Below are 144,179 nucleotides of genomic sequence, written 5' to 3'. Positions count from 1 at the left end.
GTATTCAGGGAAACCAGACTTTGTGTACATTCCTTGTAAATAAGCTGGGTTGCATCGAAGAAGCACCTGGGTCATATCAACATTTTTTTCCCCTCTCAGTGGGACTAATGTGGCAATGCCCCAAATGCTGGTTTAGTGTTCAGGCTAGAAGGGGAAACCATAAGATAAGATGAGGTAAGGTAAGATAAGATGAGAATATTGTGTATGCAGAAGGGGTTGGATTCGAGGTAGGATATAGATGTTCCAAATTAATAAGCTGCTTTGCTCTCTGAAATAGTCCTTTTGACTGTAATTTTGTTCATGTAATTCTTTTTGAAAACAAAGATTTTTAGCCTAACAGGTAGGCCCTACCTCTTTCATATCATATAGATGAAGATGCGGCATGTTGATCTTGGGCTATATATTTTAGAACTACAGTAAAAGCTATGTTCTCCAGCATCCCACGGGAATGGGGGATGCTGGATAACAAAATATGCCAGTTAACTGAGTGGCCCGAATAGGCATCCTTGCCTGTCTGGGTCGCTGCTTCTCCTGCCATGTTGGTGGTGTTGCTGCCTGTCCCGTGGGCCAGGGAGGTGAGCCCCGTGCAGCCTGTTATGCCCCCAGGCTATGGGGGCTCAGCAGCACAGGCTGCTTTGCCCTGACCCATGGGGGCTTGGAGAAACCGAAAGTGCCACAGTGGATACTTCCGGTTTCACTTTACCTTACAAGCTGTCATGCCAGTTAACAGAGCATGCTGGCTTGTAAGGTGCCGGTTACCGGAGCTTTTACTATATATATTTTTAGAGACAATGCAGGCTTATATTCACTTTCCCACACGTACAAGATTTTTTCCATATACATTTTCTACTTTGGTGTTGCAAAATAACAGGATCACTTTCCTAGAAACTATTCTTGAGGATATGCAAAATATTTGGGACAAGCCTGGCAAATTATTTAAAATGTTTATTGTTTGCTAAATGGATTCTTTCTACAAGTGTTAATTTTTTTTGGTGTTTGTAGAAATATTCCTTGGCTTAACCACAGGCTATTGAGTTGGACAGCGGTATTGGTCTGTGTTATACAGGAGGTCAGACTACATAATGTAAGTAGTATTTTTCAGCTTTATAAATCATCAGTTTAGGAAATATGTTTGAAACTAGGAGTCATTCATGAGCTGTCTATAGTGAAAACCCTTTGGAATGTTAGCTTTTGATTTCTTTGATGTGTGATGGGGTGTGGCTGCTGTTCCCTGACTGGATGATTAAAACTTTCTAAAGAAGATATTATCAGGACACTGAATTGAAAGGATACAGGCTGGCATAATTTTAGAACATTTGCTTTAATTATTTGTCCCCTCTTCCAAATAAAGCAGGTATTGTCTTGGTGTCATACTGTACTTTTCACATATTGTTCTCAATATGCACTAATCCTGGGTATAGTATATGGCATAGGTGACTGGTGCGGGGGGCACATGTCCCTGCTGACAGGGCCATCCCTGCTGCTGGTGGCGTCCGCAGGAGCTCGACGTGCCCCCCCGACAGGGCTGTTCCCACTGCCGATGCTGGTGGTGGCATCTGTGGGAGCTCGCCAGCTGTGTCCCTGCCACCACTCCTGGCATCTGCAGATGCTCGCCAGCTCCATTCCCACCGCCAATGCCACGGGTGGCTTCTACGTGTGCCCTCCCAGACACAGGAGGCACCAGTTGCCCATGTTATATGGACCCTACATTTAGAAATAATCTGTGTTAGTTCCTAATTGAAATGTCTGTATGATATCACATTCTTAATCCTCCTTTTTGGATTTTGTATAAGTTTATCTGCCACAGGTACAAGTCTTACTTCTCTTGGAAAGGAAGCACATCACAAACAGAATTGGACTGAATGTCATTGTTTCTTATTCTTCTGAAATTTTTGGCAGGAATACAGAGGGCTGAATTGGAATGGAAACTGATTTACACTTTTCTTCTATGCTATGATATAGTGTTGGGAAGGCAGTGTTACTGCAGCCTCAGGATGCCCCACCCATTTATTTCCTTTTCTGTAGACTGTCCAGTGCTGTCCAGGACTGTCAGCTTGCACCTTTTACAAGCACTAACCCCACTTAGAAAATCTCAAACAGATTGTATTATGCTATTAATTAACTTTACTCTTATAAAATTTCCAGAATAGATAATAAACACTACCTATACCACCTATCCCATGAAAAAGAATAAGAAATCCAATCTAACCTGCTATTGGAAATTCTCCTCACTCATTCTGATTCCTCCCCATTTAATTCTCTTATTCCAAAAGTAATAAAAGTAGAGTTAGAACAGCGAACACCTGGCATGTTGGTCACGCAGCATGACTTTACATTATAATCATCTCGTCAAGAAGCTTTAAATAGCATTGTGCTGCAGTGTTAAAACAGTAATACTTCAGGAAGGAAGACAATAGCCAGCCTTTGGCAGCAGCCTACACACTGCCAACTGTGAATGACACAAAAGTATTCCACAAATTGTATACCTCAGCTAACCTTCAAAAATTTTCCCTGCGTCCCCTCCTTATATTCCTGCCAATGTGTCACTACGGGCCTACACAATTCTTCTCATCTTAGAGTAAAAGCTAGTGGGCAACAGCTGCATTGCACTATGTGGTGAAACTTTTATTTTGTATAGCAACTTCCCACCAACTTTATCCTAAAATAACTCATAAAATTAAATTAATAAAAGAGTGCACAATGGATCACATAAATTACAGGAAACAATGGAATAGACAGGTTTTGCATTGAATAAATTAAAGCTAATCACAAAGCAGATAAGAAAGAAAGAAATTAAGGGCCCTAAGCAGGAGAATCTGAAAAGCCCCAAGGAATCTATGAAATGAAGAAACAAGAAGAATTATAGAGGATGGTGCAGCTGGAGGAGGGGACTAAGTGGAAGCAGGTACCAGATGAGTGAAGGAATAGATCTAGAGTTGTAAGACTGTGCCCAGATAAGGAAAGATAAGAAGGCAGTACGTCAAAGGAGAGGTTTGACAATTGTACTAGTACTAATAAAAACAATGGAAGACTATCAGCTATACCCAGACAGTTCAACTGAAATTAACTGGGTGGTATAAGAGAGACAGCATGGATAATGGGGCCCTAGGTTCTGTCTGGACAAGTCACTTGAGGATAAAAAATGGACTGATGTGTTGAAAATCTTGCCATTGTAGCATTTAGGTACCTGGCTTTCAGATATCCAGAATCCTAGGTGCATAGGTTCCCTATTCACAACATGGCCAGAGTTAGGTATCTCAGAATGGAATCTAAAAAAACCAGGACATTGATAAGGGAACCACCTAAAATAAGCCCACAGGCCTTGTATTTACTGTTCACCCACTGAGTTTTGGACTGCTGCTAAGACAACAGTCTCACTCACTTGCTCCTGATCTCTGTGGCCACATCCACGTGAGTGTCAATGTTTGTTTCCCCATGGACAACTAGCAGTGGGACACCTTGAGCTGCTGCTACATGTCCCCGAGGAATGCCTGTGCCACTTGCCCTCTGGAATTTCAGCAGGTTACCCCAGGTGGGGTAGGGGAGGCTGGGACGAACACTGGGCTGACCCCAGCAGCCTGTCCTTGGGGCATCCTGAGGCTGCAGTAACAGTAATCCTGCTGCTCAGAACCCGGCTGGCAACCGGAGTATGGCTCTGACCATCCAGGCTCCAGTTTTGAGTGGCGTGCACTGCCTCTGAGTGTGCTCCTGCACTTTTTTTTGCTCGTGTTTTTTGGCCCCTGGATATCTACCACTGCTGGACCTGGAGTATACAGAGGGCCCTGGATGAGGGTGGGGCAGGTGCTGGCCCAGGCTGCTGGAGCTGCTGGATGATGTCAGGGGCAGGGACCACAGTGGGACAGGTTCCTGGCATCCTGATCCCCCCCTCCCCCTCCAACTGATGTCTCATTGCTGCTTCCAGGTCACAACAGAGGCTCAGGCAGCCCACCCATGCTGGAGCACACACCATGGCTCTAGCCAGGGTCCTGGGGCTTGAGGATGTGGTCCAGCTGCTGCATAAAGGACATGGACTTGCAGGCAGTCCCTTACCAGTAATTGTGGTCAGTGATGGTGACCCACTGTTCCCACAAGGCCTTGACCTTTATCTGGCACTGGCACACCAGCTGGTCATCCCCATACTCCCACATGCAGCCCTGCTTGTCAGGATCTCAGCCTCACTTTACAGTGCCATGAGGTCTGTGATGTCCTTCTGGGACTAGTTCTGACCCCAGGAGGTGGTCTTTGGCATTAGGGACATGGCCAGGGTGGATCCCTCAATGGTCCAGAGGGCCTGCATGCAACAGTCTGGGTGTTGCCAGGCCTGGGCAGGTGCCTGCAGTGCCCAGTATATGGGCACAGCATGGGACAGGCAGGCAGGTGGTGGGACTATGACAGGGGCCAGTACTGGGGTCAGGGTAGGCTGCTGCACTGGCTGGGGGCCACTGTTATGGTACCCAGTGGTCAGAGGCTGGCTGTAGGTGGCCCATGGCCCTGGAGTAACCACAGCATTTTAAGGGCCAGGGGCTGGGGTAGGCAAAGAGCCCACTGCAGCCCTGGGGCTGGAGAAGCTCCAAGCCCCATGGCCTTGCGGCTAACCTGCGGATGGCTCCCTGGTGATGTGGCTGACTGGGAGCAAATTTGCTCTCACTTGGTGTCTACACATGTGCTACTGTGCAGTAACTACTTTGCAGTTAATTTGCTACCTGCATTTGAACATAGCAAATTAACCGTGGAGTAGATTAATTTATTGAGCAGTAAGCATCTGCATGTGTAGATGGTGATGCTTTACTGCACAGTCAATTCGTCTAGTGCACAGTAAAACAACTTGTAAATGTGTCCAGAGAGTACTAAATATAGTTCTGCTGAGCACTTTGAGAAATCTTGACAAATTGGAGAAGGCACGGAAAACCGCCACAAGTATGATTCAGATGGTGGATAAAATGCTTTCCCATGAAAACTATCAAATGATCTTGTCAAAAAGATTGAGAGGTCATATTGACTACAAAGGAGATTAGTCACTGTATGGTTCTTTAATAATATAGAAGAGAAAAGTATAAAGAACCAATGGCTGGAAACTGAAGCCAGAGAAATTCGAATAAGAAATAAAGCACAATTTTTTAAGAGTGAAAGTCATCAAACATTGAAAAAATCCTAAAAAAGTGGTGGATTCTCTCTCTTTTGATGTCTTCAAATCAAAACTAGAAGTCTTTCCTGAAGATATACTTTACCCAAGCAAATGAAATCCTTTAGTGAAATCAATTGCAATCAATACTAACATAAGAACAAAAGAAGGTGCCATACTGGTTCAGACCAGTGTTCCACCTTGTTCACTATCTTGTCTCCTACAGTGGCAGTAAGCATCTAGATATTTTAGATGCTTCACAGTTTTGGCCCCAGGGATTAGATTAATGGTTTTCAACCTTTTTACATTTGTGACCCACTTTGGAAATTGCAAGTGGAGGTGCAGACCCCTTTGAATTGTAAGTGTGGGTGTTCTGATTTATCATAGTAATCTTTCATGGACCTCTTAGACATAGTCTTCATATTCCTAGGGGTCTGCAGACCACAGGTTGAAAATCACTGGGTTAGATGAATAGCACAGAGCTAGTCCACAGGCCAGATTGGGCCCTGTGCTGCCCCTGTGTGCTGCGATCATGCCTTCCGCCCCCAGCCAGCCACCATGTGCCAGAATCAGACCCTTAACTTCCCTGCTTGACCAATTTAGCATACAGAACATGGCCCACAGGGCTTCCCACAGATCTATAGGGAGCTTCGCAGGCTAGACAACATCACACCAGGGGCTGGATCTAGCCTGTGGGCCAGGGGTTAAGCACCTCTGATTTACAGGGAGTGAATATGAACAGGATATATCTAGAGTTATCCATCTCTGGCATCCACCATCATTAGTTTAAGGATTCCAGAAGATACACCCATGATCTTTCAGTTTAATAGCTATTAATGGACTGATGATCCATGAATTTGTCTCATCCCCTTTTTGAACCTGGCAATGCTATTTGTCTCTACAGCCTCTTGTGGCAACATGTTCTATAAGATAACTATAAGCTGCATTAAAAGTACCTTCGCTTATTAGTTTCAAACCATTCTCTTACAAATTTCAGTGGGTACCCCCTAGTTTGACTATTCTGGGATCTGGTGAATTTTACACAAAAGTTTATGTTATGCATTTTTCTGAACACTTTTGCTTGATATGCCTGGCTGAATTCTCCTGCCTGTGCAGTCTAAAAGAGAGTAAACCTAATGGAGGGTTCATCCTACAAAATGTGCTTTGGCTTCAGCAAGTCGAATTAACTCTTTGACTTACCACTTTTCCTTTTAGCTTGGTTGGTAAGTTTTGTGTTCATTTATGGCCTGGGAAAGGAAATATTATTATAAAATCAGCAAAAAAGCAACATTGGGCGCATCTACATGTGCACAATTACTGCGCAGTAACCAAACTTACTGCATAGTATGGGCATATGTCTACATGTGCATGCCTGTACTGCACAGTAAATATGATGACTTACGCTGACTTGAGTATAAATTTGATATCATGCAGGTATCAAAATCATCCCCAATTAGCTACTGTGCAGTAACACGTGTAGATGCCTTACTGCACAGAAACACTGCGTGTATGGACTGCCTTGGGACTAACTTTAGTCCCAAGTCAGTACACACACAGCATTAATGCACTTTAACGCCAGCACATGTAGACCCTGGCCTATTCCTGCTTACTGTGCAGTAAATTACTTTGCAGTAAATTTAAGCCAGCATAAATATAGGTGTAGATATGCCAGTTTACTAGGGTTTTTTTGTGCAGTTTTTCCAAGCAGCTCTCCTTTTTGGAAGAGGCAAACTCAGTTATTGTTTAGGTATTAGGTGGTGGCATGTGTCACACAGTTTACAAATTCTATCCCTTGGTTGAAGGGCAAAAGCAGGGCAAGGGGAATATGAAATTAGGACTGCAGAAAAGATATGCCTGGAGTAAGGGAGAACAGCAACTTGCCAAGTTTGCATTCCATGCAATCATCAGTCTCCTAGTTTTTCCTAGCTATATATTAGAAAGTTTTCAAATGATTAAGTTTTGGCATGTTCTGTATATCAGAGAGGGTGCCGATAGTACACATGCAGCTGAATGTTTTTGGCTGAAATAATGGGTTTTAATCTCTTTAACCAGTTTTTAAATCTACCCATCATATTTAGTGATTAGAAACCATTCTGGTACAACACATTCTGTGCTATCAAAACACTGTGCTCTCAAAATACCAGAAACTACCTATGCCAAGTGGGGATGATCAGTAGAGTCTCCCTTAAAATTACTGCTTAAGATTTAGCATATCACACTTCCATTTGCAACATCAACATGTGAACCTTTGGTTTTTTATTTGGTATTGGATTTTTTCAGAGGTTGGATCTAGGGCTATGTTTACATTGAAACAGAAGTCTCCCCCAGTTGGGATGCTACTGACCAGGCCTTACCTACCAACACTTACCCTCATATTACAAACATGGAAACATGTCAATGAAGCCACTTCAGGATCATTACAAGTAGATGCTGTCAGACAAATTAAAGTCTCAAAAGCAGCCACAGAGGGATGCGTGGAGAAGCTTTATTAGCATATTTCTGGGTTGGTACATAAGAGCAGCAGTGGATGCATTTGTGGGTGGTATGCAGTAACTTCTCCACTGGAACTTACTACTTTTGTGGTGTAGACATACTCTATGTTTGAGTGTGACTACCTTGCACAGCTCTTCAGCATTTAATCTTAAATGAAATGAATCTTAAATGAGGTGCTCAGTCCTCTTAGGAAGAGCTCAGTGAGCTTCAGAAGAAGGAGAAAAAGGATCTGAAGCTTCTAACATGCAGGTCACGAAAATACATATCAGTAGTAACTGAAATTCATTAACATATGGTAGATTTTTACCCTGAAAACAAAAGAAATGGTAGCTTCATTAGAATTCTTATGAACAGGTGACTATACAGATTACTAAACCCAGGAACATAACTGGCACATTTTTTTAGTCATTTCAGCAAGGATCAAAGAGTGAAAGTGTGTACAAACAACCAAATTACAGTGAATTAAACATGGGCCGGAACTTACCACACATCAACTACTTCACAGTATCTGTCCATATGCCTGCTGTTCCGTCTCAGAAAATGAAATACTAAACCAGAGCAGCATAGCCATATTTCATTTAAACACAGCATGCCTCAGTTTAGTTTTCCTTGACTGCAGAGTAAGAACAAGCACCAGGGTTGCCAACCATCCATAAATTTATGTAAACAGGTTAAAAAGGGTTAAAAGAGTTAAAAACTTCTTTGTAAGGGCTGTACAAATTGAGCTATCTGTAAAAAATTAAGAAACCTTTACCTTGATTGAAGATCCATTGTTGAAATGAGATTGGATGAAAATGTTGGTGGGCAGGCAGAGCAGAGCAGTGCCACCTTGTGTCCTAATGGTAGTGCAGCTTGGCACTCAAAAGGGAACTCTCCATCAGGGCTTTGTGGTCTTAGCTGGGGGCTCTCTGCTAGCTGGCCCACTGGTGGGGCAGCTCCCAGCCTGCCCCTTGTTGAGCAGGGAGGGAAGAGCTCCCTGGTCCTTGGCTGCTCAGCTCCCCACTTCTGTAGGGATCTGGGAGCCCCACAGTGCTGGGACAGGGGAAAGGGCAGAGAAGGACCCAAGCTGCATGGTAATCAGCTCCCAGCTGGGGTGAGCCAGGAGCTGAGCAATGCCAGGACTAGGCCTCCTGCTGGTGTTGTTGACCGAGAGCAAATTTTCTCCTGGTCAGCCTATACATGAGCCCTACTGTGCAGTATCTACTGTGCATTTAGTTTAGTACTTGTATTTACAGGTACTAGGTAATTTTGCAGTAGATTAATTTACTGTGAAGTATTTTATTATCATGGTTACTTGGTCACACTTTACTGTGTAGTAGATTAGTCTACTGTGCAGTAAAGCACCTCATATAGACACACCCACTGTCAATTTCACAAAAACCAAGACACTACCAATTTCAATGCTTCACAATTCTAGTGTTAAGGAAAAGCAGGGATTCAAGGACACTTTGAAGACAAATCTGAAGAAATGAAATGGTAACATCAGTACCTGGGAGACTTAACTGATTTTTTTCCCTATGGCTCCATGACATAGGGCAAGGCATCAATCATTTTGAGCAAATCTACCTTCCTGTAGAGGCAGATAGAAGAGAGAAACAAATGCACCCAACATCACCAACATCACTAGGATATACTGCTTCCTTCCAGAACTATTTGCCTCATCTGCATTCAAACACACTGATCTTGGATAGGCCCCCTTCATCATCTACAGATTCACTGGTGATTTCCCTATTGACTAGAAGGCTGTCATTGTCATATGGAGGGACTGCCACTGCCATGATTGTGGAGGCTGCTGCCTTCCTGTAACAGCTGCTTGCCTCAGGAAGGCAGGGTTAAATGGTGCCAGATGTCTAAGGCATCAGGCAGGACAGGGAGTGGGAGTGGTGCAGCTGGGATGGAGTGGAAGGGCTGGGAAGCTGGAGAAGGTGAGGGTCTGTGCCAGACAAACTTTAGAAAGTTTGTGTGAAACCCCCATATTTGAACATGACCCTTGTTACTGCCATCCTGGGCTTGGCAGAAGGGTTACATTTACATTATATAAAACATACATCAGTAAAAAATTGTGGTTGTTAGTAAAAAGTTTGCAGATTGTCAGTAAAAAAAATTCTTGGGTTTGCTATCCTGGCAGGCATATGAACAATTATTATGGAGAAGTTGTATGGTAAGTTCTTTTGCCTGTAATTTATTTGTACTTATGCTGAAAGGGCCTGATTTAGCTTTTACACTCCTAAGAAGCACTGTTTTCTAATTAGAAGTGAAATAAATAAGACAAGTTTGTACTGTCAGTCTGTGCTCAGAGGACTTTATTCTGTCAACAGTGATACTTAGCATTTATATCAATGCTGTACCAACTTTGGCGAATTAATGCTTACAACACGGCTTGGAGATGAGTCAACCAAGCACGATTTAAAAGCATTTGATTTTAATATTTTTTTCAGCATAGTCAGTTGTCAATGTTATATACAAAAAACCCCAACAAAGCAGGCATAAATATAAAGAAAAAAACTATTGGGCTCAGAGTACTGATACTGAGCTATGAAGGTTTATGTCATGAATCACTGGTTGCAATTCAATTCAGGTCAGTAGTGACCGAAAGTTAATACAATCTGAGAGCTGTTTAATTTTGATACAGTCCTCAAGAGATAGGAGTTAATGTCAAAATAGACTGGTAGCAAACTGGTATGCTATATGGATTGCAAAGAGGCATATTTTCTTATCCTAAAAGCTTGTTCCCCTAAACCTGAACTGATACACATTTATGGGCAGAAATTTGTACTGCTATTAATGCTGTATCCATCCTATAGAGGACTTTAGTCAACAAGATTGTTAACCAAGTACATTTCACCGTACTCAATTAACCTTTTTTAATGTTGCTGCCAAAACAGCATGAATAAACCTAAAATGCATTTTGTTTCAGCACAGACAGATGCCTAAAGCAAACAGCAAAGCTGAGATCTTGCTGAGTAAAAAATTTCAAAGGTTAAAGGATAAAGATTAAATATTATTTACAAAAATAAAGACATCAACAGTACGTGCTCACAGTTGGGCATTTAATATTTTTTATTTGTCATTTATTTCCTATGCCCCAAGGAAATGTACTGCTTTCTAGTACTTTCATCATAATGGATAGGTTGTTGTGGTAATCTTTACTCTAAACTTTGTAACTTTTACCACTCAATTATACAATCTGCCTTCTTAAAGTAGTTCTACTTTAAACATATAGAAGGGCCCAATTCTCTATTCCCTTACACTTATTTTTACATTGGGCTGACTCCACTAACATCAGTCAATTTAAATTTAAAAGTGGTGTAATGGAGACAAGAATAATGTTTGAAGAATCGGTTCTACTTTAATTGCTAATAAGTTTTTCAAAAGGAGAACAAACCCCATTAGAAATGACTTCATTAATTTTGAAATTAAATAAATGGAAATCAGAATGTGGAGGGGGCTCATTTCTGATGTGTACTCTTGAAAATCTCACCAGCAGGACTGAAGTCAGTCAGAATGTGTGTGTTTCCTATTGAATCATTTGAATTACAGTTTTAGTAACAGATTCATCCTTTGTAGACGCATAATTCCCAGTGATGTCATTTGGGTGTCTTGTGCTTAGAGAAAATATTATTAACCTGCAGAGTTAAATTTATCCCAGTAGCTAAGTACTGAGCTCTTGCTTTCAGCTTAACATTGTATATACACTGTACACCAATATAAAGCCTGGCTATGTATACTCATTGCTGTTCTGGCAGAGTTTTAGTGCAATCAATTTGTCCTGGGATTGAGGTCAGGCTGATCAGCCTGTAGTTCCCCGGGTCCTCTCTCTTCCCCTTCTTGAACATTGGCTCTCTTCCAGTCTTCTGGGAACGCTCCTAAGCACCACAGATTTTCAAAGAGGTTCACCAGCGGTCCTGCAATGACTTTGGCTAGTTCTTTCAGCACTCTTGGATGGAGTTCATCCAGTCCTGCTGACTTCTAGATATCTAGCCTCTCTAGCTGATCTTTCACCAGCTCTACATTGACTGTTGGTAGGTGATCATCCCTATTGTGACTATTCTGCATCGTATTTGCATTCAGCAGGCTATCACTCTTAGACTGGTGAAATACAGATGTGAAGTACCCGTTCAGGAGTTCAGTTTTCTCCTTAGTGTTGGTGATCAAATGTCCAGATGCACTGAGCAGTGATCCCATGTTTCCACTGGTCTTCCTCCTGTTACCAATGTACCTATAAAAGGACTTCTTATTGTCCTTGATTTTAGTTGTTAACCTGAACTTGGTCACCACCTTTGCTTTTCTAATCTGCCCCCTACAGGTGTGGGCCAATCTTACGTAGTTCTCTTTGGGGCCTATTTCTAGTGTCCATCATTGGTAAAACTTCCTTTTCTTTTTTGGAAGATCTGTGCCTCCTTTTTTTTTCCATAATACACATATAGACATAAAAACACAAGATAAGCCATCACACACCATGAATAACATTATATGTCCAACACAACACAACATCTTTACTTCTTGCTGTCAATTCCTTTATAAAATGATAGGCTCTGTGACAGTTCTGTGTGGGTACCTTTCATGCTGATGCTACTGGTGTTGAGCCAGCTCAGTTATTGTGCCTATTGTCACATAAAACAGAGGACCAGGCATGAGGCTGTAGGGGAGGAGGAGGCCTCAGTGGGGCACACTGCCATGTTGTGCAGAGGCCCCAGCACCAGGTAGGGCGCACCTTAACACACACACAGTGTCAGCCACCCACATCATGAGTTTTGCCTGTCAGCATCTTGGGGTGCAGGGCCCCGAACAACAGACTTCCCCAGCAAGACACACACAGCTGGCAGGAAGGCTTTGTGGACTGGCAGGGCCCAGCACTCACTCAGGCCTGCTCACACAGGGCACACACAGCTGGCAGGCTTTGTGGTCTCAGCAAGAGCTACCACCACTGCAGCCCGCTGTGCCTTAACACACACAGGGTCATTTGTGTCACAAGTTTTGCCTGTCAGCAGCTTGGGGTGCAGTTCCCCCCCAACCCCTGCACCGATCTTCTCAAAACTTAGCAGGCTTTGTGGCCTCAGCAAGAGCTACCACCCTTGCAGTTCTGACCCCCACCCCCCCATGTTGTAACACACAGCTGTGACATGAGTTTGGCTTTCAAGAATTTGGGGTACAGTTCCCCCCAAACGCCTCCACCAATCTTCTTGAAAATTGGCAGGCTTCATGCTCTTAGCAGAGGCTACCATCCCTGCAAGTATCATCCAAATCATACAAAACCCCCCAAAGTTATAGATCTTCTATTGATTTCCCATTATACTCTATGGCCGGATCTCTGAATTGGCTCCAAAGCTTCAGAGCTGCTTCAACTGGATCGAGGTGGAAACCCAGTCCAGAGGTCCAGATCGGATCATGGTCATCTGATGTGGCTGGATCTGAAGCCAGATCGGATCACTGCTGACTCACGCAGCCCTACTCTGTAGCTATGTTCCAATCGTGGGTAGAGTCCCGCCAGATCTTGGTTACCCCCTATGATATCATAGTCCCCGCTGGAAAGCCAGAGAGTAGGTTCATCCGGTTTGTTCCCCATGCTCCTGGAATTTGTGTACAGGCATTTGAACCCTCCACTGGAGGTCCTCAATTTCTTGTCATGCTGAGGGAGCTCCATTCCCTCAGCTCATGCTGTAGTGTACTTCCTGTTGTTTCCTGTTGTAATGGTTGTTTGTTTGCTGGCCCATGGGCTTGCTCTGCTCATTGGCCACCCGTCTCCTGGCAATCTTAGTTTAAAGCTCTGTCAAGGAGGTCTACCATCCTGCCCAAGAAAAGAGCCTTCCCCTTCGGTGTGAGGTGGATACCATCCCTTTCCAGAAGACCTCCCTGAAGTTTGATATATAAGACTTCAGATGGGGCTTTATGGAAGCAAGCCACCTCTTAAATAGGGAAATGGTTGACTGAAAAGTCTCTGTTGTGGCACACTGGAAAAATGCTTATTCTGTCCTATATCAATATTGTGTAAGCATGAGCTTCCCTGTTTAAGTTAGCATTGCTCCCTGTCTAAAGGTGTAGAGTTAAATCAGTGGAGACTGTAATAGCATGGATTTAGGCATTATCCCAATTGCAGCATAGCTTTTCTTCCTCACTGAAGACATTGTGCCATAGGGCCATAGTGCAAGCTGTCAGGAGGAGGAAAAAAGGAATAACACTTTGCACTGCTGCTGCTGACCAGCTGGGAGAGCTCTCACTGGTCAACAGAACCCTGAAATAACTAGATGACTCTGCCAAGGAGGAATCTCCCAAGGCCCCCAAGGTCTCCCCTGGGCAGCAATAAGCAGGGAGGGAGAGGGGAAATTCCACCCCCCACACAATTCCCCTCTCCATACCTGGGTCATCATACTCAATAGATGCATCTACATATGCAAGTAATGCATGCAAATAAAATCTGGAGCTTATTGTTCCAGAGTTTTTTATGCACAGCAAGTGGAGCCTGCTTGGAGCAGGCCTGGGCTGGCAGGCTGATCCCTGGAGTCCCTTGCCAGCCTGGGCTGCTCCATGTGCTGTAGAGTAACTGGCTGAGACACAATGGTGCTTTAGCTGAGGAGATACCTGCTGGCTAGCCACACACTGAAGCACCCTGTGCCCCAGCCAGCCACCTGGGGCAGTGTCTACACATGTCCTGCTGCATACAAAAACTCTACAGCAGGAGTTTATTAGTTTTGTGGACTCTAATAGGGGGACGTATGTAGACACTGTGACACTTACTGTGTGGTTAATTAGTCAACTGTACAGTAAACAGCTCATGTAGATGTGCCCAAGGGGTAACCATCAATGACTCAATATCTAGCTGAGAAGACATATCAAGCAGGATTCCCCAGAAGGCTGTTCTGGTTTTGGTGGAACTTTCTGATTATGAGGGTGGTTAAGCCACTGGAAGAGGCTACCTAGATAAGTTGTGGAATTTCCAGCCTTGGAAGTTCTGAAAAATAGGTAAGACACTTCACTAGGTTGGTTAGTCAGGGATGATCCTACCTGGCTCAAGGGGCTGGACAGGATGGCCTTTGCGAGATCCCTTCAAGCCCTGCTTTCCTATGCGCCTATGATCCAGTCTGCTCTGAATCAAGGTTCTGCATTCCCTGGGAGGACAGCCTCTGTGTGTACCTAGTGAATTGTTAATGGAAGAGGTCTAGATTGTCTTTCAAACTGTATCATGGATATTATACAAAGTGACAATTTTTTTAATGTGTTTACAAAAATGTTCCCTGTGTGCTCATTGAGGGTGTCTCACTTAACTGTTTCCATGTACTTCTCAGCTTAGTAATTAGTGCCAGTTGTCTCTAGTTAAAAGAAAAGAATCTCTTGGATAGTCCCTTTACCCAGATGCAGATATGCTGCTGCAATAGACTAATTAATAGCTGGACTTCTACAGCACTTTGTTAATTTATATTTGTTTACTGAACCAAATAGAGGCAACATACATGACAAAGCATTCAAATTTAAAATACTCTGATTTATTAAAAATAATAGAAATAGTGTGTTAATGCAATGTACATGCATATTCTAATATCCTTACAGCTAACACAAATGTGAACATATAATACTAATATATGAACATTTTTATACATATTCCAAAAAATGATGTTTACTTTCATACCCCATGTTCCCCTGGGGTAATTTCCTACCCCAGATGCATATTTTGTTCAGTATCTTAATACTGACCAACTTTGTTCAGTTAATTAATTCTAATTTTTTTTCTTAATAGGACATTGTCACTGGCACCACAGTGCACAATATCCTCAAAGAACAGCCATCTTTCCTGAATGATTTGCTCTCTGTGGATGAAAAACTGCCCAGGGTAACATGTTACCCCAGGCATGAATGTGTTTTTCCATATGGGGTAACAACTTTCCCCAACCCCATGTTACCCCAGAGCAATTTATGTATAAATGACAGACCTAGACCTGTTTGGCCACTTTGGGTAGATGTATCTGAAAGGTCAGCAGTATTCATTCACATTTCATTCATATCCACTTCAGGCATTCATGATAACTAATGGATGGCCATCTTCCACTCTACTTTTGCAGAAGATGTGGTAATCCCTTTTGATAACCACTTTGTTTGCAGGCTGCAAGGTCATCAAGACACCCTGCTCTCTACCAGGAAAAAAACAAACCCTTTGTCACAGCAAAATCCACCTCCGCTCTCTTTTCTCATGGCAAACTCCACCTCACCTGCCCCCTTCATAACATACAAGCTAGTTTGCCCTGCCTTTGTTGGACGTGAGGACAAGAAGCAAAGGGACAGCAGAGAAGAAATGGTTCACCTCAAGCTCCAGGAAATGCAGGGCTAGGGCTGCTCCTCCCCTGCCCCTGCACAACAGGTATGCTCCCTTCCCTACATATGAGGAGGCTTTGATGATGACACTGGGAAAGAAGGAAGGTAAGCAGCTTGCTGCCACCCCCAAGAGGAGGCGCAAGGTGGTGGTGGTGGGGGACTCCCTCCTGCGGAGCACTGAGGGACCCATCTGCCATCCAGAGCCCCTAGCCTGTGAGGTATGCTGCCTCCAGCGGCTTGCATTCAAGATATAGTGCAGAGGATCCCCATGCTTGTTCGGCCCTCTGACTACTACCTCATGAATCTCATCCATGTGGGAACTAATGACACAGCCAGGAATAATCCAGACCAGGTCGTGAGTGACTACTGGAGTCTGGGGAGTTGGGGCTAAAGAGTTTGGGGGCCTGGATAGTCTTTTCTTCTGTGCTCCCTGTTTCGGGCTGTGGTGCCGGAAGGGAAGGATGCATCAAGGAAGTGAACCGGCAACTCCAGTGCTGGTGCCACCAAGAAGGATTCAGATTCCTTGACCATGGCATGCACTTCAAGGAGAAAGGACTCCTGGGAAGGGACAGCATCCACCTCATGAGGAAAAGTAAGTCCCTGTTCGTGGCCAGAATGGCTGATCTTCTGGACAGGACTTTAAACTAAGGATGCTGGGGGACAGGGATACACAAATTCGAACATGTCCAGGGACCAACATACAAGTAAGCCCTGTAGATAGGGACGCTGGGAGAGCCACTTTTGTGGGAGCTGAGGGAATAACAGGTAGAGTAGAGGTTGAGCACAGCAAGAATAATCACCTTCCTACTACCATTTCTATGGTGTATGACCACTTAATAAAATTAGATGTATATAAGTCAGTGGGACTGGATGATCTTCATCTGAGGGTGCTGAAATAGCTGACTGAAGTCATTGTGGTAAACCTGGCAAAACTCTTCCACAACTTGTGGCACCCTAGAGAAGTCCCTGAGGACTGGAAGACGGTCAGTGTTGTGCTCATCCACAAGAAGGGAGGAGGGAGGACCTGGGTAACTATAGGCCAATCAGCTTAACTTCCATCCAGGGAAGATCCTAGAAAAGTTCATCCAGGAGTCTATCTGTGATAAGCTTGCAGAAGGTAAGATTCTGAATGACAGCCAGCATGGCTTTGTCAGGGGCAGGTCTTGCCTTACTGACTTCATCTCCTTCTATGATCAGGTAGCTCACCACCTGGACATGAGAGAGCAGCTTAACATTGTACACCAAGACTTCCAAAAGGCCTTTGATTTAGTATCCCACAATATCCTCATGAGAAAATTGAGGATCGTGGGCTTAACTCCAAGGTAGTCAAGTGGGTGAGAAACTGGCTGCAGGATAGAACCCAGAGAATCATAGTGAACAGATCTGTGTCATCCTGGCGAGAAGTGGGCAGTGGTGTCCTGCAGGGGTTGGTGTTCAGTCCAGTACTCTTCAACATCTTTATTAATGATTTGGATGTGGGGATGAAGAGCTCACTGGCCAAGTTCACAGATCATACCAAGTTATGGGGAACCGTGGTCATGTTTGAAGGTAGGCTCCAGTTACAGGTGGACCTAGACAAGCTAGCAAGTTGGGCAGATTTGAATCTGATGAAGTTCAATGTCAAGAAATGTAAAGTGCTCCACCTCAGGATGAGCAACCTCCAACACACCTACAGGCTTAGCAGCACCAAACTGACTAGCACCACGAATGAAAGAGACCTGGGAGTAATAATAGACCACGGTATAAATATGAGCCAGCAGTGCAATGCTGTAGCCAGTAGGGCAAATAATACTCTGGCATACATAAATTGATGGTGTGGGTATATGTGTGTGATTTGTGGGGGTGGATAGGTGTGGCGTGTGTATAAGGGCTGTGAGAGAGGGTGTGTGTGTGTGGAGGGTTTGTGGGGGGGTTAATTGGCATGGGGGTGTGAGTATAGGTGTATATTGGGTGTGGGGGAGGGTATGTGTGTGTGTGTGGGATGGGGGAGTGTGTAGGTATGTGTGTGGATGTGTGGGGTGTGGGTAGGTATGAGGTTTTTGGGGCCTGTGAGTGTATGGGGGGAGGGTAGCAGGGGAGGGTTGTAGCATGTGTGGAGGGGAAGGGTGTGCCTACAGCTCCGCTACAGCCAGCAGAGCCCCTAGCAGTGCTTCTCCAAGCCTGGGCTCCACACTTGTGCCACTCCTGGCCCTAGGCCACCAGGACAAGCCCTGTGCTCCTGCTTGCTGCCATTTCCCCCCTGTCTGCCACAGCTGCCCTTCTCCTGCCTTTTCCCCATTCCCCACCACTTGCCACTCTGGCACCATGTCCCAGCTACATGGCTGAGATTGCAGGACACAGCAGGAGCTGGACCAACCTGGCTGGCACTGTATGGAGCCAACCAAGAATTGCAGAGGCCAGGCCAGATCCTGCTGAGTCCTACAGCTCTGTGCTGCAGCTGGGAACCACGTGGAGTCAGAGTGGTGGGTGGCGGGACGGTAGACAGGAATGGCAGTGGGCAGGAAAGTGGGGAAATGGTGGTGGCAGGCAGGGGGGCATGGCAGTGAGTGGGTGATTCTGAGTACAGAGACAGTGGGGTGAAAGTGCAGGGCCTGCGCTGGTGCCAGTAGGGGCTCAGGGCAGGGTGGCAGGAGTGATGGGCACAAGCTGGCAGGGGCTCTATGGAACCAGGCTGGGCTGCGCCAGTGGGGGGTGGGGGCAGCAGCCCAGCTTCATAAAGCCCTGCTGGCCTCATGCTCCTGCTGCTCCACTCCTCATCCTGCTGGCCCTGGTCCCAGGGCACTGGTGTGGGCCCTGCACTCCTGCCCAGCTGTCACTGTGCTTCTGCTCACTGCCACTTGTCCCCTGCCTGCTGCCGCCATTTACTCACTTTTGTGCACACCCACTAGCTGCTCTGGCACTTCATGGTTCTTGGCTGCAGTGCCAGGACCATAGGAACCACTCCACTCCAGGCCTGAGGACTGGGGCAATTGCCCACGGTCCTCTTCTGCCTCTCCCCTACTGCCCCCTTTCTCATTTGAATTTCTGTCTCCGGCAGAGTGAGGTGGGAACAGCCCAAGGGTCCCAGGCCGGAGGCTTCTGGCTGGAGGTGGGGAGGGGCTGAGTGGGCCTTGTTGCTGTGGTCCTCCCATGAGCTTCCCCTGGGTCCTACTGCCCCCACTTCCTTGTCATCTTTGACAAGCAGCCATGGGCAGATAAATATTAATTTTCTAAATTTTTTAGGGGCCTTGTGGGCTGGATAGAATGGCTGGGCAGGCCAGATTTGGCCTGTGGGCTGTATTTTGCCCAGCTTAATGCCTGCCTTAATGCCATCTCAGATCTGCACAAACATGACTTGCTACTAGGGGGACTGGCAAGCAGGGGTGTGGCCAAGAGCTAGGATTTTATCCCTCCTCTTTGGTGGGAGAGGGAGGAGAGTGGCATGCACCTCAGAGGTGAAAAAATTATCATGGGGACTGTGGTTTCCCATACTTTGCAGCTAGCTGGACCTGTGGGTTGTAGGGGAAAAGTATTGAAAAAAAAAGTGTTTGAAATGAAAATGGGGTAGGGGGTGAAGGGGAGGGGAGGGGAGAGGAGAGAAGTAAAGAGAAGTGAAGAAAAAGGAGTGAACAAAAGAATTAAAAAAACCCAAGGGACCACATCTTGCACATTTCAATGAACTGGGATTGGGTCAGGGCAGAGTTGGGTTAATAATCACACCAGGAGAAAGCTGAGTCCCAGAAAATCTGTTGTATGCCACACTAGACAGGAGTTGAATTAGCACTCCTATCAGGGAAGAGCTGAGACTTAGTGGGTTCACTGCATGCATGCTACACCAGGACAGGACTGCAACCAGGTGATTTTACTGTATGCCATACCAGGACAGAGCTGAGACCCAGTGTGCACCTGGCCTGGTGTCTTCCATGCTCTGGAAAGCAGGTAGGTAGTGGATTGCTGTTGTTTTTTGCACAGGGGTGCTCTTGCAAGCAGCAAACTCACTGCACCTGGGTACTCAGAATGGTCCAGGTGTGCTGGGGTTACACCCCTGGGGTGGGAGGGGATGTTGGCTTGGGGCCAGCAACAAGCCCCTAATCAGGAGAGTTGAAAGTTTGCCCATGGAACAAAGAAATGGGAAGGGCTGGAAATGTTGCATCCTGGGATGCCGGAGGAATGAAAATAGAGCACTTTATCTCATAGATCCATAGATTATAAGGCTGGAAGGGACCTCGGAAGATCATTGGGTCCAGCCCCCCTGCACTAGGCAGAAAAGTCAGCTGGGGTCAGGTGACCCTAGCAAGGTGACTGTCCAGTCTCCTCTTGAAGATTTCCAGGGTAGGCCATCGCAGCACCTCTGGAAGGAGCTTATTCCACAGTCTGAACACTCTAACTATGAAGAAGTTTTCCTAATGTTGAGCCTGAAACAGTCATCCAGGAGTTTGTGGCCATTACTCCTGGTTTTCCCAAGGGTGGACAGCTGTTCGCCAAGCCCTTGATGTACTCCCCTGATGTAGTATAAGCTGCCAGCAAGTCGCCTCTCAGCCTTGTCTTTTTCAGGCTGAAGAGTCCCAGGTTCCTCAGCCTTTCCTTGTATGGCTTGCTGTGCATGTTTCTGATCATACAGGTGGTCATTTTCTCTTTCAAGATTTCCCATGTCCTTGTTAAAGTGTGGTGCCCAGAACTGGACTCTGTGCTCCAGCTGCGGTCTCACCAATGCCCAGTAGAGCAGGAGAATCACTTCACTTCTTCCCAGAGCCAACTAAAAATATGTAGGGATGGCCTGGGTAAAACAGATTAAAAATAACCTTCATCTGAAGTGGCATAACTTTACAAGATTTAGAGGCTACTCAGTACTGGTTAACATCCTTTAATGGGTAAGTCCTTCCATTTTAAGTGGCATTATGATGGGTTAAAAGTAACCTGTAACACCACTGTTAGCTGGGTATGTGGAATTTTAGGTCACTATCACTGCTTTTTAGATTCAATTCTCCCTGAGTAGGTCCATAATCTCTGTGTAAGTCCCAGAAATATTAGTTGCAGAAAGTCCACAATGGGGAAAAAGGAAGAAGAGACAGGAAGAATAAGGCCTTTGCACCCCTCAGTTCAACAACCTAGTGGTTTAGGCACTTGCCAAGTGGGTGGAAGACCTTGGTTCTAGAGCCTTTTTCATGTGGAGCAGGTTTGGACATCCATCTCCCACCTCCTCAAAAAATGCCTGGAGTGTCAGGTAGTAGGCTAGGCATTATCCAGGGTCTTCTTCTTGAAGCTGTTCTAGTTGCATCTGAGAGAAAACATAGAGGAGAAGAGTGAGCTAGAGAGAGAGCCTGGGTCAGTAAGATGAGCACTGCCATGAAAGGAAAGGAGACCTCAGTCCAATCTTTGTGTTTAACAGTCACTGGATAAAATGAGCAGACTGCAGAGAGATAGCTTCTGCTTCAGTGGGGCAAGTTACCTTTTAACAAATATTCTTAATGTGCTTTTTTTTTCTTAGCAAATACTTTTTTTGTCTTACTGGTGAGGACAACGAAGCTTCCAGAAGTTCAGCCATCTTGAACAACCCTACAAAAGCAAACCCAGTGAGTATGTATACTGGTATGCAAATAGTCTTATTAATGTTCTGATGGTCCCAGTTTGAAGCTTTTGTGAAAAACAACAAGTGAAAAATATTTTAAATATTCAGAAAAACATCTTGGTTATATCTTGTTAACCTTTTTTCAGATTCTTAAAAGGCAATTCATTTGTATTAGAAGCAAAAATGTTGAGGGACAGAGCTTGTGCTTACGTTAACTGGTCTCATGTCACTGATTTCAATAGAGCTACACAGATTTGCATTTGCTAAAGATTTGGTTCCTGTAACTTACCACTTTTTATAATTAAGTTCTAAGCCATCCCTACAGTTTTATTTATATGGATATTTTTATCCTTCTCTAGAAAAACAAATAACTGCTATTGAAATATTCTCCAGTGGAGTCAGAGATGTCTGCCAACTCACTACTCAAAGCAGGAGAAAGCCAGTGGGTTTTGAGAATGCATTGTTAATGTAATGTGTGTACTGTTTCTTCAGACAACACAGAGAACCAAAAAGTGTGATCAAGGAGAAAGGTTTTAATAACATTGGCTTCATTACAATTATGAGGCTTCCCTGTTGTGTTTTCTGCCTCCTTTATTCAAGTGGTTGCTAAGTAATTTTCAATCCCCTCATACAAGTATCATGAATGAAGCTGACTCTTGACTGGGTGGAAACCTTTTCTGCTTGTCATTTGTTCATTCATTAAAAACTGTCATAAACTGTGGTCAGACAAAGTAAGATGTTTAAGATTCATACCAGTAGACAGGAAGTGAGGGGAAAATCGAATCCTCTAAAACAGGATAAGTTTTTTAGCACAGATGAAGCCTGATTCTCTACTGTATTACACCACTGGAGTTCTCCCAGAGTTCAGCCAGCAAAATGGTGCAGAGAATCAAGCCCATGGTAACACAAGGTCCTATGATGCTGTGTTCTGAAAGTATAGCATGTTTACCATTTAGATTTTTCAAGTGAAATTCTTTTTAAAAATCAAATAGGAAGGAACAATTATGGATCCATTTCAAAAGCCTGAATAAGACATAAAATCACCTGGCAGTGGAAGGCATAGAAGAGAACATATAATCAGAGAACAATAGAGGCACAGACATGAGGGACCTTGAGAGGTCATCTAGTCCTTCTCTCTACCCCAAGGCAAGATCAGCTTTATCTGAGCCATTCGTGACAATTGTCTAACCTGCTAACCTGCTACAAAAGCCCCCCCGGGATGAGGATTCCACAATCTCCCCGGATATTCCAGCCGTTAATCATTCTTCCATGAGCCCCATGTCTTTACACAGGATCATAGAAAATTCTGGTTGGAAGGGACCTCAAGATGTCATCTAGTCCAACCCCCTGCTCAAAGTAGGACCATCCCCAACTACTCCAGGGCCATCCCTGTCTGCTCCAACCCCGTGCTCAAAGCAGGACCATTCCCAACTATATCATTCTAGCCAGGTCTTTGAGCCATGGCTGAAATGATCTTACTGTTACAATTATAATTACTTATTGTTACTTTATAATTATTTGTAGTTACTTATAATTGCTTACAGTTTTGTTTATGTCCTGTTTACTTTGGTGGCAGACAAACTGCATTTTCATTCCTGGACATCCACCATTTCTTATCTGATGCATCTGTCTTTTGGACCATTTGTCACTTTACTCTCTATTTTAAACGGTAGTAATACATTTTTATAAATTCTTGTAATCCTGGTGGTGGCGTTAGCTGCAGCCACATCTAAATTTTTGGGGTCCTGGGGTGCCAGTAGGTCTCAGTCTGCTTCCACTCCATCTACAGGCTGGGCGCTACCACTCAGTGGAGTCCTCTCGCAACAATTCTTCTGCCAGTTGTCCTCTCAGAAGCAATTGTCCTGGTAGCAGCCCTGCTCAGCACAGCTTCATCTACTGGCTCCCCACCTAGTCTCCCCTGTTTATAATCAGATTCACAGACTTTCTTCTTTGGGCTTTGTGTTTGAATGCAATCCACCATAGCAGGGAGTAAAAATGGTTGCCCTCTGTCTGACCACAGTTTGTGTGAGACTGAATTGATGGTTGTAGGCCATAATCCTTTAAGGGTTTAGATACACGCATACATGTAAGGGTTTAGATACATGGAGTGAGCACTGCCATAGTTCTCAGTAGGACTGTTTAGATTGTTTAGTTAAATACATTTAAATTCTATCTTTCGTAAAAATTGAAAAAGTGGAAATTGCTTAAAAATACTCTAATACTTGGAATATTAAAAGAATCATAAAATAATAAAAAAATAGCGAAGGAAATTTCCTATTATGTTCTTCAGGCCATTATTCCATCTACCCATGATGGTCATTACGATATACTCCTTAGTTTGTCAGTTTAGCTGTAATTGTCCCAAGTAACAAGTATTTTATATCCCTTGGGAAACTTCCTTAACTTACCCTTGTATCACTAAACATTTCTTGTACCTGATTAGTAGTTTATATGGTTTGTAAAAACTATCTCATGTAGTCCTTGACTGATATTTGCGTATGGACACATACATCTATGTGAATCTAGATGTCAAAGTGGTTTTGCAGCTCCTGAGCAGGGTCAATTTAGATTGCTTTCACTAAATCAGGGGATGTTTGTACTCTACTGTGGTACTCTTGAGACCATTGCCAAGGAGTATGTACTGCCCTCCTATTCTTGCTATGTGTGGCCCAAACCTAGAAATGAAGCCGTGAAGCTGTGCCTGGATTTCTTCCTATTGCTGCTCTCAAGTTTTTCAGAGACAAGGATTTCAAGGAGAGATAGAAGCACCCCACGAGCAGCCTGGCTGCCCCATTTCTGGGTTTGTCGTATGTGGAGTGGGAGCAGTTGGGTAGGGCTACATTTCTCATATAGTCTCAAAAGCACTGGGGAAGCAATAGAGACATAATCTGGGGCGTGTCTATATAAGACACTATGTCATGATAGTGACAAGCTGCAGTAATGTAGCGCATCACTACAGCAACATAGCATTGGCAGGCATGAACCATGATGTTGATACTACCGTACAGTAGCAGCGGTTACTGCATGATCAGTTAGTACTTACTACAGCACGTACTAAAGCAAGTACTAAATGACTGCACAGTAACTGATGTTACTGATGCTACTGGGATGTAGTCCCAGGGGTACACTGGTTGTTTCTGATCCTACTGTGCTGTAGCAATGAGCTACTGTACAGTCAAGGACTAAATGAGTTTACATGGTTTGTAAAAGACTAAGCAGGTACTTGTTGCTACCATGCAGTAGTGTTGGCATCATGGTTTGTGTCTGCCAATGCTACGCTGATGTAGCTCATCACTACAATGACATAGCATCTTGTATAGACACCCCCCCAGAGTTTAAATTCAGGAAATTTGATTTAAGTTAAGGAAATTTATCGGGGACACATGAAGACATGTTCTGGAATGCCTACATTTTGCCTAAGTTGCTTTGGGGCTCCAGGAAGTACAATCTGGTCCTGTCTTACTGCATCAATGGATATAGTCCTTTAGTAAGATGTCTTCAGCAATCCCTGACAGGCAAGGATGACTGTCTTCCATGATTGTCTTATCTATGGGTCTGAAGATGGCATATGATGCCTTTCTGTGATTGACAGACTCTACTGCAGCTTGCACATGTGTTTCCAGGTGGTATGGCTGGCACAGGATTCTTGATTTGGTCTGCAACATGCTGTTTCTGATGTTTCTACTTTTCTATCTTCTGTTGTTACCATGACATTTTGAAGTACTGAGATCCCTACAGCACTCTTCCTCCATTTGGAGTGGTCCTGGGCAATAGTCTTCCATGAGTAAGGACCTACCAAATTCACGGCGTAAGCATGGTGGCTCTTTTAATCTTTCATGTTCCTGTGTATGCCCCTCCTCCCACCGTTGATTGGCAGAGGGACACCATCACTTCCCTCTGATCAGCAGGGAAGCAAAAACCAGTTTTAAACATGGTGTGGTTTTTGCTTCCCCATCAGCAGCAAGCAGCAGGGCTGTCAGGGCCCATATTTGGCCCAAGGTGGCACCATATTTAAAACCACAGTTTTTACCTCCCTGCTGATCAGGAGTGAGCTGCAAGCTAGGCTTCTCCACCAATCGGCAGTGAAGGGGGTGCATGGGTGAGCCTGCAAAATTAAAGGAACTGCAACAAACCCCACTGCTGCCATGAATTTGGTAGGTCCCTATGCAGGAGTTAATATCAATGCTGCATTTTTTTAAGATGGCCTTGAGGACATCCCTGAAATGCTTTCTCTGCCGTCTTCTTGAGCATATGCCTTGGTTGATCTGGAAGAATATAACTTGCTTCAGGAATCTGGAGTTGGACATCCAGGTAACATGGCTGGCCCAATTAAGTTGAGGTTGGATGATCATTGCCTCAGCACTCGTGGTGTTTGCTTGTAGGAGAATGCTAACATTGGTGCATATGTCTTCCCACTGGATTTGGAGAATCTTCTGCAGGCAGCATTGATGTTATTTCTCCAATAACTTTAGAAGTTTCCTGTATATTGTCCATATCTTGGCTCCATACAGCAAGGTGGGATAATGACTACTTGTTAAACCATGAGCTGTTTTGGATTTGATGTTGCAATTTTCAAACACCCATTTCTTTTGCTGCGGCGGGGGAGGAAGGCTGGCTCGGGGGGGACCCCCCTCCCGACCTCGTGCGGACCAGGAGCCCCCTCTCGTCCCCGGCTTGGCTTCTGCCCTGAGGCGAGCTGGCATACCACGGAAAAGAGGCCTGTGGAAACACAAACTGGACAACTCTTTTGCTGTCCAAAGGCTGTGCCAGCATTTGAGGTGATGTTGGATTTCTTCATTGATGTCAATCTTCTGTGAGTGATGACTTTCGAGGTATGGGAAATACTCAGCATTCTCCAGAATCTCACCATGGAATTGGATTACTGGAGTTAAGGGCCATTCATTAGGAGCTTGTTGGTGGAGGACCTTAGTCTTCTGAATGTTAAGCATCAGTCCCATTTTCTTGTATGCCTTGATAAAGATGTTAATGATTGCCTGAAAGTCTGCTTCCAAGTAAGCACACACTACAGCATTATTAGTGTACTGGAGCTTGATGACTGAGGTTGAGCTGCTATGTGAGCTCCTCTCCCCCCTACTGGAAGATTTTCATGGGGATTCCATATGCTTCAGATAACTTGTCATTCTTCATCTGCTTGATGGCTTTCCTCCACACGTCACGGACTGGAGGAATTCCAAGATCATCTCTTGTCATGGAAAAATCTTAAATGTATGCTGACAACACAGAAGAGGTAAACTGACATGCGCATTTGACCCTGTGAATGGAAAGTTCCGAAGCTCACCCAGTGCGTGCCCCCTGGGTGACTTGCGGACCTGTCAATCATTGTTGACCTACTTTCCCCACAGATGCATGCTCAGATTGTGTCAGCTTCTGGCTGAGAGCATGCTCAGTCAGAACCTGACATGAGGTAGTCTGACAAGAAATTTCTCTGCGGAAAGCGTTCTGATTGGCCACTAAATTCATATAAAAGTTCAGTGAACCCCTCCCTTTGGGGGAGATCGCGCTAACTGAAGACAGAGGCTGCTGCTGCAGGGACTGTCTCTCAGTCAGGCTTTAGGGCCTATCGATCTCCTCCTTCACTTGGCGCTTCGTGTTGCTTGTTGTATTACGGCTTCGACTCAACTTACCTGGCTTCCAACGCACCTTGGCACTGATTTTCGGCTACGATTTTGGATCACCCTTTCGGACTCTGTTTGTAACCCGGTTCCTGATCATCGACCTTGGCTTTCGTCATTGATTATGATTCGGCTCACTCCCACTGACCTGACTTCTCTTCGTTGCATCACCTCCTGGCTTCCGACCTTGGCTTTCTCCCTCGATCACTCGATTGTCCATCACCTTGGACTGGTGTCACGGCATTTCGTTAGTTTTGTTCATTTGTGTTTCCCATTTAATGAGCTGTTGACCAGCCCTGGGACTTATCCGACAGGCTTGCCCTGTCGGGGAACCTCGTGGGCCAACAGACCCCTCTGTTGTTAATTGTTTGTGTTTCTGCAACTGTAACTGAAGAAAGCAACCTTGTGCCTCCGCTTCAAAGCGTGAGTAAATAAATCATTCTTAGTTGAAACCATACGCCTCTCAGACTCCGCAGCCGCTAATCCCACCTGTTCACGTTCTGATCGCCACCCCAGCCCACCGTGACCTTGGGGCCCGATTCATTCGGCTCGGTGATCCCCGACATCTCTGACTGGGTGGTGCGGGATAGAGTTGTGAACACTCTCATCAACAATAGAGTCTCTATAGAGAAGGCTTCAGAATGCAACTTCCAATGGGCACTGCTGGCTTTCTTTTCTTTGATCAGCTCTCCTCTATCCTTAGGTCTTAAGGGGTTTAGTCCCTGAGTGCTCAGACCATAGATGGCTTCAGTGGCAGTGAAAAAACTGCACATATTATGGGATGTCAGTGAGATTTTGAATCTCCTTAGCTTTGTCTTCCCACCATTTGTTCTTCATATCATGTGTCCACCTTTCGACCTCTGTCTTGTTTTGTTGGACATTCAATTTATTTTGGTTGCAGTTGGTGTCATGTTGCCAAGCACAAAAGATCTTGCACTTGTGACTGATCAACTCTTGGATCTCCCAGTCATTATCATCAAACCAGCCTCAATGTTTCCTGGTACAGAATCCAAGCATTTCTTCACAGGCACTAATGATGGTGGTCTTGAGAGCACCCCACATGCTGCTGATATTCTCCCACTGTTGTTGATTGGAATTCATCAGTTTTTTCTTGAGACATTGGTAGAAGAGGTCTCACTTGGTTGGGTCCTTGTGTCTTTCAACACTGATCTTCCATCGATATTGCTTCTGCTGTATCCATCATCTGGAAGACGGTCTGAGTGACATAACTGAGTGGATGTGTCTGTGATCAGTCCAGCAATCATCAGCTCCTAGCATAGCTTGAGTGATGTGGACATATTTACAATCCTGGGCACAGATGATGACAAGGTCAATCAGATGCTAATGCTTAGAACATGGGATAGCTTTTCAGATTCCAATGCTTTACTGGGATAGAAATAAATAAATTAGGAATCATCTCCACCAGAACCTACTGGAACTTCTCTTTAGTCTTCCTCCCTTTAGTCACCGAGAGTGTATCATCTAAACAGGCTCCTTGTTTTAACTGTACAACCATGTGTTAAACTTAGAAAACAATATTTTCCATATTAGTGCTATAATTTCTGGTCTGTCAATCCAAGTAAGATATCCAGGACTTAACCAGATGTATCAGCTGAACCTCTAACTACGTTAACCATGGATGTCATAGTAGTTATGAAATCCTGATCTAGCTCATCATCTGTCTGAATGTTCAAATTGGACATGATAGCATTGTAAGCAGGTCATCATCATATATGATGTTGATAGAGCAAAGAAAAATTTATGCAATCCATGTAGACTGAGCAGTCCATGTTGGTGCCATGCAGGGCTGTGTAACATTTGGACTCTGGCTCATATAGCCTTGCATATAGCCTTATCAAATCTAGTTGAGTTAGGAAACCTTGAATACTGCAAGTCATATGAAAACAATAATGACATGCTACCCCATAAATCCAGTTTAGGTTCATTCTGTGTGGTGTACCTCACTGGAGATTAACTGTCGTAGTTGTGATTTGTCATAAAAGGCAAATGGAATCATTTATCTTCCCTGATAAAAGTAACTCACATTCAGGACCAGATAGAGAAAGGGATTTGGTAACAAGGGAGAGACAACAGGAAACGGATGGGTAGTAAAGGCTTTTTGTTGAAAAATAAGGCTATGAATAAAATGATGGATGCAAACCAGTTTAAAATTGGTTATATCTTTTCACACTCCTACAAAGTAATTATATGTACAATCCTTGTTGTTGTGAGTGCTTTCAGGGCCAAATCTGGCTTGTTTAACGGTTTCTGTGTTGGAGAGCTGGCAGGAGAATTTCGTCACCCACATAAACAGTACCCATGGGCACTGGATTTTATCACCTGTTGATACAGGTACCAGTGTTGATATAATAGAATTCTGAAAGGCATCATAAGTCATGGCATGACAGCTAATTAATTAACTAGTGCAATGGAAAATAGCTCACATTAAATGGATTAAAAGCTATCTTGCAGATAGGTCTCCAACTGTAATTATAAACAGGGAGTCATCACAGAGTAGATGGGTTTCTAGTAGGGCCTGTCAGACATTGCTGTGTCCCAACATTATTTAATTATTTACTGTTTTATCAATTATCTGGGAGAAAGCATAAAATCATTACTAATAAAGTTTGCCGTTACATGAAGATTACCAGAGTAGTAAATACTAAAGGGGACAGATAGATAGTACAAATTATTTTTTGCCTTTTCCCGCCTAACTGCTACTTACGTACAATTAAGCAGATTTTATGTTCCACTTCCACCTATGGCAGATAGGATCAACTGCATGTAATTGCTGGATAGGTAGAAGAGGAAGGCCCTCCACACCTTTTTAACTCACTAATCTAATGGTTAGTACATTGCTTTGGGAGTGAAAGACCCAGGTTTAAGTCTGTATCTTCTATTTCCCAGAACAGTGCTATAACTACTGGGCCACAGGCTGGCCATTGCCTAAAAAATCCCCCAGCCCTTTTCTTAAAACTGACTTTTTTGAGTGGCCAAAAGGGAAAGATATATAGGGTCAGGTAGAAAGAAAGCCAAGAGGGGACCAACAGGACCACAAGCCAGACAGACTGTGAATCATTGAGATGGATGTTACCCTAGAAGCAAAGGGGTCCTGAACTGTAACCAGGTTGAAATCTTTGTGGCTTTTCTTTACCTTGCATGTAATATTTGTTGGGTAAAGTAAATGGAATAGTTCTTACCCCATTATGGAAAGGTTTCAGGTTACTGTCTATGTCAGTGAAACATACTCTCTGGCTTATGCCCTCCTGGCCCCACATCTCTTTCTTTCTTGGCTGCCCAGTGGGCCAACTTCAAGAAGAAAGTTGGAGGTTACTCAGCAATACTTAGTTCAAGCACTTTGTTAGGAAAGCTGAGAGGCTTATTGTCACAGGAGCACGGAGATGTCCTATGCCAGGTAGTGTAACTTGGGGTGGGGGTGTGTCACAGGAGCACCAAGGTGTCCTGTGCCTTGGAAGCAAAAGGAACTGAGCTGCCAATCAACTGGGCAGCTCAGGTGCCGGTTGCCAGGGCAACCAGGCGGGTCAGGTGGCCAGAAGCGGGCAGGGCCGTGCCTTTATAAACAGCCCAGGCCGGAGCCTTACAAGCAGTTCCCTTCTGGCAGCTGCAGGAGTAGGAGCTCTGCTGCAGAGCTGAGCAGCCTGGGTGGGTGGTTGCAGCCTCACCACGCTGACCGGCTGCGATGATGCTGGGAACAAGAACACCCTGAAGGCAGGTAGGATTGAGAGCCCTGGTGGGGGCTTGGTGTTTATGTGTTATGAGCAGGAGGCTCTGTTGTTTATGTTGTGGCCAGGTGGCTTAAGTTTGGTTACAGTTTGCTCCGGAGGACCGGGTGAGGCTGTAGGGGAGTGAGGAGGCCTCACGGGAGCTCCCCAGTGCCTTGGGGGTTCCCGGTGCCCATTAGGGACACAGTGCCACAGCGGGCACAGCAAAGGAGTGCCAGGAGGGCTCTTGCTGAGTGGGGGTTGTAGCCCCAGCCGCGAGAGGCCCGGCACAGGGCCTAGAGTGGGGCGGCGGGCACGAGAGGCCCGGCACAGGGCCTAGAGTGGGGCGGCGGGCGTGAGAGGCATGGCACAGGCCCCAGAGTGGGGCAGGCTCTGATTGATAAAGACCCAGTAGGGTCGGGGAGGCCAGGTAAGGCTCTGGCCACCTGAGCCCAACCTGGGATTCTTGGCAAAGACCCAAGAAAGGGTCAAGGGGGCCAGGCACGGCTACGGCCACCTGAGCCCCAAGAGCAGGAAACGCGTAGCACAAGAGGTGTGGTATAAGCCCCAGAGTGGGCGAGGCCCCAGAGGGGGCGAAGCACGAGAGGTGCGGTATAGGCCTCAGAGTGGGCGGCAGGTGCGGCGACGACGAGCCAGGCCCAAGGGGCGCCAGTAACGGGGCGGCGACGACGAGCCAGGCCCAAGGGGTGTCGGTAGGAGCCGGACAGTGGAGAGACAGGCCCGGGCCGCCGGTAACAGGCCGGTGGGTAGGAGCCCGGCCCAGGGGGCGCCAGGCGGGCGATGAGCCCAGGGTGCCAGGGAGAGAGCACCTGAGGGGCAGGGGACTGTACAACGTCCCATGGAACAGCTGCGAGGCTTGGGGCATGCTAAAGGGGAGGTTTGGAGGCACGCATACCCCTTAAGGGAGGGGCGCACAGAGGCGCCCCATTTGGAGTTGGGGCAAGAACACACTTACCGTTCACTAGGGGAACAAAGGCAGCCTCCCATTTAACCTATTAAACAGCAAAGTCCTGGCGGGCGAGATTCTGAGGGTGCTGAGTCCACCATGAGTGACGGTAGCGGGTGCTAGGGAGTTCACGGCTGCTCCTAGGCCCCACTCCTTCACACTCATTCAAATCCCTTCTGGCTAAGTGGACCTAGACCCAAGGTCTTCCACATTCTGGGCAGGTGCCCTGACTACTACTTGGCTATTGAGTCAAAAAATAGGAATGCTCCTTTTCCTCTCCCAGAACTTTCACATGTACTTGGATAATTCTATTCTGTTCAAAAACAGACATAACTTAAAGTCTGCACAAGTTTAATAAATTTAATTTCTGAAGCTACATAGGTGCTGCTTACGCATGGAAAGGTAAAATAGGGCTGAATCTTATGTGTTTAAATATGTCCAAATGTAAGATCATATTTTCACACTTAGCCATGTTTTTAGGTTGGGGGATTTTGTCTTTGGAAATATTAAGTCTAAAAAAAGTTGGAGGTTATGGTAGGTAATTAGTTAAGCATGAGGTTGCAATGCACGGTAGTGGCCAAAAGGGCTACTGTGATCCTTATGTCCCTAGCACATGTGCATAGTGAAGGCACAATGGGATCTGATGTGGGATTCCTGCAATCACTCTTCCTGACATGCCCCATGTGTGTGATTGTGGGATCCAGCCTCAGATCTTGTCACGTCTTACTGCCATTGCAGGAGAAGCCCAGGATCACAATCCTGGGTTCCTCCTGGACCAGCAAGTAGGAAACTCCCACAGCTGGGAGCCCCATCAGCTGAATTCAATTAATGCCATGATAGGAAACAGCAACAACGTTATTACATATGTATGGTGTAATAACTTTGTGGCTTATTCCTTACTTTATCACGCCATTAATTGCATTAATGTATGGCCAGGTGTCTCAGGGCACTAAGGTGCCTGCTCCGATAGTAGCAGAAACTGCCTAGAGGAAGGGCCCTAAGAGCTAGATAGAAGCCCACCAGTGCAGATAACCTGGCAACAGGTTAACGAGTAGATTAACCTGCACCTGCACCCGGTCAGCTGCCCGGAAGAGGCAGGATCCTGAGTAAATATAAACCCTAGGGCTGGGAGTATTGGTTTAGTTCTCTGGGCTGCTGACAAAGGGGAAGGAGCTCTCAGAGAAGAAGTTCACCAGACAGGCTTGGCTGCTTGTTCTATCCTGGGTAGGATTAAGGGGCTCCAGGAGCTCACCAGAGACCCTGGCCTATAAGTACGTAGTGCTGGGCAAAGTTTGATATTTTAAAGGGACAGAGCACACCCTGACCTGCTTATATTATGTTATAGCTCAGGGGTTCAGATTTTAGTTGCTATTTGACTGATGGATTGGGCTGAGGCTATTGGAGAAGGAGGAGGCCTCATTGGGGACCCACTATGGTGGGAGGACCCCAGGGCCAGAGAAGGGTGCAGCAGTAAGGGGGTGAGTAGACTCTAGCACCAGGGGGGTGCACTGCCAAAGGGGGTGAACCGACCCCAGAGCCAGTATGAAGCACAGAGACAGGGCTGCAGAGAGCCCAGTGAGGACAAGGAGAGACAACGTCAATACCATCTGTCAGGCTTGGGGCATGGGATGTGGTTCAGTGGGGTCCAGCAGGTCCGTGTCCAGACAAACTCAAGGGCAACCTCTCAATCTACTAAAATTACCAGCAAGACATGGCAGGCAAGAAAGAGGGTGCCTGTTGTAGAGGATTGGCATTGGATTACCCAAGGAGTCCTAGGGGTATCACAGCTATCCCTGGGGACCCCATCCCGTAACACTAAGTAAAAACTTAAGATGTAATTAAGTGTTTAATCATATCTTAAGTGTAACATGGGCCTCTGATTTATAAATGGGTAAATACTGGCTACATCTACACAAAACGTTGACTGAACAGTAGCCCATGATTAGTGCGCAGTAGTGTTGCATGGCAGGAAGTATGATAGAACACTGCTGCATAGTAGTCATGAGCTACTGCATGGTCAGTGTCATGAAAAAGCCATTCCTCGGCATGACTACACAGTGACTGTGGTTGCTGTGCAGTCATTTAGTACTTGTATGAATAAGTACTAAATGATTGCACAGTAATGACTGGACAGGCAGCATCTTATGTAGAAGCGGCCACTGAGTAGGAATAGACAGTTTACATTATTTCACTGGTGTGGGCACAACCTTTACTGAGCAGTACAGTATACACAGTTCAAGAAGGATTTCAAAACTGGGGAGCATCCAGAGAAGGGCTATGAGAATGATTAAAGGGTTGTATGACATCCCTTATAGAGACTCAAGAATCTCAAACATGAGAAAAAGATATTTGATAGTAGAAAATGCTTCTATTTAGTAGGCAAAGATTTAGCAGGCTGTAATGGTAGGAAGCTGAAACTAGAAAATTCAGACTTCAACTAAAATACAGGTTTTAGAAGTGTGAGTAATTAATCATCAAAACAATTTTCCAGGGCTTGGATTCTCTCTTATTCAAAACATTTAAATCAGACTTTTTTTCCCCTAAAAGATATTGTTCTACTTTACAGTTATTTGACTTCCAATGGAATTAATTCAAGGAAATTCTCTGATCTATGGCTTACAGGTCAAATTAGATCACAATGGGGCCTTCTAGATTTAAAAATCTGTAAGTCTCTGAATGGTCTGCTATCACCACTGGTGTTACTGGCATAAGATAATTGCATATGGTCCCAGCTGCAAGCAATATGCTCAAATCCTTGCCTGCTTCTTTATCTCTGTGTTAGGTCTCTGGTCTGGGAATTAATGAAGGCCATCCTCACTTTGCGCTGTTAAGCATTTCACCATCCTGTATAAAATAGAACAACATAGATGCATGCTTAAAATTAATCTTCTGTGATTATTTCTGTGCACAGAAAGCAGAAACAAATAGGTGTAAATAGGGCTGAAAAAATTTCATTTCCAAATGTAAGCAGCTGGTCACAGAAATGTTTGTTATGCTCAGCACTGATAACTAGGTTAATGCAACACTGCTTTGTTGTGTTCATATGCCCCCTAGTGACTTGAGCTGAGAATTGGTAGAACCCCAGATGAGTCTTTCAGAAAGCATTCCTCTAAGTGAGCATGAGAGAGAATTTTTTCAAAGGAACTTGTTAGTACAAGGGCAGATTCTGAAGTGTCAAATTGCTTTTGGTGAGGAACATCTGTTTTACCTATTAGCACAGTAATATATTATGCCATACACCTGAGGATCAGCAGTCCTACAACAAAGAAAGCTCTTATTGCTAGTAGTAGAGCTGCCTAAAATATCAATTCTCAGGGGTCTACCTATTCCTATTACATTGAAGATCCAGTTTATTTGGTGTGTTTGTTGCTGGTCCAGAGCCTCTTTCTGAGGCAACTCCACTAACTACAAGTTATACCTACAACGCACAATCTACAGAACGTCCTGGAAGTTGCTGGACAAATTTCAAATCCTAAGCTATTTCTAGGAGCTACCATATTGCTACTAATGAGGAATGTGTAAATCAGTCCAGTTTTGCTGATGTCAATGAAGTGGCTCTGATTACATCTACTAAGAATCCATCCCTAGTTTTATACATAGACAGCAATATATTAGCGTACCTATCTAAAGTTGTATGTTATTCTTATCATAATATTGGTAATGGATACTTATAAGAGATACTTGAATGTTCTGATAATGTGGGGAAGTCACTAGAGTGGGGCTGTTCCATTTACAAATCAAACTAAATAAATAACTTGAGCAATTATATTATACCTACCTAAGTCCACATACAATTTTAACTAGAAAAGATATACTTTTGCACAGTGTGGCTACCATGCCCCAAACTATAGACAACCCCCTCTCATTGGTGAATCAAGTGTATTGGATCAATCAGGTATTGAATAGTGGTTTTTCAGGGGGTTGGAAAGAGATGCAGAGGGACAAGCACAGCTGAAGAAAAGGTAGGTGGAAAGCTCTTGGGGAATTGCAGAAGCTCGTATGGGGGTGGCAGCAACTCTACTCTAGCAGCATGCAGAAATAGTGGGGCCAAGTTATGCTTTATCCAGTTATGCTGCTTTTTGTGATGTCTTGCACTGTGTAAGGCTGCAAGTCCCTCACACTTGGGGAAGGCAGGTAAGCAGACTCTTGCTGCCTCTGTGCAAGTGTGTGTGCGCATAGGAAGTCTTCAAAAGCAGACCCCGCCCACATATTCACAGCTAGAATGTAGTTCTGTAAAACACCTTCAGATTTGTGAAATATGGATATCACAATAATAATAATTAGTAAACAATAAATCTAATTCTCCCTTTGTTCACATGGTTTCCCTGATGCATAGAACATGTAGGCTGCCAGAAGCATTTGCCAAGAATTCATATTTCCTTTGACTGACCAGCTATACAGTAACATGCAAGTGTCAACAGGAGTTAAGAAGAAATGTGCAGGTGTCATGAGTGCTTCATTGCTGTCATTCAGGGAGAACCTCTTGCTGAAGAGATGGGATGCACACTATCCGACTATATATGGCTCTAAACCTGTATTCGAGGCTCTGAGCTGTATTAACTTTAAAAATAGCTTTTGTGACAGCATGAGGAGTTTTTACCCATTTAAATTTGGAACAAGAGTGCAAAGCAAGAAAACCCTCCAGGCTCAGCAAAATAGTTCAGCAGAATGCAGCTTGTCATAGCCTTACTTACCTTGCAGAATAACAGTGTGGGTTGTGCCATAGCAGAGAAGGGAGAGATTTAAGGATAACATTACTATCTTGATGGGGAAAGAATTCTCTTTGAATTAGTACATAACTATACAGCAGACCATAAGGACATAAGGATTTTGCAATATGTACAGAAGATTAATATAGGTGGCTAGTGAAGGCCATGGAAGATGGGTACTTGCCATTTTTTCCATGGGAAAGTCCCCATGAGTACATGTAAAATTTTGTCAAGGATTAACATTAATATTTGCTTCTTCATTTTTCTCATATGTCTCCTATCCAAGTGCAGAAATAGTCCAGTGCTATTTAATTAGTTGGATTTAATATAATCAAACCCCCAGGTGGTCTGGTTGCAGGCTATAATAATTTTTAAAGGAATATTGGCATAATCAAATGTTTCTAGATTTCACTAATAAGAACATCTCGAGTCAATGACAGTTTCTTTACCCATATACATAATTATAATCAAATTCTTCAAGTTGTATTGTCCAGGTGTGTATTGCAGACTTTGTAGGCACACACCTGTACACTCGCAGGGAAGTCCTTAGCAGGACATGTTCACTGAACTGCACATGCACCCTGAATGTTCTTGTGCTCCAGTGACTGCTCCTACAAGGAGCTGAGAGATCAGTTTCTGCATCCAACCATACAGCCTCATGCCAGAGGCCATGAACCATGTCTGTAACATGCTACAGGGTAGCCTGGAGGCATCAGCAGGTCACTAGTCCTCTAGCCATTCTGGCCTTGAGGTCTTTCCAAGGAGTTACTACCTAAATTACAGGCATGGGCCATCCACAGTCTCTAGGATCCTGGGCCAGTTCCTATAAGTGGTTGTCCTGCATACCTCAGGTTACATAGTGGACCCCATGTATTTCCATGTAGTCCCTATGGGTCCCAGCAGCCAGAGACAGATGACGCTGGACTTTCACCAGATTATAAACTTCCTCAAAGTCCTGGGTGCTATGGATGGCACCTATGTCAATATCAGGAAACCCACACAGGATTCTTGCATGTTTATGAATAAGTGCCACATATACATCTTGAACATGATGGTCAGCAAATATGGCCTCAAGATCGCTGCTGCCATGGCCAAGTGCTTCAGGTCCAGCCTCAGCTCCTCCATCCTCGGACAGTCCTACCACAGCAAGTTCTGGCCTGAGTGACTGTAGTACAAGGGGTTCCATATCCTTGTCTCCCATCAAGCATACTTGCAGCATCTCACAAATGCCTCCCTCTCTTTCTGGAGCTTTTATTAGAATGTCCTGTAGAACGAGACACAATTCTAGTAGGTCTGGCTGGATAGCCCAGGTACTGCTCTTATTTCCAAAGCTTAGTGTTAGGGTGTTGGGAGGATGCCAGCATGGGGATGGGGTTGGGTGATACCAGCACTGGTGAGGGGTGCCAAAAGTCTCTCTCTCTCTCTGCAAAGGTCTGTTGCACCTGGCAGGAGTCTGTATCTCAGCACAGCCATGATGAGAGGTCAGGAAAACAGACCTTACGATGACAGGCTGAGATCTATGAGGCTCTTCATCCTGGAAAAGCACAGGCTCTGGGGTGATCTGATGGCCATCTATAAGTTTATCGGGGTGACCATCAGTATCTGGGGAATGTTTGTTCACCAGAGCGCCCCAAGGGATGATGAGGTCAAATGGTTATAAATTACGGCAAGACCATTTCAGGCTGGACATAAAGAAGAATTTCTTTACTGTCCAAGCCCCCAAGGTCTGGAATAGCCTGCCATTGGAGGTGGTTCATGCATCTGCATTGAACACCTTCAAGAGTAAATTGGAGGCTTATCTTGCTGGGATCCTATGACCCCAGCTGACTTCCTGCCTTTTGGGCAGGGGGCTGGACTCGATGATCTCCCGAGGTCCCTTCCAGCCCTAATGTCTATGAAGTCTGCTGATCTCAGCTAAGATATATCTCTAGTATTTTCTGTAACCTAATTGCATTCCCCTCATCACCCCCATCCCTCTAATCTTAGTCCCTCGCTTGGGTGACTTGTATTTCCCTACTGGCTTTGTCATCTTTTTGTATTCACAATCCTAATCAACTACTAATAAAATTCAATTTCTTTTGGCAGGATGAGGTAGCACTTCAGTAGGAGTAAGACCAACACCAAGGTGAGTGAAGCCTTGTTTTTTCCCCTGTGGAAGGGGAACCTGCCTTTCTACTCCCCAAAGAGAAGAGTCCCCATGAGTCTTCTAAAGCACACTAGGGCACAGCACCACTGTTCCCTGATAGCCATCAAGAAGAGGGCATCTTTGATGTGGCCTTGAGATGAGATTGAGCAGGATATCCTCCAAAGTCACAGGAGGTAGCATTTTTGGTTTTAAAGCACCTGTGGGGAAGGGAGAGGAAAAGCTGTATGATGCCAACTGGTCCCCTTGCCCTTTCCTGTCAGTATCTCACCTCTGCCTTGGCTGCTATGTGAACAGTCATATGGGGCTGCTATCAGCCCAGGCAACTGGTAGGTTGTGTGTACTGTGCGAGTGTGGCCAGTGCCTGGTGCCCTGAACTGTGGAGTTGCCTTTGTTTGCTGCAGAAAGAATGCTGTGGTGTCCTCAGATGGGATGTGGGGGGAGCCCACATGTCCTTTCACTGCATGCCAGCTCAGGGCACAGATGACCTTGTGCAATCTGTAGCAGCAGCTCTCTGCATGTTCTGGGACCTACTCACAAGGCAGCCCATTTCTTGTCTTGCTCAGCAGTGTGCTGGGGGGCTCCTGTGAGAAAATGTTTCATAAGATGATGCCAGTGTCTAAGGGCTGCCTGTATCCTGTATGACCAGTGTCATATAGACGTGGCAAAAATGCACAAATCGCCTATTATCCATTATGGGAGAGAAGAGATGTAGACATCCTACCATATTTCTAGATTGGGGTACTATGTGATAACCAGGTCACATAAGCCCTGGATCCAGGTCACATAAGCCAGAGGGTGGCTCGCAGTTTTATTCACCTTCTGGGGGGAAATTAGATTTACTTATAGTGTTTTTGTAAAGTATAGGACAACACCCAGGTGAGTGCTTTACATGTTTCAAATGGAGAAGCACAGAAGCAGTCTGAGCTCTAGTTGAGTAAGTCATACTTTGGCCTGGAGAAGATAAATTAGCTATGTCATAACAGGCATTAGTGCAACCAGGAAAATCTGAAATGTGGTTTTCTTAATGCTCTGTCTGGATGGGTCTGGATTCTACCAGCACTCTGGGATGATGCAATTGTTACCAAGAAGGACATTCTCATAAGAAATGAAATATAGGATAGGTATCCATGTAGTCATTAATGGGTCCTATAACACCTTAGGGAATCACTCTGAGGTTCCAAAGTTGGGGTGATCTCGGTGAGACCATTCAAGAATTTAATTTTACAAAGGGTGGAAAGCACTGTGCAGCTTCTATTACAGTAAAATTAATGGAGAACCTGGACAAGAAGTCATCAAAGATGGTGGGAATTTGGGCATGAATGAGTTGCCTGTGAAGCTTATGCATCTTGAAATGAATTAGTTTATAAAGTGCCATCCTGCCCTGCCTTCATATTCACATCGAAGAATTGCCAAGTCCTGAAAACTGACTAACTACAATCTATTAAGAGATGTATTTTTCAGAGAATAAAGGGGAAACATATTTTTAATCATAAACACTTGTGAGAATTTTGCATGAATAATGTTGATAATTAGTCATATTTTTGCATCTTCCAAAATAACAATTTGAGGCATTTAAATATTCTTGCAGAAAATATAAAATGGGTTGCAACCAATCTGGCTGGGTGAAGAGCTATTTATCTGGAAGTACAAAGGCTTTTGAAGCCGTAATAATGGGGAGAGTGGCCATTAAAATTACAGACTGGAAAACAATCACTGAGGGATCTCTGTACTAATCTTTTATATAAAGCTATACATTTTGTCTCCACTCTTTGTTTTATTCTGCTAAATCCCTACATATTCAAGAGGCTTTTTTCCATTTCCAAATGCATTCTCAGTAGGTCAGATTTCTGGGTAGGGCTGAGTGGATGGCTCATCGAGACTCGGACTCCTCAAAGTTGGAATGGGTATATACCAATCTAACGGCTAGAGCATCAAATTCAAAATATCCACATCCCAAAGGCATACCATTGTTCCACAAAGATAATCCAGATGCCTCACACTCTGGGAACCTGTCCCTGATGTGTAGGAGGCAGAACTAGTTAGCTAGGAAGGACACTGCCTCTGGACTGTGGAAGGGAGTGTTGCAATGAAGTTTACAGCACATGCGCTACACCTGTAGTGAAACAAAAGGGGATGACCATGGCACCAGCCCCAGGTGCCCGCTGGGGTTGGGGAGGGGAGGGAATACAAAAATAGTAGCAGCTGTGCTGTCAGCCTAGCCACTGCTGCATCACCAGCAATGCGGCCACTGACACTGCCCCGTACAGATTGCTCACATGCCTAGTTATGCCTCTGGCTATATCCCAGAATAGTTGTGAAATGACTGCCTCAGAGAGATGCAGAGTGCACCACAGTAAGCTTTATATTTTGTGTTTCTTAACAAAAAGTGTACCCAGCACTGACCCCTACATTACATTTGTTTCAGGGCATATTACACGTGAAGCGCAACACATCTCCTCCAGTACTCTCTAGCACAGTCCTTTGGCAATGAAGATATGGTCAAAGAGGTCTAAACTCATAGCCTTCCTTGGATGGCAGAGGGGAAATGAGAGCAAGTTGCTTTGTTCATACAGTCAATTCTCTCTTGACAGTTGCATGCTATTGCAAGTATATATATTCTTTTAATTATGGAGTATTTTATGGAGTATGTTTTCTCCATAACATACTTGATTATATTCTAGTTAAGTTCCAAACCTTGGTCCAAATGCCAAAAATCTTCCTCCTAATGGAATTTAGGAGACTTCTTCCTCAGTCATTTTTGCTGAGCTGTCCTTTTTTGTTCCAAATGGAGATCAGCTGGACCTGAAGATTTAATCAATGGCTTCTGGAACTTTAAACATAAACTAAAAGTAGTTCCTTAACACACAGGAGAAACAGACATCAATTAAAAAGGAAAAGTGAAAGCTGTGATTTAACTTTCTTTTATTTTAATTTTGTTTTCTCTTTTGCAGGATGTACTGGAAAAGTTGGATGCAAAATACATCATTTCCATGCTTACTATGTTCCTCTTCAATTTGAGCTTTTTCTAAAAAACTCTCTATATAGGTATAGATAAATTGCTTGTAATTAATTCCAGACTGCCATCTGCTGGTTGCATTTAGACTTTAAAATAGCATTGAGGCTAATGTTAAAAGAAGCTTTGTAATTTGAATCTGACGCTCAATAAAGCAAAACACACGAGGTTACATTCTGTTCTTACTTAAACACTGAGTGTGTCTACACGAGATGTTAACTGTGCAGTAGCCTAATAACAGTGCATAGTAGCATGCCAGGCAAAACCTGTGCTAATACACTACTGCCTAGTAGTATTAAGCTAGTGTGCAGTTAGCATCTGAAAAAAACCATGCCTCGGCACTACTGTTCAGTAGCATGAGTTACTACGCATTTACTACTTGGTTATCCAAGTCTACATTACTGTGCAGTAACTATGGCACATTAATGAACATGTAGATGCACCCAGTGTCTTCAACTGACTGGCAACTTACAAATAAGGTTAGATATGGGCCATGTTGTTTAAGTTTGTGGTAATCTTATTCTAAAAAGCTTCCTAGTAACAAAAAACTGGTTCTGGAAGAATATATGAACTAACAAAAATACCAATTTAAGTTAATGCTATAGGCCCCCTCTACACATTACAGGTATTGTATAATTAACTGGTTAATTGTGCAGTTACCTTAAGACCAGCTACACGTGCAAAGTAACTATCATGCCATAGAAAGCTCCAGCCTGCTATAATGTTAGATCTCAGAAAAGTGTACTAACTTTATAGCTGGCTGCTATTGAGCTTTAATTTGCAAGTGTAGCAGGATTTCTGCTGCAGCTGGGAACCCTGAGCTCCCAGGGCTCCCAGCCATAGGGATAAGCTGTGCCCAGCATGAAACCCCTGAGACCTGGGGATGCCAGCTAACATGATCCTCAAGGCTCAGGGGTGCCTGAAGCTCCCAGCCCACATGGGCTCTCAGTTCTAGCTGCACCACACACGCATCTTGGGCTGAGAGACCTGCACCTGATGGGGACCAAGAGATGCCACAATTGATTCAGCTCACATAAGGCACTGCTGGGGCTGAGAGCCCTATTAGTTGCAGGAGCTCTTCATCCTGGCTGCATCTGGACCCCATGGCAGGGAGCCCCCTCAGAGCAAATAGGGCTCCCAGCCATGGGAGCCTGCTTCTTGTCAGTGCAAAAGGAGGCTAGGATTGGGCTTCCCCTATATCGGCAATAAAGCACGATCAGAGCTAGTGTTTGATTCTACAGTCATGCCTCCTGCCATACATGTGGCATGGCAAAAGAAGCGATTGTGTGGATAACACATTAGACCCAATCACGCCATTATCTGTGCATGTAGAGGAGGCCATACTTTTAAGTATTTTCAAAGGCTGTTAGGGATCTTTCTTTTTTTTGTGACTTTGATTATCCTGACCAAAATTATTTCATTAAATGAAATTGTAAAATGCTAGTCCCTCTAATTTTGGCAGAGAGTAGAGACATTCTCAGAGAAGCTCTCTTCTGCTTGGCATATGATGGGGCAGCAGGAACAACAATGCAAGTGCGTGAGAGAAAATACAACTCAGAGGGTGCATCTACATGAGATCCTGAATGTGTAGTAGACTAATTATACTGCACATTAGTGCAGCAGGCAAAAACCATGCTAATGCACAGCAGAATTAGTCTACTGTGCATTAGGATTACAAAAAAAGCATGCACTGGCGCTATTTTACAGTAGTGCCAATTACAGCTTATTAAGTTAGTACCTGTTATTACAGGTATTAAACATAACGCACCATAATTACGGCACATTAATGAACGTGTAGATGCACCCAGAGTGCTACCAGGAGTCCTTCTCTTTCAAACGTAATGCAGTCACAAAACCAGTCGCAGCAGTTAAGGCCGTTGCCTGCCTGCCTCCATTTCTGCCTGGTAAGGAAGCCCTGTTAAGAAATACTTTAAATACTACCTTTGAGGATAGGAGAAACATGACTTAATGTTTAGCTCAACCAGAACTAAAGAAACCATCATTCAATGATGATTATCTTGCCAGTTTCTTCCTTTATTGAACAGATTAATAAAGAAACTAGTCAAAAACCCTAAAATGTCTGTTGCCAGTATTCTAGATCCCTCTGCTAGTGTACTGAATCCCTGTATTCAGGCAAGGGCATGGTATGAAGTCACCACCTACTGACCAGATCATTAATTAGGAAGTACAGCTTTTTTCATCCTGTTGTATGTCCACATTGTTGGATACCACTGAATCTAAAAAGGCAGCAGAAACACTCAGGTTCTTCCTCTTAAATGAAACCTAAGGGGCTCTGCCATATCTCTGGTTTGTGGAGTATCATAGGTAGTGGTCTACCTAAATCATGGGGAAATTTACCAATTTTCACAGGTTGATTGCAGAGTAGTTCTAATTCTGTGGTCACTTTGGGGTGATCCTGCCCCTTGCTGATGATTAGCATAGAGGCCCCAGGGGGAAGGAGGGATGAGAGGGCAGCTGCCATCTTGATTGCTGGCTGCCCTTCATGGGGCCCCACCCCTTGATGGAAAGGCCTCACCAGGGGGGCAGAGGGCTGAGGAGGAAGCCACTATTTTGTCTGCTGCCCTTTGTGCCACCCCTCCAGCCAGTGCCTTCCTTTCCCAGCAGTGAGGACCACTGGCTCCCACTGGGACGAGGACTACTGGGGAGCCAGCATTTTATTTTTATTGTTGTTTTTTTTTTGTTGATTTCACAGATTTCATGGGCAATCTCAGATTTTCTGCTTTCTGGGACATCTAAGAACCTGCAAATTAAGTAGGTCCCTAATCATAGGTCTTAGGCCTGTTCCCTATCAGATCTTACTTAACTTCTATGTTAAATAATTGGGAGGCTTGCGACACAAAATTGGCTCATGTGCCAAAGATATGTGAACAAAATCTCATATCAGAGAGAAAGCAGTGCCAGGTTCCTTGTTGTTTAGCTGAGATCAGCCTTTGGTGAAGCTGAAGCAAGACAAAATAGGAGGTACGCCTTGTAGGATTAGTGTGAAGTACTTAAAATAACTCAGTTTCCCTGTAACATCCTCTGCTGCTGATGGCATTACCCACACAAACATCATTCCACAGATCTTACTGGACTTCTCATTGCTACCAGCTGCCAAAAGACCCAGATGTGTGAAAACTAACATTTCCATCTGCAGTCAGATGATAGACTGTGTCTCATTAAAACAACCCTAGGCCTGGACAGGGATATCCACTCATGTATACCTTCTAGGTTTAACTATTACAACACATGTCTCAAAAATGATTCTTCACTTTAAAAAAATGTCACCAGTACAAAATCTGGCCACCTCTCTGTCTAGTTATATTTAGCCCTGCTTTCTGAATTTGTCTTCCATTAAGTAGCCTTTCATTAAGCCTGGGGGTGCAAGAGAGACCCTGCGAGGAGCAAGGAGCAGAGTGGCCCATGAGTGTGGGCAAGTGAGGAGGCCCAGTGGAGGCATAGTGGTGTGGCGAGGGGCCAGGAACAAAATAGGCCTATAGTTGTAGAACTTCTCAGTCAACGCTCGGGTGAGTATAGTAGGAGACACCCAACAGACTGTGCTGGGGCTGACCAAGGTGAGGAGACCTAAGCCCAAGGCTGGGGAGGATGAGCGTGGCCCTGAGAGAGGGCAGTATGAAAGAGGCTGGGTGAGAGCCAGTGGAGTAAATGGGACCCTGGTGACTGAGGGGTGGTATGTGAGTGGTCCTTCAGGGCAGTAGAGAAGAGCTACAACTGTGTTCCTAGTTTGCTCTGGCCATAACCTGGAGAAGTAACACCAGAGTAACATCTGCAAGGTATGGAACCCGTAGAAGGGATATTGGAGCAGGTATTAGGCCTTTGTCAGCAGGGTGGGTAATGGGTAGCCTCCCACCTTAGTAACAACTCTCATATTTTTCCACCAAGGTGTGGCTGGAAAGTGAAGCAGGCAGTTACCCCAGGAGCAGAATGGTCAGTGGAAACTGGACGAGGAGGCCACCTTGCTACACCTTTGCTTTTATATGCAAAGGCGTGCATGGAATTAACTTGAGTTAGGTAAGAGATGACTCCTCCCACCAAAGCCATGGCCTCCCATAGCAGTGTCCCCCTGGAACTATGGCATTAACAAGTAGGTGAAGACACAGGCATACAGGAGTCAGGACTCTCAAAAATCAGCTTTTTGATTTTTAGATTTTTTGAATAATGCTGATATTCTGCTCTGCTCCTGTCTACCCAGAATACCCAAATATTATTCTGACCAGGGTACAGATTTATAATAGTTAGTTTTGTTCATGATGTGTCTGCTGAAAATAAAATGCTCTTGTAATCTGGTTTTGAAATTTATTTTTGTATGGTCATGAGAGAATTTTCCTGAACTATCCTTTGAATTTATCACTGTAGATGATTAGCACTTTGTGAAATGTGGGTGGAAACAGTGGCTGACCTCTGATCACTGGTTTCATTGCATGCACCCTGAGGAAATTAAGTGGGTTGTAACTAGAATCCCAGTTGTACTGCAGCATAAGCAGTGACCTAGGATAGAATTATAATTGAATGGATTTGAATGAATCTCAACACCTTAATCTGAAATTAAATCAATTTTTTTCAACTAGCAGATGAATATGCAGTCATACTGCCTAGGTGAGCATAGAAAGGTGCTTTGCATTATAATCATACATGCTCACTGAATATTAAACAGCACCTGAAATTGACAGTCCTGCTGCTTAGAAGCAGCATCTCACATAAAGCACAGTGGCATGGCTTGTAAACTAGAAAGAGGTAGTTGGCTGTGTTAGTCTGAAATCAGGCAGAAGGCATGGCAGTGACACCTTAGGGGCAAACTGGTTCAAAGAGGCATAAGCTTCTACACTTGTAAGATATTATGCCTTGCTGAATCAGTTGGTCTAGAAGGTAACATCCTACGCTGCCTTGTCTGACTAGAAAAATAGTGTAGGAACTGGTTCTGTGTATTCTACCATCTATTAGAGGAAGGTGGCATTTCAAATCCTATGCAAGAAACACTTTATAATCATCAAGGTTTTCTATATCCTAATACATTTTGAGAAGACTATCTTGCTAACAGTAGTCGCTGCTTGTGGTGTCTAAAACTCTGGTTGCAGTCAGTATACTTACAGCATGCAACAGGAACTTCCAAGGAACATGGATAATATTCAGCAGAGAACATACATCTGTTATTTGTCTTATGTATCTACTTGATTTGTCTGTCTTTGCAAGAAATGTCAATAGCAATAAATAGCAATATCTGCAAAAAGATTTAGGCACTTCAGGGGCTCTTACAGATGTGCGGGGAGCCTGCTCTGATGTGCTGGAAATCCAGCATATCAGAGCAGACTCAATTAATCGAGTCTGCTGGAGCACAGAAACTGATGTGCTCTAGCAGCCTTCCATGTCACCTGTGTCAGCATCCCGTGTGTCCATTTCTTCACTGAAAAAAATGGCAGTGGGACACTTTGAAATAAAATGCATTCAATAAAATTTAGATCAAAAGCACCCTGCTGCCATTTTTTTAACACGGGGATGCTGATACACATGATGTACGGGTGCTTTTAATTAACACAGCTCGCTAATGAACATGCCTAGCACCATGTCCTGAAATGCATGTAAAAATGCCTTTGGTGAGCAGGTCCAAAATTTAGATCCCAATTAGGATCTTCAACAAGTGTTTGCCTACTCAGTTGCCCTCTGCCTCCCCAAGAGTGAGATAGGGGAGATAGTTCTCAGAATATTAGAATGTTCTTCTGGATCTGGCCTCACACAAAACAGATTTAGAGGAAGAGGAAGCCATCTTCAGTGAATTAGAATACTCATCTACAAAGTGTCAGACCTGAGTTTAAATCCACCTGATTGAGGGAATACATCTTCTAGGACTGGGGTGGGCAAAATGCGGCCTGGGGGCCAGATGTGGCCCACCAGGTCATTCTATCCGGCCTGCAGAGTCCCTAAAAATTTTAGAAAATTAGTATTTATCTACCCCTGGCTGCCTATCATGTGGCCTCAATAGCTTGCCAAAACTCAGTAAACGGCCCTCTGCCCAAAATAATTGCCCACCCCTGTTGTAGGAGAGTAATCTGAGCATCAAGGTATTGAGTATTTTTGTTAGGGCTCCATCCCTCCTAATGAAGTTGTTTCACTTTAAATATGTACTTGAAGAGGGACTACAATGTGGATATTTATTCCCTCTTCTCCCAAGCAAGTGTCTTGACCCCTAGGTTAGATGGTGAGTCTTACACTCTCTCTTTCTTTGACTCAGATTTCCTGCTGACCAGCTTGGACAGGTCCATGCTCAGCTTGCTGATTTTTGTGCATGTGTTCTTAGGCACTACTCTCCCTGTATTGCCCAGAGATCCAAAGGACAAAAGACAGATCTTACTCTACCTACTAAGCACCTAAGTGTGATCCTGCTTCAGTCCCTTGAAAAATGCCAGCCTATCTACATTTCTAATGCATTAGCATATTAACCTTAGGAATAAGTTACAAAAAGCACTGAGAAGGGCAAGGACACACTCATCTAGGTCTATTTAGGAAATAGGTGGAATAGGCTCTTGGGTGCTACAGTGCTCACCATTTTTAGTTCCTAAAGCAGAATCCATACCCATGAGCTACTTGCCCAGATGCCCTGTGCACCATATAGGGAGAGTTGTATGTCTAACTTAGAGATCAGCAGCAACCAGCATGTAGGCAGCTGCCTATTATAGCCAATAATAATCACTGAGAAGAGTGAGGACTTTTAAAACTTGTCCTTTGCTAGGCCTTAAGGGCCAGTTCTAGACTGTAGAACTGGGTGCCTAAATAGGACTTAAATGGAAGTTAAGCATCTGAGAGTATGAAAAGATGAAAACAGGTGCACTCGTGGCCCCGCATGCAAGTTAGTATGGGAGTTCATGCAGGAGGGTGAGGAGGAGGGGCACAAGGCTCTCAGCAGTGTACCCAAACAGAGCCTGTGATCTCTGTCCACATCTGGGTGGAACCCATGGCCCCAGCCTCCACCCAGATGGAGCCCATGGCTGCCTAGCACAGATGCAGGCAGCTGGGTTTAGGAGCACTGACACCTCCCCTTGTGGGGTGTGCTCAATGGTGGAGGCCCTGGAGTGCCAGATTGGGGAGCTCCAGGCAGTGGTGCAGGGGCTGCACACCATTAGGGATGTAGAACAGGAACTGGATGCCAGAAGAATGAAGGGGAAAGAGTAAGGATGGCTGCCAATGCCAGGGTAGAAATGAAAAGCCACCATGAAGTCCAGCCAGGGGTTGCCTGGACAAAGGTAGTCTCCAGCCCAAGGAAGCACTGCACCAGGGTTACCTCTCCCCTGGAACTATGCAACCATTTCAAACCCCTTACACCAACAGAACCAGCTAAGCTGCTGGCTCTAGCATGTGAGGATGGAGGGTGACCACCAACCACAGCCAGGAGAAGGCACAGAGTAATTGTGGTGGGTGACTCCCTCTTGTGGGGGGCAATAGAAGCAATCTGTTGCCCTGATTCCTTAGCACTTGAGGTCTGCTGCCTCCCAGGGGCTTGTTTCTGGTATGTGACTGAGAAGATTCCCAAACTCATCTGGCCCTCCAACCACCACCCTGTGCTACTCATCCATGTGGGCATAAATGATGTGGCTCAGAACAATCCCAGCAGGGTCATGAGTGACTACAGGGCTCTGGGAGCTGGGCTCTAGGGACTGGGGGTGCAGGTAATTCTTTCCTCTATCCTCCTGGTCATGGGTTATGGGTCATGGGCATTGGTGGGAAAGGTGCATCAAAGAGGTTAACAGAATGCTCTGGTGTGTTGCCATCACAAGAGGTTCAGTTTCTTTGACCATGGTCCACACTTCAGAGAGACAGGCAGTGGCTGGTTGGGAAGGGATGGACTCCACCTCACCCTGAAAGGGAAGAAGCTCTTCTCAGCCAGAATGGCTGACCTACTTGACCTGCTTCTCAGCTGTGATCTCAGAGTGGGGAGCTCCCTGCTGCCAGGACAGGGGGACATAGTCCCTGCCTGGGCTCCTGTGGCAGAGCCTGCCCTGGCAGCAGAGAACCTCCTGCCCATGGTGGACAGATGACCTAGAGCCGATTTGCTCCTGGTCATGCATCTATACAAGCACTACTATGCCATTACTAATCGAAAGTTAATTGCATTTGTAGGTAGCATATTTACTTGTGATTAGCGCTGTTTACTGCACAGTATGTGCGTCTACATGAGCACATTTGCTGCACATTAAACTATGCTACTGAACAGTTGAGTGTCTCATGTAGATGCGCGCAGGTAGTGTTACTTAGGCCACCTCAGTAGAACATTCTCTTCCTTTATCTATATTTTTAGGAGTTTGTCCTTGATTTTTTTTGAGTACTGAATTATTGCTATTGATGAAAACTTAGATCAGAACAAAGTGATTAAATACATTTTATAAAGGAGCCATATTATTTCTAAATGACTTGTTCAAGAATATTTTGATTTGTATAGCTCAAAAATTACAAAGTAAATCTAGTATATAAATGAATTGCTTCAACTTCATAGGTAAAAAAAACCAAACTAACAAATCCATAACTACATTCAGGTAAAAATATAACTTTGGTGTTCTTTAAATTTTGCAGAAATTTTAGCATTAATTTAACAATATGCATCTGATGCATATTATTAGTTTGAAAGGAAGCTGTGCTAGGAAAAATCAGGTTATTAAAATGTTGAGAAATGATGTGTTGCCATAATAGCATATGATGTGATATTCTGAGTTTTAATTTAGTGCTTCAATAATAATTTGATCCAACCGTGCTTAATGAATACATCTGGCATGAAAAGTCACTGAAATTTTTGCAGACTGATGTTAATGGAAACAGCTATGGAAATACTGTGAATCTATAAAGGGGAAAAACCCCTGTTAAAACTGAGAATTGTGACTGTTTGGTCCAGGTCTTCCCTATTTTTTAAAATGTAGTTTTGGTGTTAACATATTGTATATATTATTGAGGTTTTTTTTTTAATTATTATAAAATCCAGAGTTTTCCTGCCTGGAATCAAAATATCTTTTTCACTACAGAATGCTTCTTCATATTAAAATCTGAATTCATTTGGCATTTAATCAATGAGTATCCTTTCAAAGTATGAAAGTCACCCTATACATCACTTAACTTCTACCCAAGCCCTCAAAATAGGCCTTCTTTACAGGTGGACAAGATTTCAGCTTACATGCACCTAAATTCCATCTGTGGGTCACACACGGTTTTGATAAACAATACTGAATCCTAAAAGTAAAGGAGTAAAGGAACAGTACCTTCCTATGACCACTAGAAGGCCTTCTTACACAGAAGAAGCTGCTCTAACAAAGTTGTTAGCTTTTCCTTTAGAGTGTTTTGCAACTGATTGGGTCAAAATGTAGACTGAACTAAATTCTTTGAATTAGCTCATATAATTTTCCTTTTGTGTTGCTAATGCTTTATTTTAAAGGTTATATAAAAGTGACATTTTTAATATACATGTCTTCCCCCATAATTCTTTCTTCCCATTGTGCATCTTTTAATTGTTAGTTTATGATTGCAGTGGCAGACTAACCTTTTTTCAGATGTCAGCCTCCCACATTGCTAATCATCTCCAGTAGGCATGTTTCATAAGGTCATGCCGTACATTTTGTTGGATGGTATTCCTTGAATACCTTCATGGTACAGCACAAAGCTTTAGTCTGGAATTTATTTAATGACAGTCACATTTGTAAACCAGAAACTGATTAAATGAGGTGGCTAATTGGGGAGGGATTAATGCTTCATCATTCTTTTTCTCCCCAAGGAACTAATTGAGAATGATGCATGTATAGTGACAGGCAATTCAGATACTGTTATACAAATTGTTCTATGTTTTTCCTTGGCTATTTGTGTGTGAGGGTTTTTAATAAGTACAGTCTATTCTTTTTAAAGCTAATGAAGAAATCCACACCACTCTCAGAAGAAGCTGAAAGAATAGCTACAAAAATATTCAGCAGAAACCAAATCTTGCGGGTCCCAAGCAGGTAAAATTCCCATGACTTCAATGCCCAAATAAAGCAAAAATTCAGGGAGGCAAGAGGGGGAGAATGTGAGTAATTTCCCCATATCAATTCAGGGAACTCCAAACCATAGACATTAAATATAAAGCGAGGTCGGCAAGACTGGACCTCACCTATTTTATTATACTTTACTGAATTTTAAAACAGTTCCACATGTTTAAATAGCTTAGGCTTCAATAGATTAGCCTTTTAAGTAATGTTAATAACCTTTTATACTGTCAAATAAATCTCAGATAACTTTTGTTTCTATGCCATATCTGTTGCTTCCTTGCTAGAAAACCATGTCTTGTCCTAGTATAGATATGCAAAGCATATCACAAAAGAAATTAAACAGCTAATATGGCAGTTCTGTGAAAGAAACAACTTTATATTGTTTGAAAGCTTATGAATTTGCAGCTGAAGAGGCTGACTTACCCAAATGTTCTCAAATGTTAATACTTTTAAAATTTGTTGCAAATGTGACATGCTCAGACTTTTATCCATTGTTTAATTCTATTGCTGCCAAATCTAGCCAAAATTAACTTCTGTTTACATTGGCAGCTTGGTAGGCCCCTTCAGCCCTTTCACAAGTTTCACTATTTTTATCATCACTTTCCTTCCACTGCTTTTTACATTTTCTATCAAACACACTCTTTCTCACCCAAACATCTTATGAGCTTGAGGTTAAAGCACATTGCAGAAGGAAGGGACACTGTTCTCTATCACTACTTCTGTCATTGATGTGTGGAAAATAACATTAACATATTCAAAAGGATACATTGATTAGGGGTGTCTCTGCTTTTACGTATCCAGTAAATATTTGAAGTTAGATGCCTCAAAACTAAAGAATGTAAAATCAGTGAAAATCATGGACGTTGTATTGTGCTTTATTTTACTCAACTATTAAATAAAAAAGTTAATCCACAAGGATGATGTAAAACCTGATTGAATAAAAGGCACAAGATGAGTTCAAAATTCCTTTTCAGTGAAGCTCATGTTTCACTTGCTACTGAGCCTTTTCATTTTCTATTGGAAGCATTAATGAACTGTGTCAGAGTTCATGATGTCCCTGCCATGTGTTATCATGTTATGGCATTCTATTTTATGATCAGATGCACAGTAAATAAATACATGCTGAGACATACAATAGGGTGGTAATAAGTCTACAATTTGTTATAATTCCTATTTCCTTCGTGGACTGTTCCTAAAGAAAGTCTTGTTCTTTTAAATCTTGTCACCAATTTTATTTTAGGTTGATCGGAATTGTTTAAAAGAATGTTTAGGGGATGTGATTGTTTACAACATGCTTGTTGAATGCAGTCCCACCCTTTCCTTTGGCTCACACATTTTAGGAGATAAAACCTTTTCAAACTGAATAGGCACCCAAGAATATAGGGAAGGTCTTGCAAAATCAAAGTATTTCTTTAAAGTCCATTCAACTCAACAAACATAACCATGTGAGAGCAATTCATATGAGTTAGGTTGTTAAACACCACTACAAAGTCAATGCTAAAAGGGAAGCAAAACAAGTCTGGCTCTTTTCAGCTTTGATAGAAACAGCCACTACTGCAACCAGTTCTCAACTAAGTCGTTTCTCTCCCACAAATAAAACTACATAAGGAAACTTGCCCTTGTGATCATTCATTATCCATTTCATTAGGCAATGCTTTTAAGATATCACACATTTAAAGAATAATACATAAAATCAACATGATGAAAAGAGTAAGACTCATGAAAATTTTTCTGTGCAATATTTTCATGAGCAATGAACACATCAGATTACTAATTCGCAGCTGATAATATTTGAATGAATTTTAATGGATACAATAGTTACAGTGATTTTTCCTTAAGGAGACAGTGCTTCAAAAGTACCCGGCATCAGAAAATGGACATCACCTGAGGACCATTGTTTTCAAATTATCTGCAAGAACCAATTCTTGGTGTGTAAATAAATGGGAAATTACCACTGAAGGCAAAATTCTCCCCTCTTATCAGCACCAGATATGTTTTATATTGCTTGTGAGGAATGCACATGAGGCCAAAATAAAGTTCTTTATACAGAATATGTAACTGAGACCTGAATTATATGAGAATGGATGGTTGAGCCAGTGGCTAAGCAAACAATCTGGTGACTGCATCAATAATCATTGCTTGTGAACCTCATCATTTTATAATTTGTCATTGCCTTTGTTTCTCTAAGGCGGTGGTTCTCAAGCTTTTCTTCTGTGAACCACTTGAAAATTGCTGAGGGTCTCAGCGGACCACTTAATCTCCATTGTCAATAAAAATAAATCAAGTGCAGGGCCAAATACAGATATTCTCGATTGTTCTGCAACCTTTCTGCAGACCACCTGAATGGAGCTTGCGGACCAGTGGTGGTCTGCGGACCAGTTTGAGAACCTCTGCTCGAAGGTATTATTCATTAGTATTTGAAATGCTGGATTAGAAGGTGCCACATACCACAGAGGTGCCATATTCCACATGCAAAGAGTACTATTTCAAGAAATAGTGATCCAAAGTGGGTCAAAGGGAGTTTTGCACCAATACTAATAGAAAGAAAAACACAGAGGACCCATGCAACAACACTTTTGCATGGCAGCAGTGTGAATCTCAATGAATCCTACCTGCACAAGAAAAGATTAGAAAGATGAAGGAGGCTACAGGATCAGAAGGCAGGGCCTGAGGCCCAATCCCACCTGCAAAAGTGTTGAATGAATGTTGATTTCACCGAGAATTGGTGAAGCTCATTTCAGGCACTGGCAGGACTTGTCCTTAGGCAGACAAAACATTTAGGCTGTTACTTAGCATCTAAAAAGCGTTCTGTCATAAAGCTACCTGTTTCAGATGGATCAACCACTTGACTGGTTCCTCAGTAAGGAATCAATTTAAAGGAAGAACAAGGGCACATTCTTTGTGGCAAGTGAATGGATCTTTAATGGATTGAGATGCTCATTTGCTCAAGCGCTGATGTGGTAAGTGAATAACATTGCCCACACTAATACAAATATGTTAATGTCATTGTCTCATTGTTTTATATCTGAAAGGGAGAAATAAGGAGAGGGAATTTTTATTTATTAAAATTCAACAAATCTATTTACTAGCTATCTCTGTGAAAAAAACAGCTCCTAATTTCAGATGGTGTGAGGACTGGAAGAGCGGGAGAGACACCTTTAGGATGGCTAACAGAAGAAAGCCCTTTTCTGTGTGAGTCACAGGGAACTGTTATTTTAAACTTTCCCATAGCAAATGATCAAACCATTTGTCCTGTGACAGCAAGGCATTGTTTAAACGGGAAGCCTAAGCATATTTAAGCCAGAGGCTCTTGTCTGTTCCAGTAATAGTACCTGACCAAACTGGTTATTTAAGGCTGTTTCTTATGTCATTCTTTGTACGGAAGGAGCCAAAACAGCAAATGCATCTTTTGATGGTTTACTGACAGCTTAGGTTCATGACACACCACAGTGATGCAAGGGACTGTCAATGTAGCCTTTAGTTACACACAAACCCAGGGGTGGGCAAAATGTGGCCTGTGGGCTGGATGCAGCCTTCCAGGCCATTCTGTCCAGCCTGTGAGGCCACTAAAAAAATTTAGAAAATTTATATTTATCTGCTCCTGGCTGCCTGTCATGCAGTTCTTGATGGCTTGCCAACACGCAGTAAGCGGCCCTCCACCCAAAATAATTGCCCACCCCTGCGCTAACCCCACTGACTTCAGCCTCAGCGTGAACAGCTTTGCCATCAAGGACCTCTATTCTTGTTTCCTGTCCATTTAGCAACACTAAATATCACACTAAATTATGGGATTTTTTTTAACTTGCATTGGAACAGACAACAACCAAGTCACTCCAGGGGTTCTAGGCACCTAGCCATTTATTGTACAAACAAAAATTAAATAAAATGGTGGACAGCTGTTCTCCAGCCCCCACAACTCTAAAGACAATCAACTCAGCCCTCCACTTCTTTGCAGCCTACTCTCATCTGCAGACCCTGAAAACAGATGCACCCGGCAGTATTCCCTGAAAATTGATAAATTAGAACTAATTAAAATTATAGGAAGTTTGCCCCAAACCTAAGGCACTTTAGGTAGGATAGAGCTTATGTTGTTGGTGCTTCCTCCAGAATGCTTCTCAGAGTTTAGGCAAAGTGCATAGCAGAGGAGAACAGACTTTGCTTTCCATATCCTGAAGAGTGCAGAAGGGGTGCCTTCCTTTGCAATTTCTAGTTTCCTTTCTCTGTCTCAGGATGCTGTTTTTCTCCCATCTTCCCTGGAAACTTCAATCTCTTCAACTAATGATGTTATATCTCCACTGATATCTCTAGGCCCTCTCAATTTTTTCTTTGTTCCCTCTTTCTAATTCCTATGCAACAATCCCTCCCATATCTTCCCAGCTACACCCATAATTTTTCCTTCATAGAATCATAGCAAATTAGGGTTGGAAAGGACCTCAGGAGGTCATCTAGTCCAACCCTCTGCTCAAAGCAGGACCGTCCCCAACTAGACCATTCCAGCCAAAGCTTTGTTTAGCTGGGTCTAAAAAATCTCCAAGGATGAAGCTTCCACCACCTCTCTGGGTAACTTATTCCAGTGTTTTATTACCATTCTTGTGACAAAATTCTTCCTAATATTTAACTTAAACTTCCCTTGCTGCAACTTGGGACCATTGCTCCTTGTTCTGTCATCTGCCATCACTGAGAATAGTCTAGCTCCATCCTTTTTCTAAATCCCTCTTCAGGTAGTTGAAGGCTGCTATTAAATTCCATCCCAATCTTCTCTTTTCTAGACTAAATAACCCCAGTTCTCTCAGTCTGTTCTCATAAGTCATGTGTCCCAGTCCCCTCACCAGTTTTGTTGCCCTCTACTGGACTCTCTCCAATTTGTCCACATCCTTTCTGTAGTGGGGGGCCCAAAACTGAACACAGCACTGGTGAGGATGTGGCCTCTCCAGTGCTGAATAAATAATCACTTCCCTTGGCATACTGGCAGTAAACATAACAATGCAGCCCAGTGTGCCATTAGCCTTCTTGGCAACAAGGACACATTATTGGCTCATATTTAGTTTACTGTTCACTGTAACCCCCAGGTCCTTTATTCCAGAGCTGCTGCCCAGCCAGTCAGCCCGCTGCCTGTATTGGTGCATGGGATTGTTCCATCCTAAGGGGAATATTTTGCATTTGTCCTTGTTGAACCTCATAAGATTCCTTTTGGCTCACTTGTCCAATTTTTATAGATCATTCTGAATCTTAGCCTGACCCCGCAATGTATCTGCTATACCCCCTAGCTTTGGTGTCATCTGCAAACTAGCTGAGGGTGCACTTTAAGCCATATTCCAGGTTGTTGATGAAGACATTGAACAAAACCAGTCTCAGGATTGACCCCTGGGGCACTCCACTTGATACCAGCTGCCAACTAGACATTGACCCATTTTTACTACTCTCTGAGCCCAATGCTGCAGCCACTTTTCTATTCACCTTACAGTCCATTCATCCAGCCCATACTTCCTTGACTTGCCTGAGAGAATGTTGTGGGCAACCATATCAAAAACCTTGCTAAAATCAAGGTACACCACATCCACCAGTCTGCCCACATCCACAGAACCAGCCACCTCCTCATAGAAGGCAACCAGTTTGGTCAGGTTCCTATATCTTCATATGAATACCCATCAATTCCCTCCCTGTGAACCCCAATTTCTTCCTGTCTTCAGCTGTAAACTTCACTGTACTTCCCTCCCCTTCCCATTACAAGATCCTTAATAAACACTATCCTATTTGGTATTCTTGCTGGTGCTTTCTACCTCTTCATTCTCCTGGCTTCTCCCCTGATGACTCTAAGAGGTTGAAGATATAACACTGAAGTCTCCTTCATGATCACTTCCTCATTGCTTTCCTGCAGTAGTCCTTGATGATGTGGAAGACAAGATCCCAGACAGACCCAAAAGTAAAACCATGGGAGTGGGGCTTGGATTGAGCCAGTGGGTATAGCATACCAGCATCTCTCAGAAATTGTTATCTTGTTCTCCAAAATTTCAACTTTCATCAAAAAGAATATAGACAAGAAGGTCACATCCAGAAAGGACTTTGGTGCTTTAAATTGTGCTTTGGTTAGAAATCAGTCACTTAAGACTGATACTGCAATACTGAAAATCCTTACTGAACTGCTGCCTTAAACTTCAGGAGCCTAAACTTTGTAGGTACCTCAGTTTCTGAGCTTAACTTTCCCAGATGTCTAAATATATGCTTCTCCAGATGCCCTGAGTATTCTCTATCTTGACACTGCAGCTCAGTGCTTAGCTCATGCCTAAGCCCAATTAGGACCCAAAATTAGGGATTTCTAGATCTCTTAGTCTGATATAAGTTCATAGATCATGCTCATCCATTTAGCCCTCCACAAAATGCAGTGGTTGATTCTACTCTTTTAAGATGCTGGAGGAAGCAGAAGTGGTGCCTCCTGTTGTACAAAATTCTAGGGGTTGGAGCATCTGGCAGGATGAAGAAAAACTTGAGTTCATTTTCTTCTGCTTGGAGGATGTCTAAGCCTCCAGGCTACGAGCTGCGCTGGAGTTAGATGTCAGGGGATACTCTGCAGCACTCCAGTTGAAGATGATTTGCTGTACAGAAAAGAAAACATATTTTTCACTTGAGCAGAAGAGGGAACATGACTCTCTTACCCAGACTCTCACTCCTATCCTTAGTGTTTGCCATATTCTAGGTCTAGGTAGATCCCCACTCAACATAGCGATGTTATGGATCCTCTTCTGAGGCACCTAACTCTCCCCATGCATTGCACAGGCACTGAACACTGTGTTTTAGATTCTGCTCCAGCAGCCAGGCACTTAACATTGGAATGGCAATACCCATTTTGATGGAGGTAGACCTGGGTCTCCAAAGGCACTTCTACATAGCTTTCCTCTGGATCCTGTCAGGGAAAATTTTCACTTGACTGCTGACAATACAGGAGTTGAACTGGCTGTAATGAGCATGCGCCATAGTAACAGGCCTAGCATGTGTGACCTGCAGACCTGTCACTCAAGCTTGACCTACTTTTTGTTCCACGCAGACTCAGTTGAAACAGAGAGCCTGCTGCAGCGCATGCTCATTGGTTCCATGGCATGAGATAATTCTTCTAGAGAATTCTGTCCGCCAAGCAACCTGATTGGTCACAGGGCTGCTTTAAAAAAGGTTAGTGAGCCCCTCCCGGGGGAGAGATCCGTTTGAACTGAGGACAGAAGCTGGTCTCAGGATCTGTCTCTCAGTAAGTCTTCTCAGCCTGTCGGCTTTCTCCAGTGGGGACTCTGGCTTTTTTGCTGTGTCTTCACTCTCGATTACACTGTTCATTCGTTGTATCGATTCTCCGGTTTATGAACTGTTTTGATTTCGACTTCGGCTTATGACTGTTCCTGCTATCTCCGGCTTCCTACTTACCTGGCGCTAACTGACATTGGCCTCATTTCTTGACCACGATCCGGCCCGATTCTGCATACCTTGATCCTGCTGTCGTTACATCACATTCCGGTTTTCGACTTTGGCTATCCTTACGATTACTCCGATCATCCAACTGGCACCACATCTCACTATCCTCTACGGATTACAGTTTTGTTGTTTTGTGTGTTCATCCATCCCTTTTATGAGCTGTTGACCAGCCCTGAGACTTAACCAACAGGCAGCCGCACCTATCCCGGGCTTCAGCACCAGGGGTAGAATGCAAGGGCTTGTTGGGGAACCTCGTGGGCCAACAGACCCCCATATTGTTGTTCGTTTGTGTTATCGCACCGCTGTAACTGAAGAATTACCGTGTCTGTGCCTCACTAAGCGCAAGTCAATAAACCATCTTGTTATTTTGAAACCACACGCCTCAGTGCCACTCAAAACTCTGCCGCCGCTAATCCCAACCTGTTCGTTCGAGTCTCCAATTACCACCCCGTTCCACCGTGACCCCTGGGACCCTTCACAGGGAGGGTATCCCAACAGATCCCAAGTCTGTCACTGAAAAAATAAGACCTGTGCATTCAGGCCCACTTGGACACCCTAGAAACTAGCAATTAGGCACAGCAGACAGCTCATAGCCCTTGGTGCAGGTCTCTGAGCCATTTTTCAGGTTTTCTGTCTTAGGAGACCTTGAGAGTGGCACTGATTAGTGCCTTCAGGTCCTCTCCAAGACAGATGGGGCTCCTTCTAAGCTCCTAAGCGTCTATCAAATTGTACCTGAGTGGGAGCTAACAGAAGGGGTTTATTTCATTGGAGTGGAACTGGGGATGGGAGGGAAATGAAGTGCTGTCTTTTGTTTTTTAAAGGAGCAAGAAGCAGTGTCCCTTGTTCTACAATAGGCCTTGCTGCTACAGTGATGAAGAAATTCTGAACAATTCTGAGTGGAACCCATAAAGAGATGTCTGGTGAGCTCTCAGAGCACTGGTACAACAGCAAGGTGCAAACTACTCCATTCATTTCAGTGATGTGTTAATTCAGATGCCTGGTGAAGGCTGATTGATACCAGTGTTAACTAGTTCATTCTTTATTCTGCACAATTTGATGTGCTCCAATACTAGCAGTTTTTTCCCCCACCCCTCCACTCCCACCCAGTCAAGGACAGAAGAGTAATCCATAGGTATATCAAAGTCTCAGGAAGGACAGGTTGCAGTCAAGTAACCCAGTAGAGATGAGGGAACATGCACAGTCTTGTATTGAATGCCTATACAGTCTATAGTGGAAGGCATCTCATTTTGATGCAGCTTAGTGTATGGCCAGTTCTTAGCTCTTACCTTTTTACCCTGCCTTTCCCATTCCCATTTGACTCTTGCCTTGAAAAGCAATACCAGTGAGCCCACACTATTAGCCAGCCCCGAATAGATAGGTACAAGGCTGTTTCAGCCACAGATTGGAAAGGGAAGCAATTCTAAGATTGTGTAAGTATTTTGAATGGACAAAGATGGATTTTATTTCATGTGCTTTCCTGAAATATTGTTGAATCTGGATTTTAGCCACACCACAAGCCATTTTAAAATAACCATACAAAAAAGAAAATAAGCGACTTAGAAGATAGCAGAAGTTTAGGAGATGAGACTTTTTTCAATATTTGACCTTTGTGTCACATATTTTGTGCTTAGTACAGTGGATACTATAATAAACCCTCCAAGGTCAAGTTTGAAACCAAGAATAATGGATGAACTTGTTTTTGTCAAGGCCAATTTGTGGCAACAGCAGTTCTATCAGCAGGGAGTAGTAACCATGGCAGAAGATTGTCGAAGTGCCAGTAAGCCTCCAGTAAGCCTGTTATCAAATGAGATATTATTATACTTGCAATGCAGTCATTCTGTTTTTGTGTTAATGTATTTTATCATAGAGATAGGCAGAAATAATCTCTGATGGAAATAAAGAGAAAGATGTTACTTGTTTTTTATTAATTACCTTTCGAATAAATCATATATGGCTACTATACTACTTATGGTTTTAAAATGCACAAATTACATACACTAACTCTCATTCATATCCTCAGTGATTATAAGTGTGCAGTGAAATCCTTCACATCTGGCATGGACCTCAATTTGAATGCCACTAAATGTATCATATAAAAGTAATGATAAAATATTGGACATAACATTGATTTTGAAGACTGGAAAAAGTTAAAATAGAATGTGGGGGTAAAAGGGACAGATGGAAATGTGGAATTGGGAAACAGAGAAAAAGAGCTGTTGTCCACATGGGTCATTGTCAAAAAACTCAGGGTAAGAAAAAGAATGGAGAAATGAAGTGACATAAAAGTAAGACCAGTAGATGAAACACAACTTCTGTGGTCACCAAGGCCACACTTATTTGCTACCCACACAAAGTTCATTGAAGGATCACAGCCTAAGTCTCATTCTTGGGATTGCTCAAGAAGACAGAAATATTTTATTTCTTGGCATTTTCCCTTTGGCAAGTGACTTTTTGCATAGTACATTTGAAAACTACCACACAACAGGGAACGGATGCAGCAACTATGTGTGAAAAGCAGTGAGTGACACGTATCTCATGCACCCACCTTTCTCTGGACTTCACATATCAGAATATGGGAGGTCTAGGGTACATGTAATCCAGGTAAGGGGGATTTATCCTTTTATCTTGCCATGAATTCTGCCTTAATTTCTTCAAAATATCTGGCTTATATAGAAACCTGTAATTAATATGTTGGTGATTGTATATACAAAGTCAACAGTTTACTCATCTTGCATGACATTTGCCAAAGTTGGACACAAGGAGGATCAAGGCAGGTTTCCTCTGTCTTCTGAATCTTCAGGGTTGTCTGTTTGTAATAAAGGGCCATTTACAGCAGAGGCACTGAAATGCTTTCTCTGCTTAATAGTGTAAACTCAGATCATTCAATAGAGCTTTTCAGTTAAATAAAAACCTCTAGCAAGCCAAACAGCTGTTTTAGGGTCTCTTCTCCTACTTAATGAGGCAAATTATTTGCCCAAATTAGGTTCCAATTCAAACTTAATGTAACATAAATAAAAGTGGTGTAACAAAAGGAAACCATTTTTCTTCTCCCTCCTCCATCTAATTATTACTTATGGTTGTCATTGAAGCCTTTTATTTGGATAACCTACCTTTCTATAAAGATTGTTTCTGTCTCCATCAGATGCAGACATTCACTATATCTAAAATGTACAACTCTTTTGTGGATATTTAATTTACTACCACTACACTAAACACTTAAGCTTCCAGCATTACATTCTGCAGCTAAATTGAAGGTCCAGTCCTAGATTTCAAAGTCAGTAATTTAGTTACTGGAGTGCTTTAAAAAGAACTGGAGGACATATAAGCTTAACATTCTCAAATAATCAGAAGAAAAGATAAGCAGTGTTTTACACTATTTTACATTACATTGCCATGGTGCGTTAGCATTTACAAGTAAGAACTGTAGCATGAATTTTTTTCACTTAATAGCAATTAATAACAAAAAGGATGGACATTCAATTATCTCTTCTCCTCCCATTTAACAGACATAGGGGATTCAGAGAGATTTACCTAAGGTAAATTGTTCGCAGCGCATTATCCCACCAGAACCCACACCCACCACAGCAGTTTCAAAGGACAGGATTGGAAGATTGCAAACTGCCCAGTTCATGGAAGTCACCTGAGCTCATGTGGTCTAAGGGGGGAAAAAAAAAAAGAGTAGATTAATTTAAGTTAGGCAAAAGTAAGATAAAATGTGGACAGAAGGAAAATGCCATAGTTGAATCAAGAAAAAGTTAAGGTAGATGTGGACCTTGTAGAATAACTAAATAAGAGATAAACATCATAAACCACAGATGATGAGGGTTCACCAAAGCCTATGCCATATGGCTCTGATTCGGTTACTCTCTAAGGTGTATATCTACACTGCTTTCTGCTTAACTTCAGACCAACATGGCTAACTACCTGTTTCAGACTGATTCATTCAGCCAGAAAAAAACACCCACCAACTCTTAGAAAATACCCAAATTTTGAGCATTAAATTAGTCCAAATTCCTCGTACATTCATTTAAATTTAGAAAGGGGATGGAGAAACAGGCACACAAGATGATAACACTAGGGTGTCTAATGAGTAGCAGTAACAGGTCTGCCCAGTGACCCTGTAATGCTTGGACAGGGCGCCAAAGGCAATCAAATGATGTTTTGTTTGTTTTTTGCCATGCAGTGTTCATGCTCTACCTACAGTGGCAAACAAGAAGGGTGGCAGTAAGTCAAAACCTCTGGATTCTTCCTGGAACCTTAACTTGAAAAACACAGCTGAAATACCACGGAGGACAGCTTCACTCCTGCATATAGGGAGTGAGAAATATAATGAGAAGAGATTCACAGGATTGTCTGGGATACAGAGAGCAAGGAATGTTGGGTATAACATCTGGCTAAATATTGGAAGAAAAGTCATTATAAGTCTTAAGAATTTACCAAGGAATATTTAAGGGTACGTTCCATGTTTTAGTGCCTCTAAAATTGTCTGCCTTCATTCTCCCTTATGCAGAAGAACATTGACCCATATACATATTGAAAAAAAAAAATCACACAATATAATCTATGTGATGTATTTATTGGAAAGTGTCCCAGTCACTCAGGCACCAACATCTGCATTTCCAGAACAGCCAACTCTGGCATGTTTGGAAATCTAAAGGTTTCTCTCTAGGTTTCTCTCTGAAGGAGTCTGCTGCGAGAATGAAAGCATTGCCAATTGTTACGGATATAAAAAAGGATTTTTCTCCAGAAAAGAAAAGAACCAATTTATGGGCATGAAAAAGAAGAGTGAAAAGACAGACCCTTCCTCTCCGTACCATAATTTGGCTGTACAGGAGTGGATAACTCCAGGGTGGGAAAGTAACCAGTGCATCCAGTTGTTGTTCCCCAGTGCCTTGGCACTCCCCAATCTGTTGCAAAGCAGCCCTGTGGCAGCTCAGTCCTTCCTTGCTGAACAAGTGCAACAGGTGTTAGAAGATAAACATACTACTTCACTAGCCCTCCAGGCTTTATGGCTTCTGTGGACATAGAGGATTTACATTCCTGTGTGGCTAATACCTCCATGGAGCAACAGGAGAGATATTACTGCAAGTTGGCTCAAACGCCTGAAGCCTTTGTGGAGAACTGCCTTTTATAATAATTCAGATCTCTTCCCACACCCTATCTTTATCCTTACTGACAAACTCATTACTATGCAGTGCTAAGTCCTTCTTCTTCTTCCTCTTCTACTACTACTAGTCTTACTAATCTTATTACCTTTACCATTGGTGGACAGAGTTGTCCAAAGACCCCTATTAGAACGAAAGGCTCAATGAGCAAAGCACTACACCCACACAGTGCAGTGAGGTAGACAGTCTTAGATCCTGCCCCAGATCCATTTTGTTGTAATTATGATTTATATTATTAATATTATAATAGCAACTGGATGCCTATCTACAGAAACTAGGGCGCTATCATGCTTGATATTGCATAAATATGTAGGAGGAGAACATTCTTCCCTTGAAGATCCTATAATCTAAAACCTTAGTTCAGCAAAATCCTTAAGAATCAATCAAACTTTAAGCCTAACTGTGATTAGTGCAATTGCCTTCCATAGTATTGTTCACATTCTTAAGCATTTTTGCTGAATCCAGGCCTAATTAAAAGATAAGGGAAAACAGGCGAGTTTGATAACTGACAATATGGAGGGAAGCAAGAATGTGTGGGCAACTGTAAATATCACACAAGTAGAAATTTGAGGTTTTTGTAGAAAGATATGTTGCAGTCAGTCTGCCCAGGACTTGCTAATCCTCTTGGATATTCACCTGCCACACCTTTGAAGTTAAAGAAAATCCAAAAGGACAGAGTAAATATTGGGAGATAAACTGTTGTTTCTCACTGCAAAAGATCTGGCCATCTGGCCCCTTCATAGGGCTCCTCTATCCTTGCACCCTGCCCTTACCACACCAGACATTCCAAGGTATGATGCCTTAATTGCAGCCTATGCTCAGTGCACCAACGCAACCTTATGAGTTAGTACAAATTGTATGATGCCTGTATCATGAACTGTTCTCAGCACTTGGGCTTACACCTTTACAGCTACCCCTTTAAGTCCATCCTTAGACTCACTTGCCTTTGGGATCTCAGGTGAATACCTTCTCTGAACACACTTGTAATTATCTTTCCCAGCCTGTGTTCAATTAAGCACCAAAATTTCAGTCCTGTTTTGTCTTAATTCACAGGGAACCAAAGCAAGTCTAACTCTGTCCCCTGGCTTAGCTCCATATTCTGCCTCTGTGGCAGGGAAGAACCCTGCTTCCTCAGAGCAGATACCCTTAGCCAGCCCTTGTCTTCTTTTCCCCTTTTAGGTTACAGACACGAAATGCCTCACTCACCTGTCATATTAGCAGCTAGCCTCCTGTGCGATGCTCTCATGCCAGATCTCACCTCAGGTAAATATTGCAGCTGTCTGATTCTCCTTTGCAAGACCCATTGACCCCCAGCTGGGGTCAGGTAGTTGCTGCACCTCTATGCAGCTGCACAAGCTCCTGTTCCTGCTGGCCTCCCATCTCTGGGAAAACAACCCACCTGACCCTGGGCTTTTCTACTTCTAGGACAGCTGCTGGAGCCCATCTGGTCATCTTCCTGCCAGCCAGCTCTTCCTGCCAGCCCTGGTGAGACTCAATAAAGGCAGTTTTTGTCATCACTCACTTTATTGACTCCTTCCCCATGTAAGTAAAACATTCTTGTTCCTGCTGTTCCTCTGTCTTCTGGCCAGTTGTGGCAGGGCATGACTGCTGCTCTGTCACAGTACAGTTTTATAGCCTTGTAAAGGGAAAAGTATGATTCATTCAAATATAAAATTCCATAATAAGCCATATCCCTTCTCCCAGCTCTTTTTAAACATTTCTTTTCTCTGTACCTCATCAAAATGTGGTACTAGGCTTGCTGCCTATTATTTTTTCTATGACACCCAGGTAGAATAGTAAGTATCTGGAAAACTGTAGACATGTCTCCACGAGACGTTTACAGTGGAGTAGACTAATTAACTCCACCATAAATGTCTTGGCATCTACATGTGCAAGGCTATTAGATTGAAGTAAATTATTAAACTCTGCAGCAGGGTAGTACTTGTAACTACAAATACTATCCTGCTTCTGAGTTTTTTACTCCACAGTAGCACACATGTAGATACTGACCCGGCTGGCTGGGGCACAAGGGTGCTTCAATGAGGGGGCTGCCTGCTTACTAACCCTGTACTGAAGTACCCTCATTCCCCAGTGAGTCCCTCTGCAGCACACTGAGTTGGGGCAGAGCACACTGACCCCTGGGGCCCTCTGCCGCCTGGGGCTGCTCCAAACCAGTTAAAGTGTTGTGATCCCAGGTGCACATGTAAACGCAGTGCCTGGGATCAATAAACTCTGGTGCAATAAGCACCGGAGTTTATTGCATGGCATTAATATGCACGCGCAGATGCATCCTTTAAGGTAAAAATTTAAAGGGCCTCTAGGGTTAGGCAGCATCTGAATTACATTTATGTGCTAATATTGGAATTAGGCACATAATTGAACAGAAGATGACGGGGTGTCCCTCCTGGGGTTGGGGAGAGGGGTGGTTGGAGGGCGGCAAAAAATAGCCTAGTGCCAGGGAGGGGGTAGGAAAAGTGCAGTCCCAGGGGTGGGGTTAGTGACTGAGCTTTCCCAGCCCTGGGCCTATGCTGGGAACTATACAGAGGTTCAGTTAGATCCATCTACCTTGGAGATGCACTTAATTTAGATCAAGATGGCCATTTTTAGACTGATCTAACAGTCCTGAACTTCTGCACAGTTCACATGTAGATCTACCTAACTAGTGGATAAATCTTTTTCTGGTTCTGGCCTTAAGTTTCTTTTTGGATCTAGCTCTCATTCCTTATCTTCACGGCCGTCACTGACCCAGGGCTAGTATATCTGAAAGATTCCCTAGAGCTCTGGGATAAGAACTATGGTTGACAACCCCATTGCACAGACACAGGACAATTTCTGCCATAAGGTAGTGTATTAATTTGTGCAGGAGATGGTGATTTCCCAGAATTAGTCCAAGACTGAGAGAGAAAATCCCCCAGCAACTGCAAAAACATGATTGTCTGGTTCAAGCATAAGACTTTTTCAACTTTTCCTTCTTTCACATAAACACAGTCTGTGCATTTTAACAAATCTCAGATTGAACAAAATACTGTACAGTCCACATGTCTTGGAGGGAAGATAAAAGAAAACAAACTAGGTATGATGGGACATTAGTTACAAAACTTAATACACTAATGGAAGGTGCTGAGAGGCTGGTGATAAAGGCTGTATGCAAAACAATATAAAACTAAAATGAATAAGGTATTTCCTACTTTTCCAGAAACTTCAAATAAAAAAATCACAGAAAAGGGTGTTTGCGTTGTTAATAAATATTTACAGTACTGTATCTTGCTGCCTGCTGCTAATATGTGACTAGTCTCATTTATATTCAGTCTTTCATTTGCCTGCAGCCACAGCCTGCATGTTAATACAACACACCAAAGGAAAAAAATTGTCTTAGTTCTTTTGCAGTTGTTGCCACCCCATTTCACACCTGAATTTCTCATCCTCCAGGCAGATTTTATCTAAGTATAATGTATTGCGTCAATGCTCAGTTTCTCCTCAAGCCTCTCAAGGATACCATTTATTTTGCCTTTAAATTTTTTTTGGGCAGTCAGCTGAGGAGCATTATAAAGCATGAGCTCTTGGATTTGGTTCTAAGTTCTATAAAGGCCATGCATACTATAAAGCTTATTTTGCATGATTATGTAACACAAGTTTGAACTCTTTCTGTCCCCAGTGGTTTCCTATATTTGGTAATTTTTAATTTATGTGACAAACAGCAAACTCCCCATAGTTATTCTTTTTAAAATTGCCCATTGTGTGGTCATGTTCTGCCCTTCAGATGGGCCTTGGAGGTAAAGGAGTCTGAGGAGCATCTTGTTTGTCGATTAAAATAAGATGCAGCTACTAGGCTGTGCCACATGGTCAAGGCTAAGGGAGTTCAGCACCTTCTTATAAGCCGACTTCAGGTGCCAGGAAAATGTCCTGATAAAAGCTCCTAAAGACTTTAGGATAAAGACTTCAGGTATCTAAAGACATCTATCAAGGTTAGAAGCGAGTGGATGGAAGTTAACGATCAACATTTTGGACTCTGGCACCTACACAGGCAGTTAGGCAACATGTTGTTTCTACAAACCTAGTACATTTGTAGAACTGGCCCCTGTTTAGGCACCCATCACTAAGTTGCATAGACCCCTGGCTTAGACCTTAAATTCTGATGTGATTCTTAAACTAGACTTTCCCCAGTTACTTCTCCTCTGAGCCCAATTTAGTAGGCCTTTTCAGCATTCCCCTAAGCCACACAGATGGCAATAAGATTTTGTACCCAGTGGTAACCTCCAGTATAATCAGCAGGGATCTGGGTTTTCTGTTTGCCATGGAAAAATCTGGTAAACTGCTGGCAGAGGAGCTAGGGGGAACAGGAGGAGGGTGGTCAGGCAGGGTGTGCCACACGCATGCACACACACACACATGTGCATGGCCACCAGTCAGCCTGGAGAACAGCTCCTACAGGTAAATGAGGGAATTGAGGCCCCCATAGTGAGGGCTGGAGGGAGGGAGAGAGTTGGGCAGGGCTGGGTCTGGGGCAGTTGCCCAGCTTGGGCAATGGTTGGGGCATGGGGCTGGAATGTGTGGCTGCAGGGCCCAGACAGGGAGTGGGATGGAGCCACAGGCAGCTTGTTGTGGTGGGGAGGAGGAGCTGGCTCCCCGCTGCTGTGCACACACCCAGAAGGATATGGGGGGCATATGTCCCCTAGATTTGTGTGCAAAGCCGGCATGGGTGAGGGCTACCCACTGTGGGCTCAGGCTGCTTTCCCCCAGGGCCTGTGCAACCCAGCAGGTGGGACCTGGCGTGAAGTGTCCCTATCCCACCCGGCAGCAGTGGGAGGCATAAGTCCATGCCACCACCCCTGTTGCTGCCGGGTGATTACGGATCATCTCACCATGGCAGTGCTTCGATCATGGCAGTAGCAGCAAGCTTCCCTGCCCTGTTCTGCTCTGCTGTGCCACGTCTTGTTTGCTGAGCTATACAGGGCCCAGGGGGAGGGCAACAGGGCAGGGAGCCCAAGCCCGCAGAGGGCCACCTGTGGGGGATGGGGAGTTGGGCTTCATGGTCTGCATGCCGCTGCCTCCCATGGGTGGCAGCTAGGGCTCTGGTGCTGCTGTGCAGGGAGTGAGCTGTGGACCCAGGTCCTTGGCCCTGTAGCTCTGGCAATTGGATGCCCCCTTTAGCAGGGCTGGGGGTGAGGAGTGAAGGGCACCAGAAAGGGTGGGGGAGCTGTGGGTGAGGGGCACCAGCAGGGGTGGAGAGCTGTGGGTGGGGAGTGATGGATTTGGGAGTTTTTAATCAGATAATTTACATTTTGATCTGAGAATGTGCGATTTTTATACAGAGAAAACCAGGATCCCTGATAATCAGCCACTGGTCAGAAGCAGCACAACTGCTAATTCAGGGAATTAGTCATCAGAGGTCTATTTAATAGATTCATAGATTTAATAGACATTAGGGCTAGAAGGGACCTCACAAGATCATTGGGTCCATCCCCCTGCCCAAGGGGCAGGGAGTCAACTGGGGTCAAAACATCTCAGCAAGATAAGCATCCAAGATAAGCATGCAATCCTATTAGATGACTGAGTTCATTCTCCTGCTCTCTGACAAATAAGTTTAGGCATGTTTCTTCACACCTGCGCTCCCTAAGAACGAAAAAAAGAAAATTATTTGTTTAAAAAGCCTACATACAATGTACATGCAGTTTTCCTCCAAAATACAGAGAAATCATGTATTATAGACATAAATCACTGTTTAACTTCTTAATTCTGAAAATTTTTCATATACCAGGGTGATAGGCATGGCATAAGTACCTGAACAGAACAGAATGATAGGGTGGCTTCCAGTGTTTTGTTCAGTCCACTTTCAAAATACCCAGATGAGGGTGTTTCTGCGAGTTTTCTGAAAGCTAATTCCCCAACTAAATACATCTTACTGTCAAGAAGCACTTTCTGACATTGTGTCTTTTTTGCTTGGTTATATTCTTCTATACTACTGTAAACAATGCTAAGCCTTTACTGCTGTTTATCTTTCAAATACTGTTTATTAGGGCTGAGTGAAATGGCACCATTCTGTTTCACCTTGAGGTGCCATTTTGACAGAACAGCATTTTGTACCAAATCTCAATTCAAAACAGCTGTTCCGTTTTGCTTCATTGAAACAGTGAGGCTGGACTGACTCCCTGTCCCCGGACGGATATAGCACCAGGGATGGGAAGTCAGCCCAGCGCTTCCATCCCCAGCGCATTGACTTCCATCCCCAGCGCTATGGTTGAAACGTTTCGACTTTTGAAACATTTCAGCTAGCCTCATTTTGCTTTGAGGCTGTTTCAAAGCCCTTTGTTTTATTTTGATTTTGCTGTTTCAACCTTGAAATGAGTTGAATCAGTATTGAAACTAAATAGCTGGCAAAATTTCGCACAGCCCTACTGTTTATTTTTGATGCTGAAAGACATTAGGGCTTGTTACTGTAGCCAAAAATTTCAAACTGATAAAAAGTAATACCTTTTTTTGCACATCACAGAATTATGAAACTCTTTTTGAGGGTGGCAGCCAGTTTCTAACTAGGGATTAAGATGATGTCTTTCTTGGCTGAGGGGGAACAAGCATCTCATCTCTTGTACCTTCCTCTGATGCATCTGTAGGACAAAGGATACTTGATTAGATGTATCTGAACTCTGACCCAGTCTGGCAGTTCCTGTGTTATGAAACAATTTTTCTCATTTGCATATAGGAACCCTTAGTTGGTTGTCTATACTCTGCATCCTGTTTCTTGAATCAACCAGCTGTAGAAACATTTTAGAAAGGCTCTATCCTGAACAAAATTCAACACTGTCAGCTATTACTTACCATGGTTGATTCTCTGCTTATTTATCATTTTCTCTTGCACAAAGTATTGTTTCAGTGTGCTTTTCCTTTGTTCTATCCATTTATTAAATGAAATTAAATACCATACCATAAATTTAATGCAAAATCTTCCAGAAATAAAAGTAGCTGAATCCAAAGGTTCAAGTGTAGGATGGGGACTTGTAGATTCTTTTTTTACCTCTTGCACTAAGACTCTGTGTATGACCTTGATCAAATAACTTAATCCAGAGGTAATCAACCCCTATCCCCTAGGTCAAATCCATCCCATGGAACCATGTTATACAGCCTGTGGGGCTCTCCATAGGTCAAGAAATTTGGCAGTGGAGCAGTGGTGGAAATTAATATTGCCACCCCTCTCCCATTGCCACACAGTTGAATTGGGCTTTGGCTGCCCCATGGGTACCTCCTGGATCTTGGGGGGGGACCAGAGGCAGATTACCGACTTTGGAGGGTCCACTCATGGCCAATCACCAACCCCAGAAGTGCCGGTAGTAAAACTGGAAGTGCTGCTGGTGCTTTTTTTGGTGCCCCCACTCCCTGGCCAGTGCCAATCTCGGGGGGGAGGGGGGGAATGGCCAGCAGTGCCCCCAATCCCTGGCTGGCAATGGCCAATTTCAGGGGGAGCACGGCCCCCCCCCGGCTCCCTCTATGAATTGACTATGGGCTGCCCCTTCCTCTCTTCTCAAAAGTGGCTTGTCTGGACTGTTGCCATATGGCTGGATTGGGTCCAGGAAGCTCCCCTGCATGAAGCCAGATCGGGCTTGGTATGGGTACTCCCCCATAGCTGGATCAGGGCAGGGCTGGGCCATTGCTGCAGGCCAGATTGGGCCCAGGCCACCCTCCCATGCCTGCCCCCTCACCCAGGAGGATTAGGTAATGCTTGGGAAGTGCTACTTATTAATAAAAGCTACAGCAGTACAAGTGGTTTCTTTACTTTTTACATCATTGCTTTAATTGCTGCTACTCATCAATGTTCACATACTTCCTTTTCCTTTTCCTGTGATATCACCCTGTAAAAGCAACAGATTCAGAGCAAGTCTGACCAAAAGTTCAAGGTTTCTGTTTCTTCAATTATTTTTTCTTGATCTTTTAAACCTGTGCATGTGCACTGTGTGTTAATTCATTCTCTCTACCTGTAGCTGCTGTCCAAATGTTTATTTTAAAGTATAAACCAGGAACACATCACATTCCTGAGCTAGTAGGATGGGATGAAGGAAATTCTATATAAAAGGAACAATTACAGGAAGTTGACACAGTCACTAAGATGTCTAGATGAATTAACCCAGAAGAAAGTGGTTTTGATGTGGTGCTGTGTTATACAACACAGCTTGTATATACAAGGAAACAGCTTGTAAGTATATACAAGGAAACAGCTTGTAAGTAAAGATGGATTTAAAGAAAAACACAAAATGAAACAGTAAAAGTGGTAAAGTTGATGTAATTTTTAACTTAAAGTAGCCTTTCATTATTTCTATTAATGAAGTGGGCTCCCTGGTCCACTTGGGTGTTGCAAAATAGCTAGAAATCAGCCATTTCTGCCCAGATGGAGATAACCCTCAGAGAGAAGTCATCAGCAGGCACTGAACTGGCAAAGCCCCATGCCATTATCTGCCTTCAATTCTCAAATTAAGGCATGTCTCACAAAATAGAGGGGTGGGGGAGAGGTGGCCAGAAGTCATAGAGGTCTGACACCTCCAGCTAGCCCATTTAGTGGTAGACTCCTTGTCCGTCCCACAGAAGACCTGGGTTTGATTCCTGGATGTGTGTACAACTACAACTGAATGTCTGGACTCAGTCTGGCCTTTGGATTCTGTTTCAATGCCCTAAAAGGGGGTGGAAGGTCTAGGAAGCCTCCACTCCTCCTTATTCCTGTCTAGGCACATGTGTTGTAGGTCTGCATGATCTCTCTTACATATTCTGTGATTTAGATGGTTGCCTGCTTATACTTATCCCCAGGCCTACTCATAATGCCACACAAGTTTGAAGATCAGGGAGTCAGAAACAGTAAAGATATTTCAGCCAACTTTCTACAAGCTAAACTGGGTACCATATCAGTCTATCTGCAGCACCATTGAGCTTGGGGATGTCTATTTTACTTTTCTGAGAAGTACCTACTGAGCTATATGAACATTTCTATGGTGAAGACTGGTTCTGGGGTTACAGTACTGAACTTGCATGCAAGATATCTGTGGCTACCACAGCACCTTCTGTAATTTTGGTCATTTTCATGCCCTGGAAAATAGGGATGAAGTTTTCCTTTTTCCACACCCTTTACTTATCTTTTCCATTTTGATTGTAGGGCAGAGATTTTCTCATTCTATCTGCCTATAAAGTGCTTGGTACAATGGGGTCTGGATTTTGGTAGGGACATCTAAATGCTGTTGTTAACATTTAATAACATTAAACATCTTTATTCCTTTTCCTTTCAAGCTATTGATCATTGGCCTACATTACCTTTTCAAGCAAAAAAAAATCACAAACATTTCCAATTAAGTACATTTTGTTTGATCAACCAGATTATCTCAGTCATTAACTAAAGTTATGTGGAAGTCCCTTTATTTAAAGGAGAACTCAAGTTAATACTATATTTTCTCACATACCACATGCCCCTCAATAAGATATACACAGTGCTTTAAGAAGGCAGAATGTAGAAGAAGAAAAAAATTTCCAGTCATGGTTGAATTCTGACTGCTAGGGATCCTGATGGCTGTGACTGTGACTGTGGCTGTGCCTGTGGCTATGACAGAGTTAACATTGTAGCTCTGACCCTGAAGGGTAAACTCTACCCTCTCCATCTCTGAAGCTTGCAGAGTGAGAAGCATTACAGCCATTTTGTAGAAATATCTCCCTGCCTGTATTCTTGCAAAGAAAATCGGCTTCTCAGTTTAAGACATGCCCCCCAACTTCAGAGGGTTGACCTTTGGGGGAAAGGCATGTATAGTATGTGAGTAAATTTGATATATTTCTCTTTCCTTTTAATCCCCCCCCCATTTGAAAGCGCACATTCTTTCAGTACAATGAACTTATCAGGCCTTAGGATAAGTTCTTATGCAGAGGGAGCACACTGAAAAAATTGGCAATAGATCACTGTCTTCCAGCATTAAATTCTGATTTTGTACCTTTATTTGAAATTATTATAGGTGGGGCTGGTAGCTCTATCTGTAATGAAAGCTGGTATTGCAATATCCTGCTTTTCATTTGCCTTTAACCTTGTGAGATATTACTCAACTGTGTTGAAAATAAACAAGTTGGTGGTTTCCCTCAAGCTGAATATTTTAGGAAAAAAGCCCAAACAGTTTTGGCTAATTCTGAGGATGAGGTTAGTGAAAAAATATATTGTTTTACCTATTGTAAGAATTCAAGAGACCTTTCCTTTGAAATGGTTTAGAACCCTTGGTTTACAGTAGGGGACTTGATACTTGACAGCATTTATGTCAGGGATGTGTCTTCTGTTGTCTCCAGGGGATTCACTCCAGGGGATTTTGCTAAGTTATATGATTTTGGAACATCATAGTATGCATGTACTTAGTGTAAAATTATTTTATCTGCCAAAATATCCAGAAATATCATGCTTGTTAAGTCTGTTCCACACACTCACAGCTAGTAGCCATGCAAGATGGGTATTAGTCTTCCCAACAGTGTGATAAGCAACCTTCATTCTTTCACACCTCCTATATGTGATAGTACAGCATTTAACCCTTCCTTAAAGAGTGACTGAGGGTGTGGACAAGTGTTTGTTGCACCTGGTCTAGGTTTAGGTGGTTTACTTTAAGCTGCCTAAATCTAGACCAGAAGCAGCATGTACATCAATTTGCTGCTGCCAGGAATAGTGCATGCAACCATTTGCTGTTGCTGGGATTGGTACAGGGAACCCAATGTAAGTAACCCGCAGTGGGGAGGAAGGGCAAGTTGGATCAGGGGTTGGTGGCAAATCTTCAGAGGAGGGTGACTGGCAGATGGGAGGCAGTGGGTCTGTGGGGGGTGTTGTCCAGTCACAAGGGACAAATTAAGGGGCTAAAAATAGCCCAGTCACAGTTGGGGGGGGGGGTTGGAATTAAACAGCCTGGGGGCTTGGATGAGCAGCTGGGCTTTCCCAGCCCCAGGGTTGTGCTTTTAAATGTGTGCAGGCATTCGGCATTTTCCTAGATCAAGCTGACCCTTTCTTAATCTAAGTTAGGGCACCTCCTGAGGTGCACGGACTTAGATGAGGTGAGCCATTTTTTGGCCAAATTAAATCTTCTGAACATCTTCATAATTGTTCATTTATACTAACCTAACCCTGGTTATGTCTATCTGAATGTGCATCAGCCCAGTGCTAGGACTCAGAATTAATTTCCTCCTAATCGCTTTTCTTAGCAGGATAAAGTAGGGCTTGACACCAGACACCAGACCAGGGACCCAGTGTCCCATGTACTGTTAGAGAGCATCTTTAAAGTTGTCTGATTTGAATATATGTACCAGAGAAACAAAAGCTTGACTGGGAAAATGAAAGGAATATATTGGTGAAAGAAATCTGGTGATACTGGGTTTGGAAGAATAAGAAACTGTTAATGGGTACTGTATGGGGAAACTGAGATCAGTTGAGTAAAGAGACCATTAACACTGGAACTAGAATGGGAGTAAGAAAGGGAAAAGAAGGTGAAGTGGAACTGATGTAAGAAAGGGAAAAAAAAATGGACTGGGATCAATGTGGCTTTGTATGTGAGGGGGCAGCTAAGACTGCAGAAGAAAATGAGTTGCGGAGGGGCACAAGTCTGAATAAGGAAACTGAAGCTAGGAGTTAGAGGGATGAGAAGCAGGTCCAAGAAAGAGCTAGGATGTTGATGGAGAATTAAGACTGCCTGGGCAAGGACATTAAGCCTAGATCTGGAGGGGGAGAGACTAGAAGTTGAATGAAGACTGAGACTAGGTAGGTTAGGCAGAGACCCAAGGAACAGAGGTGGAGGTTAGGATTTGAGGTAGGGAAAAGGAAAGGACTGCAGCAGGTGGGAAAGTTCAGGGCAGAAAGGATCAAAATAGAAATAGGCAGAGGGTTCTGTGCTTGCTGAAGTACATTATACCTCAAAGTCTGGAACGAAAGCAAAGATTCTCATGTCGCACAGTTTCCTTCTGCCACCAAATATCCATAAAACCCATTGTCAAAATGCCAGTCTCAGACCACTTTAGTGGTACTCTTTATAGAAGATCTCTATATCAATTTAGATGTCTTTTAAATCCAGAAAAGATTGTGATACCATCTAGTCCAGGGACAGCGTGTGTGTGTGTGTGTGTGTGTGTGTGTGTGTGTGTGCGTGCGCACGCGCAGGCAGGAACAGTGTGTATGTGTGTTCATAGGCTGAGTCCCACACACAGACCCCACCATACACATGCACCCACACCCCCCTTGCACTGTCATACACGCAGCCCCCCCACATCGCCTCACACACCCCAGGCACCCAGCCCCCCCACAAAACCCATACCTACCCACATCCCACATATCCACACACATGCACACCCACATGCTCTCTCACCCCACATACTCACACACCCACAACTCCCCATAAACCTATACGCATTCCCCATAATACACAAAAGTAAGACTTCATTTTAAGATGTTGTGTAATCACCTCTAGGTACACTACACAGACACAAGAAAATCAGGACACAAATATTTTTTTAAACCAAATGAATGAATGCTGTAGATGTTCACTTTTAGAATATAATTTGGTATTTTTCTGGTTTTGAGATAGCAAAACCTCTTGCTGAAAGAAGTACTTCCGGGGGCAAAGGGAGGGAATTCTGCTGGCAAAGGTCAGGGGTTAGGGGGCAGGACTTCCAGTCATAAGATGGCAACCAGGGGTGGGGCATCTGTCAAGGGGTGGGGCTACCAGTGCAGCCCTTGACAGCTTGCCAAAACTCAGTAAGCGGCCCTCCATCTGAAATAAATGCCCGCCCTTCATCCAGTCTGACTTCCTACATAAAACAGGCCAGAGAACCCTGTATACTTATGCCTAAAGTGAGTGAAAAAAACTGTTTGACTAGAAAGTATCTTCTTAAAAAGGTATCTGTTCTTGTTCTGAAGACTTGAAAGGAGAGAACATGACACCATACAATGAATGAGATTAAATATTTTTGTATTATCCTAAATTATTATGCCTACTTGACTAATTCCAGGAAAAACATTATTCACCCAATTGTTCCATTGAAGCACTGGCCTACACAGGTGCCAATGATAATGTTTATATATTCTGGGTGGCGTGCATGGTCCTTTATGACTGGACGTTGCACTGTTCAGTGCAATGGCATAAGACACTAATGGTGTACTCAGAAAGTACAGGAAAGTACAGAAAACAACAGAAAAGATCAAAAGGCCCTGAACTCAGGAGAGGCATTTTATACAAAACATCATGCAATGTGTATTTTTCAATAAACCATGTATTTTACGGGGATAATATAGACTGCATGTACTTTTCTTATCAGAAGAATCTAGGGCCTTTATGCACTTGGGTGTCACAATGCTAAGCATTGAAGTATCTAGATTTTTAGTTCCCAAATTGCCAATTGGATTCTATAGCTTTGTGTTAGACACATAGGGCCAAGTTCTAGTCTACCTATTAGGCATCTACATAGATGTAAGCACCTAAGTGTGATTTTATTTTACCCTGGAAAAAGAAGAGGAGATCATGCTTTCCCTTTATCCATTACCTCACTAGGTAAAGCACCCATTACCTTACTGGTTGAAGGGTGTGAGAGATCTAGGTTCTACTTCTCTTTCTGATGTAACATGAATGCACAACTCCCAAGACATGGCCCTAACCACAAGATTACAGGACATTTTGCAGCATAGGCAGGCTCATCTATCCTGTTGATGTTATTCTGCTTTACATGAAAAAATGAAATATTCAGTGAACCAGAGAGATAAAGCAAGCAAATAGCTGCTTATAATTGAGTGGTTAGTGTTTATGTAGACAGCGTAAACTACTTGAACTGTTGCTTGGCCAAAGGCCAGACCACTAGATTCTAGTTTCTTGGGAAACTAATGAGCATTTTATTATTACATGAAGGACTGACCATAACCATATGGATTCAGGGCTGTGGATGCTGTATGAAAAAAGTGGTTTTCTTTGAGGCCTGAATAAGATGCTTAAATCTCTGAAATGGGCAGGACTTAATATACATGTAACCCAAAGCATTGCCTATTAGTGTCCTTGGGCAGATTCCCATTCAGCTCTTATTTAGATGCACTCAGTCTCTGGCTGTTAACTCCCTGGCTTGAATCATGCTAGCCTCCAGACCTAACTTAGATTCTGTGAATTCCAGTGGGAACAGTTAGGTACTGAAATGCTCAGCATTGCAATGTTTATGCCTCCTTGGGGGGATTTTATTGGCAGGACCATGCAGTTTTAATATTTTCCAAGTTAGGAGGAAACTAAGCAAATGTTTTGTAGATCTAAACTTACATAGCATTGTAGAAGATCTAGCCCACCATTTAATTCTGCAATCCAATTTTAACATGCACTGCATGCTGCACAATTTCTGAACAAAACTTTATTTTTCCCAAAGCACTGGTATTTCCTCAAATTGTATGAGTCATGTCTAATAGGGAGGATACCTAGGATTCTGGCCTCACTTACTCGTATGTGGTTCACTTCCAGCCAATAAAAAGGGAAACTGTACTGGCAAGTATTGGGAGAATTTGGTTACTATCTGAGAAACGAGAAACAAGTCATTATTTGTCAAAACATGGAAACCACTAGCATTGCCAAAGTGTCTGATCAGCGTAATCATCAATTAAACTGCCAAGAGTAAACAAGCATTTTTTTCCTGGATTTTAATGAACTAGTGAGGCTCATTTTGCTGTATTGCAAATATGTCTTACCAGTATCTTGGTGCACAGAAAAGGTGCTGTTTGTCAACACTATTTATGGTTTAATGCTACTAATATATTTCATTTTCTGTAAGAGCAGAATGATACTTCTACAGAAGAAGTCTAAACATTCTTACAAATTATATGTCTATCCTTCCTGCTGCATACAGGAATAGGAACTCACTTGTTAAGCAGTCCCCTGGCCAGAAATTATGACAATACACAACATCGTTTTCTTATTGAAAAAAATATAAATGTTTGTCTGGTCTAGCCAGTGTCAGGCAAATCATGTGACATACAGTGGCATGCTTGTTAAAGCTAGTTAGAATTATTGTCAAAGATGCAAGCAGGTTGGGAGCCTCCATGCAGAAGGCAAGATGGCTGTAGTTTTTGTTTGTGAACTCTTGCTATAGGATTTAGAAATTTCATCTGACAGAGGGTAATCCTTGAAGATGACAGATTATCCCTACTATGGCAAAACTCTAGCAATATGGTAGTTAAATTCCTAGTCTGCATATTGTTGGTGTGATCATGGGCCCATACCTATAGAGGTCTTACTAAATGTTAACTGAAGCAGTGGATCATGCTGAACAGAGTTTTTGCAGGCTTTGCCCCATTGGTTTTTGTCATTGGGGGTGTACCAAAACCAGAATCGGAATTCTTAAGCTCATTCTAGAACAGTTTTTCTGGCTTGTTTCTCAGTATATTCTACAGGTCTTCTTTCTTCAGGGGAGATATCTATGGGTATAGGAAAAATGACTCACCAGTTCCAAATGCATCTATTGCCGGAAGGCCTGTACAAACATACTGTACTCCAAAGAGGGTGAGAAATGAACTCATTCTGGTAGGGAGGGCACTTCCTTTACAATATCTTGTTGTCAGAAGCTTATATGTGGCTGTAAAACAAAATCCTTGACGGATGAACATGTGATTTCAGCAAGAAGGCAAAATTTTTCATCAGCTATGCCCTGCAGTTTGGTTTTGTTTTCCTTGACAACCAAAGGAAAGAAATCACATTTTTAAAGTTTCCTACCTTTTAAGTTTGTATATGTCAAAATCAGTTTCATCTTCATAACTGGTTTTGATAAAAACAACCAATTTGAACATTTGTATATAATTATGGCAGGCATCATTATTTTTAATTAAGCTGGCACAGTTATAACTTGTAATAGCTTTTCATCCACATCTGTATCACAAGTATTTGTCATTTAACATTAAAACATAACTGGGAGAATTATGCCCCTCCTCCTGTAATTCTATAACTGTTGCAAATTGAAAATGCAAAGCCAAGGAGTCAGCAGTAAAAAAGTGTCAGTTATATTACCAAAGGATAAGAGCTAGTCTTTTGATGACCTTAACTTCAGTTGGAAACATCAACCCATGACATTTCCCTTGGGTTATTATTGCCCCGCCCTAAGAAAACAATCCGAATGGAAAAGCCATTTGTTAAAATGTTTTGGCTTAACTCAATGTGCATAAACAGTAGACAAGCAGCTTTTCCACCTGACGACGTGCCACGGATCTGAGATCAGTTACGTTTCTCTTGCTCTTGGATTCCAGAGTTGAACTTTGCATGACCTGAGCCTTCTGCAGAGGCAAGTGCCCATCTCAATGAAACTAACTCCCTTTGACAGGTCAGGCTTATTGATTTAGTTTAACATTTAGGTCTTGTTTCATTTCTTTTCCCTGGAAGCCTGGTAATTGGGTTGCACAGCATTGGTGGCAATTACTATCACTGCCAGACAAGTGTTTGCTGAATTTTTTATGTATTGTTTTTACAGCAGATTGTTTTAATGTAGTTTTAAATCCAGTTAATTCATTAAAAATATCTGAAGCACACATGAACTTTAAAGATTTTAATTTCATCATCAAAAAGAAAAAAAATATGTGAGAGTCAAATCTTTATGCTCAGACATGTGGAAGGAACACATACGCACTTTAACCGCAAGTCATTTTTTTTAAAAATACGTATACTTAAGGATATAGTCAAAGTGTGTCTGGGAAGGAGAAAAGAAGACAGAGCCAAAGAAATAACACATTGAGTTGTAGTGGGAGCTATTCCTCTAAACTGTCAAGTTAAAATGACAGAATTACAACCACCTTTGTTCTTCCTCCTATGGCTAATAGCCTTAGGTACTTGACCTCTGATCTAGGAAGAAGGAACCAGGCTAACCTTAATGATTAGAGAAGAGAATTTTGAAAGCTGTTTCTCTCCTGCATAAATCCTTCCACTGTCTTTCATCCAGTATCACAACAGATTAAAGTTCCTTGTCTTCATCTGCAAAACTGTACACAGTTCGGCTCCTCTACACATATCCTTCTTTATACCACACTTCATGTTGCTCTCTGCCCCCTACATTCCATCACTATTTTCAGCCTTGAAACTTTTTTCATCCCTCCCATAGTCACTGCTATGCTTTCTTTCATAAACTCTGTAGAATAACCTCCCTGACCTAGTTTGTAAAGCTCTTATCCTGTCCACATTAAATCTCTCTTGAAGGTCATTTCTCTGCATAAAGTAGATGAATTGATTTCTCTCTGACTGTCCTGAGGTTATCCTTCTCCTCTTATATATCTGTCAGACTTTGAGTTCCTTCAGAGCATGAAAGAGTTCCCTGAATATTTGAAAAATGCCAAGGTGCAGTACCTATTTCATGCTAAGATATACCCATCTTATCAGTATTTTTTTTCCAAGTTGATGTAAGTAACAGGTAAATTATCCTATTGAAAGGCAGAGGGAGATCATACAAAAGACTGCCACTGTGTTAAAAGAACAATCTAAAGTTGCATTGTCAAGTTCTCAAAAAAGGTAGGAAATGCTAGTATTCAAGTTGCCTAGACAACATTATATTACTCCCTTTATATATATTATAGTCTTTAGTAACATTACATTATGACATTTTTTTCTACAGGGCTCCTACAACCGCACATCATATTCTTACTTTAATACTGCTGTATCTTCAGTGTCTGGGGACAGATTTTGGGGAGGATTTTTGCCTTCTGAGCCTACTAAATTAAGATGTGGTCTCTTAAAAGCAAATATTCTAAAATTGTTTTAATGTTCAGGGTCAAATTCTTCTCTCTGGTACAAACATGTGACTCCAGGGTAGTCATTTACTGCTACTGTATATTGAATGCAGTTTAGCTCATCTGTTTCTGAGTCTCTGATTGTGTTTTTGAATCTTTTTATGTTAGGCTTTTACATCAGTTCTCTGTATCCATGGCAATGATATTTGGAGTTTGGCAGCTGCTGAAATAGTTGTTATCAGTACACAGAAAGTCATATGACAGCATGGAATGTGATGATGGAAGAAAATGCTTTCCCTATCCTCTTTACCCTCGTGTTTCTATTCCAGAAGCTATTTGAATGAGAGGCCTCATACAGTAGTGTGCAGGTATTATAAAACACCTGGCCCAGTGGAGACTGTATGTTCAGCAAAGCACATTTTTTTTAAAATTGATTCAACCAACTTTAGTCCTTTCATGGTCTGCTCTGCAACATAATATCTTTTGCAGACTTTCTCCAGACAAACAGACACACACTTACTAATCTCTCCACTTTACAACTTACCTTGAGCACCAAATTTCTTTCACAGGTCAAAAAGTTATGATAACACCAAATTAAAAAAAAAAAAGGAAAGAAGATTGTTAATTATTCCAAATGAAAATACCTTATTCTCTTCATATCATACATGGGGAACCTCTCTCTCCCACTAATGCAAATCTTCTTTTTTAAGATCAGGAACCCCATTCCAGATTTCTACCCCTATACTAATTCTCTCCCCAAAATGTTTTTAATATCTTAAAACATTAGATTTTTTTTCAGAATGTTTTAATTAGATTCTGCAACAAGGATCTAAATATACCTTGGAATTTATATTTGACAAATATGTATCTAATTAATTTGAATTTTTTTCTAATTTATGCTAATATAAAATCAGAGTTACTCCACTCACGTTATTGGAGTTACTGAGAGAATGTGAGCTCCTATAGCCAGTAAAGATTCTCTGTGGGACCAAACCATTTCCCATGAGCCATCATTGTTCGTGCAAGTAGTTCTAAGCCAATGGGATTCTTTGTCAATAAGGACTACTAGCATAGTGGTCCAGATTGAGGTCCTCATACTGGAACTCTATGATTTAGAAACAAAAAGTTAAAATGAAAATCACCTTCTTTCATAGGTTTTTGGGTATTAATGACATCTGTGTGTTAACCATTATTATTTTCTAAAAGTTGTATAATATAATCTGTACCAGAATCAGGAAACAGAGTCCTTGTCTGCATGAAAAGCTATACCAGTTCTTCCACTGCTGGTATAACCCTTGCCCCAATCCAGGCAGTCATTCTAATGCAAGTATAAGATGGCTTTCTGTGGTTTAGCAAAAAATTTGTTCCAAACAAGATAAACAAAACTGAAGAAGCTTCTGATATTGAAGCTCCCATATTGGAGTCCAATGAGGGTGGGAGGGGAAGGAGCTGGGGGTTGTTACACTGGAATAATTCTATATGTAATTCTGCATGTTGAACAGCAGCATAGGGATGCAGCCAGGCATCTGGGGCACAGGTATAGCAGTGATTTAGTTGCCACTGCAATCGTGACTGTGACTGTGCAGCTGCTGGCTGCACAGTCTTGCACCCCCACTCCCAGCTTAATTTATTTTCTTGCTGCCCCACCCCAAGCTGTCTCCTGCAGTAGTTGCCCAGTTTGCACCACAGGATGCTGAAATTTGCACCATATGCCATGATGTTGAAATCTGCATCTTAGCTTGTATGTCTTTTTCTATGCAGGCAAGGTAAAAAATTATCACAGCCTGATATCTGATACCTAACATATTCAAACTCTCCACATTGCTGTTTTCACTGATGGTCTAAAAATAATGAACATCAATGAATAAGTTCATATTTGTTATCTAGAAATGGATTAAAATCACCCAAACAAGAGATAGTTACCATACGTGAAGTTTCCTTTGCCCCAATTCTGCCTCAGGGCATGAACACAGCAGCTGAGCATACTTCTATTTGAAGAGGCATTCATTTCTGTAGCAAGGAATTTTAATTCTTTTGTGGTAAAGTTGTGCATTCAGCCTTGAGATGGAGCAGCACAGTTTAATGTCTTTTGAAAGTAGGATTCTTCAACTAAATAGAATCTTATCAAGGCAACCATGACAGGAGTTGCAAGGCGAAATTAAAAAAAATAATAGTAGGCATTTTACAAAACAGATAGATATGAAAAAGCAGATGAGAATAGTAAATGATGATAGAAAGGGTATGAAAATCAAGAGTAATAAGATAAATAATAAGGAACTGTAGGGATTATGATTGGAACTGTAACAAGCATATATATGAACAATTTCAGTACATTTTTCCTAGGATTAACCATATCATGGGGTTTTAGCAATTATATGAATCAGAAAAAGAGAACAGCTTGGCAACAAGAAATGGATAAAGCAAACATAGGAAAAGACAATGAAGGGAGGAAGAGGAAACAAAGGCTGTCCGCACTGGCAAAGCAGCAGGGAAGAATATAATCGAAGGTGAGTTCAGATACATAAGCAGAACACACAGATGTGTAGAGCCCTGCATAGAAGAGAAAGATGTTAGAGCTTGATATGCTGAGCAACAGGGAGCCAGCGGAGAAGTTCAGATAAAGAGATATCAGGATCCTGACAAGTGAGTATAAACATTTTCTTTAGGTTTACCTGTGTTGATGCAGAAATCAAATTTTAATCTAATCTATTTCTGCCCTGAATAAGAGTTAAGTAGTACTTATACTGCTATGTGATCTATGGTATTTATAGCGTGTTACTGTGATAGTATGCGGTAACCAAAAAAACAGATGTGAGAAATTGATATTTTTCCTTCTTGTTGGAAGAGCTGAAATGTCATGGTTCATTCTGATTCAACCATCACAAAATACATCATTGAATTCCATTCTCAGTAGGTGATTTTTTGACTGAACCATAATTATATTTTAATTTAGCAACACTTTTGTATCTACTTGTATATAAATTACATATTCAATATTTTAATTAAATTAATACCATATTTACTTGAATACTAGATGAGGTTCCCCCCAATAAGGATGGCGGGGAGCCCCGTGTTTTACAGTCACATACAAGGAAACCATATTAAATAAATTATCTGTCATTAAACTACAGCCAAACGTAACAAGTGCTCAGTACTGAAAACCAACTATGAAGTTGATTAAATGCAGCTAACTCTGAGCATGCCTATAAAGTATGTGGCCCCCACACTAATGGGCAAACACGTTAATGAAAACCTAACCCTTTTTTTTTTAAATTTTGTGTCTTGGCACAGATCAGCCAAATTGGTTCCAAATTCTATCCAGTGAGCAGATCTCAGTCATTCAAGTCCATGTGGCACCATCACTGGCAAGTATCCTGCCTCCTAGACTCTTTAGCCTGGGGCTTCAGATAGTCCCAAATCCATGGCAGGCATCCTACATGCAAGCCCCAAGCCTTGAGGCCTTGGATAGTTTATTGCAGCCCATCTGAATATAGTATATGGTAGTGCCCATTGAATACTGCAGTTCCCCTCAGCACCAACTCTTTTTAAAGTCATAGTAAGCCACAGTATTTTGATTCCTCTTCACTCCTACAGCTGAGCTGTGTCTATGATTCCTGTTTCTTCACTAGTATTAAACATCAGGCAAACAGCACCAAAAAGGGCTTCAAACAGTTCACTTAGAATCCCTCTGTTGGCCCCTCTCTTGGTCTCTTGCATATTGTTAGTGTGGCTTTGCCCTTCATGAAGTGGAGCCGGACCAGGTTGCCCTATGCCTCATCCGCATATAAATTTGTGGGACATCCCAGGACTCATGACAAGAGCATCTGGTTCCAGTCATGAGTGAGTCTTAATTAGCACATGGATCCTTTGTTGTGGGGGCAGGTATCCAGAGTACATAAACATACTGAGTAGTGTTGAGCTGTGGGGTAACTGTAGTTTGACATGTTGTTGACTCTTCTGGGGCCCAGATCAGTGAACTATATGGTAAATCATGAGCATTTTGGCTTTGGCATAGTACACACACACACACACATACACACACACTTGAATGACTGAGCTCTGCCAAGTCAATAGAATTTAGAACCGATTTGGCTGATTTGGCCTGAGATATGAAATTAAAAAAAAAAAAAGCATTATGTTTTCATCAGTATGTGCCCAATATGGGCTACATACTTTATAGGCATGCTCAGTGTTGGCTGCATTTAATCAACTTCAAGGTTGGTTTCCAATACTGAGCACATGTTGCTTTTGGCAGTAGTTTTTATGATAGATAATTTATTTAAGGTGGCTTCCTTGTATGTGGCTGTAAAATAAGGGGCTTTTTCCCCCCATGCTGTTTGGGAGGAACCTCATCTTATCTTCAGGTAAATATGGTATATATGCTACACATGTAAGATGTAAAACACATGATCACAAATAAAATATTAATTTAATTAAAATATAGTATATGTAATATATGTATAAGTAGGTACAAAAGTGCTGCTTAAAAGTGTGTTTATGGAGTACCTGTACTAAAACTTGCAGCGGTTTCAGAAAAGGTGAGCTGCATCAATTCTGCAATTCAGTTAGTTATCATCCAGAATTATGTTCATATCATAACTGAATCAGAATTATATTCACATCATAAATGCATCAGTTCTGCAGTTGAATTAATTCTGGATGAACTCTGGATGAACTAAGTGTGAAAAAATCCTCTTTCTCTCTGTCTCTTGGTCTAAAACAGCACCAGCCCAGCCCCTTCTCTGCTTGTTTACTCTAGTTGCATAATTTAAGTCCACCTGGCCATCTGGGAAACCTACATGACCCGGGCTGGAGAAAGTCCAGAGAGGGAGAGGGGAGCTTTTTCCTTTGTCCTGGAAGAGGCATTTTGGGAAGAAGACTTTTAGTCATTGTGGGACACTGAAACAGGCAAGCAGCCTCCAGAGCTCCATCAGTCTCTGGATGAACATGTGAGTAGCTACCTGCAAGTTAGCTAGTAATTTAGGACAAAGTAATCTAGATGCCTATCAAAAGGCTGACAAACCTGTTCTGTTTTGCTCAAGGTGTTATTTTTTCTTTTGATATTTCTGTTTTATACCCTTTCCACAGGCTCTTCCTCTCTGATCAGTAAAGCTATCTGTTATAGCATGCCTTGCTGTGTGTGTGCTTGAGAGAGATGAGGCAAGCCTTTTGAGCTCCTTTTTGCTCATCTGTCTAAGATGGGAATGGCTTTTAATTTTCCTCCTGTACAGGAGGCTATGTGTCAATGCTCCAGTACTAGTTGATGGGAGCAAATCAATGTGGTGCAGGGTGACCAATGGAGTCCCTCAGGCCTCAGTACTTGTGGCGGTACTCTTTAACATCTTCATAAATGATCTGGATTCAGGAGTCAGATTTGAACTGGCCAAGTTCATGGACAATACCAAATTATGGGGGAGGGTGGTCACACCGCAGAACAGCTTAGGGATACAGACCAATGTGGACATGCTCTCAAAGTGGACCGAACAAAACCTGATTGCATTCAATGCAGAGTAGTGTAACATGCTGTACTGTGGTAGGAATAACCCCCAACATATTTACAGGCTCAGCAGTGCTACGCTTGCTAGCATCACAACCCAGAGGGACTTGGGGTCTTGATTGACCACAAGATGAATATGAGCCACCAATATGATGCTTTGGTTGGCAAAGCTAACCAAACTCTGGTGTGCATCCACCAGTGCATCTCAGGCAAAACCAGGGAAGTCATCCTCTTGCTTTACTCGGCCCTGGTGAGACCCCAGCTGGAGTACTGCATCTGGTATTGGGTCCCCCACTTCAGGAAGGATGTGAAGAAGCTTGAGAGAGTCCAGAGGAGAGCCACTTGTATGATCCAAGGCCTGGAGGGAAGGCTGTATGAAGAGAGGCTGAGGGACTTGTGACTCTTCAGTCTGGAGAAGAGAAGGCTCAGGGGGGACTTGGTGGCAGCCTACAATTACATAAGAAGGGTACATCAGGACCTGAGAGAACAGCTGTTCACCAGAGCTCCCCAAGGGATAACAAGGTCTAATGGCCAGAAACTCCAGGAAGGCCAATTTAGACTAGAGGTAAGAAAAAAGGTTTTTTTGGTGCGTGTGTCCAGGGTCTGAAACATACTCCCCCTGGAGGTGGTGCAAGCACCTACTCTGGAGTCTTTCAAAAAACAGGTGGATGTATTTCTTGCTGGGGTCACTTGATCCCAGCTGACTTCCTGCCTATGATGGGGAGGGAGCTGTACCTGATGATCTCATGAGGTCCCTTCCAGCCTCTAATGTGTATGAAATCTATGGAAAGGAAGCACCCCCAAGGTCTACAGAGTCTGTGTACCCTATGCTATACAGAGTCCTAACAAAGACCCAGGCCTGCGTGGTGGCAGTAGTTACCCCAGGCTTGTGGGTGTTCTCCAGAAAGGAGGTTGGCCAGACATAGGGGAAGCACCCAAGCATGGTTTAGGGGTCGGATGCAGTGAGATGGATGGCTCAGTGCAGGAGCATTGGCCTACTCGCCCGCCACACTAAGTCTATGGGTACTGCAAATTGCTACAGCTATGTTTATTTTGAGGTCATTATTTTAAAATTTGCTTCTTACTTCCATGTGTGCAGGAAGAGCAGGGTCTGACAGTAAAGAGGGAAGAGAAAGAGGGCATAGGGAGCTGCCTTACCTTGCATATTTATTTTCCCTGCTGTAGCTGTGGGAGAGGGACAAATCAAGACAAACTTCCAATAATTAAATGCTATACCTGGAAAATTATATCAAAATTATACATTTTCCATATGTTTTATCTAATTACTGGGCGGGGGTCATCTTATAATTAGGGTTGCCTTATATTCAAATAAGTGTGTGTGTGTGTGTGTGTGTGTAAACATGCACATTGCCATAGCAATTAAGTTTAGTGTACGGGGCAAAGCCCAAGCAGCAGCCTGCCCTGCCCTCACCTCATGCACAGATCGGGGGGGTACACGTCCCCCCATGCTTGCCTGGGAGTGCATGCAATGACATGAGCCACCCTTCCCCTGTCCCTACATCTCCCCAAATGAGCTGCTTGTGGGTCAGTCCTGTGTCCCACCCTGGCTGGGCAGTGCCTGTTGGTGCCCCTTTGCTTCGGTGCCCAGGGTGGTCTCCCCACTTGCCTTCCCACCCCAATTGCTACAGCACTGCACATGCAACATAACCAGTATATCATATATACCATTATTAGGGACATTTTGTAGGAAAATAAAATCTTCATTTTGGAGACACGTTATTAACATGCTGCCAGGGATTAGTTTTCACCAGTTGTGTATTGTTTGTTTTTGTTTTACAAAATGCTCTGGTGGCTTTTATCCTATTTTGGGGATAAAGTTTGCATAATATTTTCAAACAAGAAAAATTCCCATTAATGGAATGCTTTTATTTGGTATGAAAAAACCAATCAAACAATCACAGTGCTAATCACATTATGGATATGCCTCGTAGCTTTCTCAGAACAATCCAATTTTAAGTAAACTCTGGTAATGTGTTGCTGACTACAAATTGTAATACATTGATTGCATGGGGGTGGTGGTAATAAAAGGAAGATCAAATCAAGACAAGGGTTTTTTTCAAAGGAAATTAAGGTGTTTGTATGCCTAATTCCCTTGGGTGTATTCAGGGGGAGTTCCAGGGGGTCTAGTAGTTTGATTCCTGCTGTACTTAAATAGGGTATTCCGGGACATGGTGCCAGGTATGTTAGTTAGCGAGCTGTGCTAATTAACAGTGCCTGCGAATCATGTGTATCAGCATCCCTGCACTGAAAAAATGGCAGCAGGGTGCTTTGAAATAAAGCTCATTGGATATGTTTTATTTCAAAGCGCCCTACCACTATTTTTTCAGCATGGGGATGGTGATACACGTGATATGGAAGGCTGCCAGAGGGCAACAATTTCTGTGCTCCAGAAGACTTGATTAATTCAATCTGTTCCAGCGCATCAGAGCAGGCTCTCTGCACATCTATAGGAGTCCTTTAAAACCAACTGCCTGTGAGAGGTAGTAACATTTCTGTTCAGAAAGTGCTGAGGGAGTCAACTGCCTTCACGGTTCTTTATAATGTACCCGATTCCTGCTAATCTCAGGCGCTAATGACCATCTATTAGTTTTTATGGTCTTGATATTCCATTAATCAAGTTATCCTTTCTTCTGTGGTTTCAGTGTCTGTTAGCCATTCCTATAATGTCTCTCCTGTTTCACAGCTCTGCAGACTGTTTTTAGTCCTAACTAAAGACCTTACCTTAGGTCTGTTAGCATTAGCTCAGGTGAACATTAACTCAAGTGCGGAACATCCAACACTTCACTATCAAGATGCTCAAGCAGGCTAGACTTTGTTTTACAAATCTGAATGAGAGGTATGTTTAACTATAATGACTAGAGGACCAATAAACAGTATTTTTATTACTCTTGCCTAGATTGTTGTGTTTTTTAAACTTAATATGTAATCCAGCAAATTAGTGCACATTCCAATAAAATGAAATTTGTTTGTGCTTTGATCTTAAACTGAATTACATAGCTGTAGGCTTCCAACATATATGGAAAGCTTCTAGTTTCTTTTTACATGGAGAAAAACATGTGTTCTAGTATATATGATATTGCACCACTTTATTGGCACCCCCCCTTTTCAAAATCCTAGATTTGCCTATGGGTGTATTTGAAAATCCTAGCCATTTAAGCACTCCTGAGATTAAAAACTTTGCAAACCATTGCAACCCTCAAATACACTAGGACACTTTAACTCACTAAGTATTAAGAGTATGCTGATCTTGAATTACTGCAGAAAAGAATCAGCCTTTTTTCCCTTAACTGGTGATGCCTGGTGGAGACAGGTCCACTGAATCCTAAAGGTTTCATAGTTTCTAGGGTCAGAAGGGACCTGAGTAGATCATCTAGTCTGACCCCCTGCCATGGCAGGAAAGATTACTGATATCAAATGACTACAAAAATATCAAAAGATAGTCTTTTTGTTAACTCTTCCCCCATGCTATTTTATAAATAATAGCAAAACAAAAATAAATGTATACATGGGGGCTTATATCTTCCACCTGGCTGACAAACTGAACTAATTGCAGCCAAGCTAGCGCACTCAGGGATCACCTTTAATTTTTTCTCTGTAACAATTCCTTCCATAAGCATTTTGTCAGCAGAAGAGCCTTCAGTATTCTTGCAGCAGCATTGTCTTGGTACCTTGATTACATTCCTTTCTCATAGGCACTGTCTTTTTCTTCCCTCTTCCCCATCAACTCTGATTGTTGCACTCAAGAACAGTAAGAGAGCTTGTAAATTGCTCCTCAGCAGAATTTCTACCAGCAAGGTTTATATAACTAAAACTGTGCATAGATACTCAATAACATCAGTCCATTATATCTTTTCTTTTTGCTTCTGGCTAGATATTGCATAAGTATGCAATAAATTGATGCAAAAATAAAGTGAATTAGTAAACAACAAAATGGTTGTGAAATGGGTAAATCTTAGCAGATGCATTTTGCAGGTGTGGTATCTGAAGCACAGAGAAGATATCTTGCTCAAGGTTACATAGATCATTAGTATCTGAGTCGTATTTCAAATAACTGAGCTCCCCACTTTTGTCCTGCATTTAACCTGCTGTGCTCGACAATAAAAACATTTTTTGTTTTGAAAGAAAAGCATTGTAATAAAATGTTTTGCTCAATGACATGTTTGGTATCTCATTAGCAAAAAAAATAAAAACACTGGCTTTGCTTTTGGGATCCAGTTTTCATGTACTAGTTATGCTACCTGCAGGCTACTGATGCATTTTGTTGTTTTAGAAATTCATACCTACAGAATAACTTTTGGCATGTATGCAGTCAATTCTGACTCTCCTTTTTTAATTCTCAAAGGTCATTTTTAGACTTTCATAGAAGTTTCATACAGTACAATATAGCCAGTTAACTAAACGGTTCATTTTTAATGGACAATGAAAATAGAGAATTAACTTGTTTCAATTGTTTTGAGTAACTATTACAAGGTAATTAAGGGGATTTCCTCCTCTCCCCCAGTGTATCTTTCTGTTTCAGTTTCAGAAACACAAGTTTTTAAATATCTTGACTAGAGGCCTTGTTTCTCCTTCTACTAATATATGGATTTAATGGATTCAATGTACATGGCACTGACCCTGTTCTTTTACTAGGATTGGTTTTGGGTTCAGGTTTGGTTGAAAAGATGGGAAGGGGGAACCCTTAGGACTGGGAAAGTCTGGATTTTTTACTTGGGGCAAGAGGGGAGGAGGGGTGGAGGCCAGGTTCTCTAACACTGATGTTTTGAATTCTAATTCAACATGTACATTTTAACTAATGGTCTGTATTTGAGTGCTTATAGCCCACACACGCTTTAATTTGCTTAGTATGTAGGCAAATAGCAGGGTAACAATAGAAGTGAAGATGTAGCAGGAAAAGCTTCAGAGCAGGTTGTACAAGTCGATAGAAGATCCTGGATATATACTTAGTTTACTTACTAGATTGAAACATTTTTTTTTTAAGGACTACCTGGAGGGCTTAGATGTGTCCAAGTCAGCAGGCCCGTATGACCTTCATCCACGTGTGCTGAGGGAATTGGCTGGTGTCATCGCGGAGCCATTTGCATGGCTGTTTGAGGACTCCTGGTGCTCAGGCCAAGTCCCTGAGGACTGGAAAAGGGCCAATGTGGTCCCTATTTTCAAGAAGGGGAGGAAGGAAGAGCCTGGCAACTACAGGCCAGTCAACCTCACTTCTATCCTGGGGAAGGTCTTTGAAAAAATTATCAAGGTCCACATTTGTGAGAGCCCTGCAGGAGAAGTGATGTTGAGGGGTAACCAACATGGGTTCATGCAAGGCCAATTCTGCCTGACTAACCTGGTCTCTTTCTATGACCAGGTAACAAAGAGCTTAGATGTGAAGGAAGAAGTTGATGTCATCTTCTTGGACTTCCAGAAGGCCTTCAACACAGTGTCCTACCCAATTCTGGTGGGCAAGCTGAGGGACTGCGGCATTGATGAATGCACGGTCACATGGGTGGCAAACTGGCTCCAGGGGTGCACCCAGAGGGTGGTGGTGGACGCGTCCATGTCGACCTGGGAGGGTGTGGGCAGTGGAGTCCCCCAGGGCTCAGTCCTTGGGCTGGTGCTGTTCAACATCTTCATTAGCGACCTGGACGAGGGTGTGGAGAGCACCCTGTTCAAGTTTGCCGGCCGATGACACCAAGCTGTGAGGTAAAGTGAATACACCGGCAAGCAGGGACCGCATCCAGGCAGACCTGAATAGGTTAGAGAAGTGGGCTGATCTGAACAGGATGTGGTTCAACAAGGACAAGTACAGGGTGAGGAGAGGGAACCAGCATTACGGTTATAGGTTAGGGGCTGACCCTCTTGGCAGCACAGAGGCAGAGAGGGATCTTGGAGTTAGGATTGACTCCAGGATGAATATGAGTTGCCAATGTGATGAAGCCATAGGCAGAGTCAATCGCACCCTGTCATGCATCAACAGGGGCACCACTAACAGGTCCAGAGAGGTCTTGCTCCCCCTCTATGCGGCGCTGGTCAGGCCACAGCTGGAGTACTGTGTCCAGTTCTGGGTTCCGCACTTTGGGAGGGATGTGGAGAACCTGGAGAGGGTCCAGAGGAGGGCCACTTGTATGGTTGAGGGCCTCTGTGGCCAGCCCTATAAGGAGAGGCTGAGGGACCTGAATCTCTTCAGTCTCCACAAGAGGAGACTGAGAGGGAATCTTGTGGCTGCCTACAACCTTATCAGGGTCCACCAGCAGGGACTCGGGGAAAGTCTGTTCACCAGGGCCCCCCCTTGGAGTCACCAGGAACAAGGGCCACAAGCTGAGGGAGGATAGGTTTAGGTTGGATATTAGGAAGAACTACTTCATGGTAAGGGTGGCCAGAGCCTGGAATATGCTTCCTAGAGAGGTGGTGCTCTCACCTTCCCTGGAAATCTTCAAGAGAAGACTGGATAGGCACCTGTCTGAGCTCTTATGACCCCTCCCATGCCCAGTGCTCCTTCCTGCCCATGGCAGGGGGTCGGACTAGGTGATCTGTCTAGGTCCCTTCCGACTCATTGATTCTGTGATTCTATGAACTCTGCCACCTTGTTTTCCCAGCTGTTCTAAAGCCACTGTGCATGTATCCATCTGGTGTAAAATCACACTTTAATTTTACTGTGTAGACATAACCTGATTAAACAAAGAATAATATGTATCTTAAAGTTTAATACGATTAAAAATAAATTGAGCAGGAACCATTGTTCCTGTTTGTTAAATCAGAAAGACATGGTTTTATTTTAATTAGAGCTGATCAGAAATATAGCAAAATGAATTTTGTGAAAAATCTTGTTGGACACCTATTTTTTTCACTGCAACTTGCAAAATGCTCTAGGCAGCTGTCATTCTGATGGACAAATCATCCGGTGCCTCTACTTTCAGGTTTAATAATTGGTTCTTTTCAGAGAAAATATGGAGGAAAAAAAAGACAAAGTTCATCATAACATATCCACAAAGCAAAAACAATGCAAGAGCACCAGCCAGTTTTCTTATGTTTTGTCATGGACAGGATACTTCATGAAATCATCGTGAACTCTGATTTTTTTAACCAACATTATAGATAAAGGTGGTTACAAATTCTGTATCCTTTGCAAATATTAACCTGTTACTGAAATTAAGGGTAGTTTGGGATATACAAAGCATTCAGGACTGAATACATACCTTGAATATAAGAATACAGTTTTTCTTTTATGCATATGAAAGATTCTTCAATATCTTCATTATGTGAACCACTTTTTAAAGGAAGAGTTTGCCTTGTAGATCACATCCTCGTCCCATCAGATAGTAGGCACACTATATGATTATATGGAAAAATAATATAGGGAAGGTACTTTTATATTGCCTACTGTCATTTTAATGTGATTTAGCAGCAGGAAGCAAGAAAAGCAAGCACCATATGTACAGTCTGTTCTTTGCCGAACACTTACCATAAATTGAAAACAACTGCTTCATATTGTTTATAACTTTCAGTAAATAAGAGCCTCATTTTGCAAAGTTCATAACAGTGTGTTGTAGGTATTTTAAATTTCTAGCAGCATCCGTAACAGTTCAGGTCACTTAGCACACTTATGTTGGGGACATGGGTATTCACTGCTTGACTTCATGAATTGTGTGATAGAAATGAGTCTAATGGCTTTTTAAATGTAATACAGGCAATTAGAATTAAAAATCTCAGGTTGGCATTCTATAGCATAATGCATTTTAGGAGGTAAATTTAAAAGATCTAAGTCTATAGTAACAAAGAAATGAATCAAACAAGTGAAATATTTAATAAGAGGCTGTACTTTAAAGTACTCCTGTGATAATTACGTTTCAATATTTTCTCTTTTTCTCTCTTTCCATCACAACTTTTACTTGGAATTAATTGGCTAACAATCTTTCAGCCAAAGTCCTTGATTCATTCATGTGTTTCCTTTCATTTGCAAACATGTACGTGTACTTCAGTACCATAAAATAATCTGACAGTTCATTTTTGTTGCAAACCACAAAAATCTAACAGATGACCAAACCAAAATGTGTGTAACATTTGTTTTACTGAAAGCTAACCAGATGTTTGAGCCCTATGAGAATGTGGCTGTGGACTGCAAGGAGACCATTAGTCTTTCAATAGGCATACAGAACTCAAATTTTGGAGGATAGATTTGAAGAACTTTTGGAATTCCTACCTTTATTCTCTGCAGGTATTAGGACATCCTTCTATGCAGCTTGTGTATTCCGGCATATTATTTTTTAAACAGAGGTAACTATTTAGGCCAAGATACTTTTAGAACTGACCAGTTACTTGGGATACCTCTGAATAGCCACAATACAGGTCATACAGAGATATCCTGAGCTGGCTGGGAATATTCTGGCTCATGTCCTGGAGTCTACAAGTTACAGCAGAACTGCTTCTGGTTCTCAGGTGTACAACTTGAGTTACTTAAAGGAACCTGTTTTCCTTAAGACAGATGCTTAGCACTGTTGGAAAACCAAGTCTCCTGAAGCCATTTCATACTGGGCAACCATTAATTAATAAACTTTAAACTCGTGTACCTAAGTATCCCTATCAAAAGCATCAGATTGTAAAGTGCTTGTGGAAAGTCTTTTGAGGAGCTGATATACCTCTAATATGAATTGGAGATAGGAATTTTGAATCATTAGACCCCTGGGATAGAAGCTCAGATTTTATGACAGGAAGTTATTGTTCATTCTTTGCAAGTAAAGATGACTGCGTCCAGTGGGTGGGGTTGGGGGAGAAGAGAGAAAGGAGGCAGGAAAGAAAAAGGGAGGGAGAAAAGAGAAAGGGAGAAAAGAGGAAAAAGGTGAAAGAAGAGAGAGGAAAGTGTGAGAAGGTAGTGCAGTAACAAAGGCCATAGTCCTAAAGTAATGAATCTGTGTGGTGTCTCATGAAACAAGTGCAGGTTCCATAGTTTCATAGCTGGTAGGGTCGGAAGGGACCTGAGCAGATCATCAAGTCAGACCCCTTGCCATGGCAGGAAAGAGTACTGGGGTCAAACGATCCCAGCAAGGTATTTGTCCAGCCTCCTCTTAAAGACCCCCAGGGTAGTAGCCAGCACCACTTCGCTTGGAAGTTGGATTCAGATCCTAGCCGCGCTGACCGTGAAATAGCGCCTCCTGGTATCTAGTCTGAATCTACCCTCTGCCAGCTTGTGACCATTATTCCTATTCACTCCTGGCGGTGCTCGGGGGAACAGGGACTCCCCCAGTGCCTGCTGGTCCCCTCTGACTAGTTTGTAACAGGCCACTAGATCCCCCTCAGCCTTCTCTTGTGGAGGCTGAACAGATTCAGGTCCTGTCGCCTCTCCTCATAGGGCCTGCCCTGCTGCCCCCTGATCATGAGAGTGGCCCTCCTCTGGACCCTCTCCATGCTGTCCACATCCCTCTTGAAGTGCAGTGCCCAGAACTGTACACAGTACTCCAACTGCGGCCTGACCAGTGCCGCATAGATGGGGAGGATCACCTCCTTGGACCTGCTTGAGATGCATCTGTGGATGCATGACAAGGTGCGGTTGGCCTTCCTGACTGCATTCCCACACTGCCGGCCCATGTTCATCTTGGTATCAATGATGCCTCCAAGATCCTTTTCTGCCTCTGTACTGATGAGAAGGGAGTTCCCCAGCCTGTAGGTATGGTGCTGGTTCTTCCTCCCCAGGTGCAGCACCTTGCACTTTTCAGTGTTGAAACCCATCCTGTTCTGCTCATATCTTTCTGCAGCTTTTGGAGAGGAGCAAGTCTCCTTGATAAACTTCTTAGAGAAAGAAATCAGATGAGGAAGATAAAGTAACTTACGTGGAGTCCTATGTGTTGCTGGCAATGAGCAAGGTTGAAATAGCAGAGCCATTGGGTTTGGTGTGCCTTGGTAATCAGTATCAATGGAGTGAAGCAAGAGGGCTGTAGAATTTGAAAATCACTGCCCTCTTTTCTCTCTTCTCCCCGAAGCCAAATTTAGTGGCTGGTAATTAATACTGGCATACATACACATTTCCAGTTTAAAGCCACCTTACCCCCTTCATTAAATGGCAAAATATTTTCAGTACAAAGATGCATATGCACAACTGAGAAGATGCAGGAACAAGAGTACCTGGAGAGTAGGCTAAGTTTCTCAAGGTTTAGTGCATGTTCTTTTTTAGGGGCTGCTCAGAGAAATTGCAAACTATTACTATTACTGTTACAGTAGAAGGCTAAGGAAAAATCAAAAGTCATTGAGAAATATCAAAGTTGAAAGTTTTCAACATTTAAAACATTTCTGGCTTACTGCGTTTGCAAAAGCAGTGCAGGGAGTAACTTTTATTATTATTTCCTCAGATTTGGTATTGCTACTTCTTATCTTTCGCACATTCCCCTTGTCTTTCTTGGCAACCTTCCATTTGGCTTCCAAAGTGCTGCCAGAGCCAGGAATATGTTTTAACCCCCTACCCCCCTGACTTGTTTATCTGTTATGAAATATACTTTAAGTGATTGAACTATATCTGCTAGCATCCAGAGGTGTTCACAAAATACCTGCAGAGCAAGCATTGTAACATCCTGCTAGCTTATTTTTTGATGCTGAGACATCATTCCTGGAACTGTGGGGCTCCAGATGAAAGGACTTTCGGAACTACTTCCCTTACTTTTGTCCCACAGCAGCTAAAAAAAATCTTAGCTGTCTTGAAGTTCGGAGTGGAGCTACAACATTCGTTGTTCTTTTTCACTTTCACTACCAGAACAGCCATATAAAATGGCATGTTAATATATATACATTATGTATATGCATTTAAACATGCCATTTTATATGGCTGTTCTGGTAGCAAAAGTGAACAACAAGAAATATTGCAGCTTCACTCTAAGCAATCCAGTTACCATAGTAGGTGTAGCATGCTTCAGGACAGCTAATATTTTTATTAGCTGCTGTGGGACAAAAGTAAGGGGAAGTAGCTCCAAAATTCCTGTTTTCTGGAGTCCCACAATTCCAGGAATGATGCCTCAGCATTAAAAAAAATTAGCACGATGTTACAATGCTTCTTGTGGAGGTATTTTGTGAACATTTCTGGATTTCTCTCTCTCTCTCTCTTTCTCTGAAGTCTATAGACTATAGACTCTGGTAAGTCAGAGTTACATACTAGTGAGAGATTAGAGAGGTCTGCCTTCCTGGTGTCCAACCACTGATTTTTACAGTCTGGGATGGAAATCTCTGCACTGTCTTTTGCAGTGTTCTACAGAGCCTATTATATTAACCTATATTTTGTATATTACTGGGTGTGTCTACAGTAGAATACTCTAGAGTAAACTGTCCTGGGCACACATCTACACATTCAGGGACATGGAAGCAGATTTGCTGCTTCTGACAGTAGACTGCTCCCACTTTCTGCAGCCCTGCACTAGTCCTCTGCAGCATCCAGGGAGAGCTGTAGGCTTCCCGTGGATGCTAGCCCAGGAGCTGGCCTGCTGCTGAGGTGGGCTCCACCACTGGAGCCCGGGTGGGGATAATATCCACCACTGGAGCCTGGGTGGGGACAAGGTGCCAGTTAAGGCAGCTTTTACTGTAGTATTAAGCTAAATAGCTGTGCAAAAGCCATGTGCCAGTTCTACTGCTCAGTAGTGCCAGTTACTGCACATCAATTTTAACACTTCTTATACAAGTGTTTATACAAGTCCTAAACTTAATGCACAGTAACTACAGCACATTAATTAACACGTAGATGCATCCAATAAGTATCTGTATTTGTAGGCAGTGATGCTTACTGCACAGTAATTAGCCCTAATTTTGAGTAAAGCATCTTGTGTAGACACATCCACTCTATCCTAGAATGTTCTCAGTCTGGCCCTCGGTATCTAGCTCAAGTCCTGGAAGACTAGAATGGACTTTGCAATATTTCTGTGCAGGTTATTATTCATGAAAATGCTGATAGTATATTAAGCCCTCCACCTCTCAGTTGGTGATGTTTATTCTGTCCTTTTGCTTAAGAAAGTATTTGTATTGGTGTTTTGATTGCCTGGCATTTAAAAAAAAATTATCCTGGATTTTGCTTAAGTGCATATTTTATATTAAGGTTAGGGCTAACTCAATGAGTTCATTAAGTAAGCATTTATACAGCTCACTCTGATTGATCAGGTCTGAGGTTTTCAGTGAATACAGATACCCACATCTCTGCAGATTACAATAGGGACTGACCATCTAACTCCTGCAGGCTTCTTTGGAAAAAAAAAATCACAGCTAAGAAAAATATTAAAGTTTGTGTTAACACTTCTATTTGTTTCTGTCAGATATGCTGAACTGTGTGCTGTAATCATGTCACTGCTGACTGCTATTTCTTCTCCCATGACATTCCTTTTTTCTTTTTTAATTACTACCTTGAACACCAGCATCTAGAGCAAGACCTTACTGAATCAAATTCCCACTTTTTATTTAAAAATAAAATAAGAGAGGGAAGAATGTTCTTCTGTGAAAAAAATAAGGAAGATATCTGGCCCTTTGACTACTTTTCCATGATGCTCATCCATATGGGCACTAATGTTACTGCCAGGGTAGATCAAAAGTGACTACATGGCTCTGGCTGAAAGCATGAAGGGTGCAGGGACCATGGTGGTGTTCTCATCAATCCTTCCAGTCAAGGGTAAAGGCGCAGTTGGAGAAGCCTTATTCTGGAGATTAACACATGGCTTTGCAAGTGATTTTTGTCTTCTTTGACAATGGGGTGGTATTCCAAGAAATACTGCTGGGAAGAGGTGGGTTCCACCTAATGAAGAGAGGGAAGGGTGTCATCTCATACAGGCTTGCTAATCTAGTGAGGAAGGCTTTAAACTAGGTTTACTGGGCAATGGAGAAAACCCCCCTGAGGTAAGCAAAGATCCTGGCTGAAAATTTAGTAAAGAGGAAAATGTAGAAGAATCTTTAGCAATGTTATCATGCGAAAAATAGAAGAATTGATTAGACATTTTATGCATTTATATGCTAATGTGAGAACAAACAGGAAGCATTGGAGGTCCTAATGCAATTGCTGAATTCTCATGTAATTGGGATTACAGAGATATGATTGGATAGTTCACATGACAGGTATATGGTCATGGATATGCATAGCTTATTCAGGACAGATAGGGATAAAAAGGAGGAGGTGTTGCCCTACATCCAAAGGCAATTTACATTTGTTCCGAGGTGAAGTATGAAGTGGAGGGTAGGCCTATTGAAAGCCTCTGGATACAGGTCAGAGGGAAGAGTAGTAGGGGGGATATCATGGTGGATGTCTGTTACAGGCCACCAAACCAGGAGGAGGGGGTAGAAAATCCTTCTTTAAACAGTTGACAAAGACTTCCAAATCACATGATCTAGTTCTCATGGGGAACTTTATTACTGGGATGTCTTCTGGGAGTGAAACACAGCAGTGCACAAGCAGTCTAGCAAATTCTTGGACTGTGTTGGGGATAATTTTTTGATATAGGTAGTAGACAGGCCAACTAGAGGAGAAGCTCTTCTCAATTTGCTGCTCAGAAACAGGGAAGAATTGGTTGAGAATATGAAGGTGGAAGGCAACTTGTGTGACTGATCACAAAGTGACAGAGTTCAAGATTCTACGGAGAAGAAGGAAAGAGATCAGCAGAATAAAGGCACTGGACTTGAGAAAAAGAGACTTTAGCAAACTCAGGGAACCAGTGGGCAGGATTCTGTGGGAAGCATGTCAGAGAGGTAAAGTAGTTCAGGTAAGTTAGTTGTACTTAAATGATTTTTTTTAAGGGCACAGAAGCAACCTATCCTGATGAAACAGAAGAGTGGGAAGTGCAACAGGAGATCAGGCTAGTTAGAGAACAATCTCTTTTGTGAGCTGAAACTCAAAAGGAAATCCTACATAAAGGGGGACCTCGGTCATAATACTAAGGAACAGTAAAAGGGTATTGTATAGGCATGCAGAGAGAAAATTAGGAAGGCCAAGGCACAATCTGAGATGCAACTGGCCAAGAACATAAAAGATAATAAAAAAAGATTTTACAAGGATGTCAAAAGTTAGAGGAAGACAAAGAAACCATAAAACCCTTACAGCAATGGGAGCCAACCTTCTTAGCAGGCATGTCAAAAATTAGTCTTGTAGCCACACTGAGTGTCAGTCCAATCCTCTTTCTCTGCCTGAGAGCTGCTCTGTGCTCCCTGCCCAATATTTTTGTTTAGTTTGCTCCTTCCAGCCTGTGCTCCCTGCCTTCTTCTCCCTTCCCTATCTACTGCTGTGCTTCTGTCCCCTCCCTGATCTGTCATGTGTCACACAGAGGCTGCCTGTGCCATTGAGGTGGGGGTCCATGTCATGTAAGGGGACCTGAGACAGGGCCCAGGTTGGCAGTGAGGCCTGAGGTTCATAAAAGAAGCTAGGTGTGAGGCTCCAGGGGGCTGGGATTCTGAGCCCCAAGAAGGAGCTGGGTGTGAAGCTCCAGGGGCAGGGGATTGAGGCCTGGTGTTGGGCAGGAGATGAGGCCCCAGTGTGGCCACACCTACATGAGTACTAAACAAGTACCTAATGACTGCGTAGTAACCAGGAGTTACTCCACAGTCATACCTAGGAACAGCTTTTTCATTATGATAACTGCTTTGTAGCTCATGACTACTGTGCAGTAGAATCTCGTCACACTTCCTGTCATGTATGTATGTATTGCAGGCAAGTAGTAGTACACTTAAAAATGCAAAAATGAAAAGAAAAATTGTTTTTAAAGAAAAAGAAACTAGTACTTCCTTCGCCGCCTCAAGCCATTATTTAAGAGTCAATCAATCCCTCCTAGAAGGACCAGGCTGCCTGTTGCCGCATATGTCCACTCTCTCTCTCCCTCTCACTTTCTCCACCTACTTGGAAAAAAGGTAAATCCTGGTTTCTCCACACCTGCCTGTTCCCAGTGCTGCATGCTGCACCAGTTGATTCAGGGTTCCTCTGATCCCCTCTCACCCTCTCTCCAAGGCCTGCCTCCTGCAGCTCTTCCAGAAGACTAGCATCAGGAGGGGAGTTCCCCTGTGCTCCAGACTTCTTGGTACAGGGATCACCCCAGGCTGCCCCTCTCTGGCTGAAAGTACTGACTGCAGTGTTTCCCTGGTCAATCTGGATCTGGCATTCACTCTGGAAGTGCCATCCAGCCTAAGTGTGCCCTCCAGCAGGCTGACCTGGGCCAACTCCATGTGACATAGGCAGTGCCAGGTCCAAGGCAGCTGGGGTTACATCACACTACTGGGGGGCTCTGCCAGTAATGGGCTATGAGTGCCCTGATGGCTGCTGCTGCTGCTTTTGGGAGGGGGCAGGAGCTGTGCGCCATGCTGGGGGGGAGGTGGGTGACCCACCCCTTCTGAACAGTCTCCCCACCCCCACAGTCCCCACCACCCGCACACACAATCCCCCCACCCCCACACAGCCCCTCCACTCACAGTTCCCCAACCCCACTACCCCTACTTACTGGGGACAGAGGCTGGATCTGATCCACCCCTGCAACCTTGCCCTGCTCCTATTTGCCCCAGCATGCTGGGGCAGTAGGGGCACAAGAAAGTCATAGAGATTCTCTGGTGGGTGCCAGACTGCCTCTCTGGAGGACAGCCTCCAGTAGCTTCAGGGCACACTGCAGGAGCATGCTTTGCACTGCTTTTTTCTGGTGTAAGGGTTTTTTTTTAATATACCGGGATTTCCCAGTATCAAAATTAGAGTTCATGCTGGAAATATGCAGCATAAGAAACAGTTTTTCATTCCCGGTGTGCCTCTTGTGGCATCTCAAACTGCTTTGAGGCACTGCAACAGGCATGTGCTTGCTTATCTGGATGCGCCCCAAGGGACTGTGCAGCACTCTGATCCTCTGTCTTAATCAAGCTCGTGCATTCATTCATACATTCCTCACAGGATTCTTGAGGCTCTCAGGAGGGAAATCCTTCTCCAGAAGACCTTAAAAGACATGGGAAGTTGACAAATCCTCAGTCTAATTTATTTTTTTAAATCACATTGTACAGAACATGCATCCTGTACCCCCAGACCTACTTTATCAATGCTGAAGCCAATATCACTTTTGTTTGTGAATTTTAGGAAGGTGACATAAAATGTAACTCTTGATGGGAATTTGGTTACAAACTTATACTTGGGAGTCATGCCACATTCCCCATAATTTCTCCCATACTTGGGAGTCACTCATAGTAGTGCACAGTACAGATCTATTTTTGAAAAAAAACTGCCATCCCTCTTGGATGAATTCAAAGTGGACCAGACACAAAGAAGGGCTCTAAAATGACCAGGAAATGGAAAATAAATAAACAATTTGTTTAGCTTAACAAATGAAAGAAGGGCAAAACTGCCGACTGTAAAAAGAAGAGCTAGTCAAGCTGGCAACAGAAGTGGATATAAACTGTCCATAAATAAGCTTAGATAAATTATTTCAGAAAGTTTCTAAGTGTTAGAGCAGCAAACAGGCTTTTAATAGGAGTAATAAGAGATTCAGAACGGAGGTTGATAAACCAGTGAAAGGGCTTATATAACGTAGCTGCTTAGTGGTAGTAGGGAAATTGATTTGATCCAAACTTTGAACGCAAGGTCTTTGTTGCAAAAATAAATTAATGAAACATAATGTGAAAGAGAATAAGGAAGTTGCATACAAAATGCTTTCCTGGAATATTCTGGCTCTGACTTGTGTCTTCACAACTGCCAATAACTCTACAGTTACAGCTAATTCAGCTCAAAGCACAAATTTTACATTGTTTTTTTCCCCATAGCAGCAACATATGTCAAGGAAAGAGCAAATTAATTCATCCTTGGATGCTCCGAAGCTCTAAAGTTTCTGGGTTTGATCACTTTGGATTATAAATGTAATCTTTGACCAGCTGTTGGCCTCCACTGCAGGCCTTTGTGCACTCTGCACAAAGGGGCTTGAATAGCAACCTGGGCAAGGATACAACTCTTTGTCTTTACTTGGGCCTAATAAGAAAAAGATAGAAAAATAAAGAAGTGATAGAAAGAGACAGAGGAGAGTCAGGAAACAGAAGAGAGATATGGAAAAAGGAAAATAGATTATAAACTACTAAAATGAACAGCCTTCCTGTGTCTTACACTGATGATCCTGGTACATTTTGATATATCCACAGTCCGTGATTACAAATTCATAAGGAACTAATACAGCTGAATCCTTCCAGCTCTCAAGCTCTCAATGTACAAGTGAATTTTATATAAGAAAGCAAGAATTTAAAAAGGTTTTTCTCCTGGACACTGTTGGGGAACTTTGAAGGCCACACACCAGGAACCAAACAACTTATACTATCCCACAAAGGCTGTTTCAAAATTTGTAAGACATAAAATTAGCTTGTGGGTTTGAGATGCGGCCATATGTCCACTGAGTGCAAAGGTAATCCCATCAAATATCCTTGTAAACCAACTTAGATTTTAAATTTGTACTCAGGGCCAAACAGCATATTGACATAGACCCTAGACCCCAGACATCAGAAAAGCAGATTTTGACTCCCTCAGGGAACTGATAGGTAAGATCCCTTTGGAGGCCAGTCTAAGGGGGTGAGGAGTCCAGGAGAGCTGGTTGTATTTTAAAGAAACCTTAACCTGAGGGTGCTGGAAGCAACCATCCCAATGTGCAGGAAGAATGGCAAATGTGGCAAGTGACCAGCTTGGCTCAGCAGAGAACTCTTGGTGAGCTTAAACACAAAAAGAAAGCTTACAAGAAGTGGAAGCCTGGACAAATGACTTGGAAGGAGTACAAGAATTTTGCTTGGGCATGCACAGATGAAGTCAGGAAACCCAAAGAGCGCAACTGGACTTGCTGCTATCATGGGATATGAAGCATACAAGAAGGGTTTCTTGTAGTAAGTATGTAAACAACAAGAGGAAAATCAGGGAAAGTGTGGGTCCCTTACTGAATGGGGAAGGCAACCTAGTGAAAGATGATGAGGAAAAGGCTGAAATACTCAATATTTCAGTCTTCACAGGTGAGGTCAGCTCCTGGACAGTTTGGGGAGGAGGCGAGTAGGCGTCAATGGTGAAAGAACATGTTAGGGACTACTTAGAAAATCTGGATGTGTACAAGTCTATGGGGCCCAATGCAATGTATCTGAGGGTGCTGAGGGAGTTGGCTGATGTGACTGAAGAGCCGCTGGCCATTATCTTTGAAAACTCATTGTGACTGGGGGAGGTCCCAAACAATAGGAAAAGGGCAAATATAGTACCCATCTTTAAGAAAGGGAAGAAAGAGGATCCAGGGAACTACAGACAAGTCAATCCCTGGAAAAACCATGGAGCAGGTCCTCCAGGAATCTTTTCTCAGCACTTAGAGGAGAAGAAAGTGATTAGGAGCAGTCAGCATGGATTCACTAAGGGCAAGTGATGCCTGACCAATCTAATTGCCTTTTATGATGAGATAACTGGCTCTGTGGATGCAGGGAAAGCAGTGGGCATAATATATCCTTGCAAGCAAGCTGAGGTACTATCAGTTGGATTAATGAACTGTAAGGTGGATGGAAAGCTGTCTGGATTATTGGGTTCAACACAATAATCAATGGCTCAATGTCTAGCTGGCAGCCGGCATCAAGTGGAGTGCTCCAAGCTTCAGTCCTCCGGCCATTTTTTTTCAATATCTTCATTAATGATCTATAGTGGGGATGGAGTAGATTCCACCCTCAGTAAGTTTACAGATGACAGCAAGCTGGGAGGTGTAGAAGATAAACTGGAGGGTAGGGCTAGGATTCAGAGTGACCTAGACAAATTGAAGGAATGGGCCAAAAGAAATCTCATGAGGTTCAATAAGGACAAGTGCAAAGTCCTGCATTTAGGACAGAAAAATCCCATGTGCTGCTATGGCATGGGGACTGACCAGGTAAGCAGAAGCTCTGCAGACAAGGACCTGGGGATTACAGTCGCCAATAAGATGGATAAAAGCAGTGTGCCTTCTTATTGCTAAGAAGACTAATGGCATACTGGGTTTCATTATTAGGAGTGTTGCCAGCAGATCAAGGAAAGTGATTATTCGGCTGTATTCTGCACTGGTGAGGCCACATCTGGTACTGTGTCCAGTTTTGGGCTCCCCACGATAGAAGGGATGTGGACACACTGGAGAAAGTCCAGTGAAGGGCAATGAAAATTGTTTGGGAGCTGGGGCACAAGGCTTATGACGAGAGGCTGATGGAACTGGGTTTATTTAGTCTGCAGAAGAGAAGGCCAAGAAGGAATTTGACAGCAGTCTTTAACTACCTGAAGGGGGGTTCCAAAGAGGATAGATCTACACTGTTCTCAGTAATGACAGATGACAGAACAAGGAGCAATGATCTGAAGTTGCAGCAAGGGAGGTTTAGGTTAGATATGAAGAAGAACTTTCTCACTAGGAGGGTAGTGAAGCACTGGAACATGTTACCTAGAGAGGTGGTGGCATCTCCATCCTTAGAGGTTTTTAAGGCTTGGCTTGACAAAGCTCTGACTGCAATAATCTACTTGGGCCTGGTCCTGCTTTGAGCAGGGGTTGGACTAAATGACATTCTGAGGTCCCTTCCAACCCCAATTTTTCTATGATTCTAATATACTGTCAGGACACCTTCAACTTGAAAATCATGCTTCTGTCCAAGCTACCATTGAACTATTATCATAAATCATATCTACAGTAATTTCAAGAAAGACAAAGTATACACATATAATTTATATATAACATGCTTCCTCTGTTCAGTTTGTAGAACTTTGTGTATGTTTAGTTAATAGATGATTCCACAGTATTATACACTTGATGGAGGCTTGAAAGTGTGCAGAGACCCCCTACTTCCATTCACACTGCCAGTTTGGGGCTTATCTTGGTCAACTACCAATATTCTTTGTATGGGTCTTTTGGAAGACAATGGTGGTAAGAGAAGAAAGTGAGAAAAGAAACATTCTAAATTGGAAAATGTAATTTTAGGGCCTCAAAAATTGACAAAGGTACCTGAGGGTGTATGTATTCCTTGACAGTGAGTTTAAGTCATGTTATCTAAAATGACTGGTTGTTGCATTGCCTCATCTTGCTAATATCTTTCACCATTATCTAAATAACATGAATGTTGCACCCTGCACCTACTAATTATCATCTGGAAGAAACTAGTCAAAGACTTAAGTAAGGCTTTCCACGGGAACACATTGTAACTCCTCTCCCAGACATTGTGAAACTAATGAAAGGCTCAGATTTCAAACTGTTAGATGGCTGCCTCTTGCCCAGAACCACTGTTGTATTTAAGTCTTTTCCACTAGGTGATCAGGGAATAGAGGAATTATCATTACAGAGATGAATGGTATGCTCTTGGGTGCACTACCATACTTATAAAGATAGATAGAATATGAGCTGATTGCTGCCAAAACCACTGCTTCATTGCAGAATTAAGTATCATAGAGGGACATGGTGTGGCTTGGCCTATATTTTGGACATTTGATTCAGATACCCAAATATAATCTGTTTAGAGGGCAATAAAGCTAAAATGAAAGTTAAACTGGCTCAGTTGTTTGATTTGTTTTCAAAGCTAACCCTTCAGCAGTGCTGAACACCCTGTCATTGCTCCCTCGAGAGGCAGGCTACCATTTGCCTTCTGAAACCTGCAATAGGATCTATATTAAAAGTTACAGTTCACTAGAAATTATATTATACGATCTATGGTTGCTCTTTGTCTGGAACATGCTGCCAGAGCAGTTAAGGTATTTTGCCATGGATCCCTTTTAGAGCTTCCTATAATTTTTTCATTTGTTCATAACCTGAGTTTTCCACTCAGACAATACCGGCAAGATTGTTCTATAGCAAAGCCCAGTAGAGCACACAACCTTTCTCCACCAACCCACACACATTCTCTCACAGGGGAAAATTGCCTTAGGGGTTCCTTATTTATTTAAAAGCATTTCTTGCTTCTTGCATCTTAATTTCCCTGCTGTCACTGCCAGTCTGTCTAGTGTAGCTGAAGCAATCTGATGAGTGAACTCTATCAGATAAGGTTTCTTGTTAAAAGAAAGGCCATGTACTGAATACTGTTGGTAGGAATTCTTCATTTAAAAGACAGTTTTGCTAGTGGTCTAGTACAACTAATAGAATTAAAAGAGCAGAGCAGCATAGTAAGGGGTAGAAGGTAGGATGAATAGTGGTCAAGAAAAAAGGAAAAGCTTTCTGGCTATTTGACTTAATATAAGGGTAGCCAACTATGTTTCATTTTGCAGATACAAATCTAAGGCATTCAAAAATGTTCTTATACTATGTGTGTAACACCTGAACAGATAAAGCGGAGACAATTTATAGCAGTGTTGCCAGTAACTGAAAATAATGATCAGCCTCTTACTCCTACCCCTCCTACCAAATGTTATACTATTATTACTTCATATTTTTAACACCCAGTGATTAGGATTGTTTCACAAAGAAACCAACATGCTTTTAACCGGGGTTGTTGTATACTTTTTCTGAAGACCTGACATAGTAGACTTAACATGTGTAATTCCATTTTTATGGTTTGCCTGGCTGTGAGAAACTTACTTAATTTCACTGTAGGGTGCGCAAAAAGAAGTCAAGAGAAGAGTCTGAAACATAAATGTCCCTTTCCTTCAACCTGTAAAAGCTCTGTCAGTGTTTCTTTCCCAGTGGGAAAGACTCTTAGATGCACTAGACTTGCCTAATTGACAGTGCACATAGTTAGGGTGACCATATGGGACAATGTGAAATTGGACTCTGCTCCCAGCCCCACCATTCAAGTCAGTGGTACTGCTGCAGGCAGAAGCAGGACAGGGCTGTGTGGTGCAGCTCTATTATTGCTATTCAGGCAGCTAAGGGAGTGAATGACCCGCTAATGACCCATTGATCTTTACTTCACAGGGTCAACAAGCAGCTCCCCTGTTTAATGGTGATGCCACTGATCAAGCTAACCTATTTTAGAGTAATTCTGCTGTCTGCTAGAGCTTCCTATTTAACAGATATGCTGCTGTGTTGCTCTGCCTGCCTGCCCCGCACCTGGGATGCTTGTTTTAATTTTCTCTGGCTGGCTAGGACTAGCCTCTAAAATCTGAGAATGTCCCAGCTAAACTAGGACATATTGTCACCCTATACATGGTGTACCATGCTTTTAACTATCCTAAGCTGTCTTTATAACGATTGTTGGCTAACAGCATATATGCAGGAGAGGCCAGAGACTTTGTGATCTTATGCATGTGATCTTATGCATTTCTAAAGCTTTTACAAATACATCTAGACAACTTTGCTTTAGATCTTACAGATCTGATTACATATCAAAAATGGAATAGAAGTACACAAAACCACTCTAGGAGTATATTAATACAATATTATATTGTATTAATATACTCCTAGAGTGGTTTTGCATGGATTTCATTGTGTCCTTCATCAATGGGCTAGACCCTCAAACTACACTACGCAATGAGTGTGCCATATAAATGGGTATAAATTGCTACTGGACAGGAGTCTTTGCTTGCTTCTACTTTATATCTAATTCGCTTTCATTGTAAGCAACTATAAAACGTATAAAGATTTATATGTACACATCTTAAGACATATTATTAATGCAGATTACTTGAAAATGATCTGGGGGGAGCATAATTTTTTGTGTGTGACAAAGATCGAATTAACTGGTATTTAAGCTACAAGTATCTGGTTGTGGCCATATTTGGTCTACCACAAGTTGCTGAATGAACTGATGTGGCATCTGTGGAAACCCTAGTGGATTAATATCTTCCGAATAAATGCCTGAGTGAAATAATGTACCAAGGGATAGGCCTGTTCATTGCACTGCTCCAAAAATAGGTGCAAGTTAAAATAGAGTCAAGTGTTTTACAGAGTGCCCTGGCAACAAGAACTAATATTGAAGTGAGTTGTAAGTCTTAGGAATGCAAGGAGAGTTGGGCAAACAAACTCAACTTTTAAGTTATAAACACAGGCTGCTGCACAGAAAGGCAACAATAATAACGAAATGTGTAAAGGGAAACTCTGAACACCATAAATCTAAAGCACTAATGTAAGGAAGGGGCCAATATCAAAATGAAATTAGAAATTTTTTTGAAGTAGGCTGCTCTAGATAAGTTTTAGAAGTACAGTTAAGGCAGCTAGAATAATTTTCAGGTCAATGTATTTCACATTATCAAATTCTAACATTATGTTTAATTGGTTTATCTGTGATATTAATTATTCCTGACATTACAGAATGTTTTTGTTTCAGAAAGTCCTTTTGATTGATAGGTGGGAAAATTTTTCAAAGTGGCAGGGTCCCAAGATATTTCCTAGACTGATCATGGCAACATCAGAGTCAGTGCTTGAATCTGGTATTTTGCTTTGGGGAGTATCCACCTGTAGCTTGCAAAACTAACTAATATCGTTTATTTGCATGATACAGGGTGCGTCTACACATGCCCCTATGGCACCATTGTTACTGCACCATCATTTAGTACTTCCCAAAGGACTTCCTACACATGCCAGCAGTGCATGGTTATTTCTAGCTGCTACTTTACCGTAGCAACACTCTATAGCAAGGAAGCATGTCACTGAGGCAATGTAGCTGCAGCATCATGGTTTGTGCCTGCCGATGCTATGCTCAATAGTGTCTTGTGTCTATGATGATGCATGAACATATATGCATTAGAGATCTTATCAAGTTGTTACATTCCAACTTATTTTGGATGTGAATATACTGAGTATTGGACCACCACTGTGTATCAAGACTGTGTAAAATGAATGTCATGGCTTACAACTGTGAAAATTTAATTTCACCTTATTATGAGTGTGTTTCAGAAGCACTGAAGAGTAATTAACACGGCAATATTTTCTTCATTTATAGGTAATAATAAAGAAAAGATTAACCGAATAAATTTGAACCCCCCCCACCCCAACATTTGGTCTGTATTCTGATTTTGAGATATTACAAACAGGAAAAAATGCTATGAATATGTTTAAATAGCACTAAAACATTAGGAAACCATCTACCTTTCTTTTATTGAATGTCACAGTTAAGCAAGAAAAGTGTATTTCCATAAAACTGCATGACAAAAGCATGCAGTCTATGTGCCTTGTTTGCTGTGCTTCCTAGATAAGGGCATAATGTTAACGAATAGAAACATACAATTTATTTGCATTTCTAAAGCATACACAAAAAATTCAATGTACCTTCAATCCTGCCAGATTATTCCATCAATTTCCAAAGTTTGGAGAGCAACCCTAGTTTACAATACAGTTTGGATACTGAAATGGTAAGTCTAGGCAACAACTGACTCTCAGTAGTCATTAACTCACTTCAGTTTTTCTTTTCTCACCTTCTTCTACATGTCTCCATGTCCAGCACATCAGCTTTGTCCCCTGAAATATGCCAGACTCCATCTTAAACAGAAGTATGAGCAGACAGAATGTACGAAAACATTTCTAAGTAACCTTTGATTTCCAGAAATGCTAATTAAATTGTGTACTACTGGTATCATTGAAATACTTTCTTACATACTTCTAAAGAATATTTTGAATTCCTCTGCAGTTAGAGCATAAAGTCACTTCCTATAAAAAAAAGAAGGATCCGAGAGTGAGTGACATTATATTATGATATAGTCCGCAGTGTGTTATCTATGTGCTGCAACTGACCTCAACATTTACAACCTTTTTTTAATCTTCTTTATAATACTTAAAACAAATTATATAATTTCAGAGCATGCTTTTTATAACTTCCATAAAGAGCTTTCCTTCAATCTTTAATGTCACAATCTTTGTGTTGTATTTTGCAATGTTGCACATTGTATAACAAGTTGCACATTCTTCCCTGGAAACTCTGATTTTCCATTTTACAGAAGTAGAAGGAGCAAAGTGTCAAGACATTTTTATTGACTACACATTTCCCAGTTATATATACTCACAGGATATGACAACCTTATTTCAGTATGACACTCCCTTCCAATACATGTAATTCCAAAATGCTGAGCTTATAAATTCTGGCATTGTAAAACCAGAAACAAGCATTGAGAATATCTAGTCTGATTTCCTGTATATCACAAGTCATAGAACTTTCCTGAATTAACTCCTATTTGAGCTAGAGCTTGCAACAATATCTAATAAGAGAATCATAGAATAGTGAAATTGGAAGAGATCTCATGAGGTCATTTAGTCCAACCTCTTGTTCAATGCAGGAAGATCCTTGAGCTAAACTATCCCAGTCAACTAACCTACTCCTAAAAACACCCAAGAATGGTTGTGGTGGAGCACCTTTGGTGCTCGCTACTTTAAGGGCAAGACCAGACAGCAGGGCTGGTGTGGGCCAGCCTTGATGAGAAGGTCACAAGACTGCAGGCTGCACCATGTGATTGGAGAAGAGAATTGAGTGGCCTCCATCCTAGCTCAGGCATCAGGCCTGAGCTAGCAATCTGTTGCTGGCAGCTAGCGCAACAACACCTGGCTGAGCTGCTGCTCACAGAACAGTTTGAAGGTAAGGGAGGAACTATGGGATGGTAGGAGTTTCCTGTGGGCCCAGTGGGGTCCCGAGCCTCAGGGAGAAGGCTGAGACCTAGAGAGAGCTAGGCCCAGCCTAGCAAGTGGGGCTAATGGCTTGTAGGCCTACAAAGGGGACAGGTAGGCCCTGATTAGATTTGGCAGGGGTGAAGCCAGGGGGCTCAAGTGAGCCCAGTAGAGATAGGCCCCATGCAACATTGCTGGGGCCACTAGAACTGCCTGGGTTCGGGTGCTCATCGCCAGCTGGAATTCACCCTCCAGTGCAAGGTGGCAAAGGCCTGCAGCAAGGCAGCAGACCTGGACTTCAGGAGGGTGGACTTCAATGAGATAAGAAGAATAGTCAAGGAGGCACTGAGGTCCCAGAGGGGAGGGGAGTCGGGTGTCCAAGAACAGTGGTTGCTCCTTAAGGAGATGATCCTCCAAGCCCAAAGGGAGGCAATCCCAACACGGATCAAAGGGGGCAAGAAGGAGCAGAAGCCCTCATGGCTCACCAAAAGCATCAGGGAATGTCTCCTAGCTAAAAGGGAGGCACACACCCAATGGAAGAGAGGGGCCATCACAAGGGAGGACTACCTCAGTTGCTTGGGTCTGCAGGGGGGCGGTCAGGAAGGCCAAGGCAGAGATGTAACTGGGACTAGCTACCCAGATCAAGGATAACAAGAAGTCCTATTTTAAATACAAAGCGGGCAAAAAGAAGGTAACGTGGGGCCCCTGCAAGACATGCTAGGAAATCTGGCCATCACACCAGATGACAAAGCTAACCTATTTAACAATTTATTTGCCTCCATTTTCCTGAGCAGGGACTGGATCAGCCCCCCATCAGGCCCCCCTCAGGCCCTAGGGGAGGCGCACTGAGGCCAAGAGAGTCAGTGAGGATCTAGTCAGGGAACTTCTGGAGAGGACTGGACATATTTAAATCACCTGATCCTGACAATCTCCACCCCAGAGTGCTGAGGGAATTAGCTGAGGTCATTGCGGGACCCCTGGCACAGCTTTACGAGCACTCGTGGTCCTCTGGTGTGGTGCCAGAGGACTGGAAGAGGGCCAATGTGGTTCCCAACTTCAAAAAAGGGAGGGAGGATGATCCAGAAAACTATAGGCCAGTTAGTCTTACCTTGATCCTGGGTAAGCTTGATGAGAGAATTATTCTGGCACATGTCCACGAGGGGCCAGCAGGGAAGATTATGCTTAGGGGCAGCCAACACAGGTTCATTAGAGGCAGGTCCTGTCAGACCAACCTGGTGGCCTTCTATGACCAGGTCACAAAATCCTTAGATGCAGGGGTAGCAGTGGACATAGTCTTTCTGGACTTTAGAAAGGCCTTCAACACTGTCTCTCACCCCATTCTCATTAAAAAACTAGAGGACTGTGGTGTTGACACCTACACGGTCAAATAGGTCGCTGCTGGAAGGCTGCACCAAGAGAGTGGTGGTGGATGGGTCATATTTGACCTGGAGGGATGTGGGCAGTGGGGTTCCGCAGGGCTCAGTCCTCAGGCCCGCACTGTTCAACATCATCAGTGACTTGGATGAGGGGGTAAAAACCACCGTGTTCAGATTTGCTGATGACACTAAGATGTGGGCACACCAGAAGGAGGAATAAGCAACAATCAGACCTAGACAGGTTATAGGGGTGGGCGGATAAGAACAGGATGGGTTTCAACACTGACAAGTGCAAGGTGCTGCACCTGGGGAGGAAGAACCAGCAGTATACCTACAGGCTGGGGAACTCCCTTCTCATCAGTACAGAGGCAGAAAAGGATCTTGGAATCACTATTGATGCCAAAATGAACATGAGCTGGCAGTGTGGGGATACAGTCAGGAAGGCCAACCATATCTTGTCATGCATCCACAGATGCATCTCGAGCAGGTCCAAGGAGCTGATCCTCCCCCTCTATACGACACTGGTCAGGCCACAGTTGGTGTACTGCATCCAGTTCTGGGTGCCACATTTCAAGAGGGATGTGGACAACATGGTGAGGGTCCAGAGGATGGCCACTCGCATAATCAGGGGCAGCAGGGCAGGCCCTACAAGGAGAGGCTAAGGGAACTGAACCTGTTCAGCATCCACAAGAGAAGACTGAGGGGGGATCTAGTGGCCTGTTACAAACTAGTCAGAGGAGACCAGCAGGCATTGAGGGGAGTCCCTGTTCCCCTGACACTACCAGGAGTGACTAGAAATAATGGTCACAAGCTGACTGAGGGTAGATTCAGGCTAGACATCAGGAGGTGCTACTTCACTGTCAGGGTGGCTAGGATCTGGAACCAACTTCCAAGAGAAGTGGTGCTGGCTCCTACCCTGGGGGTCTTTAAGGGGAGGCTAGATGAACACCTTGCTGGGGTTGTTTGACCCCAGTACTTTTTCCTGCCATGGCAGGGGGTCAGACTTGATGATCTGCTCAGGTCCCTTCTAACCCTACCAACTATGAAACTATGATGGCTCTATGGTGAGGCCTCACCATACTATTTTAAAGTATGCCTCCTACTTTAAAGTATGGAGGGCAGTGGCTGCCACACTGACCTTCTGATGCCTCTACTGGTCAATGTAAGGGGGCCAGGGCCGTATGGCTGAAGGGCAACTGAGCTCACCACAAGGAGCAGGCCAGGGCTATGGAGACCCATATGGCACCCTAGCTGACCTGGAGGCAGGGCCAGAGCCTATATAGGCTCTGTGTCCTCTCAAGGGGGAGGACATCACAGCCAACAGAGGGTAGAGGTCAGTCTGCAGAATGCTGAAGTGCTGAAGGAGGATTGAATACAGCATGTAGAGGGAAGGATTCCAGAAAAGGGGTTCAGAGATGGGCCCAGAAGAGCAAGCAGCCTGAGGATTACATGTAGGACCCAGAAAGGCAGTTGGACTATTAGCAGGTAGGTCTGCATCGTTCTGGGTAAGACTAAAAACTGCTGAGCAAAGATAGTCTGATGGGGCTGTCTGTGGCGGGACAATCCCCCAGAAATGCCAGACCTGTTACCTCCCCGGTGGAAGGTGGGTAGGAGTGCCTTAAAACGCCAGCCCCCACCATCCAGTGGATTGTTAAGACTGGAGGACAGAGGGGCCAGGCATGCCCGGAGGGGGCACCTGAGCCTACCGTGAGTAGTGCAGCCAGGGACACCTAAGGGAAGGAACCTGAGTCCGATGTGAGAGTAGGGGGCTAGGTATACTTGTTAAGAAGCACCTGAGCTCCATGTGGCCCCAGGGAAGGGCAGTGGTAGTGTTATGGGTCCCAGCAAAGGAGCCAATTAAGAGTACGGAGCCAGCCTCTGAGGAGGCACCTGAGCCCAAGGGGTGCAAGACCCCAGGTGGACCCAGTGAGGGGAACAGTAGTAGAGTTGTCCCCAGTAAGAGGGCAGCAATAGTAGTGTGGAGGGAAGCCCCAGGAAGGGGGAAGTTAAGCCAAGGTAAGTCCTCAGACGCCTGAGGCTGCAAGTGGGCCCAAGGCAGAGTGATGCCACTTGCAGTGGGTGTTATAGATGAAAGGGGTGAGAAATTGGCCCTAATGAGGGAGTGAGAGTGATGAGTTTAGGTCAGAACTTTTCTCAGGGTGGGGTGTATTGGCTGGTCACTGTACAGATGAGGGTTGTGAGAGGGCCCGAGAGGCTGCGTGCTGAGTAGCCAAGGAGTGGGAGTAGACAAGCCTGATGGCCCATGGGAGCTACTCAAGGGAGCATGGCAGGTTGAGTGTGGCCCAGTGTGGGACAGCATGTCAGAGGCCCAGTGAGGGTGAGTGAAGTGCAAGAGGCCCATTGAGAGTGAGTGGTATAAATGAGACCCACTGAGGCAAAGAGAAAGGATGAATGTATGAGGCCTAGCAAGGAGTTTGGCCCAGCCTCGAGCTGGAGAATAGAACAACTCAAGGATGCCATCTGCAAGGCATGGGACATGATAAGGGAAGGTTGGAATTGTATATAAAGCCCTAGGTAGCAAAGTCTTAAATGGGCAGCCTCCCACTTATTGTAGCACCATTTTACATTACATCAAAGGCGTGGCAGATGAGGCCAGGCAAACTGCCTTAGACAGGCGGGTGGCCTGGTACTGTGACTGGGCCTGGCAGTTCTCCCCATCACAATCATGATTCTATAGTCTTTGTGCATAACCTGTTACAATGCTTAACTACCAAAATTTCCCTTTCTAAGTTGGCTCCTGATATTCCTACTTGCAGTCAATTATCCCCATGGAGAAAATAGTCAGTTGCTTCAAGACTGGTTTTCAAATTCCCCCTCAGTTTTCTTTTCTCCAGACTAAACAATCCTAGTTCTTTCAGTCTATCCTCATAAATCATGTTTCCCAGACCTCTGATATTTTTTTTGTCACTCCCTGCTGGGCTCTTTCTAATTTCTCCACACCTTCCTTGAAGTGAAGGGCCCAAAACTGGATATGATACTCCAAAAGTGTAACAAAGTAGCCAGGTGCCCAGAGCAGAAAGACACATTGCATAAATAGTGACTTCCAGCTACTGCTGTGCCCCCAGCGCAACTGTGTGGCTACCGTGGTAGCTGATTCCTCCCACTCACCCAAATTGACACCGAGGGCTACTGCTCTATCTGCCCCACTCTAGTGAGGTTACTGCACTACTTCAGGTGAGGTCTCACCAGTGCCAGATAGAGCAGAAGAATCATTTCCTGTATTTTGCAAATGATGCTCTAGTTAATACAGTATGCTATTTACCTTTTTTGCAGTAAAAGGACACTGTTGGTTCATATTCAACTTATGGTCCACTGTAACCCTAAGTCTTTTTATCCAGTAGTATTGCCTAACCAGGCCTTCCCAGTCTATATTTGTGCACACAGTGAATTTGTACAGACTTTATTACACAGTTTGTATATGTGTAATCTTGGTTTATAAATTTCCAGTGACAGAGAACCCACCACAGCCCTTGGTAAGTCATTTCAGTTGTGAATTAGCATAATTATAATACATCATAATCTGAATTCCTCTAGCTTCAACTGCCAGCTGTTCTAATATCTTTATCAGACACAGCAATGCATTTAAAACAAGTCTGATTTCCCTTGTATGTGCTTATAGATTGTGACCAAGTCATCTTTTGACTTTCTTCATTTAGTAGGCTCCTTGGGCGTTTCTCTGTCTAACATGTTTCTCGATACTTTAATCATTTTTATGGCTTTTCTCTGAAATGTCTTGAATTTTTGAGCGTTTCCTGACATGATCACAGTACATATATGGGATGGAAAAATATTATTTAATTGCCCAACTTTCCAAGTGATCAATGATTGTTCTGTGCATGTGGATACTTTTAAGAGTGTCAAGAATAAGTTGTTACATTTACCAGGGATTACAGAAGGGATCAGCAGAACTGTAGGCAAGGTACCGCTCTCTGAATAAGCAGGTATTATCATTTTACAGCTTAACTCCTTAACCTTTTTAGAACAACACATGGTACCAGGAGTGGGGTGTGAATAAAGAAAAACAATGGCGCATCTTGGAATTCCTAAGGAGTTAAAGTTGTGCAGCAATGTGGCAGAAAACTGGAAGAAATGTAAGCACAGTTTCACCATATATGATGTCCGGCAGAGCTACAGAGAAGTAAGATAGTTTTTCAAATATAACAGGCCTAGAAGCTCTGTCTCTTTATAATAGCCTACAACACAACTGTCAGAAGCAAAGCAGAAAAAACTGGCACAATAATAAAATGTTTGAGGAACATTGTATACCCAAACAAAATGAAACTTTTGAATGACATACCTTCCACATGAGACAGCAGAAACAATGAGACAATAGAGGTGTTTGTCAAAGACCTCAGACTACTGAGCCAGACATGAAACTTTGGAGACCTAAAAGAGTCCATGATTAAAGACCAAATACCATTGGGTATACAAGCCTCAGGAAAGGACTTCAGGAGGATCCTTACCTTAATTTGGAAAAGGCAGTTAGAATGTGCCAAGCAACTGAGATAACAAATGCCAAGGTACAGAAGCTGGAGGAAAAAACAGAACAAACTGAAGTAGACAGGATTACAAGACTGCAAAACCTAAGGCAACACACAAACAATACAGAAAGGTGGACCTCACTATGAAGCAAGCAATTGGAGGCCAAAGAGAATTGCTTGAAGAAACAATGGTCAGCTGCAGATACTGTGGGGGTTACCACAAACAAATGCAATGCCCTGCATTTGGTAAGCATTGCAATGAATAAAAAAGATTCAATCACTCTGCAAGAGTGGAGAAAGAAGCAGGATGCAACACACAAAAAACTGCAGGTGCATGCTCCATGCAACAAGGAAAAGGAAGAATTCCCCTTTGGCATAATGCAAGAAGAAGTTAATTCTTCTGAGGACTGGACACCAATGGACAATTGGTAACTTTTAAATTAGATACAAGGGCACAGGTAAATGTAGTACCAGAATACATTATTCAAAAAATGAAAATTAAACCTGTGTAATATGAAAACAAGCAAGTGAACTTAGAGCATATAATGGGAATGTGATTGTAACTAAGGGTGTTTGTGCACTGCTTGTTAGACACAAGAGACCTGTCCAGACAAGCATGGCCATGCAATATGTGGTGCTGCAAACATGTCTGCTGCCTCATACCACACAGTCATGTGCTCTCCAAGCTCCAAGGGAATGCTGCCTGTGCGTGCGCCGCACTGTTTTTTTTTTTTCCCTGTGGATATCCAGGGGTCAAAAAAACCTGGGGGGAGGGAGGCGAGAAACTAAAGCAGTGCACAGGCAGCATGCACTGCTGAAAAGTGGAGCTGGGCTGCCTGAAGCCAAATGGTCAGGAGGTCAGCCACCTCATTTGCCCTCCAACTGGGTCCCTGGTTCCAGCCCCTGGGCAGGCTCCTCTACCTGGGTCCTGCCACTTGCCTCACCAGAAGGAATCTTAGTGGTTCCCATTTTAAAAATTGCTAATACTCTGATTTAAAAAAATCCCAAACTCACTCTTTAAAATACCCCCAAATCCATATTCTTCCATGATGAAAATGAAATGCCACCAAATATATAGTGGCGCATATATATATATATATTACAATTGGTTTAAAATTGTAAATATATAAATAATGCGTTGCCCAACTGATTTATATATATCTATAGATATATCTGTGTATATAGATATACAGATATATATAAATCAGTTGGACAATGCATTATTGGTATATTTACAATTTTAAAGCAATTTTGGAAACCTACCAGTGCCTGTATCATCATAATAAGATAAATTCTAAATATCTATATGCTTGGTTTTCTTTTGGGTTTTTTTTTATCATAGAAAAATCAGAACTCCCTCTGGCCCCTTCCCAACTTGAATATGGAAACAGGTGCCTCTGCGGCCACAGCTCCCACCAGCAGATCTCATCCTTTCTGGCAGCTGGGCATGCAGAGTATGAGATGTGGGGAGGATGTGGGGTTTGTAGGAAGGGGGTGGGAAGGGGGTGGGGGATCATGTGGGATTCTTGGGTGTGTGTATGGGGGGATTCATGAGTGGGGGTGTGTGTGGGTATAGGTGGGATGTGGAGGACATGGGGTGTGTAGTTGAGTGTTTGGGGTTTGTAGGGGGTAGTTGTGGGTGTGGGGTCTGTGGGAAGGCTGCCACATGCCTTTCCCCCACCACCTACCCCCTGCAATGCACAGCCCCTGCCCCTGGTAGCTAGCCAGGCCATCAGGGCCATGGCCTGCTGCAGGAACAGCACTGCCTGATCCAGGGTTTGTACGTGGCGAATGGGCCTGGCCTGCCCCACTAGTGCATGGCTTTGGAAAGGTGTCACAGGTGGTGACAGGAGCAGTCGTGGTTCTGTCAGGCTAGTGGGCCGGGCCAGGCACAAGCTCCCTCCACAAACCCTACACACACAAACCCCCTTCACCACCCACACACACCACACCCACAGCCCTCCCCAGGAGCCACACAGTCCCCTCACACCACACAATCTGAGACAGTGCCTGGGTCCAGGTCAAGCTGCTGCCTTGCTCCATTCCTATTTGCCCCAGCAGGCTGGGGCAGCAGGGACACCAAAGAGATACTTTGTCCAGATGCCAGAGTACCTGTCTGGAGGATCCAGCCTCTGGTTGCTTTAGGGCGTACTCCAGGACCGTTCCCTGCACTGCTTTTTTGGCGAATTCCTGGTATCAAATTTAAAGTCCATGCTGCAAATATGCAGCCCAGGGAACATTTTTTCATTCTTAGCATGCCTTTTGTAGCATCTCAAACAGCTTTGAGGTGCCACAACAGGCACTTGCATGCTTGTCTGGACATGCCCAAGGGTAATATAGTAAAAGTTCAGTTTGTAACAGTTCCAGAAAAGCTAGTGCCAATTATTTGCTTACAAACATTAAAAGTCTAGGTTTGATTAAGAGAATGAATGCCACTGAGGGACTAGAAAGCAAGAATATAGAAGAAGAGTTATATGATGTGTTCCAAGGCATAGGGAAACTGTCAACTTAGTACAAGATAGAATTAAGAGAACCAAATACTACGGCTGCGTGGAATTTCACTGACTGTTTCAATTTGACACTGTTTCAACTCATTTCAAGCTTGAAACAGCAAAATCAAATCAAAATGGAGGGCTTCAAAATAGCCTCAAAACAAAATGAGGCTAGTCGAAATTTTTCAAAGCCAGCAGTGAGGTGGTAGGAGACAGGTGATGACCAGGGCTGTGCTCCCAGAAGAACCATTCTACATAGGAACTTGAGATGACCGCTGGGTCCCCAGACTTGACCTAAAGTGCCTGTCATTCATATCGGTGTAGCACAAAGGTCTGCATTGTGACACAAGCTATAGCAGAACTTGTCTCATTGGCAGAATTCTTTGTCCCCTCCACAACTGTATGTAGAATGGAATGCATTTGTTGGAGGGGCTGTATTGCTACAGTCAGGGTTTTAATGTGGTTTTCCTGGTATTCTGCATTCACCACAATTTGATCTTCTAATGCTTGCCAGGTGAGTTGTCCCATTCTGACAAGTTTATTTCTTACAACCTCTATGTCCACTCGGTTAAGCTCAGTCCCAGCTGTTCCTAAGGAGCCTAGCACAGTGGTCACATCTCTATGGAACATTTGGTGCAGACCTGAGCTCCTCTGCCACGTGGAAAGAACAGGCCCTGTCCACCTGCTGCACCAGGGTGACATTGACTTCCCACTGCAGAATTACAAATCTTTCTAAAAACACTGAAGGGAATACTGCAAAGGTTTCTGGGACTCTGGCTGTCATGACTGTGGGAATCTCCTCTGGGTATGTGGGACCCACCGAAATCCAGAAGGAGATGACCCCTTCATTTTTTAGCCTCTGCTTATGCCCCTCAACAAAGTCAAAGTTACCCTCCTGTCCCCTGTCCCCACAAAAAAGTCCCATACCTCTGTTGGGATGGGGCACTTTCCGGGCGCGCAATCTGGTATTGCCCCTGTGATCCCAGAAAACACAAATACAAAGTCTACTCGCAGCCCGTCGTGCACAGCATACTCATAATTGCTGTCTACAAAGTCATGGGTATCTTTCGCTCTGGTGGGCCGAACTCCTCAATTTCGATGACAGACTCATCATCGTGGGCTAGTAAAGACCAATTACTCCCTGGAGCTACTGTCACTTTATACTGGAATGTGATGTTTTCACAAGGATCAGACACGTGCACTCTGCAATGGGTAGTTCCCCATAGCTGAGGTCCTTTAGCTTTTGTGGTGTTGATCCATGTACACCAATGTGCTCCATAGGGGCTTTGGATAGGATTAAGTGTTTGCCAGACTCGATCCCAATTAGTGTAATCTGGGTGGATGCTGGACTTCCAGAGCTAAACCAGGAACAACTCTGACACATACCCTTGACAGGTCATGGGTGGACAAGAAATATTGGGCCACGTAGCCTCCAATGGTTGTACCTGGACACCCAATTTCAATAATCTCCAGCTTTACTGACTCGGGTCCACTGGTCTGAATATATTGCCTTACTCTCAATCCCAATTAATTTTATCAGCAGCAGCACCCTGGCCCTCATGATGATTCCTGGAAAACAGCTGTTTGGTTAGCTAGGACCCAATACTTGTTGGAGGGAGTTCCTACCAGCAATGTGTTGCCTTGCCCCCAGGCCAGAACTAAGCCCTCCTGCTCCCTTCTTTGTCCAGGCCGGGGCAGTGAATTTTACTTGTAGTCCTACCAGGGGTCGGTGTGAATGATTCTAGTCTTCCTGTCTTATGTCCAATTCCGCTTCCTCCTCCCACCGAAACTTCGGGGGATGGCCCATCATTTGGGTGAAAGGGCTGGTTCCCCATTCCCCACCCCGTGTTCGTAAGGCTTCTAGCACCCAAGGAACCTGTCAGACCCACCCTTTCCTGAAAACCTCCTGGGCAATGTTCAATTTTCTTTTTATTTCCTGATTCAAATGCTCTACTTTTCCTTGACCTTGTGGATGATAAGGGATGCCAAAGCAATGTTCCACTTGCCTTTTCTCACACCACTGCTTAACCCCCGTATTTTTGAAGTGGGACCCATTATCTGTCTTCAAGCGGTGCAGTTTCCCAAAGTGGGCTTCTAACTCTTTCACAGCCCACAGCACCGCTTCCCCCATTGCCTCAGCGATAGACCACATCTCTGGCCAACATGTGGCTACATCCATTGCCACCAAAATATATTTTTTTCCTTCACTTGTTTTTAATGGGCCTATGAAATCCTTTTGCCACTCCTCTCCTGGCTCTAATACCCGAACATCTGCTTGCCCTTTCCTGGGATATGGGGACTGTCGGTGGGTACTGCAAGCTGGACATTCCCTTTTCCCCCTTCATGGGTGAATGCGTGTGCTGCCCAAGCCTCCTCTGGAGAACTAATGATGGAAGGGTGAGTCAAGGAGTCCGCCCAGGCATTTGCACGTGCCTCTGGTGAACTATTCTTCTGATGTCCAGCCACATGCCAGATGGCCACTTTGATTTGATCCTTCATCTCCCAAATATGCTGCCAAATTTCCATTCCCCAAACTGGCCTATCTTTTAAGTGTCACCCGGCCTTTTCCCAATAGGGGATCCATTCACTAGCCCCCTTTGCACTCGCTGAACTATTGGTGTATACCCTCACTTCCTTCCACTCCTGCCTGATCCCATAGGTAATTGCCTCTTCCACTGCCTTTAATTCAGCTAGTTGGGCACTCCCCCTGATGTCCACCTTCCCATGTTCCTCTGAGAAAGGGCAGTGCCAGGCCCAAGTTTCTACTGGTCCATCAGCTTCCCTGTTGGTAAACAGGGCATGGGGGTCAGCCAGGTCAAAGTTGTCAGTACACGTTATGGGGCTTATAGTCTCCACCTCTGCAGGGGTCTCCAAACATGGGAGTACCGGCTTCTTCAGCATGCCCCCCACCTCCCAATATGGGTACCCTGCCAATTGTAAGCTCCACTTCAGCCACCATGTCTGGTGTGGAGATCCTGCAGGTGGGCCCTTTTTAAGGCAGTAAAAATCCCAGGCCACGCTCAAATCCGTAAGAGGGCATCTCCCACCAATCTCTCTTCCTTCTCTAACCTGAAGACCACTGCTAACATTTCTTTCTGCAGTGGTTTGTAGGGACTCTCTACATGGGATAGCACTTGACTCCAAGGCCCCAACAACTCCCACTTCTCCTAACTTTGCAGCTTCGCTGGTATAGCACAGCACTAATGATGTCCCCCCAGATGCCTGCCTCCAAATACTTAGGGGTCCTGGGGCCTGGAGGGAATAGAGGATGGCCTGCATCCTCTCTAATATGGCCTGCAGCATTTCCTGATGAAGCCTCTCCTCCTCCTCCCCCCAACTCCCACTGCTCGCCTTTGACCTTCAATGCTTGATACAGCGGGTGGGCCAAGGCTGTGAAATCGGGTACTGCTGCCCAGCACTATCCCATCAGTCCCAATTAGGACTGTAGCTGTTTTTGAGAGCGGGGTGGGGGGAGCTGAGTTAACGTTTCCTTAGTTTGCTCCAGGATTCCCAAACCATGGGCATCTAGTTGCATTCCCAGGTATCTTACCAAGCATTGTACCCATTGAACCTTCTTTGGATCCACTTGAAACCCAGCCATTCCCAAAGTCTGTAGCACCCTGTGAGAAATAACTGCACACTCTTCAGGAGTGTTTGACCAGATCAGTATATCATCCACATAGCTTTGAACTTGTGGCTGGGATTCAAGTGCCTCTCACACTTGTTGATGTGCTAATATCGGCAAATTGCACCAACCTTGGGGCAGGCGCAACGGCCGGTATTGTTTTATTTTGAACATGAAAGCAAAAATATCCCGATCACCCGCCCACAAGGGAATCACCCAGAAACAATGTGAAATGTCAATTACTGTGAAATGGGAGGTGCTTGCTTTTTGGGCCTCATCCCACATTTTGGGCAGGGTGCTAACTACTGGACCTAATTTCTTTGTTCTCTTATTCACTTCTCGATAATCTATCACCATTCTCCATTTTCCATGAGCCTTACACACGGGTCATAAGGAGGAGTTCCACTGGGAGACAGTGGGCTCCACCAGCCCAGCCTGCAACAGTCCATGAAGCATTTCACTTACTCCCTGTTTGGCCTTAGGCGTCAAGAGATATGGGTGCACAAAACATGGTTTTACTCCTTTCTCCATCTCAACTGGGACCTCCCTTTTAACATTCCCCACATCCCATTCCAATCGGACCCAAGGCCTGGTCTTTGGCATGGGATCCACCTCTTTAACAGCCAACACCCTCTGATGAGGGCCATCTATAATACAATGACTTAGAACACTGGTTCCTAATGTCCATAGTGAATGGTGAGTAGCAGTCACTATCATGGAAACCTCTCGCCTTCCTAACCTCACTACTTCTCCTATTTCTTTTCCCCGGATTGGCCCTCCCCCACCCCTTTTAGTACTATGCCCCCCCCAGGGGGTGCACTCCCATTGGAAAATTGTAACCTCTGCCCCCGTGTCCATGAGGAACCACCCTGCCACCTGTCCTCCTTGAATTGAAATTTGTGCAAATAGGTACAACCTAGAATCCCCAGAGGCTCACCCAATCAAAAGTGAGGGAGGGAGCATCCCTCATCTCCCCTCCCTGGGGCACCCCTAGTTTAGGTGCAGGTTCTTAAATCGGGATAGAGTCCAGTCGGAATATTGGGCTCTTCCACAGGGGGAGCTGAGGGGAGAGCTGTGACTGCACAACAGATTTTATCCTTCTCCCCAAGGTTCTTCTCTTTCTAAAGCCTATAACTCACCGGTGGGCTTTCCATCAGTTTGCTCTAGTGGGATTCCTGCGTTCCTAAGCTCAATGCAAAGCTGTCAGCAGGGAATTTTCTTCATCTTCACTGATATTCCTTTTACTATCGCTACTTGTTTTGATTTCAGGTACTCCCCAGCCAAATTGATTACAGTCTGCAACCCCCGGATAATGTCTTTTACTGAATGGTTTTGCCAAGTATCATACTGTTGCATCAGGAGACCATGCAAGGGACCTGTCCCCTTGTGGAGGGTGCTTTCCCAGGCAGTCTCATCTACTATAACATTGAGGGGGTCCTTGTCCAACTGATCATAAATCGCTGCTTCAATGAATTCATCCCCACTCAATTGGCGTATACCTCCTCCCCAGGCTACACATTTTGGTTCTCTTGCATGTCAATCTTGGGACAATTCACAATGATCCAATACCTTTATTGCAAAGTCCATCAACTGATAGGCATAATGCCCTGTTTTGTTATGATCTATCCTTGCAGGGGCTTGGGCAGACTTCATAGATTTCATAGATGTCATAGACTTCAGGGCTGGAAGGGACCTCAGAAGATCATCGAGTCCAGCCCCCCGCCCAAAGGGCAGGAAGTCAGCTGGATTCATAGGATCCCAGCAAGATAAGCATCCAGTTTGCTCTTGAAGGTGTTCAATGTAGGTGCTTGAACCACCTCTGATGGCAGGCTGTTTCAGACCTTGGGGGCTTGGACAGTAAAGAAATTCTTCCTTATGTTCAGCCTGAAACAGTCTTGCAGTAGTTTATGAACGTTCAACCTTGTCATCCCTTGCAGTGCTCTGGTGAACAAATGTTCCCCCAGATACTGGTGGTCACCCTTGATAAACTTATATGTGGCCATCAGATCACCCCTGAGCCTGTGCTTTTCCAGGCTAAAGAGACCCATAGCTCTCAGCCTGTCGTTATAAGGTCTGTTTTCCTGACCTCTGATCATGCGCGTGGCTCTCCTCTGGACTCTCTCAAGCTTCTCCACATCCTTTTTGAATTGTGGAGCACAAAACTGGACGCAGTACTCCAGCTGCGGCCTTACCAAGGCTGAGTACAAGGGGAGAATGACGTCCCGGGATTTGCTTGAGAAGCATCTATGGATGCAAGCCAGCATTTTGGTTGCTTTACTAGCCGCAGCATCGCATTGAAGGCTCATTTTATCCTGTGGTCAATGATGACCCCAAGTCTCTTTCTTTCATAGTACTAGCCAGTGTAACACTGCCGAGCCTATAAGGATGCTGCAGGTGTTTCTTTCCAAGGTGGAGAAACTTGCATTTTTCAGTGTTAAAAACCATCAGGTTCTCATCAGCCCATTTGCTGAGCCTGTCCAAGTCCTGAATCACCCGCCTGTTTTCTGGTGTGGATGCTTTGCTCCAAAGTTTGGTGTCATTGGCGAACTTGGCCAGTCTGCTTCTGACTCCAATGTCCACATCATTAATGAAGATGTTGAACAATATGGGTCCAAGGACAGAGCTTTGCGGAACCCCACTGGTCACAGGACACCATGATGATTGACTTCCATCAATTACTACCCTCTGGGTCTGACCACGAAGTCAATTTCCCAGCCAGTCGATCATGGTGGACCCAAGGACACAATTGGCCAGTTTCACCAAGATTTGATCATGGGATACCAGATTGAAGGCTTTTTAAAAGAATTTATCCAACCCTTGGGATGCTATTCTGCTAGCACTGGCCCCAGCTCTCCTTTGCATCTTTCACCCAGCCAGCCAGTTCAGCCTGGAGGTTTGTTGGCTTCCACGGAACCACCTCCCACTCCTGTCTGGCAGTCCTGCCAACAGGCCCCCGATGGACCCTAGATCTCATATTGCACTTCTGGCTTTTCCAGTGGAGTTCTCTCCACCACTGTTCCCACAGAGTGGGGGGTTGGCTGGTCATTTTGATCTCCAACCAGGTTAATCACGGCCACCTTTTGGCCTTCCTCTGACTTTGGATCCTCTAAGGGCAACAAGACTCTCATCAGATCTCACAACAAAGAGATGGCACCTTCTAGTAACACTGTCTTCCCAGGTTTTATGCCTGTCTGCCATTGGGCAAAATCTCCCTCCACCGCAGCAAGGGACCTGAGGTCCCTTACTCCAGAAAGGGACCATGGATGTACTTTCTTACTAAGTTCAGAGAGACTTGTGGTTTTCCGCTTGCGTGTGAACATGTTTCCCGCTCATAGGATGCAGCTGGCCAGGCTGTCCCGAGGAGGGGTCTTTCATGCCCGCATTCTCCACCACTTGTTAGGTGCTCCCTCCGTTCCCAACAAGGTAGGTGAGTAACCCATAAGTCACACGCCAGGTGAAATCCAACCAGTGTCTTTATTACCAAGCAAAGATAAATCAATAATGCAAGTTCAGATAATCTTATAACAAACCTAAGAATTGCAAGCATGTTAGGCAGAAGGAAAGGCACTCCACACCCTAACCCAGTTATTACCTGATGGGTCTCGGGAACCCACCCTGCATCCAGGGTGGCAAGACTACCTCCTTTATTGGATCTTCAGCCTTGTCCTCCCTGAAGTAGTTCCGCCCAAGACCTTGTTCTTGTGGCCTTTATACCTTTCTGTCTCTCATCCCCATGGGACCCTCCAATCACACAAAGCTTCTAGCCTTATCACCTTTTATGGGTTATAGCAAGCCTAATCCCTTGTTGCTAAGCAAGGTCACCTCAGGCCTTGCCGTAGTTCCCCTTTCCATGGCTGTTATTTCTGTTTTTTTCCAGAACTGTTAGTTGCTCAAAGCAGTTCCACTTTTCATATTTTTGGCCAATCAGCAGCTGCATTAGGTTGCTGCTCTGTGGCCTCCGGGTTCTGTGAAACTGACCCCCCCCCCTTTAGGCTATCAGTTTGGCCTCCTCCCAGAGACCTCTTCGGGATGGATCTTACAATGATGCTCATCAGAATGAAAAGCAACACATGAAAATATTTTACAAATTCAACAAACTCAAACAAAAATATGACAGGAGTTCCAGGGATTTACCACAACTGCATAACAAGAATATGGTGCTTATTTCAGATGGATGAATGAGGAAACAAAAAGTGCTAATTTCCCATCAACTAGCTCCCAGATCTTATCAAGTAGTTATACTGGAAGAACAGGGGTTAAGAAGGAATAGACAATACTTGGGGAGAAAAGAAGCAGCATCATGAGATTCACCAAAGGAAGCAGAACTAACAAGAAAGCAACCAAAAATGACAGAGGAGACTGAAAGTGATGCAGAAAAAGAGACATCTAAACAAGAAAGCCAAACAAGAACTGAACCAATAAGGATTGTGAATGTAGAGAAATTAATATCACTTAGAGCTAAAAAGCTAATGCAAAGGCTAAACAGCTTAGTACAGACAGGCAAAAAGCCCAAGGCTAAATCAATTCAGTTTTTGCAGGTTAGTCTAAATTTCAGAAATTAAACTGAGAAATAACTGGACAGCCATTCTGTTTTGATTCAGAAAATGCAGCCACATACCTGCAGTGGCTCAGACCAGAAGCTGGGGGTGCTAGAGCATGGTATGGGCTGTTTATTTGCTTCTTCTTCCTGCTGCCTCCAAAGTCTCTGGGATTTTCAGTCCAGAATTACAGCAGCAGGACTCTTCAGAGTTGCTCATCTTCTTCTTCCTTCTTCCAGGTGCCTCTGGGATTTGTAGACCACAGTCGCAGCCAGCAGTAAGTTTTTAGCAGGGCAGCTCAGGGAAAGGGAAGTTTAACTCCCACCCTACCCCTCCCTGGCCCTAAATCCAGCCAAGGTTTGCCTGTGGGGACAGTCCCTGCCTCCCCCTCCCAATCCTTCTCTCCTGGAGAAGACAGCACAGCACAGCCCAGGGGGGTAATCATTCTGGGATGCTGAGGGACTGTGATTTATCTTGAACCAGGAAGGGGTCTATGTCTGTTCCTGATGAACACTAAAGTGTAACTGATGTCAGTCTTGCCTCAATTTAAGTAATCAATTAGTCTCAGATGGTTATCATCTTTTCCATAAAGTTTTCCTTTTCTTTTCTTTTTTTCTACTAGGGCAATCACTGTTTTTCAGTTGGCTGGATGAAGACTGCCAGGACCCTTCTTGATGTAATATTCTGCATACCCACACTCTTACCTGTCACAACTTGCTGATAAGGGAGAAAAGAAGAAATGTCTGGGCATGTAGTTTCTTGCACAATTGGTCCTTATGTCCACTGTAACAGGGTTCTCCTTGAGACACTGTTGTTAAGGAAAAGGGAACAGCTGGAAATAATGAGACCATGAGGAGGGTGGGCCCTGGCCCTCAGGTGCCAATGGCAACTGAACCCCGAGGATAAAAAAGAGAGGAAGATGAGGAATGGTGCCTTCGGGCACCACTGGAGGAAAGAGAAAGGCACTGTGAGAGGGACCCTAGCACTGGATTGGAGGGATCTCAGGATCCAGATCTCACTGGACCTTACCTTGAGTCCACAGAAGTGACGGTGAGTGCCGGGAGAAGTGGAGCCGGGCCGCGGGCTGGGGCTGGGGCTGCGCTCGGCATTAAAAATCAGGGACACTCTGTTGAGCCAGAGGGGCAGCGGGTGGGAAGGCCCTGCCCCGATCCCTGAAGACACTGGGGGACTTCAGGAACTCCAGGAAAAGGGACACTAAGGGCTGAGAGAGCAAGCCCCAACAGTGGGAAAGCTGCGGAGCCTGTTCACTGAAGCCGCACGATAAAAGGAAACAGGCGGTGGTGGGTGGTGGTAACAAGCCACTAATTAGTCATTAGTAATAATTAGTAATTATAATTAATAATTATAATAATTATAATTAATAAATATTAGTAATTAGAATTAGCAGCTTAATAGAACAAACAGAAACTTTTCTTTTCTCTCTGTCAATTACAGGGAGGGGAGCGGGCTAAGACCCAGGCACAACTGAGAAGCCCGGAGACTCCCTTTTGCAGGGCTGGGGATGGAGATCCTCTGCCGAATACAGAGGGTGACCCAGCAGAGACCCCGGGGTTAACCCTTAGGATGGTGATTCCCCTCTCCTCTAAGAGGGGATTTCCCTGTAAACCGGCAAACCACTGAATAAAAACTGAATTAAACAAAACCAAGTTATTTCAGCGTGGTACTTCCAGCGGATACTTCCTTTAGTAATAATCACTTCCTCCCAATTTCATTTCTTTAAGATCTAAGTCATGGCAGGCAGGAAACATGAGGATAGAGGAGGTATTCCACACACGCTGACATCCGCCTTAGTATGGTCAGGGCTCTACCAACCCCTATACCCTCTCCCATTCCACCAGGTCTTAACTTAAAGCCCATATAATCTGCCAGCATCTATCAGAGTCATGCCTATGCCTCTGACTCAAATAAGTTGCCACCAACTTAGTCCTGGTTAGCCTCCACCAGGGCTTTAGAAAATGAACTGACTCAGGTTTAAACAGCCTCCCAGCTTATGTGCAGATAGTTAATCTTCACTATTACTCTGTGTCTAGAAGGGTTCTTCCCCTCTTCTCAGGGGGAGAAAACAAAGATAACTTATCCCTGTCCTTCTATTCAGGTCACCTCCATCTCAGTCCTTCTCACTGGACTGCTGTGCTGAGGCTTCAGATTACCTGAAAGCTGCTTTGTCTTGGCTTCTTCCCTGTCCACTCTCTCACTAGAGATGACTCCCTGAAGAGCCTTCCTTGCAGCCTCCTGGATGCTCTCAGTTGTTCCCACACTCATCCTGTTGGATTCAGGAACTTCCAGTTCTGGTTGTTCACCTTTTGCCTGCTCCAAGTCTCTCTTTATAGCAGAACTCACATTCCTTCCTCCTCCCCACCAGAAACAGAGAAGGTTGTGTGGCTTTGTGTAGCTTCATCGATGGGGTGGCTGGGTGCAAGCACCCTTCCAACCCCAGTGTCTTACTCTGCCACCAAGTGTCTCTTCTCTTCCCTTACAGTCTGGGACAGAAGTTCCATAAACTGGTTTGACCCAAATTAGTTATGTTTGATACTACATTCAACCAGGTTTATTTTAAACCATTTTCAGCCATTTTGAAGGTGGTTTATGTGCACTGAACTTCTATTCTGTTTAAACCAGTTTCTGATGACTTAAATTGGTTTAGGTGTAACTTCTGTCTCTAGCCATAAAGACCTGTTAAAATGTGTTTTAACTATGGGCTGAACTACACTGCCAATGTGAGTAATTACATGGGGATATGTTACATGTAAAGGGAGAAGATGTGTGGATACCTGTAATAGTGTTATGTATAAGTTGTTACATTTTCCTGGGGTTTGCAGGGGAAAAAGCGGAACTGTAGGCAGGGTACTGCTCTCTGAATAAACAAGCTTTATTATTCTGTAGCTTAACTCCTTAGTCTTTTGAGAATAACACAGTGTGGTAGTGATGTGCCCTCTTCATTATTTCCCAACATATCAGCTTCAAATTTTATCACTAATGATTTTGTGTGCTCTTCTATGCCACTGATAACAGTGTTAAATAGTGTAGGACTGAGAACTAATCCCTGAAATTTATATAAACTAACCAATTCAATAACTTCATGTGTTTGATTACATTTTGAGATGTGACCATTAGCCAGCTTTATAATCCAGTTATTGTGAGACTTGCTGATTTGTGTAATTGGAATTCATACTCAGAATGTTGTGCAGTACCAGATCTTATGCCTTATACAAAAGCCTGTTATAACAGCACCATTACTTATATTGACCAAAATTGCATCTACTCATCAAATAAAGGTATCTAGTTTGACAGAATTTATTGTCCAAAAAAACTATGTCGATTGGCATGAATAATATTACCCTCCTTAATCTTTAATAATCAAATCCCACATCTGCCATGTAACTGTTTTATTTTTTTTTCTGTATGACTGCCGAGTGGCACTCTCACATTTATGTAACCTTGAAGTCTTGGCTGTTAATCAAAATGAAAGCTTTGTACTTTTCTATACTTGTATCAAGCTGCACATGCGCATTCTGTAAATTTCATTTCTTATCTGTAAGTGTCATTTGTGCAGAAACTAAACTTATGTAGAAAATCTACCTAGTAACTACTGTGTAAAAGAAACTATCCTATCCCTGTATGCTTAGCTTATATCATAGTTAGTGTCACGGGGCAGTCCAACCAACATCTATAAAAGAGGCAAAGAAGCAGGAAACAGCAGAGACGACGACTGGACGACCCTGCAGGCCTGATCACCCTGCAGCCAGTCCTCAGCCTCCCCGCCTGGGCGTATCCCAGCAAAAACCAAGGCCTCGAAAATCTGACAATTGACAGCGATTCACCGCGTTACAGTTTTATTATTTTTCATCCTGTTCATGAGCTGTTGACCAACCCTAGGACTAACTAGTGGGCAGCCGCACCTATCATTGGACTAGTTCCAGTGGTGGAAAGCAAGGGCTTACTAGTGAACCCTGTGGGCAAACAGACCCCCTTTGTATCCGGCATACTGTAACTGAAGAAACATCGGAGACTCCACTTCTTGACTGCCTCTCTTCGTAGCTTAGACAGCATATCTACGCTTCTGTACTTATATTTACTGCAACTTCATTCCAGCCGGTCTCCCCTCTTATTCGTAAGAGGGTGAGGCCAGGTGAGTGAATAAAACAAATTTTTACTTCACCTTATATCTACTCCATAATAACTTCTACTACTAACATCCCATCTCAATGAGCTGTTGACCAGTTCTGGGACTTAAGGAATCGGCAGGCGCATCTATCATTGGACTAGTTCCAGTGGTGGAAAGCAAGGGCTTGCTCCGGAACCCCGTGAACCAACAGACATCCTATAGACTTATTATAAAAAAAACTAACACCTTACTCTAAGTCGTCTACTTGCGCCAGCTCGGCGAACCTCGAAGGCGGTTATAAAGCCACCTGCAATCCTGCCCCACAAGCCACGCGCTCGCACAGCTTTGTAAAGCCTATGGCTCCCCAAGCGGTGCCGGAACCGCTAGCCCAGCATTCCGCCGCATGCCATTCCTTTCTTTTGTTCAAGATCAAGCTGACATATTATAATAATCCCTCTCAGGGGTTTTCAACCTTTTTTTTTTGTCTGAGTACCCCCAGTGGCTGGATGCTGGGTGTGGAAAGGGAAGGGAGGGGTAGTGCACAGCCAGAGCACAGAGTGGGGAGGTGAGGAAGGTGCACAGGCAGGCAGGGATGGAGCACCACTGCCTCCCAGAAGCAGGAATAGGGCAGAGAAGCTTACCGGGCTGGGGTGAGGGCAGCATCACAACTCTGCAGGGTGGGGAAGCTCACTGGGCAGGTGGGTGTTAGTGGTGGCAGCCTCTGCATGTGAGTTTCCCCGCTGCCCTCACCCTGCCCTGGCCCTGCTCCTGGGAAGCAGCAATGCTCCATCCCTGCCCACCCTTGTGTACCCCCTAGGAATGGTCCAAATACCTCCAGGGGTATGTGTACCCCTGGTTGACAACCCCGATCCAGATCATCCCACTTACTCTTTTAAAATATTGGCTTCCACAGTATTCAGAAACTCAGTTCAGAGATCTAGGCAATAAACTCTTAAAACGCTTACAATCACATCTTTATACCTGCTGATTTAAAAATGTCTAACTTGGATAGAAAACTAGCTGGACTGTTAGGCTCAGAGGGTAGTAATCATTGGCTTGATAACTAGGTGGCAGCCAGTGTCAAGTGGAGTGCCCCGGGGGTTGGTCCTAGGGCCAGTTTTGTTCAATGTCTTCATCAGCAACCTGGAAGATGGGACCGAATGCTTTCCAGCAAGTTTTCAGATGACACCAAGCTGTGGAGAGCAATAGATTCAGTGGAGGGTAGGGCTACAATTCAGAAAGACCTCAGTAAAATAGAGGATTGGGTCAAAAGAAATCTCATAAGGTTCAGTAAGGTCAAAGTCTTGACCTTAGGATGGAAAATCCCCTGCACTGATATAGGCTGGGGGCCTATACACCTTTGTCCATGCCCCTTAGTCACGGAGGGAGACGGAGCTCTCCCCTGCGGCTCCCGGGGGAGAAGGGCCTGGCAGTAGGAGTCTGTCTCCTGCTCACAGTCCCTGATAGCACGCAGTCTCTGGACTGTGGCCTGGAGCTCCTCCAGCTGGTGCGCCAGAGACCCCAGTAGGGAGCAGACCCCGCAAGGGGAGGGGGCCATGCTCCCAGGCCCCAGAGTCTGAAAAAGGGACAGGCATCCCCCGCAGCCAAGAGCCAGGGGCTCTGTCTGCGTGGAGCCCAGAACCATGGGCTCCGTCTGGGTGGCCGTCTCTGAGGTACCCAGTGGAGGGGCCGCAGAGCCCGAGGGGACCCTCGGGGTGCGGCGCGTGCCCATCCGTGTCATGCCTCTGGCAGGCTGGCTACGGCTGGGGCTGGCTATGGCTGGGGGGGGGGGTCGCAGGCAGGGTCTCATGCCCTCCCACGCCCTCCCCTGCACGAACTCCGCAGTGCCTGTTTACGCAGCCTGTTCGTGCAGCACCGGTGGCGGGGATCCCTGGGGGGCTGGGCCAAGTAGGGGCCTGGGTGGGGGCTTGACCCGGCCCGGCACCAGGCAGCAGCCCCCTCCCAGCAAGCGAGGAGTTAACCCCTTCTCACCACGAGCCCACTTACCTCCGGCTGTGCTGGGGGTCGGCAGTGGGCTCGGCGGCTGCTGAGGGGGTGTCTGGGGGGCTTCGGGGGAGTGGGGATGCAGCGGTCTTCACCCACACATCTCTCACCACTCCAGAGCCTACCTGAGTGTGTTTTCTTTTTTTTTTTTTTTTCCCCTGGCTGGCGGGCCCTTTTAAACTACGCGCATGCGCAGTGGGCCTGCCGTTGGGGAACGCTGGCTTCTCAGGCCAGGGGGGCCCTGCCCGGGATTTGGGGGGCCTGCCCTACAGGAGGGGGACTGGTGAGTACCCCCTCCTTCACTCCTCTCTCCCTGGGGGCTGGGCCAAGTAGGGGCCTGGGCGGGGGCTTGACCCAGCCCGGCACCAGGCAGCGGCCTCCTCCCAGCAAGCGAGGAGTTAACCCCTTCCCACCACGAGCCCGCTTACCTCCGGCTGTGCTGGGGGTCGGCAGGGGGCTCAGCGGCTGCTGAGGGGGTGTCTGGGGGGCTTCGGGGGAGTGGGGACGCAGCGGGCTTCACCCGCGCATCTCTCACCGCTCCAGAGCCTACCTGAGTGTGTTTAGTCTAGTTGAACCTACTCTTGATCCACTTGTGGCCATTATTCCTAGTTACTCTGGGTAGTGCTTGGGAGAACAGGGCCTCTCCCATTCCCTGCTCGTCCCCCCTGGTATGTTTATAGATGGCCACCAGATCTCCTCTCAGCCTTCTCTTGTGCAGGCTGAACAGGTTCAGGTCCTGTAGCCTCTCCTCATAGGTCCTGCCCTGCTGCCCCCTTACAATGTGAGTGGCCCTCCTCTGGACCCTCTCAATACTGTCCACATCCCTCCTGAAGTGCGGTGCCCAGAACTGGATGCAGTACTCCAACTATGGCCTGACCAATGTCACATAGAGGGGAGGATCACCTTCTTGGCCCTGCTTGTGATGCATCTGTGCCCACCAGGCTTCAGTGAGCTGTACTATGTTTGGGTTTTCCAGCTAGCAGGAGGGCAAGTTCCTGCTTGTTCCCCATACTATGAGCATTAGTGTGGAGGCATTTAAGGCCTCCAATGGGTGCTTGCACCACCCCCTTCATCCTAGGAATATCTGAACCCCTGTCATTTACCTGGGTACTTCTTGTATTTGTCACCTGTTTTGCCTGGGAAGTGTCCTTGTGTCCCCCTGTGGGCCTCATCCCCCAGTTAAGTTAGTTTAAAACATGTCATATGAGAACAGCCAAACTGGAAGAAAAGACATGCTTGCCTTTAGGGGAGAGGTGAGGTCCATCCCAGCCTAGTATGGCCCCTTCATGAAATAAGGGTTGTTGTCAAGGAACCTAAGGCCTGCCTGGTAGCATCAACTCCAAAGCCATCGGTTGACCACCCCAATGCAGGCCTCATGGCACCATCCAAGTCTACTTAGTGGGAGAATAGAGAGGAATACCACCTATGCCCCTTGTCTCTTTGAGCTTGGCCCCTAGGGCCTTCTAGTCCTTCATGATGCAGTCTGGACTGCTCCTGGCCATGTCATTCATTCCCACGTGGATTAGGACCGTGGGGTACTGGTCCAAGGGTCAAATGAGGTCTGGGATCATGTCTGTAACATCCTGAATCCGAGCCCCAGTCAGGCAGCAGACTTCTCGTGCCATGAGGTCGGGTTGGCAGATGGGACCCTCCATTCCCCTCAGGATAAAATCTCTGATGATGAAGATTAAGTGTTTCTTCCTCTTGGTGTTCTGTCCTTGCTCAGACCGTGCTGTGCATAGAGTGGCACCGTCCCCACTGGAGGCATCCACTTCGACCTTCTCCCCTAAGGCTGCCAAGGCCTCAAATCTGTTCCCCAGTTGTACCTGGGGAGCCAACACCATGCTAGCCTGAGCAGCCCTGGTTTTGGTGGGCATCTGCCATTCTTCTGCTGTGCGTCTCTCCTGTGACATCTGCCTGCTGGGAAACTGTTCTTGCAGAGAACAGAAATATGTGTGAATTTCATCCTCTGCTGCCCTGATCCCCTGTAACCTGCTCATCTTGGCCTGGAGCTCCCTCTCCTGCTCCTCCAGGGCCCAAAGTCGGGCACAAGAGGGACAGGCAAGAGGGTGCCCCCAGACCCATCTTTCTTCCCCAACTGCAGGGCCCCTGCCAGGCAGCGCCCCCAGACAGGGGGGCTGGGTGCTACCGACCCTGCCATAGGCTCCGTCTGGGTGGAGGCCTCAGAGGAGCCCAGGACAGGTGACGCCACTGGGGCAGGGTCCATAGCAGCAGCTCACTGCTTCCTTACCATGTCCATGAAGCTCTGCATCTTCCTCTCTTCCCTGCTGGAGACTCCCTCCTGGCTTACTCCTGCACACCTGCCTAGTGCAAATGCTGGTGTGCCCTTACAGAGCTCACCTGTTTGTACACTCTGTTCGCATGCAGCTCAGGAGCGCAGTACCCTGCCTACTCAGTTAAGAAGGATATAGGGGGTTCCCTCTCTGGATCTTCTACAGCTGTGCCAGCTTCCCTGTCTGTCTTACCTTCAGAGGATCCACCTCCACTGCCTCTGCCTCTACTGCTGCTGGTAAGTACAGGGGACACACATGTGCTGGAGGTACACATGTACCCACTCTGGACTCAAGTCCCAACTGCCAGGGGCTTGATCAAACCATGGCTTTTAAGGGCTGTGGTTTGAATTACCCACACCAGCCCAGCATTCCTTCTTGATAGTTGGTCAAATAAAGTCTGAACAAAATAGGTAGGAAGGGCCCATTGCATTACAATTGCTAACTACTCAGATCTTGTTTTGGGTCATCTAGTTGCAAAACTTGTTTTTGCAAGCTTTTGATCAGTCCAGGAGTTACATTTCAATCAGATGGGATAGGTCTTGGATGGATCTTTATTGACTGAATGGGATGCCTTGGGGCATTAATCACAAGACACTGTTTTGGGTAGTTGTTTTAACAATGGGGCAGAACTCAAAATAGTCTGTACCAGTGATGGTCTGTGGAGATATTTGCAAAACCCCAGACAGACACTGAATGCCTGTTCTAAAAAAATATGCCTTAATCAGGGGAGGATGTGTCAACAAGGAGGGTACAGTCACATAGGATTATGCAGTTATTTATGAACAGTTTAGCATCATAAGACATTGGGTAGCAACTAGCACAGGAGTTTAAATCAATTGGAATTGCTTTATTTATTTGCATGATCCCAGTCACAGTTTTGCATTCTTATGCAAGATGCACTATTATTTTAATTTGGTCATTTAAAGTTCATGCATAGATCCAGCCAAGCTTTCACGGTCATCAGTCCTCTGTCCAGTTTTAGGGTCCCTAAAAGGCTGTGGACAAGTTAGAGAGAGTCCAGCTGAATGCAATGAAAATAGTTCAGAGGGTAGGGCACAGGACTTCTGAGGATAGGCTGTGGGGACTGGATTTATTTAGTCTGCAGAAGAGAAGTGAGGTGGCCAAACTCAAGAGCATTGGGCTAATGAGGGTTCAAGAGGGTTGGAAGTTTCTCAAGGGAGTGATCCTTGGGACACAAAAGGAGTCTATCCCATTATGCAGAAAAGGGGCTAAGGGAATAAAAAAGCCCCTTTGGCTGAACAGGGAGCTTCAGGAAAGACTGGGGGAAAAGAAAGAGATGTATAGGCAGTGGAAACAGGGGACAGCCACCAAGGAGGCATACACCACCCTGGTGCGCTATTGCAGGGAGTCAGTTAGACAAGGCAAGGCAGAACTGGAGCTTAGGCTGGCTACAACAATCAAGGACAATAAAAAGTCCTTCTAAAGATACATAGTGAGCAAAAAGAAGGTGTGGAGTAACATTGGGCCCCTGCAGGACAAAACAGGTCAGTTTGCGGTTGACACAGACAACAAGTTAGAACTCTTCAATGAGTTCTTCACTTCAGTATTCCTTAATACTGACCAAAACATTCCCTGCACCTTGAGCATAGATAGATGTCCCAAAGACACCAAAACAGTTAGTTCTGCCTTAGTTAAAGAGCAGTTGGAAGGGCTGGATAGGTACAAGTCAGCTAGCCTGGATGACTTTCATCCACGGGTGCTGAAGGAATTGGCCAGTGTCATTGCTGAGCCACTGTCATGGCTGTTTGAGTACTCATGGTGCTCTGGCCAGGTCCCTGAGGACTGGAAAAAGGCCAATGCAGTGCCCATTTTTAAGAAGGAGAGAAGGGAGGAGCCGGTTAACTTTAGGCTAGTCAGTCTTACCTCTATACCTGGGAAAATACTAGAAAAAATCATCAAAGAGCATATTTGTGAAAGCCCAGCATGGGAAACAAAGCTGAAAGGAAACCAGCATGGGTTCATCACAGGTAGATCCTGCCTGAAAAAACTTATAGCCTTTTATGACCAGGTCACGCACTGCACTGACACAGGAGCAGAGGCCAATGTCATCTACCTGGCTTTTAGGAAGGCCTTCAACACAGTTTCGCATCCTATTCTCATAGGGAAGCTAATGGGCTGTGGAGTGGACACCTACACAGTCAGGTGAGTGGCTAACTGGCTTAGGGACCAGACCTAGAGAGTGGTGGTTGACGGGTCATTCTCAGCCTGGAAGGAGGTGGGCAGGTCTCACAGGGTTCGGTCCTTGGGCCGGTGTTATTTAATATCTTCACCAGTGATTTAGACAAGGGTGTGATGAACACCCTCTCCAAGTTCATGCATGATACCAAATTATGGGGCAAAGTTAATACACCAGAGGGCAGGGAGCAGTTACAGGCCAACCTGGACAGGTTAGATCCATAGGTGGAACATAATAGGATGCAATTCAACAAAGATAAATGTAAGGTATTCCACCTAGGAAGGAGGAATCCCCAACACACCTACAGGTTGGGGGATGTCCTCCTCAGCAGCTCAGAGGCTGAGAGAGATCTTGGAGTCATAGTTGAGTCCAAGATGAACATGAGCCGGCAGTGTAATGAGGCCATCAACAAAGCCAATTGCTCCTTGTCATGTATTAGCAGATGTATGACCAACAGGTCAAGGGAGGTGATGCTCCCCATCTATGCAGCATTAGTCAGGCCGCAGTGGAGTGCTGTGTCCAGTTTTGGGCACTGCACTTCAAGAGGGATGTGGAGGATCTGGAGTGGGTTCAGAGGAGGGCCACTCACATGATTAGTTAAAGACCCTATGAGGAGAGGGTGAGAGATCTGGACAGCCTATACAAAATACGACTGAGGGGTGACCTTGTAGCCGCCTATAAATTTATCAGGGGAGGACAGCAGGGAATTGGGGATGTGCTGTTTACCAGAGCACCCAAGGGAGTAACTAGGAATAATGGGTGCAAAACTAGTGGAGAGTAGATTTAGGTTAGACATTAGGAAGAAATTTTTTACAATAAGGGTGGCCAGAGTCTGGAATGGGCCTCTGAGAGGTGGTGCTATCACCTAACTTGGAGGTCTTCAAGAGGAGGTTTGACAATCACCTGGCTGGGGTCATCTGACCTCAGTCCTCTTTCCTGCCATGGGCAGGCAGTTGGACACAATGATCCATTGGGTCTCTTCCGACTCTATAATCTATGAATCTATGAAAAAGACTGAGAGGGGATTCCATAGCAGCCTTTAACTACCTTCCAAACAGGATAAAGCTAAACTGTTCTCAGTGGTGACAGGTGAGTCATGACAGAACAAGGAGAAATGGTATCAAGTTGCAGCAAGGGAGGTTTAGGTTGGATATTAGGAAAAACTCTCTCACTAGGTGGGTGGTGAAACACTGGAACAAGTTACCTAGGGAGGTGGTAGAATCTCCGTCCTTGGAGGTTTTTAAGCTTGACAAAGCCTTGGTTGGGACGATCTAGTTGGGGTGGTCCTACTTTGAGCAGGGGGTTGGACTAGGTGACATTCTGAGGTCTCTTCCAACTCAACTTTTCTATGATTTTATGCCTAGACAAGGGCTGTGCTTTCATGTTCTGGGCTCAGTGAGGAAGCTGCCTGAGTAGCATCTGACAGTAAGTGGGGGGAAGGGGAAGAGGTAGAGTCTGGGAGCAGGGGGTGGGGGGAAAGGCAGAGACTGGGGGGGAGCAAGGGGAAAGAGGCAGAGACTGGCATGAAGGGAGCAGGTGACAGGAGGGCAGGAAGGCTGCAGAGGGAAGAAATGGGTGGTGCAGAGGGCAAGGCGGCCACCTGACCCCTCCTCCTCCCAGTCACTGCTTTCCTTGCTGTAGCAGTGGGGGTGAATTCAAGACAACCCTCCAATCCTTAGATTCTATACCTAGACAATTATAACTAATTTGTAATTTTTCCATATGTAGAATCTAATTATGAGGGGCCATCTTATATTTGAGTAAATATGGTACTTAGACCCAATGATAATTCAGCTATTTTTTCTTCATATTGCAGAGAGGTGTTTTAGAAGTCAGTCTTCCCATTTTCTGTTGTTTTTTGATTATCTTTCCCAGACAACAACTGTTGCCTTACTTTATGCTTTATTTGTTTGGACTTTGATCCATAAGCACTCTATGTTAATTTTACACCCTGAAGATTAACCTGTTGTGGGGTGCCTGTGCACATGCAGACATGTGCTCAGCCCCACCAAATAATTTTTTCTCTCTCTACCTATGGCACTGAGTAAAACAAAAGCACTGATTTATTTGGAGCCTGTGCCTTTATCACTCTGAGAATAAACTCTTATAATGAACTCTGGGGGTTATATCTTGTGATCACCCACAGACTGAAGCTGGTGCAAAACATTGTGGTAAAAAAGGGCACAAGTGTCTGCAGTCTAACTGATTACACCTTCCAACAATTGTAGGATCAAATTTTCAGGCCAAGGAGACTAGCAATGAAATTTTGGCTCCTAATAACCTTCTGTGGTAGAAGTCTTTGCTGAGGATTAATCTCTAGCTCTGTGGCTTTTGGTGTGGTTTATTTTATGGCATTCCCTATCTTTGTTTCTCAAACTGTTTTCAGTTATAGTACATCTCAAGAGAAGCAACATGTTTTGTGCTATAGGCCTACTCAAAGTGGTAAGAAAATATTTCGAGACAGATTATTACTTTTATGTGGCATACACATCTCTGTTATCTTAACAAAATAATTTTAATGAGTGTAAGTCAAATTTCACACATAAGTTATTAGAGCAAGTGCCTATGCTATTCGACAGAATAATTCCTAGTTACCTGATGCAACATGAAGAAGCCTCTGTTTGCTATTATTTTGTTTAGTCCGCGTAGGTATTTAATTACAGCTCTTTTGATGTCAGAGAAAATTATTTAATTTTCCCTGCAGACATTGTGCATGCATCTGCTGTACTAAAAAAAATATAGTTTCCCATACCACAGTTTAAGCCTACCAGTTTCTCTTATGTTTTGTATGTACCATTTGTCTTATTTTGAAAAATATGTCAGTCATCTATATTTCACCTATATTTTGTTTTCATAACAAAGCAAGAGCACAAAAAGTAATAGATTTGAAAGGCATTTTTATTATCTCTGTTAGAATCTGGTGTATGTCTGAACTCATATAGTTTGCTTCCATTTTATTTATAAAATGTTCAAAATGTATTGGTCATTCAACTGTGATAATTATTGTTTTACATTTTGACAGTGTTAAACAAACTATTATTTCCTCATTCTATTTTTCTAACCTAAGTAAATATTATTGAGTAGCTCTGGGTGGCTTTGAGTAGGTCAGAGTTGCATTTAAATGGACAGAGCCAAATAACAAACATAAGATCTGGAACATAATATTTGAGATAATTCAAACCTATGGATTTGCTTTGGCTCCATCTCTCATGGTTTTATTATTCCATTCTTAGACTGAGGGACATAGTAGTGTGGAGTTTCATAGTTCATGTAAAGACTGGAAAAATGTGATGGAAATGGCAGAGTCATGAGCAGAATTTAAAAGTACTTGGATCCTGGTGCTAGTATTTAATTGTAATTAGAGACCTACCAAATTCACAATTTTACAATTGTTGCAGAAACTGCAAATTTGGTTAGTCTCTGCAAAAAAGTCCAGTCCCTGTGAAATAAGCATGGGGACTGCAAACAGGCGCACAATCATCAGTAAGAGGAGGGGAAAAAAGGGCTGCAAAAACAGAAAAGGTGTTTTGAAGCATGGAGGGAGGGGGAGTGGTAGGGAGATTTTTGCAGAAAAGCGTGGTGGGCCCCCACACCTTTGATTGGCTGAGGGGCCCTGGAAGTCCTGCCCCTCCCCGGAGATTGACAAATATCAATCTATGAGGAGGGGTGGGACTTTCAGGGCCACTCAGCCAATCAGAGGCATGGGCGATCCTTCTGCACTTCACTGCCAAAATGGCAACTGGTGCCACACTTGGACCATGAAACTGGGGGGGGGGTACCCAGTCTAAATTTGGTAGGTCCCTAATTCTAATTAATAATGATTTAGTTGTTTAAATGTTTCTGGTGCTCAAGGGCATGTGTAGATGTAATGGGGGCCTAAATTAAAGTGGTGGTTTTTAAAAAACACTGCTTCAATTTAGGGCTGATTAAACCTCCTGTGTTATGCACTCACCCTGCTGAATTACCTGCCACTCCAGTGGGGATGGGAGGGCAAGCTGCCAGTGGGCAGAGCAGTCCCTGGGCTGTTGGGGGGCTGGTGATTCCCTCCACGGCGGTGGTGCTCCCCCGCCCGGCAGCTTCTGTCTGCAGATACCT

The 144,179-nt window shown here is 43.9% G+C and overlaps 2 long non-coding RNA genes across 2 annotated transcripts; both read left to right on the top strand.

Annotated features, from left to right (window-relative positions):
- The first annotated feature begins 16,365 nt into the window (after positions 1–16,365).
- LOC149865916 (uncharacterized) lies at positions 16,366–44,239 on the top strand. The gene is made up of 4 exons (XR_016441566.1): positions 16,366–16,511; positions 21,387–21,471; positions 38,584–38,623; positions 41,596–44,239. It is a non-coding gene; the product is annotated as an uncharacterized LOC149865916 (long non-coding RNA).
- A 19,090-nt stretch (positions 44,240–63,329) lies between these two features.
- On the top strand, positions 63,330–130,508 carry LOC149865915 (uncharacterized). Its single transcript, XR_016441565.1, has 4 exons — positions 63,330–63,578; positions 65,470–65,553; positions 65,716–65,832; positions 130,086–130,508. It is a non-coding gene; the product is annotated as an uncharacterized LOC149865915 (long non-coding RNA).
- The last annotated feature ends 13,671 nt before the right edge of the window (positions 130,509–144,179 follow it).

This window comes from Crocodylus siamensis, chromosome 4 (genome assembly GCF_052110815.1).
Source record: "Crocodylus siamensis isolate JL-2025a chromosome 4, ASM5211081v1, whole genome shotgun sequence".
NCBI lineage: Eukaryota > Metazoa > Chordata > Crocodylia > Crocodylidae > Crocodylus > Crocodylus siamensis.
This window is presented reverse-complemented; position numbering and strand designations above follow the sequence as displayed.